Raw genomic sequence first — 144,179 nt, forward strand, 5'->3', positions numbered from 1 at the left:
GTGTAATTGTGCTGGATTTATGTTTAGAGTTGTGTCTTAATGTGTGAAGTTGACAGATGGCTTGTGATATAGCTTTGTCGGCAGTACTGTTGTGGACATGCCGACCCCCAAGTACATGACATATCTGTGATGCATTGTGGGTAGCCAGATAGTTCTGCACAATGTGTTCTGTGGAAGGTTGTGTTATTGCCGAAGTGCTCCTGGGGCCTCCTGACAGACATTTTTAACATATCAGGGCTGTATTAGGTGTGTGGGCTATGTTCTGTTTTAAGACTCCTGTTAGACTAACTCACAGAACATTTCAAGGAAACAAAGGGGGTCATTACGACCTTGGCGGGCGGCATCAGCTGCCCGCCAAGATCTGACCGCCATGCGGCCGCCAATGCGGCCGCACCCCCGCCACGGCCATTTGGAGATCCCCGCTGGGCCGGCCGGCGGGCGCAAACCTGGTTTCCGCCAGCTGGACCAGCGGGGATGACGGCCGCAACATAGGAGCCGGCTCCAAATGGAGCCGGCGGTGTTGCGGCCGTGCGACGGGTGCAGTTGCACCCGTCGCACTTTTCACTGTCTGCACAGCAGACAGTGAAAAGCCGCATGGGGCCCTCTCAGGGGGCCCCACGACTCCCCGTACCGCCAGCCTTTTCCTGGCGGTTCAGACCGCCAGAAAAAGGCTGGCGGTCGGGGACTCGTAATCCCCTGGGCAGCGCTGCAAGCAGCGCTGCCCTGGCAGATTACATCAGCCGGGGCCATTGTGGCGGTAAACCGCCGGCCCCGGCGGTGCGACCGCGGCACTACCGCCGCGGTCAAAATACGCCGGGAGGCACCGCCAGCCTGTTGGCGGTGCTCCCGTCGTTTTGGCCCTGCGGTTATAATACCGCCAGGGTCATAATGACCACCATAGTGACCAGTTTCACAATCAAAGGAAAAACAGAGTAAATAACAGTCTTTGCCTTAAAAGCCTGCTTATACTGCTATAAATGCAAAGATCTTCCAATCATATAGACCAGTTAGCATCACATGGGTGACCTCGACCCCTGCACACCAGAAACATCCCTTCTCTGTTAATTTCCATCATCATCTCGGCCTGAAATTGGTGAGTATGCTAGAAGGCTGGCAGTTGAGGGGTTGAAAGAAAAATATCCTCCCTCTGATGGATCTCACCCACTTATTTGTCCATCTCTACTGCATTGGAAGTGGAGGGGAGTCCGGACTAAAGACGAACCAGCTGCTCTATGATACACCCAGACCCTCTTGTACCAATGGACTTCTTTAGGATTTGTGGAGCCCTGGTCAAAGTATATTTTGGGACCCATAAATCATGCTAAGAATGACTTGTTAGATATTTAGAGGACTAGCGCAGCATAATATTAAAATTTGTAGCTCTTGCAATTGTAGCTTTTATTGACAAGTATTTGTAATCAATCAAATAAGCTTTATTTCTACCTTTGAACAAGTCATAAAAGCAACACATAAAACAATTCATGGAATATGAGCTAATAAAAAATTATGTGTTAAAAAGTCACATGATTGAGAAAATGATGATTAATACAAAAAGTTAAAATACAATAACATTAAAATAACATAATTCACCTGGTACCGTTCTATAGGCATAATTACAGTTAAAGACCATAGTAATAAATTCAAGAACTTGGGAACTAGAAATCACCAATATTCTTCAGTTTTACCGCAGCTTTCAAAAAGGAAACCACATTCAAAATAATTCCTTCCAGTAGGATTTGTAGATACATTAGCGCAAGACATAATTGACAAAAATTTGCCTTCTTCAATAGTTGGTAAAGGTAGGCCTTACGTGGGACAACATAATGCTTATAAAACATAGTAAAATGTAGGGTATCCTGCAGAGACAAGTTGTCCAGCTGCAGAGCTCCATAATGAGACCCAGCAACAGATGGTGCAGTAGATCCATTCCAAACCTGATCAATAAAAAACAGTCTACATACTAGACACGACTGATGGGTAAAGCTCTATGCCTGGGACTGTTTTTAACAAGAAATGGCTACCCACCCAGGGCATCTTAACAACTATCTGCTTCCTGCTGATGGACCTATGTTGCATAAAGAGGTCTTCCAGCCACTTACGATCAGAATCAACTAACTTCTCCGGCGTAGTGAACAGATCCGCCCTGCCAAGGTTCTGCAAGGTTTCCCTAACATACTTAGCCTGTTCTCTGCCGCAGACGTAATGGTGACATCCTGTGGCGCAGTGCTCCTGTGCCAAGGACATAACCATGACTCATACTGGAGCATGGAGGGAGCGCTAGCGCTCCCCGTGAGCCTCCACCACATCTACAGTCTAATGACGTTAGCGCACGATCATGTGCTGATGTCATTAGAGGGTGCCGGTCATGCTGGAAGCCATTTGCTTCCAGCATGCGTTAGGAGAAACACGTGAGTTTCTCCACCAGCCAGGGGGCATTCCTAACAGAGAGGGAGAGGGTTTTCCTTTCCCTCAACGTCTCTTTTAGCATTCCTGCTTCCCGATTGCATCGCGATCAAGCAGCAAGAATTCCTACTAGACAGCAGGGATTGTCTTTTTTGGTGTATTTGTTTACTGAGGAGCGACCCCTTGGGCAAGGGTCTCTCCCCTTAGTGGGGCATATTATTTATGATCGTTTCTGCCCCCCTTGAGGGCAGATCACCCTACTATTTTGAAACCACTGGAACACCAGGTATTTTTTTTCTTTGTTTGGTTTTCTGTGGGGGGGTCCCCTTGGGCAAGGGTCAACCCCCCAAGGGGGCATAAAACTGTTGGCCATTTATGCCCCCCTTGGGGGCAGATGGGCCTATTTTTTTTAGGCCCATCTGCCCCCAAGGGGGGCAGAAGCCACTTAGGCACCAGAGATAGTGTGTGTGTGATTTTTGTTTGGGGGGTCTGCCCCTTGTGCAAGGGTCGCTCCCCTTAGTGGGGCATATCATTTATTGCCATTTCAGATCGGCCTATTATTTTTAGGTTGATCTGCCCCCAAGGGGGGCAGAATCCACGAAGACACCAGGGATTGTTTTAGTTTAGTTTTTTGTGCGTGGGGGGGCCGCTGCGTGGGCAAGGGTTGCCCCCCAAAAGAAGCACAGAACTGGTGGCCATTTATGCCCACTTCCCTTGGGGGCAGATTGGCCGATTGTTTTGTAGGCCCATCTGCCCCCAAGGGGGCCGAATCCACCTAGGCACCAGGGAAAATGTCTAAATGCTTGGTGTCGGAGTGTTTGTCAACTGGCGAACTATTTGCATTTGTGATTATAACAGTTTATTTCTCCTTTGTGTTCTAGTTCAAAGTTTTTGCTTCCTTTGCTGTGGCTCCTTGTGGTTTTGGCAGTGGTTGACCTGCGGTTTACGTAGTTGCATGTTTTAGGTAAGTAAAAACAATTTACTCCAAAGGAGTATTGTTGCCATGCATGAATGACATGTTTGTAGGTGGTATACTAAATACAGGATTGTGCGTGCAATTGTCCTTAGTTTTGTGCATAATGATAATTGTGTTGTCTGATGTCTAATTTGCTTTTCGTTTTTCTTTTTAGTGGGCTATCATTAGTGATTGCTGGGTCTGTGCAGAGTAGTTGCTGGTGAGTCTAGCTTTTTCAGGCAAGTGAGTGGTATAGTTTTTGAGTACATAACTCTTTTGATAAAGCCACACTTTGTTTATTACTTTTTTTAGACACTGCTGATTGTTGTTGGCGCATTTGTCAAGTTACACTTCTTACAAAGGATCATGGCTAGCTGCAGAGTGACCGCTCAGCAGGTTGTTGGCATGCTTTTTTAGTTGTCTTCTAACCATGATTATGAGATTGACTCTGCATCTGAGGCAGAGGAGGAAGTGAGAGATTATGGCAGTGAATTTTCTGTCCGAGTGGAATCTTGTGATGATGAAGCCATCAGTGCAGATGAAGGGCCTGTTTTAGAGGAGGACACTCCTCATATACCAATAGTGCAGCAGCCTGGAGCTGAAAGGTTTCCCATTGGAAGACCTGAGCTCTGGGTTCCCCCAAACATGGAGCAGCCAGATTTGCCTACCTTTACTGGTCTCCCGGGGTGTAGAGTCAATATGGAAAACTTGTTGTCTGTCAATTTCTTTCACTTGTTTATGGATGATGTATTTTTGGAAGAGATTGTTGAGCAGGCTAATTTGTATGCGGAGCAGTATTTGAGGGACAATGCTGCCATACTTAGGCCACACTCTAGAGCTACCCAGTGGATTCCCACAAATTTGGAAGAGATGTAAAGGTTCTTGGGTTTGACTTTTTGATGGGGTTGATAAGGAAGCCGTCATTGGCTTCTTATTGGTCTACTAGTCCCTTCATGGCAAAGGCCATATTTCCTACAACTATGAGCCGTTATCGGTATTTGCTTCTTCTTTGAATGTTGCATTTTGTTGACAATGCTTTAGCCTTGCCACAAGGTCACCCTGATTCTGACCGTCTTTTTAAGATCAAGCCTGTCCTAGATCATTTTGTAGATCGGTTTTCAGAGGTCTATGTTCCAGGCAAAGAAATAGCTGTGGATGAGTCTTTGGTCCTGTGCAAGGGTTGTTTGGTTTTTAGGCAGTACAACCCTAGCAAGAGGGCACGGTATGGAATTAAAATGTATATGCTGTCTGAAAGTAGTACAAGATATGTATATAATTTCCGGGTCTACCCTGGTAGGGATTCCAGCATTGACCCCCCCTGGTTGTCCGCCCACTTTTGGTCTTAGTGAGAAAATTGTGTGGGAACTTGGTAGACAGCTGTTTAACAAAGGTCACAATTTGTACATAGATAACTTCTACACTTGAGTGAAGTTGTTCAAGGAATTGTTTCAAGTAGACACTGTTGCTTGTGGCACAATCTGTTCTAACTGAAAAGGCTATCCAAGGGAGCTTGTCTATAAAAAACTTGAGAGGGGACAGTGCAGTGCTTTGCAGAATGATGAGCTGCTAGCTCTGAAATTTGCAGTCAGGAGGGATGTCTACATGCTAACTATCATCCAAGATGAGAGTACTTCCCCTGTGACTGTTTGGGGTCAGGTTGCCGAAGTGTGCAAACCTGTGTGCATTTTAGATTATAATAAGCACATGGGAGGTGTAGCTAGAGTTGATTAGAGGTTGGAACCTTATACTGCTATTCGTAAGTCTTAATTTTGGTAAAAGAAGTTAGCGGTTCACCTCTTCCACCTGGCAACTTTTAATGCTTTTATTGTGTTCAAGGATAGTTTTCCAGAGTCAAAGATGACATTTGTGAAATTTCAGGAGTCAGTGATAGAGAGCCTTATTGTGTTGGAAAAGGCAAGAGTTCCTAGAGAAGCAGTGGTGGAGGATGTGTTTAGATTGAAAGATCGCCACTTTGCTGAGCACATTCCTCCCACACCCAAGGAAGACTTTCCAGCTAAGAAATGTAGAGTCTGTGCTCGAAGAGGTATCCAGAGGGAGACTCGAATGTACTGCCCAGATTGTCCTTCAAAGCCTGGGCTATGTGTGGGTCGCTGTTTCAGGAGTTACCACACAAAAAAAAATTCTGGGAAATACCGTGAGCGTAAACTGCCTATTTGATATGTTCAGTTTCTTTGTTGGCATTACTGTCATGTATTTAGTTAGAGCTTTTGTGTTTGTAGTTTTGTACTTATAATTAGTTAGTGGTTTCTTTGTTGATAAAAAAAAAACAAGTGATGGCAGTGTGTGTGGAGTGGGGCTTGGCTGGGGGTGTAAATAGTGACTTGCTGTTGGCCACTGCAACACACTGCCAGCCAAACACCAGTCCACACACTCCCATCAGCTGGTTTGATTGCTGTATCAGACATGTGGGTATATGTAAGTGATGGGCCCTTGAGTGGCGCTGTCTGTCAATGCGAGTGTTGTAATGTGCTGGGCCCATGGCTGCCAGCGTGAATGGTCTTGTGCATGTCATGTATGAAAGGTGTGTGAATGGATTGTAAAGCGGTTGGTGCCTTGTCATGGCTTTACAGCTCACGAGCTGTGAGTCATTGGTTCATTTTTTTGGCCTTTCAGTTCTTAACAGTGCATTTCATTTTTTGTGAAATCTCTTGTTAAAGTTTGATCTACTGAACTATCACACACTCTTGTGCCAAATCCAAACAGTATGCGTGCTAAAAATGACAAAACCTGCTCTGCTGTAATCAGGCGTCGCAGCTCACCCATGACACGCTAGGTGTCTCGGTGGGACCCCGATGATGAAGCATGCCACCAACTTTGTTGGTGCGTGAGGGGTCTTTTAACATAAACTAAGTGCGTTTCTTTTCACAATTTTGAGGGTTTGGAACATCACAAAAGTACGTGGACACATCAAAATGATCCACTACCCAACTACCTGTGTTGGGGGGGGTGGGCGGCACCCATGTTTTTGGTCTAAAACCTATAGATGTATAAACGAAAAATATGTGCTTAACAACTCGCTGTGCTATCCCCTCAATCTCTACAGGTTTTTGGCCTTTTTCTGTTGCAGTCACCTGGGCCACCCACACAAGTGAGGTATAATTTTTATTGGGAGACTTGGGGTAACGCTGGGTGGAAGGAAATGTGTGCTTCCTCTCAGATTCTAGAACTTTCTGTCACCGAAATTTGAGAAAAAAGTGTTCTTTTGCCAAATTTTTGGGTTTGCAAAGGATTCTGGGTAACAGAACCTGGTCAGAGCCCCACAAGTCACCTCATCCTAAGTTTCCCTAGGTGCCTATTTTTAAAAAATGCACAGGTTTGGTAGGTTTCCCCAGGTGCCGGCTGAGCTAGAGGCCAAAGTCCACAGCTAGGCACTTTGCAAAAAAACGCTCTGTTTTCTTTGGAAAAATGTGATGTGTCCACTTTCTGTTTTGGGGCATTTCCTGTCGCAGGCACTAGGCCTACCCACACAAGTGAGGTACAATTTTTATCAGGAGACTTGGAGGAACACTGGGTGGAAGGAAATTTGTGGCTCCTCTCAGATTCCAGAACTTTCTGTCACCGAAATATGAGGAAAAGGTGGGTTTTTTGCTAAATTTTGAGGTTTGCAAAGAATTCTGGGTAACAGAACCTGGTGAGAGCCCCACAAGTCACCCCATCATGGATTCCCCTAGGTGTCTAGTTTTAAAAAATGCACAGGTTTGGTATGTTTCCCTAGGTGCCGGCTGAGCTAGAGGTCAAAATCTACAGCTAGGCACTTTCCAAAAAACACGTCAGTTTTCAATGTGAAAATGTGATGTGTCCATGTTGTGTTTCCTGTTGCAGGCATCAGGCCTACCCACGCAAGCAAGGTATCATTTTTATCGGGAGACTTGGGGGAACACGGAATAGCAGAACAAGTGTTATTGACCCTTGTCTTTCTCTGCATTTTTTCCTTCCAAATGTAAGACAGTGTGTAAAATAGATGTCTATTTGAGAAATGCCCTGTAATTCACATGCTAGTATGGGGAACCTAGAATTCAGAGATGTGCAAATAACCACTGCTTCTCAACACTTTATCTAGTGCCCATTTTGGAAATATAAAGGTTTCCTTGATACCTATTTTTTAATCTTTATAATTCACCAAATGAATTGATGTATACCCGGTATACAATGAAAACCCATTGCAATGTGCAGCTCATTTACTGGCTCTGGGTACCTAGGGTTCTTAATGAACTTACAAGACCCTATATATCCCCAAAACCAGAAGAGCCAGCAGACGTAACGGTATATTGCTTTAAAAAATCTTACATTGCAGGAAAAAGTTACAGAGTGAAACGTGGAGAAAAATTTAAGTTTTTTTCACCTCAATTTCAATATTTTTTATTTCAGCTGTTATTTTCTGTAGGAAAATCTTGTAGGATCTACACAAATGACCCCTTGGTAAATTCAGAATTTTGTCTACTTTCAGAAATGTTTAGTTTTCCGAGGTACAGCATTGGTTTCACACCCATTTCTGTCACTAACTGGAAGGAGGCTAAAATGGTGTATGTCCCAGTAAAATGGCAAAATTGTGTTGAAAAATGTGGTTTTCTGATTCAAGTCTGCCTGTTCCTGAAAGATCGGAAGATGGTGATTTTAGCACAGCAAACCCTTTGTTGATGCCATTTTCAGGGGAAAAAACACAAGCCTTCTTCTGCAGCCCTTTTTCAAAAAAAATTTAAAAACAAAACAAAAAGTTCACTGTGTTTTGGCTAAATTCTTGGTCTTCTTTAGGGGAACCCACAAACTCTGGGTACCCCTAGAATCCGTAGTATGTTGGAGAAAAAAGGACGCAAGTTTGGTGTGGGTAGCTTACGTGGACCAAAAAAGTTATGAGGCCCTAAGCACGAACTACCCCAAATAGCCAAAAAAATGCTCGGCACAGGAGGGGAAAGGCCTGGCAGCTTACGGGTTAAGCCAAGGAATGCGCTCTGAATAGTCTAATGACAAACAATCCGTAAGAACCTCTTTATTCAACTTAGTTTCAGCTCCCAGCCAGAGGTCAATCCAGAGGGAGAGAGGACGGAATATAACCAACTCCCAGTTATTTGTGTGCAGAGAACGCAGGGGTACTTTGAGGAACACAAAGAAGATACCTTAAGAAGGAATGTTTGTCCGTCTGCAGCAAATTATGCTTGGCGTACCCTCATACCTTGCTCCCATACATTACTTTAGATACACACTTTGCCCCGTATACTTGCACAGGAGCCCCAGTAGGTCTTTCACCTAGCCTCGCGGCAAAGCCAAAAACTGCAGAGTTGTGGGAAAACTGAGCTGATTGCAGAAGCCCCCTAAATATTTGCCCCCATTTTTCACTTATGCTGGGGTTTTTCTAACTCTGAAGGTGCCCTGGGCACTGCTAACTTGTCCCAGGGCCTGTGCTCTGACTAAAATGATTATGCAAATTAGGCTAATTATAATTGGCTGTGTCAACCTACCTGTACGTCCCTAGTATATGGTAGGGCATGTAGGTTTAGGGACCCCATCATAGGTAGTGCACTGCTGTGATGCCCAGGCTCATTTTAAAGGCAGGCTTGCCTTTCTGGCTGTTCTTAAGTTAAGGTTAACCCCAAATTCGACTTTGGAATCAAAAGTACTTTTAATGTCCTAAGCTACCTTATTTTTACATATACGTCACCCCTAAGGTGTGCCCTATGCGCCCCCAGGGTTGGGTGCAGTGTAACTATAAGCAGGGACTTTATAAAAGATGTTTTATAGGCCCTGGTGAGGTAAAAATTGCTAAATTAGTTTCCCCCCATTGTAGTGAATGGGCTCTATAGGCTAACATGGGGAGTTTTTGTTTTAAAATAATAAAGTCTCAAAAGGAGCTAAATATTTCAAGTTTGGTATCAAACTTATTGTCATAATAAATCCAACAACTTGCCATGTTGAATTTAATATAACTAACTCAGGGAAGGAATTTTAGAACTTTAGAATTTCTGCCATTTTGGATTATTGAGGAATGTTGTACTCTGGTATTGATTTTTTCCATACTTCCCAGGAAGTGGTCATCCAAGAGGGTGAAGCCTGTCTGTGACTGGACATTTGGCCCCCTTTCTTTCCACTCTGGAAGCAAGGATAAGTATGGCAGAGATGCACCCACACTTCAGATCCCTACCAGGAACAAAGACAAGAAGGACTGCCCTGCTGGACCCCTGACCTACACCTGGACACTTCACTCTGAAAGACTGCACCAGATGCACACTTGGGCTTCATCACAAAAACTACTTTGCCTGTCTTCAACTACTTCAAGAAGGGACTCCCTGTTTGCTACAGGTGGAAAATAGATTACTATAGTCTCCTGCATCAAGCCCTGAAGAAACTGACCAGCTGATAGTGGTTATTTTGGGATTTGAGGAGTTGGAGTCCTAACCTTCAAGGAGCAACTCAGATCTTCTGGAATCTTGGGGTGAGTTGTGGACACCTAAAGGACCTTCAAAGACCTTCTGGAAAAAAAACAGAAGTTTGGAGAACTTTTGGAAAAAAGCACCATAAGTGGACCGATCCGACGTCATGAGTCAAGTCAGATTATGTTGACCGTGACCCGGCCTGACTTGCAGGTTCATCCTGCTGAAAAACTCCGGAGCCCCAGACTTCCAGGGATCTGCCAGGGGCTCATGGAAAGGCAATCCGACGACGTCGACTCGAAATCAGCTTGCTTTGGATGGTCGTTCGACATCAGAGAGAACAAGCTTCAAAAACTTTCTAAGTCTAAACGTAAAACGTTGACCAAGGCTTGCTGCGCAGCGTATCCGAACAGACAAACATTTCCATCACAAAAAATCATCTAGGTCCGAAGGTAGAATTCTTCACAGAGGTCTCCTGCAACACGTATCAGAAAAGGGCTCCAGGGAGGTCGGATCCAACTTGCGGGACTACGTCTCCGTGAAGGAAATCTTCAACAAAAAGACTAAGGCCCTCGTTACGACCCTGGCGGTGGGCGATAAAGTGGCGTAGTACCGCCAACAGGCTGGCAGTAAGTACTGCCAAATTATGACCCTGGTGGTGATATCTCCGATAGAGAGCCAATGTACCACACCGACTGGCAGGGCGGAAACAACAGCCATCACAGCGGTATCCACCTACAGCCAGACGGAAGACATAGTTCTGCCCACCATATTAAGACCCTGCAAACCGCCACCTTTTCCAGGACGGTACCAACACCAACAAAAGCCTGTCGGAAACATAGCACAAAAGTGAAAGGACTCACCATTGGAGACACAGGGAAGAACTATGCCGCCATGGAACCCGAACTGCAAGTTTTCCAGTTGATATTCTACATTATGCTCCACCTGGAACACCAACGCTGGCAAAGACGACGATGGTGAGTACACCCGCCTAGCACACAAGGGATGGTGGGAGGAAAAAGAGAGTGACATGCACAACACACACCAGCCACACACACACCACACACACAACCAGCTGCATTACAAAAACAATTTGACCCCGAACATCTGCAGAATAATGCAAGGACAACAGGAATTTACAAAAGTGATTGTAATCAGTTCAACATCAAAATTAATAATCTGATTTGGCCACTAAACAGTTATGTACGCTTGTATAAAAAAGGGACACTGCCCAGTCCAAAGTTCAAAGGGCCCACATGGCCACAGGGCACAGTCAGAGGCCCAACTCGAATCCTGCTCAAATCCAGATAAAATACTGCAGGGGCATCAGTTGTCAAATAGGCAGGCACATCGGGGGGGCACCTCAACCGGTTGCGGGAACAAAGCCCACTGGTTCGGGAGGGGGCAACATGCCCTGTGCTCTTTGTCCTGGGGAGTGCAAGACCACAGTCTCTCGAGTGGGTGTCTTCCCCACTGGTTCTGAATGGGGCAACATGCCCTGTGCTCTTTGTCCTTGGGAGTGCAAGGCCACAGTCTCTCGAGTGGGTGTATTCCCCACTGGTTCTGCAGGGGGCAACATGCTCTGTGCTCTTTGTCCTGGGGAGTGCAAGGCCACAGTCACTTGAGTGGGTGTCTTGCCCACTGGTTCTGGAGGGGGGAACATGCCCATTGCTCTTTGTCCTGGGGACTGCAAGGCACAGTCTCTCGAGTGGGTGTCTTCCCCACTGGTTCTGGAGGGGACAATATGCCCATTGCCCTTTGTCCTGTGGAGTGCAAGGCCACAGTCTCTCGAGTGGGTGTCTTTCCCTCTGGTTCTGGAGGGGGCAACATGCCCTGTTTTCTTTGTCCTGAGGAGTGCAAGGCCACAGTCTCGGGAGTGGGTGTCTTCCCCACTAGTTCTGAATGGGGCAACATGCCCTGTGCTCTTTGTCCTTGGGAGTGCAAGGCCACAGTCTCTCGAGTGGGTGTATTCCCCACTGGTTCTGCAGGGGGCAACATGCTCTGTGCTCTTTGTCCTGGGGAGTGCAAGGCCACAGTCACTTGAGTGGGTGTCTTGCCCACTGGCTCTGGAGGGGGCAGCCTGCACAGTAACCCTTAGAGGGTGGACTACATGGCGTCTGCCTGCGGTGATGGCTGCATGCTGGTGGTGGTTGGGGGAGGCTCCTGCTCCTGGGCAGCCTTGCACTCTGTGATGGTTGCAGCGGAAGCTGTCAGGCAAACACCACCATCACCATCAGTTGTCACAGGGCCCCCACAGCCAGCCGTGGATGTGCTGCCATCACAGAGTGCAGGAGCTGCCCAGGAACCTCCCACAACCACCACTAGCATGCAGCCATCAGTGAGTGCAGGGGCTGCCCAGGAGCGTGTTCCAGGTGGAGCATAACATAGAAGATCATCGGGAAAACTTGCAGTTCGGGTTCCATGGCGGCATGGTTCTTCCCTGTGTCTCCAATGGTGAGTCCTTTCACTTTTGTGCTCTGTTTCCATCAGGCTTTTGTTGGTGTTGGTACCGCCCCGGAAAAGGTGGTGGTTTGCAGAGTCTTAATATGGTGGGCAGAACTTTGTCTACCGCCGTGGTGGCTGTTGTTTCTACCCTGGCAGTTGGTGTAGTGAATTGGCTGTCTATCGGGGATATCAATGCAATGGTCATAATCTGCTGGCACTTACCGCCAGCCTGTTGGTGGTATTACCACCACTTTATCACCCACTGCCAGGGTCGTAATGAGAGCCTTAGTCTTTAAAAATTCTTATCTCCGGTTCCCTTTATTCGATTTTTGTCATTTTAGTGTTTTTTTTAAAGATAAAAATATAATCTAGTTTTATAAATTGGTGTTGCACATTTATTGTGTTTTGTGTTTTACTTATTTACTATTTTGTGATTTTTAAATGCTTTACACACCTGTCTGCTAAGTTAAGCCTACCTGCTCGTTGACAAGTTACCAAGGATTGAGCTGGGATTAATTTATTGAGACCTAACTGGACCTAGTGGGGGTTAGTGGCCTATTACTAAGTGTAGGTACTTACCTGCCCTTACCAATAATCTACTTTCCAACAACTGGCCTTCAAAAAGTCCCCCTTCTTCCTCGTCATCGAGGGATTTCAGCTCAAGGAGGGCTCAAATAACATGCCTAAGTATGAAAACTCCCTGGTCTTAGGCAGTACTCTAGTCCCTAAGTAGAAGGTCATCGTTTTTGTGGCGTGGGGCCCTATCACCATAATAAAAGATTTTTTAACATTTACAGACAGCTCAAAATCATACATAAAATCATACATAGGCAATGGTCTTGCCTATTAACATGGCATCATCCACGTATAAAAGTATCAGCAGTCTACGCAGCCCCACCTGTGGACAATCAGCATGGGTGGGGATCAAAGCCTGTTCTAGGTGATTAACATATAGATGAAATAAGAGAAGGGCCAAAATACAGCCCCTTCAAATGCCCCTGCAGATACTGAAACAGTGCGTGCATTTGAGGTCTCTAGAATAGAGCACTGAGGCTGTGGTATTTCAGTGACTGTTGCAAAGGAAGGAGACAATATCATGATTCACCCCCATCGTGATCATAAGCTGCCACTATTTACCCAGTCAAATGCCGAAGTAAGATTCACAAATGTTAATGGATGGAAACGGGGCAGGCGATTGTATATTTACTTACTACCATATACATATTCAAGCATTGATCCATCCACAGTGGATCTACATAAGTTAAAGCCATACTGAACATCTGCTAAAAGATTTTTTTCCTCAGCTCATTGCTCAGGCCTGTCCAGGATTACACACCATACCACATTCACGATGAAATCAAGACGGGAGATAGGCCTATAAGACAGAAGACTATCCCTGTCCCCCTTCTTGAATACGGGAACAGTGATAGAAGTGGTACAGGTCTGCCGAGATTTGTCTCTCACTGCGCCACTGATCACTGATGTCAAGGCAGGGGCCCACACCTCATCATTGTTAATGTATAAATCGGGAGGAGTTCCATTGGCCCGGGTGCCTTTTACTTAGTCAACCTCACTATCCCAATTTCCACCTCCTCCAGTGGAAAACATAAGTTGGAAGGCCCCTCAGTCAGGGCCTCCATACCTTGATCACCACTGTCAAAAGGTAAATTATAGGTTTCCTCAAAATGGGAAACCCAGCTATCCTCTGTAATATGTGACTTAATAGAAGCAACAGTGTCTGGTTCCAAAAACGGGCTGTTTACTACACTAAAAATCTAGAGCTACTTTTTATCCTGCATGCTATTAAGAGACCCCCCCCAGGTGGCATCCTTTAATGTTTTCTTTTGCAGCATTATTTCTAACCTCTACTGGTTACAGTAACTACTAATGAGGGCCAGATCCCCTTGGTTTAGTTTGCAAAGCACACCTAAATTTCCTTAGTGCTTTAGAGCAACCTTTATCAAACCACCTGGGCATTTTGGGCATCTTTTTTGGTATCTCCACCTCCAAAAGGGCAGATATTTTTTCAGAGAGATTCATTGAGGCTATCCGGAGCTATCTCAGAACATCTGAGTCTTCTTCCCTGGCTAGTAGTTCTGAGGACCTGCGATGCACCCAAAAAGTCAGCTTGTGCCAGTAAAGAGCTAGATAAAGATATGCATACTGGGTTCTGGTTGCTAAAGGGCCTTGATGGTATCTCAGCCTGTGTAACATAATAAAAAAAGGGGTGCTGGAACAAAATAAAGTCAATAAATGACTCACAACCCCTCCCAGTGAATAAAGGATTAATAGGACCAGGGTTGGAGGAGGTTAGCTTTACAATGGATAAAAATATGTTTTATTCCTCAATAATCACATCTAGCGCTAAACCTGGATGGGAATGTTCCATACACAAACCAGAAGACGACATACAGCCACCTGCCCAGTTGTCCTCCTCCGTCAGATCCCCACATAAGTGAACATTAAAATCTCCTGCCACAATTACATTGGCCCAAGAGCGTTTGGACTTGTTTATGTTTTCCTAAAAGGACCCCAGCTTTTGAATATTAGAATATTACATGCCTCAGAAAATGGGGGATTAGCATTGTAGAATCTTAGAAACACAAAGTTGGGTAAGCCTGTCACAGAAAACATTAGGGCTTGCAGCATCCTCCCTTCACAGGACCTCTGTGACAAACTTGCCTCCTTTTTCCACCACAAGATCCAGGACATCTACGACAGCTTCCTCCCAGAAAATCCTGGAACTGGAACCTGTGACTGACCCCCACCCTAAGAACCCACCCAGACCATCCACAGTTGGTTGACTCTCACTACAGAGAAAACAGTCAACATCATGAACAGCACCCACTCTGTAGTCCCCTCGGGCCCCTGCACGCACCACATATACAACAGAGCCAGCGCATCCATCGCCCCCGAACTCTGGAACACAATCAACTGTTCCATCAACACGGGCACCCTCCCCGAGGACTGGAAGCATGCCGAAATACACCCTTTCCTGAAGAAACTCTCAGCCGAACCATCTCATCTCGCTGCTACCCTACCCCGCCAAAGTAATGAAGAAAGCAATCAACGCACAACTACGGAATTTCATCGAGGCCAACAACTGCCTGGACAGCTCCTAGTCCGGCTTCCGCAGCAACCACAGCACAGAGACAGCCCTCCTGGCAGCAACCAACGACATCTGATTACTCCTAGACCGCGGCCACACTGCAGCGCTCATACTCCTCGACCTCTCAGCAGCATTCAACACAGTCTCCCACAGCACCCTGCGCATCAGACTCTATGACATAGGAATCCGAGGAAGAGCCCTGGAATGGATCCACTCCTTCCTCTCCAGGAGGACGAAGAGGGTCAGACTCTTGCCCTACACGTCCAGACCCACAGGAGTCAACTGCGGAGTCCCTCAAGGATCCTCATTGAGTCCCACACTGTTCAATGTATACATGGCCCCTCTCGCTGGCCACGGTATGAACATCGTGTCATATGCCGATGACACACAACTCATCATTTCCCTCACCGAAGACCCGGACGCATCCAAAAGGAACTTCCACTCAGGAATGGAAGCCGCCGCCACCTGGATGAAAGAAAGCTGCCTCAAGCTCTACTACGACAAGACTGAGCTCACCATCTTTGGAAACGCCACCTCAGCTTGGGATGACTCCTGGTGGCCCACATCCCTCAGCGCCCCCTGTACCGACTGAGCACGCCTGCAACCTAGGAATCATTGCTGACTCCTTCCTATCCATGACCTGCCAGGTAAACTCTTTCACCTCCTCCTGTGGCACACACTCCACAAACTTCAGAAGATCTTAGGGTGGATCCCAGCAGACTATCGCAGGACAGTCACCCATGCCTTAGTCACTAGCAGGCTCCACTAGGGCAAGGCCCTCTACACCGGCACCTCCACTAGAAACATAAAAAACTACAACTCATGCAGAACTCTGCCCGCCAGACTCATTCTGGACCTCCCTCATTGAGAACACATTTCCCAACACCTGAGGACCCTCCACTGGTTACTGGTCGAGAAGCGAATCACCTTCAAGCTTCTCACCCACACATACAGTACAAAGCTATACACAACGCAGGACCAGCCTACCTGAACCACATGTCTCCTTCCACACCACCGCCAGAGCCCTAGCCACCATCCCTTGCATCTGCAAAACCACAGCCGAAGGACGATCTTTCACCTACATTGCAGCAAAGAGCTGGAACAACCTCCCCCTGTACCTCAGACAAAACCCGTTGCTCACCATCTTCAGGAAGCACCTTAAGATGTGGCTCTTTGGATGAGGCCCCTACCCCCCACCCCAGCATCTTGAGACCCTCACAGGTGAGTGTAGGAAAGTAGCCTCTTTCTAGCCTTGTTACCCCCACTTTTGGCCTGTTTGTGAGTATATGTCAGGGTGTTTTCACTGTCTCACTGGGATCCTGCTAGCCAGGGCCCAGTGCTCATCGTGAAAACCCTATGTTGTCAGTATGTTTGTTGTGTGTCACTGGGATCCTGCTAGTCAGGACCCCAGTGCTCATATGTTTGTGGCCTATATGTGTTCCCTGTGGGATGCCTAACTGTCTCACTGAGGCTCTGCTAACCAGACCCTCAGTGGTTATGCTCTCTCTGCTTTCCAAATTTGTCACTAACAGGCTAGTGACTAAATTTACCAATTCACATTGGCATACTGGTACACCCATATAATTCCCTTGTATATGGTACTGAGGTACCCAGGGTATTGGGGTTCCAGGAGATCCCTATGGGCTGCAGCATTTCCTTTGCCACCCATAGGGAGGTCTGACAATTCTTACACAGGCCTGCCACTGCAGCCTGCGTGAAATAACGTCCATGTTATTTCACAGCCATTTACCACTGCACATAAGTAACTTATAAGTCACTTATATGTCTAACCTTCACCTGGTGAAGGTTGGGTGCAAAGTTACTTAGTGTGTGGGCACCCTGGCACTAGCCAGGATGCCCCCACATCGTTCAGGGCAAATTCCCCGGACTTTGTGAGTGCGGGGACACCATTACATGCGTGCACTATACATAGGTCACTACCTATGTATAGCGTCACGATGGTAACTCCGAACATGTCTAAGATCATGGAATTGTCACCCCAATACCTTTCTGGTACTGGGGGTGACAATTCCATGATCCCCCAGGTCTCTAGCACAGAACCCAGGTACTGCCAAACTGCCTTTCCGGGGTCTCCAAAGCAGCTGCTGCTGCTGCCAACCCCTCAGACAGGTTTCTGTCCTCCTGGGGTCCAGGCAGCCCTAGCCCAGGAAGGCAGAACAAAGGATTTCCTCTGAGAGAGGGTGTTACACCCTCTCCCTTTGGAAATAGGTGTGAAGGGCTGGGGAGGAGTAGCCTCCCCCAGCCTCTGGAAATGCTTTGATGGGCACAGATGGTGCCCATCTCTGCATAAGCCAGTCTACACCGGTTCAGGGATCCCCCAGCCCTGCTCTGGCACGAAACAGGACAAAGGAAAGGGGAGTGACCACTCCCCTGACCAGTACCTCCCAGGGCAGGTGCCCAGAGCTCCTCCAGTGTGTCCCAGACCTCTGCCATCTTGGAAACAGAGGTGTTCAGGGCACACTGGACTGCTCTGAGTAGCCAGTGCCAGCAGGTGATGTCAGAGGCTCCTTCTGATAGGCTCTTACCTCTCTTGGTACCAATCCTCCTTCCTTGGTAGCCAAACCTCCTTTTCTGGCTATTTAGGGTCTCTGCTTTGGGGAATTCTTTAGATAACGAATGCAAGAGCTCATCAGAGTTCCTCTGCATCTCCCTCTTCACCTTCTACCAAAGGATCGACCGCTGACTGCTCAGGATGCCTGCAAAACTGCAACAAAGTAGCAAGATGACTACCAGCAACATTGTAGCGCCTAATCCTGCCGGCTTTCTCGACTGTTTCCAGGTGGTGCATGCTCTGGGGGTAGCCTGCCTTCACCCTGCACCAGAAGATCCAAAGAAATCTCCCATAGGTTGACTGAATCTTCCCCCTGCTAACGCAAGCACCAAAAGACTGCAACACTGGTCCTCTGGGTCCCCTCTCATCCTGACGAGCGTGGTCCCTGCAACACAGCAACTCTGTCCAAGTGACTCCCACAGTCCAGTGACTCTTCAGTCCAAGTTTGGTCTTCTAAGTGCCTGTTAGGGTACTTCTGCGGGTGCTGCTGTGAGGGCTCCCTGAGTTGCTGGGCACCCCCTCTGTTTCCTCCTCCAAGTGGCGACATCCTTGTCCCTCCTGGGCCATAGCAGCACCCAAAAACCTTTACCGCGACCCTTGCAGCTAGCAAGGCTTGTTTGCGGTCTTTCTGCGTGGGAACACCTCTGCAAGCTTCATCGTGACGTGGGACATCCGTTTTCCAAAGGAGAAGTTCCTAGTCCTCCTCTTTCTTGCAGAACTCCAAGCTTCTTCCAACTGATGGCAGCTTCCTTGCACCTTCAGCTGGCATTTCCTGGGCTCCGGCCCACTCTCGACACTGTTGCGACTATTGGACTTGGTCCCCTTGTCTTATAGGTACTCAGGTCCGGAAATCCACTGTTGTTGCATTGCTGGTGTGTGTTCTTCCTGCAGAATCCCCCTATCACGACTTCTGTGCTCTCTGGGGGTCGTGGGTGCACTTTACACCTACCTTTCAGGGTCTTGGAGTGGGGTATTATTCTAACCCTCACTGTTTTCTTACAGTCCCAGCGACCCTCTACAAGCTCACATAGGTTTGGGGTCCATTCGTGGTTCGCATTGCACTTTTGGAGTATATGGTTTGTGTTGCTCCAATACCTATGTGCTCCTATTGCAATCTATTGTGATTCTACACTGTTTGCATAACTTTTCTTGCTATTACTTACCTAATTTTGGTTTGTGTACATATAACTTGTGTATATATATTACCTTCTTACTGAGGGTACTCACTGAGATACTGTTGGCATATTGTCATACAAATAAAGTACCTTTATTTTTAGTAACTGTTTTCTTATGATATTGTGCATATGATATAAGTGGTATAGTAGGAGCTTTACATGTCTCCTAGTTCAGCCTAAGCTGCTTTGCCATAGGTACCTTCTATCAGTCTAAGCTGCTAGAAACACCTCTTCTACACTAATAAGGAATAACTGGACCTGGCACAAGGTGTAAGTACCTCTGGTACCCACTACAAGCCAGGCCAGCCTCCTACAGTGAGTCGCCGTGATTTACAAAAATTGATTGATTGATTGAAAGACCTTTCACCTTAATTGGTGATGGTTTTCAGAAGCCTTTAACCCTAAGGCGAGGGGAGACACTGTCCAGTACCGCTACATATGGCGCTGACTAAGGAGGCAGATTAATAGAAACCTTATCCAGTGAATTATCCCTTGTGAGGGTTCCTTCTGATGGCCCTTGTGGAGCGTCCCGGGCAGTACCCATCTTCAATCCTCCCCCATTGGCTGGAGAAAATCTATCCCGTAAACGATCACCATCGGGGGTGAATATGTTTAGATGGACCGGGGGGATCCAGTGCGGTTGAAGTCTAAACCCCTGATTCTGAGAAACCTCTGCTGAAGTAACAACAGGGGTTAAAGATGGCAAAGGGGAGGTAATATCTGTTGTAGACAAGGTACCTCCAAGGGGGGGTATCCCACAGGGTGTCCAGCAGTTGCACTATTCGAGAGCTTAGCTTCAATAGTAATCAGATGTGTGTAAATCAGCATCAGTTTGCTATCCAAAGTGTTGATTGTCTTGACCAAAAAGAATTCCATTAAGGTCCCTTAATTGTCTTTGTCTCAGCTCACACCATCTGACCCTGCTTTGCCCTTATCTTTAGCTTTTACATTCACAACTGATTATCTTGATAGGCAAGAAGGGGCAAGGACGGGTCTGGTGTTGGCCTGGGTGCATGCCCGGGCGTGTCCCACACATGTCTTGCGATTGGTGTGATATGACGCTTATAAAGTATATCAGCTGGGCCCCTCCTTCTCTGTGGGTAGCAGGGCGTGCTGGGGGATGTAGTCCCATCCCAGTAGGAGGATTAGTGAGTCCACAGCAAAATGAAACAGAAGGCGTATCCCGTGCCATAGGGGAATAAAACGTTTAGAAAGCATATCATCTTGCCCCCTCCTTCTCGATTTGTGAGAGAGAGAGACAGAAAGACAGAACTTGATAAAAGAGATAAAGGGGTAGAGGTAGAAAAACAGAGCTAGCCAGACAGGAGTAAGACATTTAGAAAGGTAAAAAAAAAGGGAAAAGAGGTAGAACGAGAGAAAAGGGGAGGTGGAGAAGTGAGAGTGAAGTAATACTGAGGTAAAATGAGAGGTAAATTAGTAAAAGAGCAGTGGGATCAAGAGAGGTGAGGTAGTTAGGTAGACAGAGAAAGAGTTAGAGAGTTTTAAGGGTAGGGGTATGGTAGAGAAAGATAAGGTAGTTAAGGCAAGGTAAGCAGCAAGCTAAGGATATAGATGAGGCTGTGTGAAAAGTGGAGTAGATGGGGAGAGATACAGGGAGGTCAAATGGAAAAAGAGCAGTGAGGTACCGAAAGAGGGATGAGGGAGAGAGAGTTGAGGTAGAGAGAGGGGATCAAAAGTGATACATATAGATGTAGGCACAAAGAGTGACATAGAGTGGGGAATGGCATGAGAGAGAGCAATGATGTTGAGTGTGGTATACTAGGTATTCTACAAGAGAGATGAAATTGACAAAGGTAAGGCAGAGAGATCTGAGTTAGAGTGAAAGAGAGGATAAAGTTACATAGAAAAGTGGACATAGAGAAGTTAAGTGAGAGATTAAATGCGTAAGAGGTGGTGTGAAGTAAGGAGAGAGAAAAAACACAGAAACATTATTCTTCAATTTCATTCTCCGTAAACTGGCTGACAATGGGAGGTTAAGGCTGGGCAGGCATGCACTCTAACATGCAGATATATTATTTTTCAGCACAACGCATTGCAGCAACTAAAGTTACTGTGCTGCTTTGTGCAAGGGTGAAAAGCCTTTGCACCATGGTGCAAAATTGTGTGCATTATTCCTGGCATAGAATTTGTACTGGAGGCATATCCTTCCAGTACAAAATCCTTTGCCTAAAGAAAATGTTCAATATCTCAAATTTGTATGTGTGCTGTATAGTGAGACACGCATACAATGTTTGGAATGGTTGAAGGAATTAAAACATTTCTTCATGTATGGCCTGCTTCAAGGAGGCATTGTTTCTTTGCGCTAAGGTCTGGCTATCTTAGTGGATAGGGCTTTGCCTCAAAAACTATGGCTCAGATTTAAGAGGGCCTAGCGCCATTCCAACCCCACATTAGCAACATATATTTTACACTAATGTGGCGATAGAAGGCCAAATACCCTGCACCATATTTACAAAGTGGCGCAATGCTTGCATTGCCCCAATTTGAAACCCCTTGCACCACATTATGCCTGCCCCAGGCATAATGTATGAATTGGGGGCATTTTGGTGCTAGTGGGGCCAAAAAAATGGCGAAAAGAAATCTAAAAGATTTCTTTGTGTCATTTTTATAGGCATTTTTAACTCATGCTAATAGCTGGTGTTAAATGGAGGCTCCCATTGTTTTCAATGGGCCTCTGAGTGCTTTTCAGGATTAGCTTCAGAAAGTTTTGATGCTAATCCTGCAAAGCGTTGGACAAGCGTCTAAAGTTATGATGCTAGTACCCCTGTCTACTGCACTGCATTTTAGATAGGGTGCACATATTGAGTTAGGGGGGAGCTAAGGGGTGCAAGAAAAGTGGCGCTGCACAAAGTGCAGCGCCACTTTTCATAAGTCTGCCCCTATGAGTTCTTGCACTAATTTGCCCACGTTACACCCAAGTAAACCCCCTTGCCGCAAAGTTTTGTAGGGCATCACAAAGCACTATTTATAATGAGAAAAGGGCATATTACTAGCACAAAATACCTTTCATACTGGTAAATAAATACCTTAGCAAGTATTTGCACTGCTGTGTGACTCTTTGCAGTGCCGCAAACCCTTAGTAAATCTGGCCCTAAATATCTGTTAAGTATGCTCTGCTGTCAAATTAGAAAACTTGTATAAAACATTATTATGACAGGTATTTTGAGTGTTCCACTCACTTTGCGGGGGTTGGGCTTTTAAAGGTGGGGTTCCCAGGGAAACGGCCCACTTTGCAGATGCCTCTGCCATTGGCTCCCCTGAAGGCCTGACATCTCCAGAAGCATCCCTGACCCCCTAAGAGGTCAATAAAGCAGAAATACACCCATTGAATTTTATTCTAAAACCAAACGGTTATGACGCCTCTTGTGGGATCCCAGGGAAAGCCCGCCAAACATGGGCAAATCCACGTCCTCCTAACCTGCGTCCGCAGACACCAATCCCAGATGAACATTCTGAACTCTTGGACATCCAGTCAGAGTCTCCGCCCCCTCCATCCCAGAGCGCCTCCAAGTTGTTCGAGGCTTCTAATAAAGTGGCATATACAGAATACCCGCACCACGACCACGGCTGCTTCACAGAACAGGAAGGAAACCACACCTCTTTTTCTCTACCCATCTACCCTAATTACGCCCCTAAAAAAGCTAAATTATGAAAACTAGCTGCTGAAACATGAGGAAGATCAAGAGACTCAGTCTTCCACCCTTCTAAAATAAGTAAAATTGAGCACCATTGAAACTGGGGAAAGGTAACACCTGTTATGAATGTTGTTCTGCAGCTTTGGGCTCTATCGTGAGTCACTGGAGGGAGCTTGTAACCGCCTGCTGTGCCTTAAATACACGCACCTTGCTTTCCCATTACACTCCTGGAGCAAAGTGACCTTGAGCGCTGGCTCAGCGCACTGAAATGCCAGACAAGCATAATGCATGATATTAGCGCAGCATATTTGAAAAGAAAGTATGCTCTCGTGCTCTGCCCAACAACTTCAAATGCTGCCAACAGGTTGGAGTCCATCACAGTCCACGAGCCGAGATAATGTTCTGCCAAAGCTAATTATGACAGACTTAAGGACATTCAACACAACACTGCTCAGTCACATCGACGCCACATGTACCAATAGAGAGGTAAGAGCATTCTGAACAGTACACGCCTTACCATTAAGAGTCAGGCGAGGTTCGAAGCTCTGTTTCACTGACCCTCGATTGTAATCGCATCGTGCTGCGACACGAACACGGCGTAAACGGATTTGTTGAAGCAGATAACACAGAAGTTTGAAGTGGACAGAAAAGAATTTGAAAGTTGTTTTTTTTTCTTTACTGATTAGCCCTGTTGGATATTAGACCGTGTCCTGAAGCCATTAAATAAACTGCAGTCTTAAAACTGTCCCCATCACAGCTCTACCCAAGCACTGTCAAAGCCTATAGGACTGGCTTTAATATCTAACATATACAAAGACAGACGTGTAAGGACAAGCATGCAGAAGTGCTGTTTGCATCCATTAGCGCATTGACGCCAGATCTATTGTTTCTGGTAGTGCTTGATTAGAAGGCTACTGACGGAAGTTGAGAAAGAAAGGATTAAAGATCAGTGGAATGGAGGTAAACTTTATAGACGTTGAGTTACGTGTATTTATTAATGTACGAAGGGTGTGTTTTGGACTGAAAGATCAAGGAAATCACCTACAACCCACCAACTTTTTACTTATTTCTTACCATGCTAACATGGGGTTGTATGAACTGCTCTCTACTTCCTGCATACTTTATATAAAAGTGTTGCCGAGTTGTGTACAGTTTTGCAGGTGTCGGATCTGAAATCTAAAACAGTGTGTTTACGGTCTGAAAGAGACAAATGCGAAGATTGGTGTCTTCAAGTCCTCACTCTTCTGAAAAGGCGACGGGCAAAGGGAGAGAAGGTGGCACCACTATAGAGGGAGCTGCTGGGTGTTCAGAATGCAAAGCGAGCGACTTGGCGGCAGAACGAGAAAAGACAGTGGAGGCAGCATCCGAGGGAAGCCGGTAGGTGCCTAAAATGTACCACGCAGAGCTGCTGATGCGTTTTGTGTTTGAAAGGAGAAGGCTGGGCTGGGTTTTTGGTGCTGTGATAGCGGCTAGTGCCTGAGCATGCTCGGCCTGAGCATGGTCTGACCTCTCCTCCACCCCCCCCACACTCCCACCCCCATTGGTTTGACCTTCGCGAGAGGCTGTTCTGCGACTCTACTTGGCCCCTAACTGATTTCGGGAGCTCAGTCCCCTGTGTGGGGGCTGTGAAGCAGTGTTAGCAGGAAGCAGGTCACTGCGGTCAGCAGCGTCTTGGCCATCGCTGGCTCGAGGTTGCTGACTTGGGCTGTCAACTCCTCTGACCCCTGCTTCCTGAGCTTCCTGAGCTTCCGGGCCCTTCGCACAGTCAGCAGCGCTTCTGGGTCCCGGCGCGGCAGCAGAGGTGGCTCCTGGAAGGCTGGTGTGTATTGACACAGCGGGAGAAGCAATACGTTGAAGGCCGGTTCCCACGGCTCTTTTCTATTCCGGCATTTCCGTCGTGGACGGCGACCTCAGACTATACTGGCATCCCAATGTGCCCACCAGCAGAGGACATGAAACTTGCATAATGGGACTGGAACCTGCATGAAACACTTAAGCTGGTATATGTGGCAAAAGTTGCTCTTTTCCTGTTGCTACGTTGTTTCAGTTTTGATTTCTCATGCAGGGAGTGGCGGTGCCACTCTGGGGCTGAGTACTCTGCCCGTTTTTCTAGATACTTTGTTGCCAACCATTGTATCACCTCGAACAGGATTTTTTTGGCATTAGAAGGCTGGGGTGTGTGTCCATAGGGCTGACTGAGGTGGTTCTGGCTATTTTACAGGATATTGTGTACAGTCGCGGTCTGAGCTGTCCTCTCTCCCCAGCCAGTCAAAGTTGTTCAAGGAAGGGGAAGAGGAGACTCGACAAGCATTTACATTTCACCAAAGGGAGAGAGAAAGCGGCTTCTCCCTGGAAAGCCCTCTGGGACCCGTGGTAGGCGTACTGGTCTTAGGCGACCAAACCCTTGAGGCATCTATTGGTGACTGGCAAGCATAGCCCTGAAGCTGCGGGGACAGCCTTCATTTGTCTAGGTAACTTTGGAAAAAACAGCAGGATTAGTTATCCTGGTTTCTTCTTCTGGCCCTTCCGGTGCAGGTTGGGGGCATGCTGGTGGGCACTCAGCAAACTCTAGACTCTTTTGTCTCTCAACTTCTTCCTGTTGCCGTGATGATTTATAGCAACGTCTCCAGTCTTAGACGGATATGGACACACGTTCTGGGCCAGTAATTCTAGTCCTTGCTCCTCCTTCTCTATCAGTATCAGCCACTGGTGCCAAGTAGTCTATTGCCCCGATGGAGACCCTCTCAGCCCAGCAGGATCTGACTAAGTTGGACAATATGGATGAGTTTATCAGCCAGTTATTGTTGGAGGATGGTCAGGATTCCAGGGCACAGGTGATACAGCTGATTTCCCATTCTCATAATTCGCATCTGACATGTGCAGCAGTTGGGGGGACATCCGGTTGGTGTTCTGGCTATGGTCAGGAGGCTTTCTTTTCCCTCTCAGACTGGTCTGACAGTGACAAGAAGCAGGCAGAGTTTCTAATAGATAAATCAGCCCTGGACGCAACAGATATTTGAAATCGCATTAGGTGTACTGAGTGTCCAAACCTGCCTGACCTGAGTTTGGACTGTGCTACGTCTGCATTGCCCTCTTTATCTCAAGGCGAAGTCTTAACTCAAGTGGATGCTTCTCAAAGAATAATCAACCCTACCCCATCACTGGACGAAATGGAAGAGCTAGTTTGGGATCCCAATGGGGTGGAATGACACCAACAAATCGCTCTCCACTCATCTCAGTGCCCTCTACTACTCTACCAAGTGAAGCTTGACCACTCTGTAGCAATAACACTTTAGCACTGGGTCTCTCTCCCCTAGGATCTCCTCCAGCAGTGTCACCTCAGGGTACCCAGGGCGCCTCTACCCCAAGTGCTATTCACCAACTTCTTCTGCAGGACAGGGAGGATCATCGAAGGGACTCCTCTGCACTAAAGACTGTCCATATGAAAACTTAAGCTGTTTTATGTAAAATGTAAAAAAATATGGATATTATACAATCCCGGCCAGGTGCAGTGGAGGAGTTGCAAAAGGCTCTCCGAATGGAGGTGGAGGAAAATAGCTCAGTGATCGCTCAACATGATACCAAGCTGACCACTCTTTTGTCTAGGCTGGAGGACCTTGAAAATATGTCACACAGAAATAACTTGAGGGTCTTAAGGGTTCTTAAGGGTAGGGAGGGTGAAGACCACAGGGGGGTGGTGTTCTGTCTGTTCTGAGAGGCATTCCCCACTTTAAGTGACTGGGATCTCAACTCAGTGATACAGAGAGCACATCACTTTCCATTCAGACCTCCTAACAAGCCCACCTGATATCCTCAAGCCATTCTCATCTTCAGTGGAAATTTTTAGTCTTTGCAGAGAGATCTTCCACACTGCTACACCTAAGTGTCCTGCTAAAGATTGTGGGATAGACTTTTCTGTCCACTTGGATTTTTGTCACCGTACGGTAGAGCAGCACTGGCAGCTTCGGGGGCATTTCCTGGCACTTCAGATGTTGGGGGCAACCGTTTCTTTCATGGAACCTGTAACTTTGCAAATCCAAAGGGATGGACAGAATTTCTAGTGTTATGAGTGCCTAAAGGTTCAGGAATTGTTAACACAGTGGCAGTCCGCTGTCTGAAACTGGACGTTTGTTTATCTTTAATTTTTTCTCTTTTTGTTTCTCACTTCTTTCGGTTATCTGATGGGGATAAGCACAGGAGGAATACGTGGGCAAAGAAGAAAACTTTTTCCTCTTGTTCCCCCTCGGATCCAGTCCTTAAGCTGTTTATTTCTGCCTTCGCATTTCTCAGGGGGTTCTTTTTTTTCTCTTTTCACAATTTATATCTCCTAGCTTTTTACTTTCTTTTCTTCTCTTGATTTGTTTCTTTCCCCTTTTTCTTTGCTCAGTAATTGTATATTAACACTTATCAGAGGGGCCAGTCCAGGGGCCAACACTGGCTGGACACTTGAGCAGATGGTAACCCTGGGGGAGTAAGGGTGGGGGTGATGGGCCTTTTTTTTCAAGGGCATTGCTTAGAGGGGGTGGAGTTGCTCGCCATCAAGGGAGTCAGGGATGTGTGAAGGGTGTGGTTGGCAGGGTCTGGTGGTGATAGTATAGGTTGCTTGATAAAGACATTCAAACAATGGTATTCTTCTGTATTGGTATTATACAGTTTTGTCAAAAGCTGTGCTTGTTGCAAACTATAATCTTGAGGGGTAGACCATGGTGGTATATCCTAGTGTTAGTAGCTTGTGACAGTAGGTATCAGTGGCAGCTGGGAGCTTAAGAAGGGAGGGGGGTGGACGGGAAGCACACACACACACTCATTCTTTCACACACACACGCACACACACACATCCATTAACAACACTCATAACATTCAAACATGCACGCAAGCACCAAATATTTATTTAAAAAGACCAGACACACACACACACACACACACACACACACACTTACCTTCAGCCTCGGAGGTCCCAGGAGGGTTGGGACTGCTGCCTTCCCTCCAGCCAATGAGGGAAGGCAGCAGTCCCAGCCTCGTCACAGAGTGGGATGGGGTCAGTGAGACTGGTCAACCAATGAGGGAAGGCAGCAGTCCCAGCCTTGTCACAGAGTGGGATGGGGTCAGTGAGACTGCTGACCCCACCCTACTCTGTGACGAAGTGTCACTGATTGACATTCGCCCTGGGCGCTTCAGGGCTTAAACCTGAAGCGCCCAGGTCGAAGTCTATGGGTGACGCTTTCCTCGTCACCCGGGGGAGGGCCTTGAGGCACCTTTGCTGATCCGAGGCGGTCACGTCCATAGGAGCTGTGACCTCCTCAGCCCAGCAAAGTTCAGCTCAGGCAGCCAGGAGTCTGCGCAAATCGCGCATGTCTGCTCCTGGCTGCCTGACCTGAACATGAAGAGTGTCTGTCAGGCTGACCTTTGTTCAGCCTGCCAGACACTGTTCATGAGGGGCAAAAGGTGGGGGGGCATGGCCCCTCTGCCCTAAAGGACAGGCCGCGCCTGTTAGGTATCCTGGCCAGCAACTGCATGTTCTGACGTGGAACATCAATGGGGTCAAGTTGCCACAGAAGCGGAAGCTGGTACGGGAAGAGTTGAGTTCCCTTAAACCACAAATCATCTGCCTGCAGGAGATGCATTAGCCCAGGCTGAAGGTTCTCTGTTAAAGAATCTTGTCTATAGAGTAATGTCTGCCTCAGTTTTTGCCTTTGCACAGAGGGGTGTTACATTATTGGTACATGATGGGAAGTGTGGACTGCAATGTCAAAAAGGTAATGCGGGGGGCAGGAGAGGCAGTGATTGCTCTTGGCTACCATCCAGAAGAATAGTGTCTATCTTACAATATGTGTAATTTACAGCCCAAATACAGATGATCCGCAGACATTTGATTTTCTGTTGTCAGCGCTCCATCGTTGTACACCCCCATTTATTGTCTGAGGTGACTTCAATGTGACATTATCCCCCAATATGGATTTTTTGTCTCAAATCTTGACTTCTGATAGGGTCAATCCTAGTGGGACCCCCATAGGCAAGCACCGGCTTAGGGGAGCAGTATGCCAGCTCATCTCTTCATAAGCATAGTTGACCTCTGGCGTGCTGAGTGGCCTAAAGAGACAGACTTTACATTTTATTTGAGCCCTCATAAATCTGTGTCACACCTGGATATGTTCCTTGTTAGTAATATTCTGGTCTCAGTTTTTAAGGTGTTTCTTAATCCTAGGGTCATATTAGGCCAGAATTCCCTATCTTTGTTTATACAATCTCTTGGGCCCATTCAGGTATCAGGACTCCAGGGCTGACGATTTGAATGTAAACTGTTCTTTGATTCAGACTATGTTGATGCTATGGCCTCTCACCTGCGTGAGTTCCTGGAGTTCAACCTTGGCTCCGCATCACTCCCCATAGTCTGGGATGCATGTAAGGCCTCTTGCAGGGGTCAACCACTCCATATTGCTGCTCAACAATGCAGACAGCTATGGAGGTTGAAATGGAGGCCAGCCATACTCTTGGTATTCCAGAGTCTGAACTGGGGCGTAGTGTTGTCTCAGCGGACGGACTCCAGTCGCAGCCCCTTTTGGAGCAGTCCATCATTTTTCAGGCATTGTTCAAGCAGCAAATTTGAGATCGGCCAGTTAATAACTGCAGTGTTTGGCAGATGACCTGCTTCAAAAATAGCAAAGATATGGGGCGGATCCTTAGATTTAGAATAAAGGATAATTCTAATGTCAATATTATCCATAAAATTAAGGATGAGAATGGCTTGCTTGTGGCTGATCCAGCTGCTATTAGAAGTGTCATTTGCCCTTTCTGTCATCACTCTATTGCGCTAATTGCTCTCCAACAACTGAGGAAATTCTTCAATTTATGGAACATCACTTTCGGCATAAATTGAGCCTGACTGAAAGTTTGAGGCTGGAAGCACCTACCACCCTTTCTGAGGTGGAAACTCCCATTAGTTCTTTGGCTCAAGGCAGGACCTCTGGTCCTGATCATATCCCCTCAAAATTCGATGTCATTTTCATGTCTTGGCTCCGATCCTAAGGGACCTCTTTAATTCTTTTGACGGAACTGGCTGGGTACCAGAAACTTAGGGTGGGACCAATATTGTTATTTTCCCTTAGAAAGGGAAAGATCCCATACTTATACACACATACTCGCTAAACAACTATCTTCAGTTATTTTGCCTCTAGTAGACCCTAACCAGCATGTCTTTATCGTGGGGCATGATACAACGTCTCATGTCAACACAACAATCATGGCCTTGGAGACAGCCTTGTCTGGGGGGACCAGTTGGCATGATCTTTCTAGACGCTAAAAAGGTCGTTGTCTGAGTCTCCTGGCCCTTCCTTTTGGGGGGGTGGGGTCACTGAGTCTGCTAGCATTGGCCCAGGCTTCATCTCGCGAGTTCAATATTTCTATGTGGGTTTATAAGCAAGGACTTGTTGATGCAGTTCCTTTTCTGAATCTTTAACCATCTCTCAGAGGACCAGGCAGGGGTGCCTGCTCTCCCCTCAGCTGTTTGCTTTGTATATTGAACGTTTCATTCACCATTTGAGGGCGTCAGATATTGAATGAATTAGAGGTCAAGGTCTTGGCATTCACCAATGATTTGGTTGTCTTGACTCCTACCCCAATGTGGGGCTTGTAGGCTATAGCGGTGGTGGCCTAAACATTTGTTAGACTCTCTGTATATTAGTTTAACACAGATAACACCCAGGTTTTGTTTAATGTAACTCCTCCACTCGAGAATAGAAGATGGGTGCAGTTGGTGGTCTATTTGGGGGTCACTTTTTCACTTCAGATGGCCGATACCATTGAGAATAATTAAGGGAATCTCTACCAGCACTCGTCTAATATCTTTACCAAGTGGCTTCATCTTCGTCTAGGTCTGGTCAGTTGCTGTAATCTTATCAAAATGATTATTCTCCTGAGGTACTGCTATATGTTTCATTGTATCCCACTCCTTCCAATATCGTTCTTTAACAGGAGGGAGACTCTCTGGAAGCCTATCACCTGGGGCTACAGGAGGGCTTGCTGCAAGATTCAGTAGCTCCAACAACCTAAGGATGTTGGTGGGTTGTCACTACCGGCATTACGTTTCTGTTATTTAGCATCATTTTTTTACGACTCCGGCTGGTCTGGGGGTCCTGGATACAAGGGTGAATGTTTTCTGAGTACATGTCGTTAGGGGACTCTGTTGCCTGTTGGTATCGGGACTCTTGACACAATTTATTTTCAGAGGACCCGGTTTAGGACCCTAAAAGTTTTTCATCTTATCTGGCCTTCTATAAAGGGAATATTTCCTGATCTTACCCCATTCAGTCAGTTCACCTATCTTGGTTATGACCCCACTTTAGCCTGTTGTGTACATGACTGCTTCTATGGACATTGGGAACGGGATAGACTTTTTACCCTCAGTCAATTATTTGAGGAGGGCGCTCCTATTTTTTTGACACCTTGCAGCAGTTGGATTCTTTTCCCCCATACATGTTTTTTTCAATATCTCCAAGCTGGTCATTTTCTAGCTAGTCTCTCTGACAATGAGATCCGGTGTGTGGCTAATCCCTTGCTGGAGTTGGTTGCTAAAGCCCCTGCTAAGAGAAATATCTGCCTAGGATACAGGTTTATGTATTAGCATTCCAGGGACCATAGTTTGGATCCATTTCAGGTGAGGGCCAACAAATGGGCCCAACTCCTTAAAAGTTCAGTGATGGCTGTCGATCTCAGAAGCAGTAATATTCTGGCACAGTCAGTCCTTCATATGCCATGGGTTAAGGTGCATTATCTGAGATGTATGAATGGCTTTTACTATATGCCACACCATCTTTTTCTCATGAAACTTCAGTCAAATGATCGCTACTTTCAGTGCAGCAGTAAAGGCGCTAATGAAGTTCATATCTTTGCTACTTATCTGGCTTTGCAGCTATATTGGGACTTCATCTTTTCTAAGATGCACAGTATTCTGAACATTTGGGTGTAGACTGACCCAAAATTGATTATTCTTGGGCATTCGCCGGATATTCCTTCTCATTTATTGAGTGTATTTTTCTTTGTGATCTCTCTTGCTCAACTTGAGTTGGCATGAGCCTGGCTTTCTAGTGCCACCCCAGAACCCAGGAATTGGTGGCAAGAATTAATGAATATCAGTATGTTAGAGATGTCTCTGTTAGAGAACACCCCATGGAGATGGAGGTTGTGGCACAAATGGGATCCAATTCAGTCATGGGTAACAGCTGCACATTCTGATTTGGACACATGAGATCTGCTCTCATATTCTGTCTATCACCACTACGCTTCCCCCTTATCCTGTATAATCAATATTTCTGTTTGAATACTGATGATTTTGGTTCCTTATTATTGTTTCGCCTTTTTCTTTTGATATTTTTCCCATCTCTCGGTGGTTGGGTTACTTGTTTTGTTCCCCGACGTCGGTGTATTTACATCTCCTAAAATTAAATTAAAAAAAAAGATGTAGATGGCCCACTCCAGAGAAGCACCCCAAGGAGTCAGAACAATGCACCAAGTAGCCATTTAGCCAAGAGCATGAGTTGAGTGATGCTTACTCCTCTGAAGCCTAAACTATATGTGTTTTTTAGAAGAGTAGCAACAAACGTTCTGGTAAATAGCTATGATGTCAAGGAAGACCTAAAATGGAACATAAAATGCATGTTGGAAGCCTAATAAGAATTTTTCGGTATCATATTATCCCTTCAATATCCTTCACAGAGACTAGATTAATGAAACTATCTGCCTTTTTCAGAGGTAGCAATACCCTAATTTTCAAGGGAGCAAATTGAAAGCCAAGTGCAGAGGGCTGTTAAATATTTCTCAGCCGCCTTGGAAAGTTGTTATGAAATTCATTTTTTACTGTTTTCACATTATTTACCGTGAACTTCCTTTCAGGCAATACTTCAAAAGTCACACCTACGTTGGTCATAGGAACCCCAGAGCAAATGTAAGATCTCAGGCAAACATGGCTTAGCAAAAGTTTCATAATGACCATGGGCGCTGGAGGGGCTATTTATTGAAACTCGAGTGATTGAATAGACAGACCTCTTATTCCAAAGAGACCTTCCAAAGAATTTGCATCTGCAGGAGATCCCAATAAATTCTTGCCATACCACAAAACTATTTGCAAATACAGTTTCATTGAGGGCAACTGTCTCAATGCTGTATAACCCATAGTTCTTCAGGCGCTATAGTACAATTAAATGTATAAAGTTAGAGCACAGTATTCTTAGTCATAACAATCTACAGCCATGACAAAATGGGCAACCCCTTTGATACTATGCCTCCTCTACATGGTGGACATCTTGGTTCCCTTTTTGTCTTCCCTGGTTTGAAGTAGTTAGATCTACATACCAGCTGTCAAACATCCATGGAACTGACTTTCCGTCACAGACGCGAGCTGCCATTGAGGCGAATCATTCACCCATTGTCTTGGCACCACACAGTGAACTTGAGCATAAGAACATTACTGCATTTTAGATTGAGCTACAAGACTGTTCCTTTGCTGCTCTCCCACAACCCAACAGTTCTCTGTGTTCGCACCTGATGTAATAAGAATTTATATTGTGATTCCCATGGTATTTTTGGCATTTAGTGTAACTTACAATTGCTGCTATTACTCAATTTAAGGGTATTAATTTTACCAACTGATAAGATAAAGGATGGAAGGCTGTGATGGCCTTAATGCAATTTTAACTTGAGACTCGCTGTTACAATACCATACAGCAAGCCTTTAACTCAGTGAGTCTTCTTGTCCCTTTTGGAAAAATGAAGTAAGAGTTTTGGGTAAGATGAGCATACTCATCGTCAGGGCCTTTTTAGACCAGGGAAATCAGACAGAAATTGAAATGTATCTGGTGTAACAAGCATTGGCAACACCAGTATTCACAGATTTAATTTGTAAATGCATGCCACCACAGGTTTTCACAAATGCACACAGACTACTTGTTCCAGGGCTCTGGCACCTTGCCTTTTCAGCATCATGTGAATTGTGTGTCAGGGGAGTCTAGTGTGGGGGAGAGTGTGATTCTGCTGTCCAGTAGGAAAGACGCTTTCAGTGCTGATGACGTGCAGCCTGACACATATGCTTGAAATGCTGTAGTCCCTGTTTTGTGTGATGGGAGTTTGCAATTCTGCCGCCACAGCACCTTCTCTGCCCCCAAATTCCCTGGTCCGATTTTTATTAATTTAATTGTAATACACATGAACTGATTGGTGGTAGACTGCTGGCTAAATGCTAAGGACTGTGAATATAAACTGGAGCTCCACTTCAGCTACTGAAAGATCTACACCAGCAGATACCTCCTTCAGTACTTGCTGAACGATGAGCTGCTTCCACCATTTTCCTCTAGGCTAGGAATAAGCGTGATGTCATGCTGGAGCTTTGCTGGACTGCACTTCTGCTGACCTTGTCTACATGAAAACCAATACACAAACAACGAGATTGGAGTCACAGAGCACCAAGACGCTCTCTCTACCCCTCAACTGAGAGGAGAGGGCATCTACAAGTGCAGTTGAGTTGAGTGAGTGGTGGCTTTGCTTTGTATGCACTTTCCCTCCTTGTGTGTGTTAAAGTTTGCTCTTTTTTTTCTCCTTTGTGAGACCATCCTGCCACTTGTCCCTTGCCCAGTACTGGCAATCGTCCATAAGCTGTGGTATGAGCAAAGACCCATCATCACCCTCAGTGGTCGGGGTGCTGGAAGACACTCTTGGGCTCTCTGTGTTGCCTAGCTTAACAGAGTTCAGCATCCATCTTGTTTGTGTGATAGCTGGATTGTGAAGCTCCAGAGGCCCCATGCTGTCCCTGCACTTTTTGCATTTAGTTTAATGCTCCAATTTTACCTGAGAGTCAGACCCTTGTCTGCACTCCTTCATTTTCATGATCTATTATGTCTTGCCGTTAAACCTTAAATTTTTTGTCTCTATATGAGTGACTAGGGGCCAGATGTACCAAAGGATTTAACCCATTTTGTGTCTATGGTAAAATGCTTTAGCACATACGGCCCTAGGCTCAGCAGAGGTGGCCGATCAAGCTTGGGGCTAAAAGGGGTCTGGAGGCTTTGGGGAAGAGGCTAGTGGAAACTGAAGAGGTTGGAAAAACATGATCCACTAATTGACTGACTCAGGGTTACACTCACTTCCAGATTATGGGTGCACTTATTGACCTTCATGGATAGAGGGGTACATAAGACCATTTCCGACATGCAACCGTTGCATGGTCATGTGTGGTGAGATTGTTGCGACTCTTCCGTCCATACCAGTTTGCACCTGTTGTTCTTTACTCACATCTGTTTTCTTCCCTCCTGGCTCCCTCGCTTTATATACCCCTTTTTGCCTTTGGCAGTCAATTGACCTACTACTTTCACACTGGTAATAAATATTATTCTACAAATAGATGCTTAGTGGAGGTCTTGCAAGGCTTAGAGGAAAGGTTATATTCCATGATCCTGGATTCCTAAAATGTCAGAAAACATTGAGATCGTGGTTAATCCGGTTGGCGTTTTGCAAATTGTGGCGCTCAAAGCTTCTTGCTGTAGAATTTAAAAATTGTAGGAGAAAGACAGTACTCCGCCTGTACTGCAGAAAGATGGATCATTTTTGGATGTGTCCCCAGGTGGCTGAAAACAGATTTTCTTTGTCCCGGTTAACAGACAGTAAGCAAGTACTAGAGTAACTAAAATGTCTGTTATTTTCAGAGATCTCTATTTTTTACAAGTGTCTGTGACCATAACAGGTGGTCTTATTTCACTTTTTGCCTTTGTCAAATCTGGGGCTTCAGGGTGCTTTAGGATTAATAAATGTCAGACGGAGTCACAGATTACAATCACCGTGAAGCCTAACCATGCGAAAATTCAGAGAATAAGCTAACAGCATTAATCTCCTGAGCATTTTGCAAAAAACACATTAACTCTCTAGATGGCTACCCACACAGTTCATATGGAACAAGTGTAATTTGATCTTATAGACGCACCTCAATTTGCTGTAGTCCTGGAAACGACATGGTTGAACATGGGAACAGCATGGCTGAAAGAACACACTCTACATATCTACTGGGAAACTAAGACTATTCCATATTCATCTATTTATTTTGCGAAAAAGTGTTTCAAGAATACACCCAAAGAGAAAACTCACTCATTATCCTGTTTTGTTCTCACACAACTTAAGAAGAAACTGTCAATGAAGATCATCCTATACTACTGCACAATACAGAATGTTTGGAGGTCTTCATTTGGAATAATTCAAGCATTCAATCCATCTCTTCTTTGTTCACTTCAGGGTGACGCCCTCAGTGCAATGGGTATGTCCAGACATGGGTCCTGTGCTCACTGCGCCACTGGAGCCAAGCTGCAGCTGACTGAAAAGGTCCAACAAGACTGTAAACTAGTCTCGGGTTTCTTGTGTTCTGGTTCATAGAGGACCTGGCTTGGTAATTCGGACGAGACTATTTCTACTGGAGCAGGATCAAGGCTGATTTGTATATGGCAGCAGATTAATGACTCTGAAATAACTAACACTGCTCCCTGTATTTTTGAATTACCCACATCAAACGCATCTCATTTTATAGAATTCATCAACGTATATTCTGAAATGTGTTGCATGTGCTCAAGTCAGATTATCACGTATGCATGTAGCAGGAGTCTTCTTACTCTGGCACAACCCTAGAACATTAACACTATCCTAGAATTACCACCATTGTACAGTAATACATTATTGTTGGTAGTAATTGACTACTTCACTGAGATGGGACACCTTAATCCACTTAGGAAACTCCCCACTTCTGTAGCTCTAGCATGTATCTTCATCATTCACTTCCTCCATTTACATCGTCTTCCAGAAACTATCAAGACAGATAGAGGATCTCCACTCACAGCTCTCTTCTGGAAAGTACTGATGAGAATAGTTCTTAGCAGGAATTTCAAGTCTGCCTGATACCATCGTTACACAGATGTACAGAGTGTAGAACAAGTTAATAGAACAATACCTGCAATGTTTCTTGATGGATCATCAAAATATCTGGCATTGTGAATTGCATATCATAACTCTACTCTTTGTTAGAAAGATATTCCTTGTTTTCTACCATTAGTTTTGATCTATGGATGTGGTCTCTGAAAAACTTACCCCCACAGATCCCTCAGTGATCATTCTTCTGCAAAGACTTCAGACACTCAAAAAGCTGTACATCAATATCTGTTGTAAGCCAAAAACCAAAGGTCAAACATTTTGCACACAGACACTGAAGAGAAGCACCTGCATTCCAGACATGGGACAGTGTTTGGTTGCCTCCTAACTGCTTCACAATTCCAGGGTCCTACTAAGTTCATGTCTCAATATGTAGGTTCATTTTTCTAATATTGAAGGTGTACACTTCTGCAGTATGTCTATCTTTCCCCTGATACTGACACTGGCACATTCACTTTGTAAGTAAAACTAACAATTTCCATTTTCATTTTTCAGACTGATCCCCGATGTTCAGACTTGGGGAAAATGTTTACAGCAGTGTGGACAACAATCTTTTTCACACATCAATGACATTCTTGAAGGTAATTAAAACTATTGATACTTGAAGACTTTTAGGTATGTTATAAAAAAATAACTTCAGATTAGCATGCAAGACACTGTTGAGGCGGGCACATGCTGCTGAAACACATCCAAGTTATAGACTTTGAACCCAATGAGATGACTCCAGAGGGTGACCGCCTGCTCAGAGATCTTTGTGCAGCAAGAAAGTCACAGGATTCAAAGCTAGAAAGACACATATGTGTATATTTGTGTTTTGTCAGAAAGTCCTCCAAAAGGTAAACTGGCATGTACCCCTGATCCATGTGCATGTGAAACTGCTATCCTGTCTTTCCTTTCTTCCAGCTAACACGATAATCAAGGCTTAGTCTTGCTGTGTGCACAGAGGTTTAGATCCGTTCATGAAAATCCTTCATATTCCACAATATTCCAAAATGCAGATGCATAAATCACTGGTTTGTGAGATGGTCCCTCGATGAGTACTTAGAAGTCCAAGATGTTATTTCATTAGGTGTCACCTGCACAGTGCTTGCGCTGTGCTTGCAAAGTCTTTGTGAAAAATTGAAAAAAATCTTAACAGGGGCTTAGAACCTGCCCCTTACTTACCTGAATTTACCATTGATGTAATCCAGCGTTGCTCTAATTTAAGTGCTTCTCAAGTGCAAGCAGACACCGTCTGCACATCGTCCGCTTGCCCTTCCGCTCTTACTTTGCCATCCTTGCCTGGTGTGGAGCTGGCCTCTGGCTAGTGGCCAGTGTCCTTCCACTGTTTGCACACCCTGAAGGTCCTTTTTTTATTTGTCTTCGAATCCTCCATGCAAGTGCAACTGTAGGCAGTCTTCTCTTCACTCTTGCGCTCTTCCCACATCATTCCATCCAGACCTGATGTCCTTGTTAATGCTTATTTGACAGGGGATACATGATGTTAATGCAGTCCCAGTCCACTGCATACTCTGAGTACAAAATGTAATGGTTGACACATGCCTTAGCATGTGTTTGACACAGGGCCTAAATACAAATATGTTTGTAGGTATGTAGACATGTATTGCCTATAGACATAACTATGTACTCCACCGGACCGGCTACTCACTAGTCAAAAACATATGTTAACACATAGCACACATGTGCCAACATACATGTGGACACAGTGTAGGACACATGCATATATGCACAAAGTATGAGTGAGTGCCTACAGATAAGTCATGAATACACGTATTGGTTGCACATATCAATGACACCGCAATGACATTCATGCATAGACTTGCACATGTAGCCAAAAAACATATACCACATAGTATAACAGCCCTTAAAATGAATCAGGGTGCATTCAAGGGCTACAGTAGAAAAAATGATGCTATGCGTAAAAAAAAAAATGCTAATGCATCAACACCATACCGCAACGTTACGAAAATGACGCCTGGGCCCTGAGCGGCAATTCAATGTTACCACTACTCTCAGTGCACCATGGAGGAAATTTGATGCATGACTCTCATGTGTAAAAAAAAACACGCATGACGCTAAAAACGTGACACACAGGCCCAGGAAGTGATGTAAAGGGATATCCTGCCTGCAAGCAAATACAGCAAGTGTAGTTTCATTTCACTTCACAGTCTGTTCCCCTGTTACCGTGCATGGTTGTGTTTTGGAGGTGCTGGTGGATTTGTGGTGTTTTTGGAGATCTTGTTGTGTCCCTTGTGCTGTGTCCTGTGTTTTTGGTGTCTAAATTCTCTATTTACTTGTTATTTGTATTAATAGTGTACTGTTTTTGTCACTGTATTGTGGGGTGTCTGTCTGGGGTAGTTTAGTAGTTGAGGGAGTTTGGGGTAGGTGTTGGGTTTAAGTTTCCTTTTATATTATTTTGGGTGACTTCCTGTACCCTTTTGTAATGTCTGGGAAGGGTAAGATGGGGAGAATGTCCATTACCTGCCCCATATGCTGCAACTTGGTGGCTGGGTGATCCTCGGCTATTCCACCGAGGCAAGGCAGCTGCAGTAGGGCAAGGTCGTTTACCATCTGGCAAGGATATTCAAGACTGGACGCAATGAGCACCAGCTCAAGCACTGATGGGCAGATCTGGTGGCAATGGAGCAGGATCTGCTGGATCATTTGGGAATAGAAATCTGCGGAAATGTTGTAAGTTTCCCATTGCCATACAATTGGCTGCATTTAGCATTTGACTGACAGTTGCAGATAAGTCTGAGTGCTGCTTGCAATGGTTGTGAACATGTTGTATGCAATCCGTATGAGGAATCTCTGCCTCACTTGAGGCCTGCAGTTCAAATGTTGTACAATTTAGCCAATGAAGGACACATGTATGATGAACCTTGCATACCCATCCCGAAGGGGCAGATGTAAGTGCCCCTAGCGCAACCTCTGCGCTGCCATAGTGTCATATGATTGACGGTAAGGCGACGCTAACCTGCCATGTACCCAGCGTAGTCTTTACAAAGTGGCGCAATGCATGCATTGCACCACTTTGGTAAGGCTTGGCACACATCTTGGCTGTGCCAGCCACAATGTATGCAAGGGGGCCATTCTGGCGCAAAGGGGTCCTCCATAGTGGCACAAAGAAGTCAATGAGACTGCTGCACCCCATTTGTGGTGGATTTCCTAACACCTGCTCTTTGCAGGCATTGAAAATATACACCCATCATGATCAGTGGGCCCCTGGGTGCTTAGTAGGACTTGGAAAAACAATTATGATGCAATCCTGCAAAGCGCCAGATTACTGGCAAACAATTTTGACTCTACTCCCCCTAACTACCACCATGGTGCGCAGTCTATTGGAGATGGCGCACACATGGTAGTATCTGGAGTGTGCTAGGGCCTGCACTTCAACAGGCCGAGCACTAGGTGCTGCGCCGCTTCCAGATAAGTCCCCAAGTGTAGTGATACATGCACAGTTTAACTTTCTAAACATACAGCTAGGAATGATGCCTGTGCCATGCAACAGACATGAAAGGGTGTGTAAAAATGAGTTAGGGAGGGCAAAATCCAAACCTCAGTGTCACAACAAATGTTCCAAAGTATGAAATCCAAACACTCTGTAGGGCTAGTGAGTGAAGGTGTGAAATTTGTGCATAGACGTGTTTGAGAAGGGCCCCTATGTACTCAGCAGAAGTTTCTGTGATCTGTAGCATCTCCTGCTGAGTGCATCATTGACCTTCACATATATACATGATGTTGGCCCACACTGCCATCATGCTGTGAGTTAATAATGACTACGCACACACATGGATGTGAGTAAGGGGTGCACTAAGGCTCACAAGGACAGTATAGATACAGTAGGTGCTGCAATACTGTAGTCCTATCGGCCTCTTGGTGTCATTATGCACGGCCTTGTTAGGGAGCCTGACCATGCACTGGGTCCAGACTACTAACAGTTCCATTTGACCTGTGCATTGTGTATCATAGTCAGCCTATACAGTCTCCATTACCAGACACATGTGCTGGGTCTGTTTCACTAGCCTGCTGCTCCCCACTGACAGTGTGGGGATGCGCTACATCAGCTCCATCACTGGCACATCACTCACTAACCTGCAACATCAGATGCATCCTCTGACCACTGAGCAAGTGTGTCTGTGTTGAGCCATATTCCTATGCCCATGTAGTCATCCCTCACTGGTTCAACAATGGTATACCATGACAACAATGGCAGGGCACATACCATTGGCAATACATTCATGTTTCAGATCAGTCAATGTGCAGGTAGGTACAACTGTTTTCACATGAGTCCACTCCCATTGCAATTTTCATTGTGTGACTGCCTTGTGATGTCATACACATTTCACTTACTTCACTGAAGGATGTATGATGTGAATCCTCAATACCTTGGAAAACCCACACAACCCCAGGGTAGCAGTTCATTTGTTTGAAACAATCATGATATCGATCTATACTACATCTGATGCAGGCTGACATGCTATGCGTGTGATAATGGGCCAGCCACTGCAACAAATATAGCATGGCCCGCAGGTGGGATATACATGTCCAAGTTGTCCCAAATGGTAATGGAGGTGTTGTGCTAACAAACAGCTGCTTGACAATGCCATGTAGACATGGGCCCTCATTACAACATTGGCGGTAAAAGCCGTGCAGAAGACCGCCAACACACCGCAGCGGAATACCACCACAGCTATTATGACCCACATGTCGGAAACCGCCAAAATTCAGACACCCACACAAGTCCGCCACACCAAAGGTCAGTGATAAACTGGCGAAAACAAAACCTCCACCGTCACGCCAACAGAAATACGCCCACACTATCACGACACACGAATCCACGCAGCGGTCTTTCAACTGCGGTATTCCATTTGCGGTACACACCGCCGCGCTCAAAAGACACACACTCTTACAAAACACAGCCACATTGGACAATTCCAAATACACACACCTGATACACATACACACACCACTCCCACACACCCATTACAATATAAAACACACACCCACATCACCCACAAACCCCCACGACATAAAATTCCGAAAGAAGGCCAGAGAGAGACTGCACCAGCAAGAACAACAGCATCCACAGGCACACAACACCATCACCCACAGAACTTCCACGCACCTCACACAACACACCACTACATATCACCCCACATATCACCACACACTCCACCCCACACATCACCTGCACCTCCCCATGGCACAGCAAAGACACCCCAGCTTCTCGGAGGAGGAGCTCAGGGTCATGGTAGAGGAAATCGTCCGGGTAGAGCCACAGCTATTCGGAGCATAGGTGCAGCACACCTCCATAGCTAGGAAGATGGAGCTATGGCGAAGAATAGTGGACAGGGTCAACGCAGTGGTGTTGAAGTAAGCCTCAGCAAGGCCTACTAGTGCAAGGGGTTCACCCTTCTCTGAACAAAGTCCTCAGACCATATAGGAAGAAATTGGCACAGAAACTGAAATAAAAGACAAAGGTGGTCATTCCGACCGTGGCGGTCGGCGATGAAGCGGCGGTAAGACCGCCAACAGGCTGGTGGTCTTTTTTCATGAATTCTGACCATGGCGGTTACCGCCATGGCCAGCCGCCGCTTCACCGTTCCGACCGCCACGGCGGTAACGACCGCCGGGCTGGAGACCTGGGTCTCCAGCCCGGCGGTCGTCACATACCGCCGGCGGTATTCCAACCCGCCTGACCCCGGCTTATCGCCATGGATTTCATGCGGTTTGGGACCGCCATGAAATCCATGGCGGTAAGCACTATCAGTGCCAGGGAATCCCTTCCCTGGCACTGATAGGGGTCTCCCCCACCCCGATTCCCTCGTCTACCCCCCCACCACCCCTGCCACCCCCAAAAGGTTGCAGGACCCCCTCCCCAACCCGATCCCCAACATATACACACACATACACACATACACGCACGCATTCATGCACGCATTCATGCACATACACACACACCCCCGCATTCATGCAAGCACTCACACGCCCCCTCAACATACACACACGCACACAACTCACAACACCCCCCCCCCCTTCCCTAGCGGACGATCACCTTGCCTGTTTCGGTGATCCTCCGGGAGGGAACGGGACCCATGGGGGCAGCTCCGCCGACACCGCCACGCCAACAGAACACCGCCACAGTGAATCACAGGTCGTGATTCGCTGGGCGGTGTTCTGTTGGCGTGGAGGTGGAGCTACCTCCACTTCCCCGCCTGCCGCCAGTATGGCTGTTGGCGGCTCTTCGTCTGGAAACGGGTGGAGCGCTGCCAACGGTCATAATGGCCCCTGCGGAAGACCACCAGCACTGGCGGTCTTCCGTACGGCGGTCTCTCGGCGGTCTATTGAAAAGACCGCCGAGGTTGGAATGACCACCAAAGTTTATTAAACCTCATGAGGTGGTACTACAGTTCAAACAGCACCCTTTGGTAATGTTTGAAGTAGCACACTGAACTGAGAGAGCATGTTCCTTTTATACCCACGCAGGGGCTAAAAGGAGGTGGTACAGTTATAGAAGCAAGACTTCTATACATATAAGGTCATATGGAAATGCACAGTCGACAGGTAGGAGGGGCTAACAGTTTTCAAGGACAAACAGCTGCAGACCTTACTGGGCATGTGCGAAAGTGGGAGATGCTAAATATAACTTGTCACTAGACAGATTTTCAAGAGTAGTTAACAGGAAGGTAGGACAGAGCACATGGCGAGCACATGGCAGCATGTGGCAGAGAAAATGGCTGCCATGAATACAAAATGGATTCCGCGAAATGTTCACAATAGTTGCTAAATACAAGATGTCTTCTGCTAATGCTTAATCTAATCGCTACTAAACTTCAACAGACGACCCTTTCAGCATTAGCTGAAGACATTCGTCTTTTTGGGATCATCTAAATATTCATCTTGTATATTTATGCTCATAATTTCAGCTATTTCCTTATCTAACATGTGTTGTGCTTTCATTTCTGTAATATTTCTTTTAGTAGGCATACAAGCAGTAATACACATGGAGCAGAACATTGGACCACACTGAATACAGATACAGCATGTGAAAAATATTGCAATCATTACACACACCTGACCACCCAACAGGTAGTTGGTAATATCCATAGTTACCACAAACAAAATATGTATTATGTGAAGCTGTAAAACTACTATTATTTACACCCTCAATAATTAAAATCAAGGTACAATCGCTTATCCCCACTGAAATTCGCCCAATGCTACGTATACATAAATCTGCTTTAGTTTTTGTAACAGAAATCACAAATTGTTCTTTCTTGTCAGAGTCTCTTATATTTGTGAAAACATATGGTATTGAAACATTGTCCGGTTGATACTCTTCCCATTCCCATTTAGTTCCTTTGGCTTGGGGATACCCATCTTTGTCTTGGTAGCATACTTTATTGAGGCGAAAAAAAAGTCCAGATGCAAACAAAAGCGTGTACCAAGCTTGACAAGAACCATTGTGTGAAAAAGGAAGATGAATGAAAGATGTTCCTTCTTTCTTTTGCTGCGCAGGTATCATTCCACATACCCAACAGTTAGTAGTATTTGTAGCATTATGAGTATGATGCAACATCTGAATGAAAGTATTATTGAAGTACGATTGACGGTGCTTCTGCTCATGATAGGGAAGCGTAAAGTAATAGTGATCCTCTGGTACTGGAGTAGTGGCAACAAAAAACTCACGAGCAGGAGCCTTCTTTTCAACAAACCAGGTGATTATTGCTATAACGACCAAAACAACAACAAACTCCATAGTACTAATGATCACTTTGTTATTCATTTTAGCAACAGTGATAATCGACCCGTCCAGAAATTAATTAAAAACAATCGCTGGAGCTCTTATCCCTGGGCAGCCGCTGATTTCTTCACCACGGGCCAAGACGGGTGTCACTACTCTAATGCATGGCTGAACCCCCCCCCCATTGCCACAGTGGCTCTCCATTTCACTAACCCAGGGCGGTAGCTCAACCAGTTTTTTCCAGACTTTTTTCAGATTCTTTCCTCGGTCTCAAATTATATCGCGACACTCCAGAAATTGTATGGTCCGGGAAGAACTCTGCAGATTCGTCAGGTGATATAGCACGGCATTTCTCCGTAGTCAAGATCTCTCGATGATCGGTCAGCACAGCAGGTTCCACCAAGGTAGGTAGCACTCTCTTGCAGTGAGTACTATGGACCCAATTATTTCGGTTCGTCACTCGAACTGCTGTCCTTGTCGCAAGGAGCACCTCCTCTGGGCCTCACCACCTTAGTTCCAAGCTGCTTGATCTTTCAAAGGACTTAATCATCACCTGGTCACCAGGTTGGAGTTCATGTCCTTCACCTGTAGATCTGTCAGGAAGTGCTTCTCGAACTCTTGATGAATTAAAAACCAAATTGTCGGTTAACTGTGCCAAATAATCATTCATCAGGACACAAGGTACATCATATACAGAATTTGGCTTAGGAACTCCCCAAATGTTCATTGGCCTTCCAAACACTATTTCGTGTGGGGTAAGGCCTATTCGAGAGTGTGGCACTGACCTAATAGACAATAATGCCAACGGTAGTGCATCCGGCCAAGTTAAAGATGTGGAAACCTGTATCTTCGCTAACTTCAGCTTCAAAGTAGCATTATACCTTTCCACCAACCCTGCTGAATGTGGGTGGAAAACCGCATGGAACTTCTGTTTGATCCCTAATCCTTTCAGGACATACTTAATAACTTCCCCAACAAAATGAGGTCCGTTATCATTCCATAAAAGTCTGCAAACACCAAACCTAACGAAAAATTCTTTCAAAAGCACCTTCGCTGTAGTAATGGCAGTATTATCCTTTGTGGGGTACCCCTCTATCCATTTACTGAAGGCACATACCACCACCAAGACATACTTTAAATTGTTGCAGCGTTCAAGCTGAAGATAATCCATTTGTAGAACTTCGAAAGGTGCAGTTGGTGTAGCAAACCCTCCCGCAGGAGTTCGTGGCCCTTTTCCAGGATTGTATTGTAAACAGATCAAACAAGACTGTACTACTCTCTTAGCTGTACTGGAAATTTCTGGATGCTCCCAAACTTGCATAAGCAACTTCGTTATTGTTGAAGCTCCAACATGTGCCAGCCCATGTGCCATCTGAACCATAGGTTGTACAAAAGCTATAGGCAATTTCCATTTATCCATCTGCTTATTCCGCCAACAGCCCTCATCATCCAATTCTCCTTCTTCAGACCATTGCTCACGTTCTTTCACAGAAGCAGATTTCTGTATATCTAATACGTCTTGTCTAGCATTATGCAAACGTTCAGCTTGTGACTTCACTACATACATAGAAGTAGTACTTCGCTGCATCGCAGTCTCACGTGCTACGCGGTCCGCAAGGGCATCACCTTGCCCTATCTTATCAGTCACTCTCTTGTGTGCACTACATTTCACAATAGCTATTTTCTTTGGATATGTCAATGCAGTCAAGAGGTTATGCACTAATTCTCTGTGCATTATCTCCATCCCGTGGGATGTGAGAAAGCCTCTCTCCTTCCAAAGCAAAGCAAAGTTATGAGCCACTCCAAAAGCATAGCGGCTGTCTGTATAAATGTTCACACATAAGTCAGTACTAAGCTCACATGCTCGTATCAAAGCTATTAGTTCAGCTGCTTGAGCTGACTTCTGTGGTATACGAGCTGTCTCCACTACCGTGTGTATCGTGGTGATTGCATATGCAGCTGAGGTCATACCGTCTGGCAACTTCAAACAAGACCCATCAACCCACAATTCCCCGTCTACATATGGAAGTGGCGTATCGTGCAAATCAATACAACCCTTTGTCTGTTCTTCGGTAAGGAATATACAATCATGTGTTTCATGTGACTGAGGCTGAGTCACCGGATATGACAACAAAGTGGCTGGATTTAGTGTTGCACATCTCTTCAGTGTAATGTGAGGAGCCAGCAATGTCAATTCATATCATGTCAGGCGAGCGCTATTTAAATGTTGCGTCTTTGTTTGCTTTAAAAGAGCATCAACCGCATGGGGTACTAACACCAACAGCTTATGTGACAAAACTATCCCTTCACTCTCACGTATTGACACAGCTGTTGTCGCAACTGAACGAAAACACCCAGGCAACGCTCGAGCGACAAGATCAAGTACTGCTGAAAAATATGCACAGGGATGCTGCTTATTGCCATGTGTCTGTACTAAAACTGACAATGCACATCCATCTTTCTCATGTACGTAAAGTGCAAAAGGCTTCGTGTAATCTGGAGTACCTAACACTGGTGCTGAACAAAGGGCTTGTCGTAGCTGCCGGAAAGCAGTCTCACATTCATCTGTCCATGGGAGGGGCATTGGAGTATCTTTAGTCAAAAGTGCTAGCAAAGGTTTGACAATGTGTGAAAACCCTAATATCCATTGCCTACAAAAAGAAGTAAGACCAAGGAATGCACGAACATCTTTCTGAGTAGAGGGTACTGGTGTGTCTAAAATTGCTTGAATACGATCTGATGTAAGTGCACGGCCCTCCTTAGACAAAAGGTGACCTAAATAGGTTACCTTTGGTCTACAATATTGCAATTTCTTTCGTGACACTTTATGATGGTGTGAAGCAAGAAAAGAAAGTAAGGACAAAGTGCACTTTTCACATTGGTCAGGGGTATCAGCTGCTAACAAAATATCATCGACATATTGTATGAGAGCCACACCTTCAGGCAAAACAAAAGAATCAAGTTGTCCAAAGTCATAGTACAAGAATTAATTGCTCCCTCAACTTTCTCATAAAAGGCCGCTGTATTTTTCCGCGGGTCAGGTAATGCTATTTTAAGTGCCATTACATCTGCCCTATTCCAAGGAGTATACACCCAATTATAAATAAAATAACCCTTAGCATCAACAGAAGTTTTATCATCACTTGTACCCGATCCTTTAGGAGGAACATACAAAGGCGCGGCCTCCCGCATTGGTTTCGCGTGAACTATCATAATCTTATCTGTTCCAAAGATGGAAGCTTGCACCCCGCCGGTCTGAGATGTCCGTGCAACTACGTCCACGGCCCTTTTCTCCTCTTGCAAATGGTCTGCTGCAACACATAATTTCACCAAACGCCTGATTGCATCAGCCACCTGGGAGAAAACAAAAAGACCATCACGCATTTGCTTATGATCAGCTGCTACATCATCGGGCTCTAACTCATCAGAATATTTCCGGAATAGTTCAATAACTTCTGTGCCAAATGCCTCAGTAAAATATAGCTGCTCCTTTTCCGTCCACCCTTTCATGTTATCTAAAAGTTCAGAAGCAGAGACTTCGCTACGAATTGTTTTACGAGCAATAGATCTAAGCTCAGACGCACGGTCAGCAGGCAACATAGAGCAACTGTCTCGTATCTTCTGTTGGTCTGAACCGGAGACCTCAGCTAACTCATGAGGGGCAGAAGGAACGACATACAGAGGTGGAGGGAGATCTGGTAATAAAAAATCATTGTGCGGTTTATTAAGGATAGGATAGAGAGGTTGCCTAACAGTGTATTGGCCAGTTACCTGTAATTTACGTTCTTTCTCTTCTATCGCCTTTAAGTCATTTATTTCTTTCTTTCTCATTTCCAATGCTTTCACATATCCATCCTTCCGCTGCTCTTTCTCAAGCAAGGCTTGCTCACGCTTCACTCGTCCACGGACTTCTTTCTCTCACATTCGTACACAGTCAAACATATCTTGCCTAGACCTTCGCTTACACATACATTGTCCACATACTCAATCTTTCGCAAATCAAGTGACCCATGCATAAGCCAACGTAACTCAGGATCCGCACAAGTGTATTTATTCCATAATGTGCTGTACATTATAGAAGAAAGACCATATTTAACATACATATCTCTATTGGGCGTCCCCTCTGGGGGTGCCGGTTGCGATTCTTCCAGTTTCAAATTGGTACCATTACAAAAGCAACACATCCTACGAAGTGCGCTAAAAACAGGCATGCCAAAAATAGTGCAGAATATGCAGTATTATAATCAAAGTAGCACTTAAGGTGCTGTTCAAATCAAAATTAAATTGGAGAAAATTCTCCTCATTACCTGCCTATATAAATTGCAATTTATATATCAATTCAAAGGACACAAATTGACTAGTCACCCAAAACACGAGAGCCACAGTAAGTGGTGCTACACCTCATTACCAAACAAAGGCATCAAAACCCACAGCAAGTGCTGTAAAACGGCTCTTACCAATCACAGGGCATCCAGGTTCCAACTGCCAAGTTCTAAAATCGACCAAATGGTCACTCCATGACAAATGAACAAAAAGGATCTCAGTCGAGGACCGGCGCCACCTGGATGGTCAAGTCAGAAGGAAGGGAAAAACGCCGTGGTTGCCAAGACTCGGGTCTCCTCAGGCATTGATCGTCCGCAGTGAGATCCCAATCCTTCATCGCGACCAATCCGTCGGGTGTCCGAGTTGCCGATGAGTCCCTGTTCGGGTGCCAATTTGTTGAAGTAAGCCTCAGCAAGGCCTACTAGTGCAAGGGGTTCGCCCTTCTCTGCATAAAGTCCTCAGACCATATAGGAAGAAGTTGGCACAGAAACTGAAATAAAAGAAAAGTTTATTAAACCTCATGAGGTGGTACTACAGTTCAAACAGCACCCTTCGGTAATGTTTGAAGTAGCACATTGAACTGAGAGAGCATGGTCCTTTTATACCCACGCAGGGGATAAAAGGAGGTGGTACAATTGTAGAAGCAAGACTTCTATACATATAAGGTCATATGGAAATGCACAGTTGACAGGTAGGAGGGGCTAACAGTTTTCAAGGACTAACAGCTGCAGACCATACTGGGCATGTGCGAAAGTGGGAGATGCTAAATATAACTTGTCACTAGACAGATTTTCAAGAGTAGTTAACAGGAAGGTAGGACAGAGCACATGGCGAGCACATGGCAGCATGTGGTAGAGAAAATGGCTGCCATGAATACAAAATGGATTCCGCAAAATGTTCACAATAGTTGCTAAATACAAGATGTCTTCTGCTAATGCTTAATCTAATCGCTACTAAACTTCACCAGAGGGACAGCACCCAAGAAATCGGGAGGACATCAGGAAGCAGTGGAACGACCTACTGGGGAAGGTGCGTTCCGTGGTTTCAAGCCACCACCTGGTGGTTCAGAGGACTGGCGGCAGACCCCCACCTCCTCCCCCACAACTAACAACATGGGAGGAGCAGGTCTTGGCGATTCTGCATCCTGAGGGCCTCAACTATTACAACCCCCCCCCTACCTGCATGCTATCACATACCCCCACCCTCACCCTCACCCCCAGCACCCCAACTCCTCACATATGTCCCAACATCACAAACCACCCATCCCAACACCAAGCCCTGCATGCAACAACAAAGCATGGACACCCATCACTAAAGCATGCCCACTGCACATACCCATACAACCCCCTAAACCATCCTCACACAAGGTCCCACACAGGAATGCAAACACTGGGGTACACGGTCACCCACCCATTGCACACCATGACACACACAGATGTAATAACCATCCTTTTATACCCCTGCAGGACCCCTACCCAACGTCACCGGACAGGAGGGTCCACACATGTCCACACCACCAACAGAAGAGGCCCACAGTCATGACAGCAGCTCTGTCCAACTGGATCTAGATGACCAGGCCGGACCATCGGGGACCTCAGGACAGTCGGTTCCCATCACCCAGTCACAGGCCACTACAGAGCTTCCACCCTCTGGAAACACCAGCACAGCACCCACCCAGCGGGCCCATACCTCCGTCCCCAGGACACGTCAATCAGCAGTGTGTCCACCACTACAGGGAACCCAGGCTAACCCACCACCCCAACAACAACAGGAACCTGGGGGCAGTGGTAGTGGACACACGGTCCAGGGGACGGAGGCCCAGGAACACAGGGGAACTGGGAGGGCTGCAGTGGACAGGGGGCGGACAGGCGAAGGGAACCCACTCTCCACGAGGCCCTCTCCTCCATCATGGGAGCATACCACCACTCCCAGGAGACGATGGCAACGGTACTGGCCAAGTTTCAGGAGACCCAGTGCCTGCAGGAGGAACAGTATATGGGCTTCAGGGAGGAACTTAGAACCATCAGCTCCACCCTGGGCACCATCGTAGGGGTGCTGAAGGAGGTACTCAACACCAGGAGGGACACTGTGGCACTACAAGGGGCCCCTGACACTAGCATGGACGATGAACTGCCCACCACCTCCGCCGGCGCTAGTGGACAGGATGCCCTGCCACAGGACCACCACACCAGCAACACACCCACCCAAGAGGGAGAACCACCCCGCAAACGTTCCCTGAGATCCAGGACAAAGACAGAGCACGATGCCAAGACCCCCGCCAAGAAAGGAGACCACCCTGATTGCCATCCTACTGTCCCACTTTGTCACCCTGTCCATACTTTAACTGCCCCAGCTCCACTTCCTATGCCCATTTGGGCAATGAACCTGTGAGTCTAATAGACTGGACTCTGCCATGGACATTCCTCCGCCATCACCCCTCACCATTTCACTACCCCCTCCAATATTGAGCACTTAAGTAAACACCCTTAAAGCACAAAACAATCTGGAGTCTGTGATTTCGAAATAGTGCATTAGCAATTACAGTGACAAAATGCTCTTTCAATTGTAATGTCAACATACCTATGTCACACAGCTCTAGTCCATGAGGAATCTAAGCAGATGTCACACAGTGAGACCCACATCTGTGAAATCGTAAGGGAAAGTGACAACTCAGTGACCATACACTGGGTGAAAACGACACACAGTAGAGAGGTAGTAGTGTTAAAGTACATGTAGGAAGCAGGTCTGTACTCTTACCTGTGTCTCACTGGAAATATTGCTGGATCACTGAGTCCCTGTTGTGCATGTCTTCTTCCTCTGCTTCCTCGTCTTCACTGTCCACAGGCTCCACAGCTGCAACAACACCGCCATCTGGACCATCCTCCTGCAGAAAAGGCACCTGTCGTCGCAAAGCCAAGTTATGAAGCATACAGCAGGCCGCGATGATCTGGCACACCTTCTTTGGTGAGTAGAATAGGGATCCACCTGTCATATGGAGGCGCCTGAACCTGGCCTTCAGGAGGCCGAAGGTCCGCTCGATCACCCTCCTAGTTCGCCCATGGGCCTCATTGTAGCGTTCCTCTCTCCTGTCCTGGGATTCCTCACTGGGGTCAGTAGCCATGACAGGTTGGGGTAACCAGAGTCACCTGCAAATGGTGAGGGACAACTGTTAGACACACACTAACCTGGAGGGAGATCCCCAGACCCAGACAACCATTCCCACTGACTTGCTTCCAGGTGCTCACCTAATAGCCACACACGGTACCTCTGGAGTTGACCCATCACATAAGGGATGCTGCTATGGCAATCACATGGGAGATGTACTGGTCTGCCAAACATACCATCTGTACGTTCATAGAATGATAACTCTTCCGGTTTCTGTACACCTGTTCACTCCTGTGGGGGGGGGGACCAAAGCCACATGGGTCCCATCAATGGGAGCCACCTGCACTTGAGGGGGGATTCCTGTGGGATAGTGGATTGCTGACATCAGGTCTAGCTCCAACTGGGTACACAGTTCCTGGATTGTGGCACGGTCAAGCCTGTAGGTGATAATCAAATGTCGCTCCTCCATTGTCAACAGGTCCACCAACGGTCGGTACACCGGAGGATGCCGCCATCTCCTCACATGTCCCAGCGGACGGTGCCTATGAAGGACAACAGCGAGCACACTCCTGTGGGGGGGGACCAAAGCCACATGGGTCCCATCAATGGGACCTATGATGTTGGGGATGTGTCCTAGGCCATAGAAATCCCCTTTCACTGTAGGCAAATCCTCCACCTGAGGGAAAACGATGTAGCTCCGCATGTGTTTCAGAAGGGCAGACAACACTCTGGACAATACGTTGGAAAACATAGGCTGGGACATCCCTGATGCTATGGCCACTGTTGTTTGAAATGACCCACTTGCAAGGAAATGGAGCACTGACAGCACCTGCACTTGAGGGGGGATTCCTGTGGGATGGCGGATTGCTAACATCAGGTCTGGCTCCAACTGGGTACACAGTTCCTGGATTGTGGCACTGTCAAGCCTGTAGGTGATAATCAAATGTCGCTCCTCCATTGTCGACAGGTCCACCAACGGTCGGTACACCGGAGGATGCAGCCATCTCCTCACATGTCCCAGCGGACGGTGCCTATGAAGGACAACAGCGAGCACAGAGTCAAACAACTCAGAGGTACGTACCCACAGTTTACACAGAACACCAATCATACACAAAAGGTGGCCTGTATGTGTGTTGAGTCTAGGCCTAGGTATGTGTGACGCAGTTGGAAATGAAGCCATGTGGGCCCCTGAAATGGCAGCTGCCTGACCTGTAAAGTGGGACAATGGGATGTGAGGTAACTGCGCTGGCGTTGTACACCGTTGCGGTAGGCGGTCGAAGACCGCAGTGCAATGCTGCATTGGTTAACATTGGACCCTATGGGTCCCAGGAGCCAATGGCGATGTACGCCGGCGGTGACGGTACGCACCGCCGCGGACGTGGCCGCCATTTTCTATCTGTTCAATCACTCGATACCTGATCTTCCACAGGAGAGGACCTACACTGCAAGTGCTGCTGTGACCTCGGTCTGGAAGAGACAACGGCTCGAGTGTCTGGGAAAAGGGCTCCTGCCTTCACATCGCAGGAATTGGAGAAGCTCGTGGATGGGGTCCTCCCCCAGTACACGCTACTCTACAGTCCTCCAGACAAACAGGTAAGTACACAGGGAGCATGTTGTATGGGCTATGCCTGTGTGGAGAGGGCTGGATGTAAGAAGGAAGGGAGGATAGTGCTGCGTGCATGAAAGACAGTGAATGCATGTGCCACATGGAAAGGGTAGGGATGGGGGCCAATCACTCTGACGGTGCAGTTGTAAGAACTTCTCTTTTTCCCCTGTACATTTCATGTAGGTCAGTGCCCACCAGAAGAAAGATATTTGGCGTGCCATCGCCAAGGACGTCCGGACCCTGGGGGTCTACCACAGACAGAGCACCCTCTGCCGGAAAAGATGGGAGGACATTCGCCACTGGAGCAAGAAGACGACGGAGGCTCAGCTGGGTATGGCCTCCCAACGTGGGAGGGGTGCCCGTCGCACCATGACCCCCCTGATGTTCAGGATCCTGGCGGTGGCCTACCCGGAGTTGGATGGGCGCTTGAGGGCATCACAGCAGCCACAAGGGGATGAGTACACTCTCATTCTGCTGACTTTGCGCACAGTGGAGGTGTCTGGGTGGAGGAGGTGGGCTGTGGGTTTCCCTAAGCCAGGGCGAGTTCCGTAGGCAAGGCCCCTCCGTAAGGCAGGCCATGTGGCACCCCACCCCACCTCTGTAGAGTGCCAAGTACACCTAGTCATGCCCCTGTGTCATCTATGTGTGCAGATGTTGTCCATAGCCTTGTAGGCCATTTCCCAGAAATTGAACAGTGGAGCCCAAGAGCGCGGCGTAGTGCAGGGGGCTTCTGTGCCTGTCGTGTCCGCCAACGGTAGCGATAATTCATGCACTCAACATGTCTTTCTTCTGTCTTCCACCCCCTTTTTGTGGTCTCCCTGTTCTTGTGTGCATTAGCATCATCAGGCGGAGGAGCAGTGGCACCAGAGCACAAGGGAGCTGCATCCCACATGGCCCTGGAGGGCGACACTACGGAGTCTGAATTCACCAGTGGGACGGAGTGCGAGGGGAGCTCCACGGCGGGGACAGGAGCTGACACCAGCGACACGGACTCGTCCTCTGATGGGAGCTCCCTTGTGGTGGCGGCAACATCTGTGCCCCCCGCATCTACAGGTACAGCCGCCACCCCCCCTACCAGCACCGCCCTCCCAGCAGCCCCTAAGCCTTTGCCCCGTGCCCGCTCACCCAGGAGGGTGGGCATCACCTTCGCCCCAGGCACCTCAGGCCCTCCCCCAGTCACCCCTGCTGCCCTCAGTGAGGAGGCCATTGACCTCCTCAGGTCCCTCACCGTTGGGCAGTCTACCATTTTGAATGCCATCCAGGGTGTGGAGAGGCAGTTGCAACAAACTAAAGCATTCCTGTAGGGCATTCATTCTGGTCAGGCGGCCCTTCAGCGAGCTTTTCAGACTCTTGCCTCAGCACTGATGGCAGCCATTGTCCCCGTCTCTAGCCTCCCCCCTCCAACTTCCTCCACCCCGACCCAATCCCCTCTACCTCAGCCTATCCCAAGCACACCTACAGACCAACATGCACACACGCCAACACCCAAGGGAAGCTCAGGCAAACATAAGCACCACACATCCCACAGGCACTCACGCAAGCATCACACACATGCAGACACACCAACATCCACTGCCTCCAATGTGTCCCCCTCGTCTCCCTCCTCCCTCCCAGTCTTGTCTACACTCACACCTGCATGCACTACCTCTACAGCCACTACGTCCCTCTCCAGCACACCCACCACCACACCCCGCTCACGTGCAGTCACCACCCCCACTACCAGTCACACGTCCCCCTGTGTCCTCTCCCAGTGTGTCTGTGACGCCCCCTCCCAAGATACACAAACGCAGGCACACACCCACCCAACAGTCATCCACCTCTCGACAGCCTCCAGCGCATGCACCTTCACCCAAAGTCACCAAACGTACACCTCCTACAACCACCACCTCTTCCTCCACTCCCAAACCCCCTCCAGCTACCCGCCCCAGTGTGTCCCAAAAACTTTTCCTGTCCAACCTTGACCTCTTTCCCACACCTCCCCCAGCCCGTCCGTCTCATAGGTCCCGAACTAGCACCTCAGCCACAACATCTCCGGGACCAGTGGTGCCTGTAGTCACCGGAATCTGGAGTGCACCGGCCACCAGGGCAGCCAGTGTGGCACGGAGCCACAGCACAGACAGTCCCCCACCTGTGAAGCATCAGAAGTTGGCCAGTGCCCGGCGGGAGAGGGGGAAGACTCCAGCCACCAAAGCTGCTCCCAGGGGTCCCGTTGGGAGTGTGGAGTCAGCTGTGACACCTTCCAAGGTGGGGAAGGGCCACAAGAAACCCGGCAAGTCTGGGAAGAGCAGCACGGCGGAGAAGACTGCCATCATCCCCGCTGCCCAGGAGGCCACCGCCAGAACCAGCCCAGTTGCCCAGGAGCCCACCGCCAGCACCAGCCCAGCTGCCCAGGAGCCCACCGCCATCAGCAGCCCAGCTGCCCAGGAGCCCACTGCCAGCACCAGCCCAGCTGCCCAGGAGCCAACCGCCAGCACCAGCCCAGCTGCCCAGGAGCCAACCGCCATCACCAGCCCAGCTGCCCAGGAGGCCACCGCCAGCTGCAGCCCAGCTGCCCAGGAGGCCACCGCCAGCAGCAGCCCAGCTGCCCAGGAGGATGAGGCACTCTGGGCACCATGCCCCCTCCAGAACCAGTGGAGACTGTCATCCACTACCTCTGTCCTTAACAGGATGAAGCACTCTGGGCACCATGCCCCCTCCAGAACCAGTGGAGACTGTCATCCACTTGTGAGACTGTGGCTTTGCACTCCCCAGGATGGAACAGTGGGCAACCCACCCACTGTATAGACTTGAGAGACTGTGGCTTTGCACTCCCCAGGATGGAACAGTGGGCAAGCCATCCACTGTAGAGACTTGAGAGACTGTGGCTTTGCACTCCCCAGGATTGAACAGTGGGCAACCCACCCACTGTAGAGACTTGAGAGACTGTGGCTTTGCACTCCCCAGGATGGAACAGTGGGCAACCCACCCACTGTATAGACTTGAGAGACTGTGGCTTTGCACTCCCCAGGATGGAACAGTGGGCAAGCCACCCACTGTAGGGACTTGAGAGACTGTGGCTTTGCACTCCCCAAGATGGAACAGTGGGTAACCCACCCACTGTATAGACTTGTGAGACTGTAGCTTTGCACTCCCCAGGATGGAAGAGTGGGCATGCGGCCCCCTTGTGGATTTGGCATCGTGCAAAAAAGCCGCTGAGGTGCCTTCCCTTTCCCTCCCCCTGAGGTGCCTGTTTCTTGCTCTCTGATGCCCCTGCAGGGTTCTCTCCGTCATGGTCGGGGATCTTGTGTGGGCCTCGCCCATACCGTGTGGTCCCAGTGTTCCACGGACTTTCTTAGTGCACTACCTGGACTACTATGCTTGGTATATATTTTGTACATGGTGTATATATATATTTCTGCCTACTTGTTTCTAATATATTACAATGGTGACACTCATTTTCTATTGTCTTTGCATTCTTCCAGAGGGTTTAGGGGGTGTAACTGTGATGTATTGATATGCATTTGTGTGTGTTGTAGTGGGTGAGGGTGGAGGTGTTGCGTGTGTGTGTCACTCTCTTTTCCCTCCCCCCTCCCCTGTGTCGTAGGTGCAGTACTCACAGTGGTCTTCGCCGCCGGCGTTCGTGCTCCTGGTAGAGTAGCAGGAAGACTACCGTAGGTAGAATTTGGAGTTCCGGGTCCATGGTGTCCTAGTTCCTCGTGGAGTGTGTAGAGGTGAGCATTTTCCCTTCGGATTTTCTGCTTCCGCCGTGTTTTTATCCGCGGTGAATCCGCCCCGGAAAAGGTGGCGGATTGGCCTGTCATAATAGTGTGGGCGGTACATTGTCTCCTGCCAGTCTGTTGGCGGTGACCGCCGCGCTGTTTGTTTGTACCGCTGTGGTGGTCGGAGTGTTAAAGTGGCTGTCTTTGTTGGCGCTTTCCGCCACGGTCGTTATTGCAATTTTTTTACCGGCGGCCTGTTGGCGGTCTTACCGCTGCTTTTACGCCGACCGCCAGGGATGTAATGACCACCATGGTGCTGTGAAATGCACCACAGGAGTGTCATGGACAGTGATGGTTTGTAGATGTGTGGGTCTACCTCATCAGAGAGTACGTGTGATTGAGTGAACATAGTTGTCTGTCAGATTCACTGATCTTCCATTAGGATGACTTCCTCACACAGCCTAACAACTTTACACTGAACCATTTTGTCCATTTGCATTAACTAGGATTTACACTCAGAAATGTTCAACATTTATGTCTTACAGGTGGACCTGCCCCTCGGAGAGGTGGTGAGATTTGAAGACCCTGATGCATCCAGTAAGTGTCATATTGTGGCTCCTGTTAGTTACTCCAGGGTTTGGTGTGAGTCAGTCAGAAGAGTGGAATGCAATGAGTGATGTCGTTTTCTGGACCAGTGATCAGAAATCATAGGAGGATGGATGGTGACATCATGGGGCTTGTGTAAGAGGCCCAAGCACCACTGGAGCTTCTATATTTGAGAGTCTCCGGGGACGCTATGCCCTGCACTGTGTATACATTGTGGGCTTAAGACACATTTTGTGGCTTCAAATTAACTTGTCAATACGGCCCCTTCACATGCAGTACTTTGCCTGGAAGGAGCATGCAATAGGTGTTCCAGTGGCTGTGCCATAGCAACACCCATAGCAATTAGATGGTGTTACAGATCTACACATTTTCTTACACTAGAGGCTGTAGCAAATCCTGAAAACACAAATGTTGTGTCAGTTGACATGGCACAGCATTGAATTGCTAATGAAGGCTCAGTGACAACTTAAAGCCCAAACATTGTTCTTGTACATTATGGGTCCAATTTATCAGCCCTTTGCCCCACCTGAGTGCCATGTAAAGGGAAGCTCAGGTGGCGCAATAGGCTGCGTCATATTTACAAGGTATAATGTATTCCCTTATGGTGGCTTGACAGCACCTTGTTATTGTGGCCCCTCCCAATGCATCATTTTGCATGGTAGGGCCTTGCAATGTCTGTTGCGGTGGTCAAGCCACACCAACACACATTGCATTTTGCCCTGTCCCTGTTTTATGTGTTTTCATACACAAGAGGCTACACCAAAACCTTACACCACCCCAGGGATGGCATTACCAAGGCGCAATGATGTAGTTTACTTTGATTGCTCCTCCTGTTAATGTATGTGTATGTGTGCTGCTTTCCACAGCACACACGGACCTAGCAGATTACCATTTCAGTTTCTGGTTATGCTGGAATGTGCTCCTCCTACACAACTATGGCCTGCCCCTCAATGCAGAAAAACTTGCATTATGGTGCAAGGGATGCAGCATTGTGGCAGTGCAGCTAATTTACCACTGGCACAGGGGTGGACCCAGGGATGGCTGGCATGGGTATCATTTATTGATGTGAACAGCATTTTGTACATTACAGTGCCTGATGCCACTAAATTATGGACATAGCCGGTTGACTCATTTTCAGCTTTGATCAGGGCCTCCAGCTAGTGTGATGGAGATATTGCAGCTAGTTGTACTAGTGCATACATGGACCCTCATTACAAGTCTGGCAGTCCTATGACTACCAGACTGCCATTGGCATTATGATCACGGCCAACAGCGCCGGTGGAAGTGGCACATTTTGACCATGGGGAAAGCCACACTGGCCAATGGCCTGGCATTGGTAGGTTGCCGGCAGCTAATGGACTGGAAATGCCACCTGTCTTGTGACACCAGCCAAGAACAGGTTGGTGGAAATGTGGTGTGGTGTGCCCCTGGGTGCACCTGGCATGGGCAGTGCAGGGGCCCCGATGGTCAGGCTCTTTGCGCTTTCACTGCATGATTTGCAGTGACAATTGCAGCATGTGCTGTCACACACAATGTACCGCAAGAGTGGCGCTGGCTCTATTTGATCCAGCAACAGTATTGTGGTAACTTCCCCACGGAGCTGACATGAGGAGATAGATTTCCACCCGCCATTCCAGCGTGAAAATCATCCTACCAACTGAGGAGGGAAGACCACACGGGCAGTCTTACCAATGCCAGACTTGCCCATGCGCCATCCCTTGCCCGTCAATGTGATAATGGCACCATGATGTTCACAGACATCACCATATATTGTGTTTGTGTGATTGTTCTTCCATTCCTACGTGGCTCACATGGTTGTGTCAGAGTTGTTGTGGGTTCAGCCTGTATATGTTGTGTTCTACAGAATACAACCAGTAGTGCAAATATTTTTCTAGCGGCACAGTTCTGATCAGTGTCAATATGTGTGGCTCAACACTGCACCAGGTTAGTTACGCAGGGTAGTACCATGTTTACTGTGATATGGGACCACCCTGCAATTCCACCAGCAGCTGCACAGATTAGTTCTCCCTGCACCCAAACAGACATTGTTGCAGCATGATGAAGAAGTGGCTGCCCTGTGGGGATGTCTTGTTTATGTGCGGGGTAGTGTTCCTTCCTGCGCATGTATGAGTAGTGTTTTCTAAGGTGCCATTTTAATGTGTGCTGTAAGGTGCAGCACACATGTGTTTCGGCAATGGGACATTGCAGTAGCGAAGTGTTTCTGCAAGAGACACCGCCATGATGTAACCCCAGGAATGGTATTGACTTTCTTCCTAGTCTCTGATGTCTCAGTTGTGTGGGTACAGTAGGTTTGACTATGTGCAAAGGTTGATGTGATGACACAGCCACAGGCACAGTAATTAGACGTGCCTTCCATCCAATGTGCTGCATGTATACATGTTGGTATATAGCCCTGGTGAGGTATGTCCAGGTTGTGTATGTGTTGTGGTGCATGGCACAACCCGGGCCTGTTTACATGTGTTGCTTGTGTTTGAATAGTGCATCTTGATTTATGGGCATTGTGTCCCTCTGCACTCCTTTAGCATGCATTGAGTGTGTCCTATGTGCCTCACCCTTCTGGCATTAGTAAAATTGTCAGTTATTTCCCCCTGCAACCAGCTCTTCCGGGATGATGGCTGCAACCATCTCCTCAATCTCATCCAGGTACTCCTGTTGTGCAGGACTTCCACCTCCAGTTTTCAGTGCTGCTTTTCTGTTCCTGGCCATTTTCTCCTTAGTTCAATGCTTACAATCATGCCAGCGCTTCTTGCACTCCATGACAGTTCGCTTCAACTCTGCCACACTGTTGAATTTGTCCACTATTTGCTGCCATATTGCCTCTCTCTTACCACTTGGTAATTTGGAGGTGACGAATAGCTGGTATTGGTGCATCACAGTATAAATATGATGCCCGGATGGCGCTGAGAAATGGTGCATGCCAGCGCTAAACCTTTTGACGCAAAACTGCATTTGTGCAGTTTTGCCTCAAAAATGATAAATATGGACCAAAATGCTTTGACAGCATGACTCGTGCTGACGCTCAATGGACAATCGTCAGAGTTACGAACCCAATGTCTTACTCATGGCAAACTCTGCTCTTTTCATGGTGTTAGTGGAAGTCAGGTCATATACTGACTTTGTGTCTCCCACTGCTGCACTGGCTCCCTTGTGACAGTGGATGTCGAAGCGGTACTGCCAATGACCTCTGGTTAAGGCCAGTGGAAGAGCAAGGAAGACAAGGATTTCACAAAGGAAAATCCCAGTTGCTGTGTGTTTGCATTGTCTGATATGTTTAAATCAATAATTTCTACATGATGGCCAGCCCTAACACTACGCTCCCACAGAGCAATTGATTGCAAGGGGCACCCATGATTACAAGAGCCTTAGGAAATATACGAAAGCAGAGTCGAGGGTATTTAGGATGCCATAAAATACAATAAAAATGGGTCAAAGTAGCCTGAATCACAATATTAAAACTTCAGGTACACAGGACCTAGGGGGCGACAATGGGCTGTCAACCTGAAATCGGTGGGAACACACAAACAGGTGGTATGGGACAAGCTGCAAAAAGAGATTCGGGAAGGCCACGTGGCAGACCCTTTTTCGGATAGGCCAATGCAGAATTTGATTGTGTCCCCTATTGGTGTTGTGCCAAAGAAGGAATAAGGGCAATTCAGATTGATCCAGCATTTGTCTATTCCCAAGGAGCAGGTATCAGTGTCTTACGCATCTGTTGATGTGGCATTCTCCTTGATGGAAGAGGTCGGACAGAGGCTCCCATGTCAAAGAACGACATTAAGTCGGCTTTCTGTTTGTTTGCTAGCACACCCTGATGACTTCAAACTCCTGGGTATCTAATTTGAAGGAAACTAGTGCGTGGATAAAACTTTGATGATGGGCTGCTCCATCTCATGTGCACTTTTTGAATGATTTAGAACATTCCTGCAATGGGTGTTTTTGAAGCAGTCGGGGCACAAACAAATCACGCACTACGTGGATGATTTCTTTATAGTACGCACAACAATGTAAGATGTTGTTGGGTACATTCCAGGAGATCATGGGTGAGTAAGGGGTCCCTTTGGAAGCAGATTGTATTGAAAGCCATGTCGTCCTCCTGCCCCCGCCTCATGAGTCTACCTATTGGCCCCCTATCTGTAGCATAACAATGGGGGAGGTGTTCATGGCTTGGACTCAGAGTCTCTCACCCTCTTAGCTCTATTCCATCCATGCTTACTATTATTATCTTCTTTCAAGCCAACCTCTTACTATTGAATGCCTGATCCATTGCCAACAGGTCAGGAGTTAAGAGGTAGTAAATCCTAAATATATGGCACAATGTCTGTCTCTATCCTGCACACAGAACGCTCCAAACCATCCACTGGCGAAGCATTTGCTACCTCATTCAAAATCATCACCACCTGACAAGATTGAAAGCAAAATATCATGATGTCAGGAGAATGCCCTACTGAAAATTGAACTGTACTAACTTGTTTAAATGAAAAGGAGAGTACCTCATTGAAAATTACTGGTGAATGAAGATTGCAGCAAGGACTACATCTCCCAAGGCGATATAGGGGCATTACCAATGGCAGTTAGAAAAGGCGCACACCTGAGAAAAGTTATTTGATGCTTTGTGTGAGTGCTAGCACAGTCAGTCTTCAGATCTTCAGATCTTTTGCAAACTGCATCCTGTGTGAGAAGTGAGGAATCTGCTGTTTTCGTCAGTTTGCTTCCATACCAAGTTTTTAATTTCTCCCTGCAGGAAACTAAACAGAATGGATTTAGCCTCATCTGCTTTTTTGGAGAATTTTTCACCCATCCCCAATTAGAAAAGTCCCTCCAAATGTTGCGATGTGGACTGCACAAAAGCTGTTATAGTCTGGATTGTCCCTATCCCCTGTGACTGAAGGCTATTGCTGAGTGCCAGACCTGTTTTGAGCATGGCCAAATGGAGATTGTTTTGCACAAAACTGTTCCAGGGGTCAGGGGCCGTGCACCAACGGGAGATGACCCTTACAGTAATATGCTGTTTGATGAGCAGTTAAGCAGACACTTGTCTTTAGATGTTATGCTGCAAACACATGTGGCACTGGTACTTTCTGTGCTCCACTGAAGAGGTTAAAAAGAGCGAAAAACATGTGCCTGGTACTGCTGTAGTCTTAGCTTGTGTCTTTCCAGATGAATGTTCCCTTTCATCCGCTGCATGTCTGGGGGTTTGAAAATGCAATATTGGAAGAAATGAACAGTTATTAAGCTCTTCTTCATTAGGAGAACCACAACTTTGTAAAAATTAACCACATAGACTACAAAGCACTGGGATGGCTACCGAGTCGCGTTTCATTTGAAACTCATAGCTGATGCTATAAATGAGTGCCAGTCCTTGTCGTGCAGTTCCTATTTTGGTAATAAGACTGCATGTTTAGAATGTCAGCACTACTGAGTGTGGGAGACTGAGTTAACCCCGCACTACCTGGTAACTGTTGGCCTATCTACTGGCTAGCTCACAGTGCCTCACCCAACCCTCTCAGGTGAAAGGTGATTTGTGGCAACCTAAACCTGACAGTCTGACTCCTCAGGGAAGTTGTGAAAACAGTTCATTCCCCTTTCACTCAGTCACTCAGTTACTCACACATGCCAAGGCATGACACAAGATGCAAACTGGATTTCAATGCATTTACTGAAGCAACTCCATCCTAGTGTGAAAAGCATGGGCTGTGATAATAAGACAGAAAAAACATAGCACAGTAATCATCTTTGCAATCACTGTAAAGAGAGTGAACAACCCCATCATTTTATATGATTCTAGAAAGGCCAAAGATTCCTGCAAAACCCTATGTCTAGATCTGAGAGCATAGTAACTGTAACCCTTCTGTCTGTCTCTATCGAAGGGAGTAACCTAGTATAGCAAGGTCTGCCTCATGTCTAGATGACCAATTGGGAAACAAATGATTCTGAATAAATGAATTTAGTGTTGGTTAGCAATATTTTCCTTGCTTTTGATGTTGGTAATTTGAAGTAATGTGACTGAGCATTTGTAGCATCATGTCCAGAAAAATTGGTGAACTTTTCTTCATATGTTTTGGAACTCCCCACTGGTGGAGTCGGACAATGTTCCTATTGTGTGTAATTAAAAATTATCCTTGTAGTACTAGCTCTATGTAAATAATGGTGTCCATAATAATGGTAACAGAACATTTCCCCATAATTTGCGGTGTTAATGTACATATCTTCCTTTTCAAACACAGTATAATATTCAAGCTCAGAAAGCATAGAACCAACTGTTTTAACATCCAGTCATCAGAAACAACCCCAGGTGTAATAATGTCATTCATTGAAATTTTAAAAACATATAGTAGCGGTATAATTTCAGTTGGTCCAAATATATCAAAAGGAACTTTATCCCAAACAATTCCGTCAGGATCTGGAGTGACAGAAATGTTTGCAAGGGACAAGTCTCTTCGCACTTTGTGCAAGGACAAATAAGGCATTAAAACCTCATCCACCAGTTCAACAGCAAAACATTCAGGAAGATAATACCCATGTATAAGCAAAAAGAAGACAATAACAAAACCAATTCATAAACGGAAGGCAAGCAGTTTCCGTATGATCCACAGGTAATACCATGGATTAATCAGATAAGTGCATTTAAGTTAGTTAAAAAGCTTACGTATACCATGTGCTGGTGCAATAGTTGAGGCTAAAGAGTTTGAAGAAAAATCACCTCTGCCGGCAAAATACCCAGAAGCAGTTTGTGCAAAAACTGGAGCGGGTGCTGGTGAAAGTGAACTGGTAGACGTAGCCAAAGGAGGTTTGTCATAGACAATCCTATCAAATTGTGTTGCATTTGTAAATTGCAGGTTAACATTTCGGACATTTCTTGTGCTTGTAGTGGTTACTGGAATCAACAAAAGTTAATTCTCCACCCTCCCCAACCTCGGGGAAACAATTTCAGTGTTGTTTAATGCTTCAAGAGGTATCTCCTGTATGGTAGTGAGAAGGGCAAGGGAAATGTCCAAGAATCCTCTTGGCCTACTGGGCAGGATCGGCCACGTGATGCAACTTTATGTGATTAATGGAGATAAAGCAGTTGTCTTTGGAAGCAGGCTGCAGTGGTTTGTTAACAGCTCTTGTACCCTGTAATCCAACACCTAGTTGGATGGGCCAAATTCCTTCTTCACAGGTGTCTTTTCTCTAACCAGATCCCAAATTTTTGGAATCCAGCCTGTGAATGTTGATGAATCCTTCACTCCCAATTTGCTGGCATGTGCTGAGGAATGTTCATCTCAGAACTGTTGTAATTCCGGCAAGACAGTGACATGTTCATATATGTCAGAAAGTGTTTTTGACGCTCCCATGCCAAGGCAATCAAGATCTAGGACTTACATAGCTATGCTGAACAGGACTTCATAAGATGCACCGCCTCCCAAAGATTTCTAGACAAGTTATTTAATGCGCTCTGTACTCTATAGTAATGGATCCAACTACAACCTGAGCCTGATACTCTAGCTGTTTAGGATTGCTTTAAGTCACATTTTTTAATTTCCACAACTGAATTTCCCTCAGGATGGTATGGACTAGAATAATGCACTGTAACACCCATGTTTCCCATGGCGTCCCTGTATGCTGTAGAGGCAAAAATAAAGCACTGGTCTAAGTGAAAAGCTGTGACTGCATATGTCCCGATAAAGACTAGGAATCTGCTAGTAGAATGTATTTGTATGCACCATCTGCATTTAGGGGACCACAATGGTCCAGGTACACACATTGCATAGTCTTGTTTGATATTAAGAAGGTTGTCTGTAGTGGGCATTTAATGGTGGAACCTTTAATTTGTTGACCGATGTCACAGCTAAGCACATACTGTTTGGCCTGAAACATAGTATGGTAATCATCATTACAACCAAGGTACAGAAGGCAAACAACTCCACCATTTTGTATGGTTCTAAAAAGCTTAAGGCTCCTGCTGAAATCGTATGTCTAGATCTGAGAGTACAATGGTTGTAACCCTTCTGCCTGTCCTGATCTAAGGGAGTAACCCACTCCATACCTGATAGTATAGCAGGGTCTGTCTATTGTATTGATGTCAATCCTCTTGGGAAGCTGAAGAGTCAGCGCCAGGATCAGCAAAGCTGTATGTAGTGTGGTTTGTGTCCCAGGACTGTCATGACTGGATTGCCCTCTACCCTCCTTAGGCCTATGTGTTGTTTATATAATAACCCATATAGAATTCAGAGAACAGGCCTGACATAATGATGCGTCTTGTGCATAGGAACTGACTCCTCGGCTCTTGGGCCGGCAATACGAGTTGGCATATCATGTACTCTTCACGGCAGCCGTGGACAAGGCACAGAGTGCACGTTGTTCAATAGCCATGGATCTGATGCTAAAATAAGGGTGTCCAATCTAGTTGCTAAAGGGGTCCTACAACATCCTATTTTCAGCGTGGCCACCTGGAGTTTTAGCTGAGATTGTTTATTTGGCATTATACATGAAAGAAATGCAAACATTCTGTGACATTTCATAAGCATTTGTGTGCCAGACTTGCCTTGAACTACACAAAGACACTTCAAATATTTTATGTAGTACTGATTGGCACACACCATCTACACACTCAAAGTGGTGCATCATTTCTGATTGTCATGTTTGTAATATTCACTGATAGCCTCTTCATGTTAGCAGTCTGTGTATAGGGAACCACACCTATCCTTTGGAACTTGTGGTTGGGATGCCCAAGTGTAATTTTATAACCTTCCAGATTGAGCTTACTGCATACAAGTGAACTTATCTGTTGAATTTTTGTCTTGCTTGTCTCCCATGTTTTTAAGTATGGCCTAGATAGCAGCATCTAGTCATTTGCTGCTTTACACTGTTTTGTGATTCGGAGCGTTTACATGAATTACTGACAACTGTAATGAAGTGTGTCTTGGAAGCTAGGTTCTGAACTGACTTGCAAAGACCCTGCAGTCCAAGTCATTACCCTTCTTAAGCACGGTGATCTCTGATTCTGTAAGACTGTACTTTTACACATAGGCCTTGGTGTTTGATGATTAAACGCATTGGCACACCTTTCTGTCTTTGTGTGGGTTTTTGCTTTGTTAGCACTCATGTGCCTGTTTTAGTAAGCTGATAGGAAATACTCTGCAGCCAAAAAGTCGGGCCGAAGAATTCACTGGTGAATAACAGACACAGATGAATACAAGGCAGAAGTTGTAGTGAATCCTAGTTTGTTTTAATGGGATAACAGGAGTTAGCTTAGCCTCTGGCTCGCAGACTCGTGCCCCCGTCACCTAGTAACTTTTAACCTACATAGCTTGCTCTGTCTTAGCCCATTTAATTATTTATTTCTTCTAAGATGGCTGCCTTGTTTATAGATAGGCCACTTGTTATGGGTAACATTATCAGTGTCACTGCGCCAAGGCATCAAGATCAAGCACCAAAGACAAACAAACAGTAGGTGTTCACACTTAGGGATTTTCCCTCTCTATACTTTCGAGGGATTGTTTATATTAATTGCCGTCCCAAGCATGTCTGTTATCTATTGTTTAGGAACACACCTACATCAGGGGTCCTTGTAGATCTGTATAAATACATCACACTTTAGACAGATAATCAGAGGGATTCCGACCAGAGGGCATCGCCACCATCGCTGATACCGATGCTGCAGTCGTCTTGCCGCTGCCGCAGTCTTCGTGTCCCTGCAGAGTCTGAGATAGAGACCTCATTCCAAGGTAACGAGGGTTGGGGGCTCCTCTCATGGACATGGCCTTGACAGATTAGGATTCACAAACCCAGCTCTCCTTTAGGTAGGAGGTTAGGCCTTTCACATTAGTGTATTAGGGCATATTACATCTCATCTATCTTTTCTACATATTGCAAGATGGTGGGGGTCTTTGTAATAATGACTCTCGTCTTCACAATTCTGTTTCTTGAATTATTCATTATCCTAATCATTGCAGCCCATGCAACTTATCGCAAATTGCAGTTATGTTAAATAAAAACTATTGAAACTCTACTGCATCTTTGTCATTGCCTGTGTTTGTATGAGACATGATATATCTGTGAGAAAGGGGTAATCTCCGTTTAACCACAACACTCCCTGAGATGTCTTATTCTCGAGTCCATGTGTAACGGCTGCCTTAAATCACCTTTTACTATTGTGTTTCTGGTGAGGTGATGCTAGTGAGCCGGTAAGGTTGGGACAACAGTTGCGACTTGTTGTAGGAAAGGCATAGTCGCCTACAAACAAAAGTACTGTCATCCTTTAACCAGCAGTCTTGCTCAGAGCAAGAGTCCAAACTACGACAAAGATTTCCTCATTTTTATTGGTTTCCTCTGTTGCCCTGCTTCCCATATATATATTCTTGTTTTGTACATACAAAAAGCATTCATCAGTGAATTTAGTATTGTTTCCCTGTGGACTTGCATGACATAGTTTGTATTTTCCAGCCATGTTTGGAAATCATAACTTTGATGTGGTTTGAATTTCTGACTGGTTGGTACTGTTGTATAATCTTATCTTGTGTGTCTGCAGATAAACGTTCCCTTTTTCTGCTGCGCTGTTCACACAGTGGCATTCTTTGTTGGCAGTTGAAGTGTCCTGCTAATTTCACTTGAATTGTGTCTTTTGTTATCCTGTGCAGTGGTGATTTACCTCCCACTGGGCTATCCTGTACCGTATTGCTTTGATCCAGTAAAGGCCATACTCCCGAGGAAACTTCTCTGTTTCAACGTGTATGACCGATATGAACAATAATGTGATCATTCTTTAGATTTAGTGCCTGCTAGATCACATTCGAATATTTATGTGAAGACACACACTATGCCTATCCATTAGACACTGTTTTAAAAGAACATATCAGAGTCGAATCTTTTATGATTATTTCAGACTTACTTTTTCAAAGAAAAAGTTCCAGGTCTCAAGATTTTGCTCAGAAGCCCACAGCTGGAACAATGGAAGGTTGGGGAGCGGAATACCAAGTCTGCGTAGGCTTAGTTTCACCTCATGCCTCTTTAGTTCGTCACTCGATGCTCCCTGACGGATTATCTCACTCCTGCGCGTTCTTTTTCATCCCTTCTTTCTCTCCTTTGTCACTGTTTTTCTGCTTTTTTCTTCTCTTGTTCCGAATTAAAGTATTTTGGGGGAAAATAGGTTCTCTCCCCCAACAATGAGTAGGCCCCACCTGCAACCGCCTACGCAAATTAGGTTTGTGTGGTGCTGCGTTGACATCAGTATGGTGTTCCAGAGCTACTCGTTTCTAGAACCTGGTCTCAATGCTATTTTCAGCTGTGTTAGTGACGAAGAAAATTATTAACCTTTTTAAAAACAGTAGGTGCTGTTTTGCATCCACACCAAGGGTCTTGGGAAAATCAGTAAATGTTGTATAGGTAGGGATTGTGTCTCATTCTAAGTATTTCTTGAGCATAAGGGAACACGCGCACACAAACACAACCTCTCCCCCCCCAACCGATTAACAAAGCTATTGCCGTTGTAAGACAAATGTATATGTGTAAACGGCTGGATAAACCATTGCATAAAATTCACAAATGGGGACCTTGTAGTCAGAGCCTTTTACTGCAGCGCAATATTTTCACAATCACTCAATATTAGGTGGGCGTACATCCCATGCAACAGGTAAGGAGTGGTGGTTTCAAAGTATATTTAGCCTGTAGAGTTTGTGAACTGGAACAGACAAACGAATTTTTGACCATTTCCAAACTTCTCTCTGGCAGTCCCTTATTTGTAAAAAAAAAAAATAAGTGTCAGAGTCCAAGGTAAGTTTTGTGAAGCCTCATGGCTGCACCATTCACTGCACAAGCTAGAACAGTCTACATGCCAGTGTCACGTCACCTACTAGCCATCTCAATCATACAAGTGGGTCATTTTGGGCTATAGCAGGTCACTGTATGCTGTAATAATGGAAAGGACTTGCTGGTTTTATATATTTTTTGAAGTAGGTCAAATTTGTTAACGCTCTGCTAATTTTCTCTATTACAAAATGGACAGTGGGTGTCACCACCTGGTGGAATAAGTAAATGCTGCTGTTTATAAATAAGTACCAAACACTGGCAAACACCAGCACAAATAAAGCACTGCTGTTTGGCCACTTCCCAACAATAGAATTGTTAGGAGATTTACTCCACTTAATGTCTGGAGTAAAACAGTTTCCAGGATGGGGCGGTGGAACTGAACACCATGAAACTTCAGGCTTTTGGAGGGCAAGCTGTTTCCCCACATGAAAAATATTTTCCTTCGTGAAAAAAAAATCGAGCAACTGTGCAAAGAGGCTTAGTTCAAACAGTACAGAATTGTACGCACGGCACAATTCTGTACTGTTTGAACTAAACCTCGTTACACAGTTGTTCGATTTTTTTTTTGTGTGCCGTGCGTACAATTCTGCATTGCTGAAGTTTCAACGCAAATTAAAATAATGATTGCAAAGGCAACATGTTGGCCCTTTTGATAGTGAAAGTCCTTGGTAACAGTTGGGTTGGTGACTTTGAATGCATTGCCACAGCTGTTCTCAAAAGAAAATCTCGTAAGGGTGCAATATCATGGGCTTTGACAGTAAGGGGGTAAATTGAGTTCTAAAAAAGTGTTATGAAAAGGTGTAAAAAGATGAACTTTACACTGTAAGAGGTGAATTTAAAAGGCATGCACAGCATAATATTTCTCATTGTTTGCATTGTTTCATTAAGAAAGCCAATATAAATATGTTTTACTTAATGAATAGAAAATTATGTAAATCCAATAAGATGTTATGAAAGAAAAGTAAAACATATGAACGAATAATTAATAGCACTGCGTCTTGATAAAAGGACAAGGCACTCGAACAGTAAACACTTCCTAAACAAAAAATATATAGAAATCACCAACTAAAATGAGTCAGCAAAGTAAATACATCAAAGAAGACAGAGTGGCTACTGCAGTCTAACCTTTTTGGGAATAACAACGCGACAGTGTAATCATCTTTGAAATGCCATGGGTCTTGATTGACAGCCCATTCATAACAATAGCGATTCATTACAAATACATGAGAATTGGAGGAGGAAATGGACTGACGCACACCTTACTACATATCGGTACTTCGTATTGAACTCTTTTGAAGAACTGATGCTAGGAGGTCCCCCACACTGCTGAAGGTCTGCAGACAGACCTAAAAACAGTAAATCACATACTGTTCTCAGGATTACACCTGGAGTGTCTAAAATTCAGATATTGCTGCCTTCTGTACAAGTTGCCCTGTGGTAGTAATTTTCCAAGATTTTCACCTTAGTGTATGTGAGCTAGCACGGTGTATCTGTGCAGAACTGGTGAATTTGAACACACCTCATGTAGTCGAAGATGTATTTTTCTGTCTCTCACGTATTTCTTTACAACACAGTTACTGTGAAAATTGAGGCAATATTTGATGCATTTCCCCGAAGTCTAACATCCTCATGTCTCTCGCGGACAGCATAATTTTCGGAGAATTGTGGCAATTTGTGTCAATGTCTTTATAATTTTTGTGTACTGCTGTTTTCACTGGTCACTTTCACAATATATCCAGCGATTCCATGACTACTCCTCTGTTATTCGTTTGGGCGTAACCTAAGCTAAAACCAATGATTATGTAAGCATGAACGAGAAGCCTACATAAGCGCGTTTCAACCTGTTTCATAATTTGTGAGTCACGTGCAATTTATGCATCCTTAAGCCATGCTTGTTTCAATTTTCCGTCAGACCCCGGCCATCTGCTTTGCAAATGCCACGCCACTGAACAAGTCATAAGAATGTAAAAAGCAGCACGTTCAGAAACATCTGACAGGGCAGTGTGAGATAGGCACAATAGGGGGGATTCACACATAAGTTATGCACTCCTATGTTATATCTGCAAACTTATTGTACCCCTATTTGCAGGCATAAGTCAGATGTAACTTTAAAAATATGTTTTGTAAATATGAGCTGCAACAGGGAGCAAGAGCAGGCAATGTGAACAATGTTCTACAATTCAGTAAGCCCAACCCCTAGGTCAACGTGCAGCCTCTGGATGCACTTCATGCAGGTTACAGTCACTTAGGAGCCTGTGTATATCATGTATCTATGTGAGCTCTACAGGCCGGGTTCATGATCAGGCAGGCAGGAGGCAGGTGCAGAACTGTCTCCACGAATCTGTGTGTAGTGCTGGGGTCAAAGGAAAAACACACTGGACCGTCTCTACAAATCTGAGTGCAGTAATCGGTGTCAAAATATAGCATGCTGCTAAATTTATTTTGGAGCACAAATTACACACTTATGTACAAATTCACATTTGTATGGAAAAATTCCACTTAACTGCACAAATCACGTTTTGGTGTCAAGTAGGCATTGGTGCAATGTAGAAAGGAGTTTGGTATCACATTTAGAAATGAAATCACATTTATGTGCAAGTTTACACTTTGATGCACAGTCACCTTTGGTTAAAACTCATCAAGGGCATTGAAATGCACATAGAAATCAAGAACACATTTACATGCAAACACACATTTAGGAGTCAAGCCACCATTGGTGCCGCATCTGCTTGGGTATCAGAACACCTCTATGTACCAAAACTTATTTAGGCGCAACACACATTTAGCTTTAGAAAGAATGCAGGCTCATGTTGAAAGTAAAATTCTTTACAGTATTTGCACTTTGAATTCTATGGTCTCAGTGGAAGCGCTAAGACTAGAATTAGGATTGGTGAGTATGTTTGTAAAAGGCTTAGCTGCTATTTTGAGACAGTACCATTGTATTTTGCATGCTACAGATAATACTGTAGGGGGATTCATAGATGTGGAATCTCTTTCTGATTGCGCACAGACTGGTCCGCTTTTATCTAATGTTCAACTTGTACTGCAGCACTTTTCATTGTCTAAAATAGACACGCAGAATATGATTATGTTCATCTTAAATCCTTTTTAAAGTGCTATATGAAGAATTCTTCAAAGACGCAAGATATGAATGTATGTATTGTTAAGCCTTGTTTTATTAATGTGGTCCATTCTTGTCAACCGGGTATTCCACAGGCATATTTAACCTGGAATTTGAAGCATAGGGTGTGAAGGTGTACCGTGCTCTCTAGGATGAAATGTATGCTTGGAAATTTTGTAACTGATGCCTGGTCGGTAGTGCCCAAGGATGAAAGAATATGTACTCTATGGCAAATAGGTGTACAGACGATTGAGCATGTTATTTTTGTCTGTCCTGCCTTAAGGATTTTGTAAGAGAGATTTTTAAAACCGCTATTTAAAAGTTATGGTGTGAGAACTGTAAATGCTGCTATGGAACTGCTAAATTGTCTGGTGAATGAATGAATGTGTGGAAAACTTTGTACTTATTTTATTTATTTTTTAAACTTGTATTGAACTGATTTTTTATAGTGTAGATCTCATTGTAAGATCAATCTCTTTAATAAAATCTAGTGAACTTGTAGGCACAAAATCACTTGTAGGCACAATCACATAAAGGTGCAAAATCACTGTTGGTGTGGCATCAGAAGGATCTTGGATGCACTTTAAGAGGAGACTCATTTTAGGTGCAACAACACATTAAGATGTAAAATCACACTTTGTTGCTAAATGATCCGTGACGCAGTTGCAAGAGTGTACTATCAAATGTATGTGTAAAATGTCTTGGGGGCACAATAGGCTTGTGTGAAGTTCATTGTGAGCTGAGGTAGTGTCTTTGAAGTGCAAATGTGACAGCTCAACCTCTCCTATCAAGTCAGCATGCCTGCCCTACCAAAACCCAGTCCCTTATTGTGTGGCTGTCTGGCAGGAATACACAAAGGCTAACTGCCAAATACACTTAGACATGTAACCTCAAAAACAGGCTGCAGGTATCAAATGGTTAGGACAAGAAAATGCTAACTTTCTAAAAGTGGTATTTTTAGAGTTGTGACTAAAAATTAGAATTGAGTGTTAAAGAGGATTTTAAATTACATTTCCCAAGACACCAATTGTGACATCTCTACCTTTTCCCGTGTGAAAGTTATCCCTTATTAAATGTAATAGGGTAATCCAATGATTTCCTATGTGAGAGGTAGGCCTCACAGTCATGAAAAACGAATTTGTGAAGTTGTCACTACCAGGACATGTAAAACCTAAAAATACATGTCCAACTTTTTGATATACAATGTACCCTATCCTAAGGGCTGTTTAGGGTCTACCCTAGGGGTGACATATATGTATAATAAACTGAGTTGTAGGCTTGAAAAAAGGTTTCTTTTTCCATGCCTAAATGGAAATTTTAGACTGTATACACACGCTGCAATGGCAGGCCTGAGACATGTTTTTAAAGGACCACTTAAGTGGGTAGCACAATAGGTGCTGTAGGCCCACCAGAGTATGTAATCTACTGGCCCTGGGTATATGTAGTAGTGCTTTACTAGGGACTTACAAAGTAAGTTAAATATGCCATTTGGGTGTAAGCCATACTTGCCATGTTTAAAGGCGAAAGCACAACCACTTTAGCACTGGCAGCAGTGGTAAAGTGCACAGAGTCCTAAAAACAATAAAATCGGGTTCAGAGATCAGCAAAGGTGAAGGCCAAAAGGTTTGGCTGTCTATACAGAGAGGACCGAGTCCAAAATTGCACATTTTTTTTATAATGTGAAGTGCTGGTGCTGGTATTTTGGTTTGTCATATTCCCAGGTGGGTCAGAACCAAATATATATGAATATATGTGAACTGAATGTACACATATCTTTTACTGTTACATATAGGTTGAAAGTAGCAAGGTAATTTTATTGGAAGAAATGATTCACTATAATTAAAACTGATCACAATCTCTCTTTTAATTACTAGGGTCTGTAGTTATGTTCTTCTTCTGTCAGGCTCCTAAGCATTAACAATGGCCCTGATAAGATGTTTGCCTAAGAGAAAGGACACATTTTGACCCAATTGCAGCTCAGCTGATTGGGCCATAGTTTTGTTTAAGCCAATGCCAGGCCTCCTCTACACTCCTTCATGTCCATTAGAAACAGTTGGCTGCCTGGTTTAATACCACAAGTCTGGTTGATCTGCAGACTATTTTCATCCTCTAAGTAAATGTTGGATCTGGTCTTCAGGATTTCTTTTTCATCACATGTGGTTTTATCAGAGACTCAGTTCAAGAGCTGACTTCAACAAGCAACTGCACCAATGTGACTACGATCTTGAAAGTCTTGTTCTCGGGGCAACTGGGGTTGTTGATCTTTTGCTGTTTAAGATGTGGCTGTCCCATCTCAGTTTCTGTAGAAATGGGGTCTCTAGTTTACAGTGGTTTGCACCCTGCCTACGTAGGGACCCTCACTCTAGTCAGGGAAAGTGAGTCACACAGCTAAAATAACCCCTGTTCACCCCCTTGGTAGTTTGGGGCACGCAATCAGACTTATCTCAGAGGCAATATGTAAAGTATTTGTACACACACACACACACACAGTAACACAGTGAAAACACAACAAAAGTACTCCACACCAGCTTAGACAAATAGCCACTATTAATCTGAAAAAAACAAGACCAAACCAACAAAAATCCGAAATACATAAGCAAAGATATGAATTTTTAAAGATTAAGGCCCTCATTACAACCCTGGCGGTAAATCCCGCCGTGCTGAAGACCACCAACATACCATTGCGGTGGCGGAATTCCGCTACAGGTATTACGACCCACATCTCGGAATCTGCCACAATACAGACACCCACACAAGTCCGCCACACCAAAGGTCAGTGATAAACTGGCGATACCAAAACATACACCGTCACGCCAACAAGAATACGCCCACACTATCACAACCTACAAATCAATGCGGCGGTCTTACAACCACTGTAATCTATTGGTGGTACACACCGCCGCACTCAAAATACACACACATTTACAAAACACACCTACATTGGACAATTCAAAATACAATAAAACACACACCCACATTACCCACAAACCCTTACAATGAATATTTTGGAAGAAGCACAGAGAGAGGGATTAGCAAACAAAACACCAGCATCCACAGACACACAACACCATCACTCATACAACATTCACGCACCTCAAAAAACACACACCAACACATCCCCCCACACATCACAACAGACAGCATTTCATACATCACCCACACCACATCATTTTGCCTCAAAGACACCCCAGATTTTCAGAGGAGGAGCTCAGGGTCATGGTGGAGAAATTATCCGGGTAGGGCCACAGCTTTTCGGGTCACAGGTGCAGCACACCTCCATTGCTAGGAAGATGGAGCTATGGTGGAGAATCGTTGACAGGGTCAACGCAGTGGGACAGCATCCAAAAACACAGGATGACATCAGGAAGAGGTGGAACGACCTACGGTGGAAGGTGCATTCCGTGGTTTCAAGACACCAGATTGCTGTACAGAGGACTGGCTGTGGACCCCCACCTCCTCCCCCACAACTAACAACATGGGAGGAGCAAGTCTTGTCAATACTGCATCCTGAGGGCCTCGCAGGAGTAGCAGGAGGACTGGACTCTGGTAAGTCATATCTTTATTACCATATCCCCCACTCCCCACCTGCATGCCATCACATACCCCCACCCTTACCCTCACTCCCATCACTCCATCATCTCACATATGTCCCACTAGCACAACCCACACATCTCAACACCAAGGCCCTGCATGCAACACCTATGCATGGACAACCGTCACCAAAGCATGTCCAGTACAGATACCCACAAATACTCCAAACCAACTATCACAAAAGGGCACACACTGATGCAAGCACAGGAGTAGAGGGTACCACACCCAATGCACAAGATGGCACACACAGATACTAAAACTGTGCATTTACACCCCAAAAGGACCCATACCCAACGTCACCGGACAGGGGGTGCCAGACATATCCAGTCCCCCCACAGAAGAGGCCCACAGTGATGACAGCAGCTCTGCATACCTCGATCAAGATAACCAGCCCGGCTCATCAGGCACCTCTGGACAGTTGGTTCCCCTGCCACTGTCACTAGCCACCACAGACCCTCCCCCCTCAGGAAACACCAGCACAGCACACACCCAGCGGGCCCATACCTCTGTCCCCTGGGCACGTCAATCAGCAGTGTGTCCACCACTACACTGAACCCAGGAAAACCTACCAAACCAAGAAAATCAGGGACCTGGGGTAAGTGGCAGTGGGCACACACTTCAGGGGACAGAGGCACAGGATAACAGGGAAGCTGGGATGACTGCTGTGCGACAGGGGGAGGACAGGCCCAGGGAACCCACTCTCCATGAGGCACTCTCCAACATCATGGGAACATACCACCATTCCCAGGAGACCACGGGCACAGTACTGGCCAAGTTTCAGGAGACCCAGTGGCTGCAGGAGGAACACTACCTGGGGATCAGGGAGGACTTGAAGTCCATTAACACCACCCTGGTCACCATTGCAGGGGTGCTGGCAGACCTTGTCAACACCATAAGGGACACAGTGGGACACAAACGGGCCCCTGACACTAGCCTGGATGATGAACAGCCCTCCACCTCTGCCGGCGCTAGTGGACAGGAGGCACCGCCACAGGACCAACAGGCCACCAGCACCCCAACCCCTGCAGAAGGAGAACCACCCTGCAAACGGTCCCTGAGACCCAGGAACAAGACAGAGAACATTGCCAAGACACCCGCCAGGAAATAAGACCCTCCTGAATGTCACCCTTCTGTCCCACTTTGTCACCCTGTCCACCTTAAACTGCCATTGCTCCCCTTCCTATGCCCCATTAGACAATGCACCTGTGAGACCAAGAGACTGGACTCTGCCATGGACATTCCTCTACCATCACCCCAGCCCATTTCACACCCCTCCACTTATTAGCACTGAAATAAACACCCTTGAATCACCAAACAATCTGGAGTCAGTCTGTGCTTTCCCAAATGTGTAATTGCAACATCTCTTAAATATAGCAATGTCAATGTACTTGTTCACATACTGATGTTACACAGCTGTAGGCCAGGAGTAAACATAGCAGAGGGCACAAGTTGGGACCCAGATCTGTAAAATGGAAAGCCAAAGTGACAAGTCAGGGTCCATACACAGAGTGAAAAAGGCCGACTAATGCTAGGTCCTACAATAGTATGAGATGTGGGAAGCAGTTCCATCCTCTTACCTGTGTCTTACTGGAAGTATTGCATGATGATGTTGTTTCGATTGTCTACATCTTCTTCTTCTGCCTCCTCTTCTTCACTGTCCACAGGCTCCTCAGATGCCACAAGACCAACATCCTGCCCATCCTCCTGCAGAAAAGGCACCTGGCGTTGCAAAGACAGGTTGTGCAACTTACAGCACGCCACGATGATCTGGCACACTTTCTTCTGTGAGTAGTATAGAGCCACCTGTCAGATGGAGGCACCGGAATCTGGCCTTCAGGAGGCCAAAGGTGCGCTCTATTATCCTCCTAGTTTGCCCATGTGCCTCATTGTAGTGTTCATACAAATATTGAGGGACAACAGTTAGACATCCTCCAAACATTAGGGAATCTCCCATACCCAGACAGAAAATGAAACTGTGTGGGGACTTTAGGCTCACCTATTAGCCACACACGGTGCCTCTTGAGTTGCCCCATCACATAAGGGATGCCACTATTCCTCAAAATGTAAGCGTCATGCACTGAGCCAGGATATTTGGGATTCACATGGGAGATGTACTGGTCTGCCAAACACACCATCTGCACATTCATCGAATGGTAGCTTTTCCTGTTTCTGTACACCTGTTCATTCCTGAGAGGGTGGACAAATGCCACATGTGTACCATCAATGGCACCAATGATGTTGGGGATATGTCACATGGCATAGAAGTCACCTTTCACTGTGGGCAAATCCTCCACCTGAGGGAAAACAATGTAGCTGCGCATGTGTTTCAGCAGGGCAGATAACACTCTGGACAACACGTTAGAGAACATTGGCTGGGACATCCCTGATGCCATGGCTACTGTTGTATGAAAAGACCCACTGGCCAAGAAATGGAGTACTGACAGGAGCTGCACTAGAGAGGGGATTCATGTGGGATGGCGGATAGCTGACATCAGGTCAGGCTCCAACTGGGCACACAGTTCCTGGATTGTTGCAGTCTGTCTTCCATTGTCGACAGGTCCACCAGGGGTCTGTACACAGGAGGATGCCACCATCTCATCACCTGCCCCAGCAGACGTGCCCTATGGAGGAGAACGGTGAGCAGAGGGTCATACAGCAAATAGGTTTCACAAGGCTGTTTAGCACTAACGTTAAAATTTCTCTATGTGCCTTTGTCTGTCGGTATTCCTGGCCTAAATAGGTGTGATGCAGTTGTTTGGCCTGCCATGTGGCCCCCTGAAATGGCGGCTGCCTGACCTGTGAGGTGGGACAAGGGCAAATAATGTAACTGCGCTGCCATTGTACACCGTCGCGGTAGGCGGTCGAAGACCGTGGCGCAATCCAGCATTGGTTATCATTGGGCCCTATGGATTCCAGGAGCCAATGACGAGGTACGCCGGCGGTGACGGTACGCACTGCCGCGACGTAACTGCCATTTTCTGTCAGTTCCCTCACTTGATACCTGACCTTCAACAGGATTGGACCTACACTGCAAGTGCTGCTGTGATCTGTGTCTGGAAGCGACAATGGCTACAGTGTCTGGGGAAAGGGCCCCTGCCTTCACTGTGGAGGAGTTGGAGAAACTGGTGGATGGGGTCCTCTCCCAGTACACGCAACTGTACGGTCCTCCAGACAAACAGGTGAGTAAACTGTGTGCATGGTGGATGGCACATGATTGTATGGAGTGTTGTTAGTGTAGGAGACGAGGGGACAGGCCAGCATGTGAGGATGGTGTGTGAATGTATGTCTGGGCCAGGGTGGGAGGTTTGTGGGCAATGTGTGAGAAGAACTGTACGGGAGAGTAACATCCTTTATAACTTCACTTTTCCTCTAGGTCAGCACCCACCAGAAGAAGGGGATTTGGCGTGCCATCACCAAGGAAGTGCGGACCCTGGGGGTCTACCATAGACGGAGCACCCACTGTCGGAAAAGATGAGAGGACCTGCGCCGCTGGAGCAAGAAGACGGCGGAGGCCCAGCTGGGGATGGCCTCCCAGCGCGGAAGGGGTGCCCGACGCACCATGACCGCCCTGATGTACCGGATCCTGGCGGTGGCATATCCGGAGTTGGATGGGTGCTTGAGGGCATCACAGCAGCCACAAGGGGGTGAGTATACTCTCATTCAGCTGACTGTGCATGCATTACGAGGTGTCTGGGTGGGGGAGGTGGGCTGTGGGTTCCCCTAGGCCAGGGCAGATGTGCAAAGGTAGATCCATTGATTTGCAACCTCATTCCCTGTCCAACACCAAAGGTGGTATTGCCCTCTACACCTAGTCAGGCTCCTATGGCTTCCAGCTGTGCATCAAATGGGTCTAGGCAGAGTCCCCCATGGGCATGTGCTTTTCACCTGCCCTGTCAGTACATGGCTTAGTGCATAGGGCTGCTCCCTGTGTGTTCTGTCCGCCAACGGTAGTGGTGTTGCATGCATTGACCATGTGTCTCCTCTGTCTCCCCCCATCCCTTTTGTTTATGACGGGGACAGGAGCAGACACCAGCGACAGCGACTCCTCCTCTGATGGGAGCTCCCTTGCAGTGTCCGGCACCTTTGTGTCCACCGTATCAACAGGTACAGCCACCACCCCGCCTACCAGCACTGCCCTCCGAGCAGCCCCGCATCGAGTTTCCTGTGCCTGCTCACCCAGGAGCGTGGTCATCTCCTTCGCCCCAGGCACCTCAGCCCCTGCCCCAGTCAGCCCTGCTGCCCTCAGTGAGGAGGCTATTGACCTCCTGAGATCCCTCACTGTTGGGCAATCTACCATTTTGAATGCCATCCAGGGTGTTGAGAGGCATTTGCAGCAAACAAATGCATACCTGGAGGGCATTCATTCTGGCCAGGTTGCCCAAAAGAGAGCATTTCAGGCTCTGGCCTCAGCACTGATGGCAGCTATTGTCCCTGTGTCCAGCCTCCCCCCTCCAACTTCCTCCACCCAGATCCAATCCCCTGTACCTCAGCCTATCCCAAGCACACCATCTGACCCGCATGCACACTCATCAACACACAAGAGTGGACATGGCAAACATAAGCACCACACATCCCACAGGTACTCACACAAGCACTCTCCCCATGCAGACACATCAACATCCACTGCCTCCACTGTGTCCCCCTCCTCCACGTCCTCCTCCTCCTCCCTCCCTGTCTCGTCTCCACTCACACCTGCATGCACTACATCTTCATCCACTACCTCCATCACCAGCACGCCCATCACCACACACTGCTTACATGCACTCACCACCCCCACTACCATTCACACATCCCCTGTGTCCTCTCCCAGTGTGTCTGCGAGCCCTCCTCCCAAAGTACACAAACACAGGCACACACCCACCCACCCAACAGCCATCCACCTCACAACAGCCTCCGGCCATGCACCTTCACCCACATTCAGCAAACGTACACCTCTCACAACCACTACTTCTTTCTCCACTCCCAAACCCCCTCCATCTTCCCGTCCCAGTGTGTCTAAGAAACCTTTCCTGGCTAACATTGACCTCTTCCCTACACCTCCCCCCACCGTCCTTCCCCTAGGTCCAGGCTGTCCAGGTCCTAGCCCAGCACCTCAGCCACCAAATCCTCCAGCACAGTGGTCTCAGCAAGTCCGGTCACATCGCGGGCGCCACCCATCAGGGCTGCCAGTGTGCCATCTAGCGAGGCCAAGGAGCAGGCCAGTCTGCCACCTGCCAAGGTGAAGAAGGTGCCCACATGCCGTAGGGAGAAGCTGCACCTACCAGCAAGCAAGGGCTCCTCCAAGCCAAAAGGGGACACTGGCAAGGCACTAGCAGCGACATCAAAGGTGGGGAAGGGACACAAGCCGAAGAGCAGGTCAGGACAGGGCACGGAGGCTCTGGCTGAGGGACCAGAGTCACCCCTTCTATCAACCACAACACCAACCTGTATGGCGGTGGACTCCGCCACCTGCACTGCCACCTGCACCGCCACCTGCACCGCCACCAGCACCTCCACCAGCACCGCCACCAGCACCACCACCTGCACGTCTGCTGCCTCATCAACAGTCCCCAGCATCATTCCCAGTGGGCAGCCATCCGAGGCTGCAGGAGGCGTCCTGCTGTGTCCCTCAACAGGTGCAGACGCATGCACCACCGCCAGCACCTCTCACCGCCACCAGCCCCGCAACGTGCTCAGACAGTGTCACCATAGCTGACATGGCAATCATCCCCAGTGGGCAGCCGTCCGAGGCTGCCGGAGACGTCCTGGACCCTGCCCAGCGTACAAGAGGCATGACTCCCAGCACTGTTTGTACCAGCAGGTGGCAGGCGAAGTCGCAGCAGGGTGGAGTGTGTCTCTGCCTCCATGGAGTATCATATTACCTGTTCCCAGGCAATCTCGTAGCACATACCCCCAGGTGAGGGAATGGGACCTGCCACACTGCATATGAAGCACTCTGTGCACCAAGCTTCCTCCAGAACCAGTGGAGAAAGGCATTCACTACCCCAGTCCTTGGCAGGATGAAGCACTCCAGGCACAAAGCCCCCTCCAGAACCAGTGGAGATTCACATCCACTACCTCAGTCCTTGGCAGGATGAAGCACTCTGGGCACAAAGCCCCCTCCAGAACCAGTGGTGATTCACATCCACTACCCCAGTCCTTGGCAGGATGTAGCACTCTAGGCACAAAGCCCCCCCAGAACCAGTGGAGAAAGGCATCCACTACCCCAGTCCTTGGCAGGATGAAGCACTCAGAGCACAAAGCCCCCTCCAGAACCAGTGGAGTTTCACATCCACTACCTCAGTCCTTGGCAGGACGAAGCACTCTGGGCACAAAGCCCCCTCCAGAACCAGTGGAGATTCACATCCACTACCCCAGTCCTTGGCAGGATGAAGCACTCTGGGCACAAAGCCCCCTCCAGAACCAGTGGAGATTCACATCCACTACCTCAGTCCTTGGCAGGATGAAGCACCCCAGGGGGCACAAACCTCCCTCCTGAACCAGTGGAGAAAGGCATCCACTACCCCAGTCCTTGGCAGGATGAAGCACTGTGGGCACAAAGCCCCCTCCAGAACCAGTGGAGAAAGTCATCCACTACCCCAGTCCTTGGCAGGATGAAGCACTCTAGGCACAAAGCCCCCTCCAGAACCAGTGGAGATTCACATCCACTACCTCAGTCCTTGGCAGGATGAAGCACTCTGGGCACAAAGCCCCCTCCAGAACCAGTGGAGATTCACATCCACTACCCCAGTCCTTGGCAGGATGAAGCACTCTGGGCACAAAGCCCCCTCCAGAACCAGTGGAGATTCACATCCACTACCTCAGTCCTTGGCAGGATGAAGCACTGTGGGCACAAAGCCCCCTCCAGAACCAGTGGAGAAAGGCATCCACTACCCCAGTCCTTGGCAGGATGAAGCACTCTGGGCACAAAGCCCCCTCCAGAACCAGTGGAGAAAGGCATCCACTTGAGAGACTGTGGTTTTGCAGTCCCCAGGATAAAGCAGTGGGCAAACCACCCACTTGAGAGACTTGAGACACTGTGGCTTTGCACTCCCCAGGATAAAGCAGTGGGCAAACCACCCACTTGAGAGACTTGAGAGAGTGTGGCTTTGCACTCCCCAGGACCAATCAGTGGGCATGGAGCCCCCTCGTGGAGCAGTGACGTCGTCCGTTCATCCGGCTGAGGTGCCCCCCTCCTTCTCTCCCTGAGGTGCCTGTTTATTTTCCATCTGATGCCCCTGCAGTGTTCTCTCCGTTTTGAGTCAGGTATCTTGTGTGGGCTTCGCCCATGCATTTTGGGACACTGATCCACGGACAATGATTTCATTAATATCTGGACTTGTGTAGTTAGTGTACATATTTGTATATACTGATTTTTGATTTTGGCCTATCTGATATTTATTTGATTACACTTGTTACAATCATTTCCTTTTGTCCTTGCGTTCTTCCAGGGGGTGACGGGGTGCATATGTAATGTTGCTGCATGTATTTGTGTGTATGGGGTTGTGGGTGAGGATGGGGGTGTTGCGTGTTGCATGTGTGTGTGTCACTCTCTTTTCCCTCCCCCCTCTCCTGTGTGCTAGGTGCAGTACTCACCGTGGTCATCGCCGGCGTCTTTGCTGCTCCTGATATAAGAGGAGGTAGACCAGCATGGGCAGGACCTGTAGTTCGGGCTCCATGGCGTCCTGGTTGTTCGTAAAGTGTCGAAAAGTGAGTAGTTTCCCTTCCAAGTCCTGTTTCTGCCGTGCTTTTGATGTCGTTGGTACCGCCCGGTAAAAGGTGGTGGATAGGCGTGTTGTAATACAGTGGGCGGAACCTTGTATTCCGACTATCTGTAGGGGGGACCGCCGCGGTGTTTGCTTCTACCACCATGGCAGTCGGAGTGTTAAAGTGGCTGTCTATGCTGGTGGTTTCCGCCATGGTCGTGATTCCATTTTATTTCCGCCGGCCTGTTGGCGGTATTACCGCTGCTTTAACACTGACCGCCAGGGTTGTAATGAGGGCCTAAATCTCAGTTAAGTGCTCAGAAACACAAGAGCTCCAACTGGGGCTCTCATGAAGTCTTGGCGGAGATGTTCCCAATGGTCCAATGCCATGCGCAAGGGAGTGCGGGCCAGTCACTGAGTAGCACGGACTCGAGGTACAATACCTTTGGAAAATGAGGAAACAAAGACGTTGCACAGAGTTGAAAAGGTGAGGTGCTGCTGGAGCTGGTGCGACATTTGTTCCTTACTACTACCGGTGTGGTGAGTTGTTGGCTCCTTACTGCTAGGCAGGGGAGGTGAGGTGTCAGTTCCATACGGATGCAGGGGAAGTGATGCAGCATCAGTGGTGAGGCATCGGTTCCTTAGAGTCCGGCGCAATCGATGAGTCCAGCAGGTCAAGAGGCAATGCTTTGACTTTGCGGTTTCGCCATCACACCAAGGGGGCCACAGGTGCTGCAGCAGAGTCAGAGTCGGGTGTCACGGACGTTGGTGACACAGCACTTGGGACGCATGCTCTGGCAGGATGTCAAAGGTGCTGCAGTGACATTGGGCCTGCAGCCTCAGTTGCGGTCATTTTATCTGTGCGGACCATGGCTCCGTTGCAGGCAGTGGCATGGAGTCAGACAGAGGCGTCAGTTCTGCAAGTCGCGGTGGCATTGATGTACCCGGTTTCTTCTGGGTTACACCAGAATGCACTCCCAAGGACCCTGAAACTGGATTTGGCACCACTTCGTGAGTCAGGCTTCATCAGGAAGAGAGGCCAGGTGCTGGCAGATGAAGTCTTTGATGTCCCTGAGACATCTAACATGAGGTAAGCTCAGTCCAAGCCCTTGGAGAACCTTTAGAAGCAGGTTGCAAAAAGAAAAGTCCAGTACTTTCACTCCCAGGACAGATGCAGCAGGCTAGCACAGCAAAGCAACGGGCAGAGTGGTAGTCCTTAATATAGCATCTAGCTCTTCTTCCCTGCAGAATGTCCTCAGTCCAGAAGGATTCTAAAGCTGTGGTCTCAGAGGTCCAGTACTTATACCCATTTCTGTCTTTGAAGTAGACAAACTTCAAAGACAAGTCTTTGTAGCGTACAAGGCCTTTCCCTGCTCAGGCCCTAGACACAATCCAGGGAGTTGGAAACTGCTTTTTGTGAGGACAGGCACAGCCCTATTCAGGTGCAAGTGTCAGCTTCCCCCACTACTCTAGTCCAGGAATACCCATCAAGATATGCAGGGCACACTTCAGCTCCCTTTGTTTGACTGTCCAGACTTGTCGTGGTTGGACTCTTGCTCCCTAGCGAGACTGCTGGATTCGGGATGACAGCATCTTTGTTTGTAGGCAACTAAGCCATTCCTACAACAAGTCGCAACTGTCGGCCCAACTGTAGGAGGCTGGACTGGCTTGTAGTGGGTACCAAGGGGTACTTACACCTTGCACCAGGCCCAGGTATCCCTTATTAGTGTAGAGGGGTGTCTAGCAGCTTAGGCTGATAGAAAAGGTAGCTTAGCAGAGCAGCTTAGGCTGAACTAGGAGACGAGTGAAGCTCCTACAGTACCACTAGTGTCATATGCACAATATCATAAGAAAACACAATACACAGATATACTAAAAATAAAGGTACTTTATTTTTATGACAATATGCCAAAGTATCTCAGTGAGTACACTCAGTATGAGGATAGCAAATATACACAAGTTATATGTACACAATACCAAAATATGCAGTAATAGCAATAGAAAACAGTGCAAACAATGTATAGTCACAATAGAATGCAATGGGGGCACATAGGGATAGGGGCAACACAAACCATATACTCTAGAAGTGGAATGCGAACCACAAATGGACCCCAAACCTATGTGACCTTGTAGAGGGTCGCTGGGACTGTAAGAAAACAGTGAGGGTTAGAAAAATAGCCCACCCCAAGACCCTGAAAACTTTAAGTTCCCCAAAGTTCCCCAAAGAGCACAGAAGTCGTGATAGGGGAATTCTGCAAGGAAGACCAACACCAGCAATGCAACAACAATGGATTTCCTGACAAGAGTACCTGTGGAACAAGGGGACCAAATCCAAGAGTCACGATCAAGTCAGGAGTGGGCAGATGCCCAGGAAATGCCAGCTGTGGGTGCAAAGAAGCTGCCACCGGATGGTAGAAGCTGTGGATTCTGCAAGAACGACAAGGGCTAGAAACTTCCCCTTTGGAGGATGGATGTCCCATGTTGTGAAGAGTCGTGCAGAGGTGGTTCCGTGCAGAAAGACCGCAAACAAGCCTTGCTAGCTGCAAGGGTCGCGGTTAGGGTTTTTGGATGCTGCTGTGGCCCAGGAGGGACCAGGATGTCGCCAATTGCGTGAGGAGACAGAGGGGGCGTCCAGCAAGACAGAGAGCCCACTCAGAAGCAAGCAGCATCCGCAGAAGTGCTGGAACAGGCACTACGAAAAGGAGTGAACTGGAGCTCACCCGAAGTCACAAAGGAAGGTCCCACGACACCGGAGGACAACTCAGGAGGTCGTGCACTGCAGGTTAGAGTGCCGGGGACCCAGGCTTGGCTGTGCACAAAGCAAATCCTGGAAGAGTGCACAGGAGCCGGAGCAGCTGCAAAACACGCGGTTCCCAGCAATGCACCGCGCACGCGTGGGGAGGCAAGCACTTACCTCCACCAAACTTGATCTGAAGAGTCACTGGACTGTGGAAGTCACTTGGACAGAGTTGCTGAGTTCAAGGGACCTCGCTCGTCGTGCTGAGAGGAGACCCAGAGGACCGGTGATGCAGTTCTTTGGTGCCTGCAGTTGCAGGGGGAAGATTCCGTCGACCCACGGGAGATTTCTTCAGAGCGTCTAGTGCAGAGAGGAGGCAGACTACCCCCACAGCATGCACCACCAGGAAAACAGTCGAGAAGGCGGCAGGATCAGCGTTACAAGGTCGCAGTAGTCATCTTTGCTACTTTGTTGCAGTTTTGCAGGCTTCCAGCGCAGTCAGCAGTCGATTCCTTGGCAAAAGGTGAAGAGAGAGAGATGCAGAGGAACTCTGATGAGCTCTTGCATTCGTTATCTAAAGAATTCCCCAAAGCAGAGACCCTAAATAGCCAGAAAAGGAGGTTTGGCTACTTAGGAGAGAGGATAGGCTAGCAACACCTGAAGGAGCCTATCAGAAGGAGTCTCTGACGTCACCTGCTGGCACTGGCCACTCAGAGCAGTCCAGTGTGCCAGCAGCACCTCCTTTTCCAAGATGGCAGAGGTCTGGAGCACACTGGAGGAGCTCTGGGCACCTCCCAGGGGAGGTGCAGGTCAGGGGAGTGGTCACTCCCCTTTCCTTTGTCCAGTTTTGCGCCAGAGCAGGGCTGGGGGAGCCCTGAACCGGTGTAGACTGGCTTATGCAGAGATGGACACCATCTGTGCCCATCAAAGCATTTCCAGAGGCTGGGGGAGGCTACTCCTCCCCAGCCCTGACACCTTTTTCCAAAGGGAGAGGGTGTAACACCCTCTCTCTGAGGAAGTCCTTTGTTCTGCCTTCCTGGGCCAAGCCTGGCTGGACCCCAGGAGGGCAGAAACCTGTCTGGGGTTGGCAGCAGCTGCAGTGAAACCCCGGGAAAGGTAGTTTGGCAGTACCCGGGTCTGTGCTAGAGACTCGGGGGATCATGTTACATGGCCATGTTCGGAGTTACCATTGTGACGCTATACATATGTCGTGACATATGTATAGTGCACACGTGTAATGGTGTCCCCGCACTCACAAAGTCCGGGGAATTTGCCCTACCCAATGTGGGAGCACCTTGGCTAGTGCCAGGGTGCCCACACACTAAGTAACTTAGCACACAACCTTTACCAGGTAAAGGTTAGACATATAGGTGGTGCAGTGGTAAATGGCTGTGAAATAAAGTGGACGTTATTTCACTCAGGCTGCAATGGCAGGCCTGTGTAAGAATTGTCAGAGCTCCCTATGGTTGGCAAAAGAAATGCTGCAGCCCATAGGGATCTCCTGGAACCCCAATACCCTGGGTACCTCAGTACCATATACTAGGGAATTATAAGGGTGTTCCAGTATGCCAATGTAAATTGGTGAAATTGGTCACTAGCCTGTTAGTGACAATTTGGAAAGAAAATGAGAGAGCATAACCACTGAGGTTCTGGATAGCAGAGCCTCAGTGAGACAGTTAGTCATAACACAGGTAACACATACAGGGCACACTTATGAGTACTGGGGCCCTGGCTGGCAGGGTCCCAGTGACACACAACTAAAACAACATATATACAGTGAAATATGGGGGTAACATGCCAGGCAAGATGGTACTTTCCTACACCAACCCTCCCGGCTCACAAGCAGTACCTCACCAAAACTCAGACAGTAAAGGAAATTTCTGGCAGTCTTACACATGGAACCTAGATTATACCTCTCAGGAACGTCATGGTGGAACGGAAGTTACCCTTTTCTCTCGTTAACAACAAGTCTCATTCATATACAGGCAATGAAGGAGATGCAGGAGAGTTTTCAATATATTTACTGAAAAGACTGCAATCTACGATTAAATGCATGAGCTACAATGATTAGGATAATAAACAGAAATAAAAGTAGAATTGGGAAGATGAGAGTTGCGAAAATACCCCCCCCTCACCATCTTACAACAAACATGAGATGTAAAATTCCTAGCAAAGAGAACCTAATCTCTACCCTAATGAGAGCTAGGTTTGAGAAACCTAATTTGCCAGTACCATGTCCATGAGAAGAGCTCCCCATTTCTTGGTACCTTGGAATGAGGTCTCTAGGTCAGACTCTGTGGTGACACAAAGGCTGAGTTCTGCAGCAAGGTGACGTGCAGCATAGATGGCATTTGGAAGGAACCCCTCTGTTACCTTTTCCGTGTGAGGTTTGTTTATACAGATCAGGTAGGATCCCTGATGCAGGTAGGTTCCTAAACAACTGATAATGTGGCAGACTTTTTGTCGGCAATTGCATAAAGAATCCCTAACAAGCGTGCATGATGTTCCTATCACATGTAAGTGGGAAAGGGACTTGATGACAATACCTACTTGTATCACTGACAGTGACGCCTATAATGATGCCTTCTCACAATGGCACTGATAATGAAAATCAAAACATTTCTTATAAAATAAAGGCACATGGCAAATGCTAATGCTAAAAGAAATAATAAAATAGATGAAATAAAACAGAGCATGCTACGTGGTCACTAGATGACAACGGCACAGGCCTGCAAGCCAGAGGCTAATCTAACTCCTGTGTCCCAGGGGGAAATTAAAATGGATTCACCACCAAGTGAATTCAAAAACATCCCAACTATCATCCTAACCCAGATGTGTATTCCACAGCCAGGCAGAGGCACAGAATGGTTAAGCAAGAAAATGCCCACTTTCTAAAAATGGCATTTTTAAACTTACAATTTAAAAACCAACTCCACCAAAAGATATATCTTTAAATTGTGATTTAAGAGACCCCAAACTCTTTATCTGCTCCCAAATAACAATTGCACTTGAAAGATATTTAAGGCAATCTCCATGTTACCCAATGGGAGAGATAGGCCTTGCATCAGTGAAAACCAAATTTAGCAGTATTTCACTATCAGGACATGTAGAACTCACCAGTACATGTCCAACCTTTTAAATACACTACTCCCTGCCCAATGGGATGTTTTGGGCCTACTGTAGAGGTGACATACATGTAAAAAAGGGATGTTTTGGGCCTGGCAAGTGGGTGCACTTGTTAGGTCGGACTGGTAGTTCAAAACTGCACACAGGCACTGCAGTGGCAGGTCTGAGACTTGTTTACAGGGCTACTCTTGTGGGTGGCACAATCAGTGCTGCAGGCCCACTAGTAGCATTTGATTTGCAGGCCCTGGACACACATGGTGCACCATACTAGGGACTTACTAGCAAATCAAATATGCCAATCATGGATAAACCAATCAACAATACCTTGTAGACAGAGAGCACTTGCACTTTAGCACTGGTCAGCAGTGGTAAAGTGCCCAGCCTCCCAAAGCCAGCAAAAACGAAATGCAGCACATAGTGAAAAGCAGGAGGTCAGAGGCAAAATATTTTGGGAAAACCCTGCAAAAAGGCCATGTCTAATACAACCCCCTTCCAGCCTAAAGCCAGAGCAGACCAATCAATACCTTGCAGGACTTCCCTACTTAGAGCGACATAACTTTTGCCAGTTCTATGCCTCTCTGAACCCAGGTGGATTCCTATGTCTACACTCTCAGTGGCCACTGAACTAACCCAGGGGTAATCCTTCTCTTTATCTGTGAATTCCATGCGTGCAGCAAATACCCTTACCTTGCTCACAGATGCATCCTAGTAGGCAGACAATACCACCATGGACAACAGTGTGACGTGGCCCATTCCACCCCTTGGGTCTGACTTTGGTCCCCAACCCAGGGAAAACTCTGACCACACAGACAACAACTAGCAGAGGCCACAGACAGCTTTCAATGACAAGGGCCATGCCCGAGGCCATCCCACGGTCTCTAGCCTGCGTGGTTTCAAAAGGTAGGGGGGCAGTAGCCCCAGGAGCGTTGCACCCTTTTTCCAATTCCCCGCCCACCCCCCAGTTCAGAGATGGTATCCTGAGATTGGTCACTCAACCCAGGGTCACTCAACTCAGGTTGAGCAGAGGACAGAGGTGGGCTCTCTCTCCTCCTGTCTCTCTTGCTGGGGTCCTGTACCTTCCGCTTTGGAGTGATACCCCCTGAAAACTGAACTGATAGAGGGCCTTTGGCAGCCACCCTTCCCAGTTCCCCTGACATCAGGGGCAACTCCTTCAACAGAATGCAGTCTATGTGCATCTGGGGACTAATTATGACCCTTCTCTGGGTCACCTCACCAACCACTTTAGGGATGCCATAGGGCATCTGGGGACTAACTATGACCCTTTTCTCATTCACCTTTCCACCCACTTTAGGGACACCAGAGCCATAGGGCGGGAAAAGTCCAGCCCTTGGGCTGGAGTCTCTCTGCACAACTGGCCAGTGTACTGCTCTGAGGAAACCAGCCTTTCCACAACCATGTTCCAGCTAGCTCCAATGTCCCTCAGAGCAGTGACTGGGACCCCCTCCACTTTCACCTGGTGGAAGTGACGACTCCCACCCTCTGAGTTCACCCCCCAACTGAGGGAAATTACAGCATGGTCTATGACCTGCTCCTGGGGATTACCTAGCCCTAAGGCCACATTGGCCATCCGTAGAGGGATCACTGGGAAGGGAGGTGGTTCTTCGGACAGACAGAGTCTCCTTTCCTGTGTCCTAGCTGGGAACACACTAAGCAACAGGGTTGAAAATGGGGCGTCCTGGGCCATTGCCCACCAGAACCTCCCTCCTTTCTGTCAGAAGGGACATGAGAACTTTTTTCTCTCCTCTTATCCTGGGACCTGTATATGTCTCCCTAGATCTCCCCCTCCTTCTTCTGTTGGGGACCCTGCCAAACCTTGGCTGAGTCTCCCACATACACCTTCTTTTGGACCCTGGTGCTGAGCTAGCGGTCCGCTTCCTTGGCAACCTTCCAGCGGTCAGTAAGCTTGCTGTCAATCAAGTGCTGGTGCAGCTCTGGAAAACAATGACCAGACAAGTGCTCCCATGCAATCAAATTGTACAGCCCCTGATAGTCTGTTACCTTGGTGCCCTTCACTCAACCTCACAGTGCTGTGCATAAAGAATCAATAGACTCCACCCAAGTTGGAGAAACAAGTTTAGTATTCTCCTTAAACTTTACACTGTAACTATCCAAGGTGAAACCATACCTCCTGGTCAGGGCATCCTTTGTGGCAGGGTACCTCTAAGGCCAACAAGGTGTCCGTCCTCTCCACTGAGAAATAATTCCACAGGCCTGCCCCCCAATCCTTCTTAGGCACCAGGTGCATCCTCAGTGCCACCTCATAACCCCTGAACCACTCCATTATGTCATCCTTCACCACATCCATTGGTAAATGTACCTTTCCCTCAGACTGTACATGAGAACTGTTGTCGCCATTTGTGCTGGACCTGCTCTTTTGATCCAGCTTCTTCAAGCTCAGCTCTTGAGCTAAAAGCATTTTTGTTTCTTCCATGGGGATCTTCCCTTTCTCTGCCACTCTTTTGAGCCTGGCTAGTTCCAACTGAAGCTCCATCTCATGCCTCAGTATGAGTTTCTCCAGCTCCATTCAGAGCCTCCTAGCCTCCCACCTGTCCTCCAGCTCCTCTGGGGTCAGACCTCTTGAGGAAAAACTGCTGCTTGCTCTGGAAGATGCCTTCCTCCCAGACAGATCCTGATTATCCCCCAAATCATCCTGCAGGTGTTGCTCCTCTCCCTCCAATATAGCATTCTCCTACCATGTGTGCTCGTCAGCCTCCTTAGCTGCCAGCCAGGCCAGCAACGCCTTTTGAAGCTCCTCCTTTTTAGTGAGGTTTTTAATAGGACATTTGAGCTTCTTACTGAACATTTTTAGCTGGAGCAAAAATATGTCTCCCACCTCTGCTGCTCAAATACCAATTCTGCTGCTCCCACTGATGGCTCACCAGACTGAGACATGATTGTGAATCTAACTCAAAAACTTGCAAAATTAGAAAAATCAAACCAATATGTTGGGGTGTAATGGTCTGCGATATGGAAGTAGTGAACACCAATCACTGTATGTCAAGTACCTATACCAGTCCTATCCTCACCACTGATCACCAATGTTAAAAATGGGTTCTCTAGTTGGAAGTGGTTGGACCCTGTCCAAGTAGGGACCCTCACTCAAGTCAGGGTAAGTGAGTCATGCAGCTAAGATAACTTCGGCTCTCCCCCTAGGTAGCTTGGCACGAGCAACCAGGCTTATCTCAGAGGCAATGTGTGAAGTATTGCTACACACACACAGTAACACAGTGAAAACACCACAAAAGTACTCCACACCAGTTTAGAAAAATAACCAATATTTATCTAAAAAAAACAATACCAAAACAACAAAAATCCAACATACACAAGCAAAGATGATCATTTTTAAAGGTTAAATCTCAGTAAAGCGCTTAGAAAAACAATAGCTCCAACTAGGACTGTTTCCAACAGTCCGATGCCGCTCAAGAAGGAGTGCAGGACAACACGTTAGAGAACATTGGCTGGGACATCCCTGATGCCATGGCTACTGTTGTATGAAAAGACCCACTGGCCAAGAAATGGAGTACTGACAGGAGCTGCACTAGAGAGGGGATTCATGTGGGATGGCGGATAGCTGACATCAGGTCAGGCTCCAACTGGGCACACAGTTCCTGGATTGTTGCAGTCTGTCTTCCATTGTCGACAGGTCCACCAGGGGTCTGTACACAGGAGGATGCCACCATCTCATCACCTGCCCCAGCAGACGTGCCCTATGGAGGAGAACGGTGAGCAGAGGGTCATACAGCAAATAGGTTTCACAAGGCTGTTTAGCACTAACGTTAAAATTTCTCTATGTGCCTTTGTCTGTCGGTATTCCTGGCCTAAATAGGTGTGATGCAGTTGTTTGGCCTGCCATGTGGCCCCCTGAAATGGCGGCTGCCTGACCTGTGAGGTGGGACAAGGGCAAATAATGTAACTGCGCTGCCATTGTACACCGTCGCGGTAGGCGGTCGAAGACCGTGGCGCAATCCAGCATTGGTTATCATTGGGCCCTATGGATTCCAGGAGCCAATGACGAGGTACGCCGGCGGTGACGGTACGCACTGCCGCGGACGTAACTGCCATTTTCTGTCAGTTCCCTCACTTGATACCTGACCTTCAACAGGATTGGACCTACACTGCAAGTGCTGCTGTGATCTGTGTCTGGAAGCGACAATGGCTACAGTGTCTGGGGAAAGGGCCCCTGCCTTCACTGTGGAGGAGTTGGAGAAACTGGTGGATGGGGTCCTCTCCCAGTACACGCAACTGTACGGTCCTCCAGACAAACAGGTGAGTAAACTGTGTGCATGGTGGATGGCACATGATTGTATGGAGTGTTGTTAGTGTAGGAGACGGGGGGACAGGCCAGCATGTGAGGATGGTGTGTGAATGTATGTCTGGGCCAGGGTGGGAGGTTTGTGGGCAATGTGTGAGAAGAACTGTACGGGAGAGTAACATCCTTTATAACTTCACTTTTCCTCTAGGTCAGCACCCACCAGAAGAAGGGGATTTGGCGTGCCATCACCAAGGAAGTGCGGACCCTGGGGGTCTACCATAGACGGAGCACCCACTGTCGGAAAAGATGAGAGGACCTGCGCCGCTGGAGCAAGAAGACGGCGGAGGCCCAGCTGGGGATGGCCTCCCAGCGCGGAAGGGGTGCCCGACGCACCATGACCGCCCTGATGTACCGGATCCTGGCGGTGGCATATCCGGAGTTGGATGGGTGCTTGAGGGCATCACAGCAGCCACAAGGGGGTGAGTATACTCTCATTCAGCTGACTGTGCGTGCATTACGAGGTGTCTGGGTGGGGGAGGTGGGCTGTGGGTTCCCCTAGGCCAGGGCAGATGTGCAAAGGTAGATCCATTGATTTGCAGCCTCATTCCCTGTCCAACACCAAAGGTGGTATTGCCCTCTACACCTAGTCAGGCTCCTATGGCTTCCAGCTGTGCATCAAATGGGTCTAGGCAGAGTCCCCCATGGGCATGTGCTTTTCCCCTGCCCTGTCAGTACATGGCTTAGTGCATAGGGCTGCTCCCTGTGTGTTCTGTCCGCCAACGGTAGTGGTGTTGCATGCATTGACCATGTGTCTCCTCTGTCTCCCCCCATCCCTTTTGTTTATGACGGGGACAGGAGCAGACACCAGCGACAGCGACTCCTCCTCTGATGGGAGCTCCCTTGCAGTGTCCGGCACCTTTGTGTCCACCGTATCAACAGGTACAGCCACCACCCCGCCTACCAGCACTGCCCTCCGAGCAGCCCCGCATCGAGTTTCCTGTGCCCGCTCACCCAGGAGCGTGGTCATCTCCTTCGCCCCAGGCACCTCAGCCCCTGCCCCAGTCAGCCCTGCTGCCCTCAGTGAGGAGGCTATTGACCTCCTGAGATCCCTCACTGTTGGGCAATCTACCATTTTGAATGCCATCCAGGGTGTTGAGAGGCATTTGCAGCAAACAAATGCATACCTGGAGGGCATTCATTCTGGCCAGGTTGCCCAAAAGAGAGCATTTCAGGCTCTGGCCTCAGCACTGATGGCAGCTATTGTCCCTGTGTCCAGCCTCCCCCCTCCAACTTCCTCCACCCAGATCCAATCCCCTGTACCTCAGCCTATCCCAAGCACACCATCTGACCCGCATGCACACTCATCAACACACAAGAGTGGACATGGCAAACATAAGCACCACACATCCCACAGGTACTCACACAAGCACTCTCCCCATGCAGACACATCAACATCCACTGCCTCCACTGTGTCCCCCTCCTCCACGTCCTCCTCCTCCTCCCTCCCTGTCTCGTCTCCACTCACACCTGCATGCACTACATCTTCATCCACTACCTCCATCACCAGCACGCCCATCACCACACACTGCTTACATGCACTCACCACCCCCACTACCATTCACACATCCCCTGTGTCCTCTCCCAGTGTGCCTGCGAGCCCTCCTCCCAAAGTACACAAACACAGGCACACACCCACCCACCCAACAGCCATCCACCTCACAACAGCCTCCGGCCATGCACCTTCACCCACATTCAGCAAACGTACACCTCTCACAACCACTACTTCTTTCTCCACTCCCAAACCCCCTCCATCTTCCCGTCCCAGTGTGTCTAAGAAACCTTTCCTGGCTAACATTGACCTCTTCCCTACACCTCCCCCCACCGTCCTTCCCCTAGGTCCAGGCTGTCCAGGTCCTAGCCCAGCACCTCAGCCACCAAATCCTCCAGCACAGTGGTCTCAGCAAGTCCGGTCACATCGCGGGCGCCACCCATCAGGGCTGCCAGTGTGCCATCTAGCGAGGCCAAGGAGCAGGCCAGTCTGCCACCTGCCAAGGTGAAGAAGGTGCCCACATGCCGTAGGGAGAAGCTGCACCTACCAGCAAGCAAGGGCTCCTCCAAGCCAAAAGGGGACACTGGCAAGGCACTAGCAGCGACATCAAAGGTGGGGAAGGGACACAAGCCGAAGAGCAGGTCAGGACAGGGCACGGAGGCTCTGGCTGAGGGACCAGAGTCACCCCTTCTATCAACCACAACACCAACCTGTATGGCGGTGGACTCCGCCACCTGCACTGCCACCTGCACCGCCACCTGCACCGCCACCAGCACCTCCACCAGCACCGCCACCAGCACCACCACCTGCACGTCTGCTGCCTCATCAACAGTCCCCAGCATCATTCCCAGTGGGCAGCCATCCGAGGCTGCAGGAGGCGTCCTGCTGTGTCCCTCAACAGGTGCAGACGCATGCACCACCGCCAGCACCTCTCACCGCCACCAGCCCCGCAACGTGCTCAGACAGTGTCACCATAGCTGACATGGCAATCATCCCCAGTGGGCAGCCGTCCGAGGCTGCCGGAGACGTCCTGGACCCTGCCCAGCGTACAAGAGGCATGACTCCCAGCACTGTTTGTACCAGCAGGTGGCAGGCGAAGTCGCAGCAGGGTGGAGTGTGTCTCTGCCTCCATGGAGTATCATATTACCTGTTCCCAGGCAATCTCGTAGCACATACCCCCAGGTGAGGGAATGGGACCTGCCACACTGCATATGAAGCACTCTGTGCACCAAGCTTCCTCCAGAACCAGTGGAGAAAGGCATTCACTACCCCAGTCCTTGGCAGGATGAAGCACTCCAGGCACAAAGCCCCCTCCAGAACCAGTGGAGATTCACATCCACTACCTCAGTCCTTGGCAGGATGAAGCACTCTGGGCACAAAGCCCCCTCCAGAACCAGTGGTGATTCACATCCACTACCCCAGTCCTTGGCAGGATGTAGCACTCTGGGCACAAAGCCCCCCCAGAACCAGTGGAGAAAGGCATCCACTACCCCAGTCCTTGGCAGGATGAAGCACTCAGAGCACAAAGCCCCCTCCAGAACCAGTGGAGTTTCACATCCACTACCTCAGTCCTTGGCAGGACGAAGCACTCTGGGCACAAAGCCCCCTCCAGAACCAGTGGAGATTCACATCCACTACCCCAGTCCTTGGCAGGATGAAGCACTCTGGGCACAAAGCCCCCTCCAGAACCAGTGGAGATTCACATCCACTACCTCAGTCCTTGGCAGGATGAAGCACCCCAGGGGGCACAAACCTCCCTCCTGAACCAGTGGAGAAAGGCATCCACTACCCCAGTCCTTGGCAGGATGAAGCACTCTGGGCACAAAGCCCCCTCCAGAACCAGTGGAGAAAGTCATCCACTACCCCAGTCCTTGGCAGGATGAAGCACTCTGGGCACAAAGCCCCCTCCAGAACCAGTGGAGATTCACATCCACTACCTCAGTCCTTGGCAGGATGAAGCACTCTGGGCACAAAGCCCCCTCCAGAACCAGTGGAGATTCACATCCACTACCCCAGTCCTTGGCAGGATGAAGCACTCTGGGCACAAAGCCCCCTCCAGAACCAGTGGAGATTCACATCCACTACCTCAGTCCTTGGCAGGATGAAGCACTGTGGGCACAAAGCCCCCTCCAGAACCAGTGGAGAAAGGCATCCACTACCCCAGTCCTTGGCAGGATGAAGCACTCTGGGCACAAAGCCCCCTCCAGAACCAGTGGAGAAAGGCATCCACTTGAGAGACTGTGGTTTTGCAGTCCCCAGGATAAAGCAGTGGGCAAACCACCCACTTGAGAGACTTGAGACACTGTGGCTTTGCACTCCCCAGGATAAAGCAGTGGGCAAACCACCCACTTGAGAGACTTGAGAGAGTGTGGCTTTGCACTCCCCAGGACCAATCAGTGGGCATGGAGCCCCCTCGTGGAGCAGTGACGTCGTCCGTTCATCCGGCTGAGGTGCCCCCCTCCTTCTCTCCCTGAGGTGCCTGTTTATTTTCCATCTGATGCCCCTGCAGTGTTCTCTCCGTTTTGAGTCAGGTATCTTGTGTGGGCTTCGCCCATGCATTTTGGGACACTGATCCACGGACAATGATTTCATTAATATCTGGACTTGTGTAGTTAGTGTACATATTTGTATATACTGATTTTTGATTTTGGCCTATCTGATATTTATTTGATTACACTTGTTACAATCATTTCCTTTTGTCCTTGCGTTCTTCCAGGGGGTGACGGGGTGCATATGTAATGTTGCTGCATGTATTTGTGTGTATGGGGTTGTGGGTGAGGATGGGGGTGTTGCGTGTTGCATGTGTGTGTGTCACTCTCTTTTCCCTCCCCCCTCTCCTGTGTGCTAGGTGCAGTACTCACCGTGGTCATCGCCGGCGTCTTTGCTGCTCCTGATATAAGAGGAGGTAGACCAGCATGGGCAGGACCTGTAGTTCGGGCTCCATGGCGTCCTGGTTGTTCGTAAAGTGTCGAAAAGTGAGTAGTTTCCCTTCCAAGTCCTGTTTCTGCCGTGCTTTTGATGTCGTTGGTACCGCCCGGTAAAAGGTGGTGGATAGGCGTGTTGTAATACAGTGGGCGGAACCTTGTATTCCGACTATCTGTAGGGGGGACCGCCGCGGTGTTTGCTTCTACCACCGTGGCAGTCGGAGTGTTAAAGTGGCTGTCTATGCTGGTGGTTTCCGCCATGGTCGTGATTCCATTTTATTTCCGCCGGCCTGTTGGCGGTATTACCGCTGCTTTAACACTGACCGCCAGGGTTGTAATGAGGGCCTAAATCTCAGTTAAGTGCTCAGAAACACAAGAGCTCCAACTGGGGCTCTCATGAAGTCTTGGCGGAGATGTTCCCAATGGTCCAATGCCATGCGCAAGGGAGTGCGGGCCAGTCACTGAGTAGCACGGACTCGAGGTACAATACCTTTGGAAAATGAGGAAACAAAGACGTTGCACAGAGTTGAAAAGGTGAGGTGCTGCTGGAGCTGGTGCGACATTTGTTCCTTACTACTACCGGTGTGGTGAGTTGTTGGCTCCTTACTGCTAGGCAGGGGAGGTGAGGTGTCAGTTCCATACGGATGCAGGGGAAGTGATGCAGCATCAGTGGTGAGGCATCGGTTCCTTAGAGTCCGGCGCAATCGATGAGTCCAGCAGGTCAAGAGGCAATGCTTTGACTTTGCGGTTTCGCCATCACACCAAGGGGGCCACAGGTGCTGCAGCAGAGTCAGAGTCGGGTGTCACGGACGTTGGTGACACAGCACTTGGGACGCATGCTCTGGCAGGATGTCAAAGGTGCTGCAGTGACATTGGGCCTGCAGCCTCAGTTGCGGTCATTTTATCTGTGCGGACCATGGCTCCGTTGCAGGCAGTGGCATGGAGTCAGACAGAGGCGTCAGTTCTGCAAGTCGCGGTGGCATTGATGTACCCGGTTTCTTCTGGGTTACACCAGAATGCACTCCCAAGGACCCTGAAACTGGATTTGGCACCACTTCGTGAGTCAGGCTTCATCAGGAAGAGAGGCCAGGTGCTGGCAGATGAAGTCTTTGATGTCCCTGAGACATCTAACATGAGGTAAGCTCAGTCCAAGCCCTTGGAGAACCTTTAGAAGCAGGTTGCAAAAAGAAAAGTCCAGTACTTTCACTCCCAGGACAGATGCAGCAGGCTAGCACAGCAAAGCAACGGGCAGAGTGGTAGTCCTTAATATAGCATCTAGCTCTTCTTCCCTGCAGAATGTCCTCAGTCCAGAAGGATTCTAAAGCTGTGGTCTCAGAGGTCCAGTACTTATACCCATTTCTGTCTTTGAAGTAGACAAACTTCAAAGACAAGTCTTTGTAGCGTACAAGGCCTTTCCCTGCTCAGGCCCTAGACACAATCCAGGGAGTTGGAAACTGCTTTTTGTGAGGACAGGCACAGCCCTATTCAGGTGCAAGTGTCAGCTCCCCCCACTACTCTAGTCCAGGAATACCCATCAAGATATGCAGGGCACACTTCAGCTCCCTTTGTTTGACTGTCCAGACTTGTCGTGGTTGGACTCTTGCTCCCTAGCGAGACTGCTGGATTCGGGATGACAGCATCTTTGTTTGTAGGCAACTAAGCCATTCCTACAACAAGTCGCAACTGTCGGCCCAACTGTAGGAGGCTGGACTGGCTTGTAGTGGGTACCAAGGGGTACTTACACCTTGCACCAGGCCCAGGTATCCCTTATTAGTGTAGAGGGGTGTCTAGCAGCTTAGGCTGATAGAAAAGGTAGCTTAGCAGAGCAGCTTAGGCTGAACTAGGAGACGAGTGAAGCTCCTACAGTACCACTAGTGTCATATGCACAATATCATAAGAAAACACAATACACAGATATACTAAAAATAAAGGTACTTTATTTTTATGACAATGTGCCAAAGTATCTCAGTGAGTACACTCAGTATGAGGATAGCAAATATACACAAGTTATATGTACACAATACCAAAATATGCAGTAATAGCAATAGAAAACAGTGCAAACAATGTATAGTCACAATAGAATGCAATGGGGGCACATAGGGATAGGGGCAACACAAACCATATACTCTAGAAGTGGAATGCGAACCACAAATGGACCCCAAACCTATGTGACCTTGTAGAGGGTCGCTGGGACTGTAAGAAAACAGTGAGGGTTAGAAAAATAGCCCACCCCAAGACCCTGAAAAGTTTAAGTTCCCCAAAGTTCCCCAAAGAGCACAGAAGTCGTGATAGGGGAATTCTGCAAGGAAGACCAACACCAGCAATGCAACAACAATGGATTTCCTGACAAGAGTACCTGTGGAACAAGGGGACCAAGTCCAAGAGTCACGATCAAGTCAGGAGTGGGCAGATGCCCAGGAAATGCCAGCTGTGGGTGCAAAGAAGCTGCCACCGGATGGTAGAAGCTGTGGATTCTGCAAGAACGACAAGGGCTAGAAACTTCCCCTTTGGAGGATGGATGTCCCATGTTGTGAAGAGTCGTGCAGAGGTGGTTCCGTGCAGAAAGACCGCAAACAAGCCTTGCTAGCTGCAAGGGTCGCGGTTAGGGTTTTTGGATGCTGCTGTGGCCCAGGAGGGACCAGGATGTCGCCAATTGCGTGAGGAGACAGAGGGGGCGTCCAGCAAGACAGAGAGCCCACTCAGAAGCAAGCAGCATCCGCAGAAGTGCTGGAACAGGCACTACGAAAAGGAGTGAACTGGAGCTCACCCGAAGTCACAAAGGAAGGTCCCACGACACCGGAGGACAACTCAGGAGGTCGTGCACTGCAGGTTAGAGTGCCGGGGACCCAGGCTTGGCTGTGCACAAAGCAAATCCTGGAAGAGTGCACAGGAGCCGGAGCAGCTGCAAAACACGCGGTTCCCAGCAATGCACCGCGCACGCGTGGGGAGGCAAGCACTTACCTCCACCAAACTTGATCTGAAGAGTCACTGGACTGTGGAAGTCACTTGGACAGAGTTGCTGAGTTCAAGGGACCTCGCTCGTCGTGCTGAGAGGAGACCCAGAGGACCGGTGATGCAGTTCTTTGGTGCCTGCAGTTGCAGGGGGAAGATTCCGTCGACCCACGGGAGATTTCTTCAGAGCGTCTAGTGCAGAGAGGAGGCAGACTACCCCCACAGCATGCACCACCAGGAAAACAGTCGAGAAGGCGGCAGGATCAGCGTTACAAGGTCGCAGTAGTCATCTTTGCTACTTTGTTGCAGTTTTGCAGGCTTCCAGCGCAGTCAGCAGTCGATTCCTTGGCAAAAGGTGAAGAGAGAGAGATGCAGAGGAACTCTGATGAGCTCTTGCATTCGTTATCTAAAGAATTCCCCAAAGCAGAGACCCTAAATAGCCAGAAAAGGAGGTTTGGCTACTTAGGAGAGAGGATAGGCTAGCAACACCTGAAGGAGCCTATCAGAAGGAGTCTCTGACGTCACCTGCTGGCACTGGCCACTCAGAGCAGTCCAGTGTGCCAGCAGCACCTCCGTTTCCAAGATGGCAGAGGTCTGGAGCACACTGGAGGAGCTCTGGGCACCTCCCAGGGGAGGTGCAGGTCAGGGGAGTGGTCACTCCCCTTTCCTTTGTCCAGTTTTGCGCCAGAGCAGGGCTGGGGGAGCCCTGAACCGGTGTAGACTGGCTTATGCAGAGATGGACACCATCTGTGCCCATCAAAGCATTTCCAGAGGCTGGGGGAGGCTACTCCTCCCCAGCCCTGACACCTTTTTCCAAAGGGAGAGGGTGTAACACCCTCTCTCTGAGGAAGTCCTTTGTTCTGCCTTCCTGGGCCAAGCCTGGCTGGACCCCAGGAGGGCAGAAACCTGTCTGGGGTTGGCAGCAGCTGCAGTGAAACCCCGGGAAAGGTAGTTTGGCAGTACCCGGGTCTGTGCTAGAGACTCGGGGGATCATGTTACATGGCCATGTTCGGAGTTACCATTGTGACGCTATACATATGTCGTGACATATGTATAGTGCACACGTGTAATGGTGTCCCCGCACTCACAAAGTCCGGGGAATTTGCCCTGAACAATGTGGGAGCACCTTGGCTAGTGCCAGGGTGCCCACACACTAAGTAACTTAGCACACAACCTTTACCAGGTAAAGGTTAGACATATAGGTGGTGCAGTGGTAAATGGCTGTGAAATAAAGTGGACGTTATTTGACTCAGGCTGCAATGGCAGGCCTGTGTAAGAATTGTCAGAGCTCCCTATGGTTGGCAAAAGAAATGCTGCAGCCCATAGGGATCTCCTGGAACCCCAATACCCTGGGTACCTCAGTACCATATACTAGGGAATTATAAGGGTGTTCCAGTATGCCAATGTAAATTGGTGAAATTGGTCACTAGCCTGTTAGTGACAATTTGGAAAGAAAATGAGAGAGCATAACCACTGAGGTTCTGGATAGCAGAGCCTCAGTGAGACAGTTAGTCATAACACAGGTAACACATACAGGGCACACTTATGAGTACTGGGGCCCTGGCTGGCAGGGTCCCAGTGACACACAACTAAAACAACATATATACAGTGAAATATGGGGGTAACATGCCAGGCAAGATGGTACTTTCCTACACCAATCCTCCCGGCTCACAAGCAGTACCTCACCAAAACTCAGACAGTAAAGGAAATTTCTGGCAGTCTTACACATGGAACCTAGATTATACCTCTCAGGAACGTCATGGTGGAACGGAAGTTACCCTTTTCTCTCGTTAACAACAAGTCTCATTCATATACAGGCAATGAAGGAGATGCAGGAGAGTTTTCAATATATTTACTGAAAAGACTGCAATCTACGATTAAATGCATGAGCTACAATGATTAGGATAATAAACAGAAATAAAAGTAGAATTGGGAAGATGAGAGTTGCGAAAATACTCCCCCCTCACCATCTTACAACAAACATGAGATGTAAAATTCCTAGCAAAGAGAACCTAATCTCTACCCTAATGAGAGCTAGGTTTGAGAAACCTAATTTGCCAGTACCATGTCCATGAGAAGAGCTCCCCATTTCTTGGTACCTTGGAATGAGGTCTCTAGGTCAGACTCTGTGGTGACACAAAGGCTGAGTTCTGCAGCAAGGTGACGTGCAGCATAGATGGCATTTGGAAGGAACCCCTCTGTTACCTTTTCCGTGTGAGGTTTGTTTATACAGATCAGGTAGGATCCCTGATGCAGGTAGGTTCCTAAACAACTGATAATGTGGCAGACTTTTTGTCGGCAATTGCATAAAGAATCCCTAACAAGCGTGCATGATGTTCCTATCACATGTAAGTGGGAAAGGGACTTGATGACAATACCTACTTGTATCACTGACAGTGACGCCTATAATGATGCCTTCTCACAATGGCACTGATAATGAAAATCAAAACATTTCTTATAAAATAAAGGCACATGGCAAATGCTAATGCTAAAAGAAATAATAAAATAGATGAAATAAAACAGAGCATGCTACGTGGTCACTAGATGACAACGGCACAGGCCTGCAAGCCAGAGGCTAATCTAACTCCTGTGTCCCAGGGGGAAATTAAAATGGATTCACCACCAAGTGAATTCAAAAACATCCCAACTATCATCCTAACCCAGATGTGTATTCCACAGCCAGGCAGAGGCACAGAATGGTTAAGCAAGAAAATGCCCACTTTCTAAAAATGGCATTTTTAAACTTACAATTTAAAAACCAACTCCACCAAAAGATATATCTTTAAATTGTGATTTAAGAGACCCCAAACTCTTTATCTGCTCCCAAATAACAATTGCACTTGAAAGATATTTAAGGCAATCTCCATGTTACCCAATGGGAGAGATAGGCCTTGCATCAGTGAAAACCAAATTTAGCAGTATTTCACTATCAGGACATGTAGAACTCACCAGTACATGTCCAACCTTTTAAATACACTACTCCCTGCCCAATGGGATGTTTTGGGCCTACTGTAGAGGTGACATACATGTAAAAAAGGGATGTTTTGGGCCTGGCAAGTGGGTGCACTTGTTAGGTCGGACTGGTAGTTCAAAACTGCACACAGGCACTGCAGTGGCAGGTCTGAGACATGTTTACAGGGCTACTCTTGTGGGTGGCACAATCAGTGCTGCAGGCCCACTAGTAGCATTTGATTTGCAGGCCCTGGACACACATGGTGCACCATACTAGGGACTTACTAGCAAATCAAATATGCCAATCATGGATAAACCAATCAACAATACCTTGTAGACAGAGAGCACTTGCACTTTAGCACTGGTCAGCAGTGGTAAAGTGCCCAGCCTCCCAAAGCCAGCAAAAACGAAATGCAGCACATAGTGAAAAGCAGGAGGTCAGAGGCAAAATATTTTGGGAAAACCCTGCAAAAAGGCCATGTCTAATACAACCCCCTTCCAGCCTAAAGCCAGAGCAGACCAATCAATACCTTGCAGGACTTCCCTACTTAGAGCGACATAACTTTTGCCAGTTCTATGCCTCTCTGAACCCAGGTGGATTCCTATGTCTACACTCTCAGTGGCCACTGAACTAACCCAGGGGTAATCCTTCCCTTTATCTGTGAATTCCATGCGTGCAGCAAATACCCTTACCTTGCTCACAGATGCATCCTAGTAGGCAGACAATACCACCATGGACAACAGTGTGACGTGGCCCATTCCACCCCTTGGGTCTGACTTTGGTCCCCAACCCAGGGAAAACTCTGACCACACAGACAACAACTAGCAGAGGCCACAGACAGCTTTCAATGACAAGGGCCATGCCCGAGGCCATCCCACGGTCTCTAGCCTGCGTGGTTTCAAAAGGTAGGGGGGCAGTAGCCCCAGGAGCGTTGCACCCTTTTTCCAATTCCCCGCCCACCCCCCAGTTCAGAGATGGTATCCTGAGATTGGTCACTCAACCCAGGGTCACTCAACTCAGGTTGAGCAGAGGACAGAGGTGGGCTCTCTCTCCTCCTGTCTCTCTTGCTGGGGTCCTGTACCTTCCGCTTTGGAGTGATACCCCCTGAAAACTGAACTGATAGAGGGCCTTTGGCAGCCACCCTTCCCAGTTCCCCTGACATCAGGGGCAACTCCTTCAACAGAATGCAGTCTATGTGCATCTGGGGACTAATTATGACCCTTCTCTGGGTCACCTCACCAACCACTTTAGGGATGCCATAGGGCATCTGGGGACTAACTATGACCCTTTTCTCATTCACCTTTCCACCCACTTTAGGGACACCAGAGCCATAGGGCGGGAAAAGTCCAGCCCTTGGGCTGGAGTCTCTCTGCACAACTGGCCAGTGTACTGCTCTGAGGAAACCAGCCTTTCCACAACCATGTTCCAGCTAGCTCCAATGTCCCTCAGAGCAGTGACTGGGACCCCCTCCACTTTCACCTGGTGGAAGTGACGACTCCCACCCTCTGAGTTCACCCCCCAACTGAGGGAAATTACAGCATGGTCTATGACCTGCTCCTGGGGATTACCTAGCCCTAAGGCCACATTGGCCATCCGTAGAGGGATCACTGGGAAGGGAGGTGGTTCTTCGGACAGACAGAGTCTCCTTTCCTGTGTCCTAGCTGGGAACACACTAAGCAACAGGGTTGAAAATGGGGCGTCCTGGGCCATTGCCCACCAGAACCTCCCTCCTTTCTGTCAGAAGGGACATGAGAACTTTTTTCTCTCCTCTTATCCTGGGACCTGTATATGTCTCCCTAGATCTCCCCCTCCTTCTTCTGTTGGGGACCCTGCCAAACCTTGGCTGAGTCTCCCACATACACCTTCTTTTGGACCCTGGTGCTGAGCTAGCGGTCCGCTTCCTTGGCAACCTTCCAGCGGTCAGTAAGCTTGCTGTCAATCAAGTGCTGGTGCAGCTCTGGAAAACAATGACCAGACAAGTGCTCCCATGCAATCAAATTGTACAGCCCCTGATAGTCTGTTACCTTGGTGCCCTTCACTCAACCTCACAGTGCTGTGCATAAAGAATCAATAGACTCCACCCAAGTTGGAGAAACAAGTTTAGTATTCTCCTTAAACTTTACACTGTAACTATCCAAGGTGAAACCATACCTCCTGGTCAGGGCATCCTTTGTGGCAGGGTACCTCTAAGGCCAACAAGGTGTCCGTCCTCTCCACTGAGAAATAATTCCACAGGCCTGCCCCCCAATCCTTCTTAGGCACCAGGTGCATCCTCAGTGCCACCTCATAACCCCTGAACCACTCCATTATGTCATCCTTCACCACATCCATTGGTAAATGTACCTTTCCCTCAGACTGTACATGAGAACTGTTGTCGCCATTTGTGCTGGACCTGCTCTTTTGATCCAGCTTCTTCAAGCTCAGCTCTTGAGCTAAAAGCATTTTTGTTTCTTCCATGGGGATCTTCCCTTTCTCTGCCACTCTTTTGAGCCTGGCTAGTTCCAACTGAAGCTCCATCTCATGCCTCAGTATGAGTTTCTCCAGCTCCATTCAGAGCCTCCTAGCCTCCCACCTGTCCTCCAGCTCCTCTGGGGTCAGACCTCTTGAGGAAAAACTGCTGCTTGCTCTGGAAGATGCCTTCCTCCCAGACAGATCCTGATTATCCCCCAAATCATCCTGCAGGTGTTGCTCCTCTCCCTCCAATATAGCATTCTCCTACCATGTGTGCTCGTCAGCCTCCTTAGCTGCCAGCCAGGCCAGCAACGCCTTTTGAAGCTCCTCCTTTTTAGTGAGGTTTTTAATAGGACATTTGAGCTTCTTACTGAACATTTTTAGCTGGAGCAAAAATATGTCTCCCACCTCTGCTGCTCAAATACCAATTCTGCTGCTCCCACTGATGGCTCACCAGACTGAGACATGATTGTGAATCTAACTCAAAAACTTGCAAAATTAGAAAAATCAAACCAATATGTTGGGGTGTAATGGTCTGCGATATGGAAGTAGTGAACACCAATCACTGTATGTCAAGTACCTATACCAGTCCTATCCTCACCACTGATCACCAATGTTAAAAATGGGTTCTCTAGTTGGAAGTGGTTGGACCCTGTCCAAGTAGGGACCCTCACTCAAGTCAGGGTAAGTGAGTCATGCAGCTAAGATAACTTCGGCTCTCCCCCTAGGTAGCTTGGCACGAGCAACCAGGCTTATCTCAGAGGCAATGTGTGAAGTATTGCTACACACACACAGTAACACAGTGAAAACACCACAAAAGTACTCCACACCAGTTTAGAAAAATAACCAATATTTATCTAAAAAAAACAATACCAAAACAACAAAAATCCAACATACACAAGCAAAGATGATCATTTTTAAAGGTTAAATCTCAGTAAAGCGCTTAGAAAAACAATAGCTCCAACTAGGACTGTTTCCAACAGTCCGATGCCGCTCAAGAAGGAGTGCAGGCCAGTCACACAGTTGCACAGACCCCAGTTATAGTTCCTTTGGAAAACAAGGAAACAAAAACGTTGCACAGAGTCGGGGAAGTGAGGCATCGCTGGAACCAGAGCTGCCTTGGTTCCTTACTGCTACCAGGGAGGTGAGACATTGGATCCTTACTGCTAGGCAGGGGAGGTTAGGCGTTGGTTCCTTGCACGTGCAGGGGAGGTGATGCGGCATCAATGGCGAGGTGCCGGTTCCTTGCAATCCACTGGGGTTAATAAGTCCAGCAGGTCAAGACGCGATGCGTTGACTTTGCGCTGTTGCGATCACACCACAGGGCCACAGGTGCTCCAGCGGAGTCTGGTGTCACGGGCGTTGAAGGCACGGCACTCGGGCCTCACGTTGTTTCAGGACTTCAGAGGCACTGCAGCAGCATCATACTTGTGGTGTCAATCATCAATACCATTTGGACAGAGATCACTTGTCAGCAGTGTTGAAGTGCCTAGAGTAAAAAAAGCCAACAAAAACAAAATGCAGCACATAGTCAAAAACAGGAGGTCAAAGGAAAAACGTTTGGGGATAACCCTGCAAAAAGGGCCATTTCCAACAGTTTCCTTTTCAACTACTCACCTCTAGGATGTCTGATACGTCCTGCTGTTGCATCCTCTTGGGACAAAATGAAAGTGCCTGTTTAGATGGATGGGGATTAACTATTCATAACCTAATTAAGTTACATACATGAAGTGAACCATATGGGAATCCACAGAAGACTGCCCATTTTATTGTATAGTAATTGCATGTATATAACACGTACTGCCCCTGATGAGGCATAATTTGTTACTGTACATGAATAGAGGTAAAGTTATATGGAATAACTGCAATAGTTAACGTGCATTTGGATCGAATGCTGGAAGAAATTGAGGTGTTGGATGACTGTGGTGTGAGCCCTGGTCAACCAGCAACCACAATCCTTGTCATGGTGAGGCACAAGCCAACCCTAAATTAACCTGTGCTAAACCCTCTGGTAGCTTGTCACAGAGCTGTCAATGCTTACCTTAGAGGCAATGTGTAAAATATTTGTGCAACAAGCAGTAATTAAGTGAAAAAACACAACACGAAAGGATCCCACACCAGATTAGAAAAATTGAGTTATTTGTAATAAATAAATAAAACAAGCCTAAAATTACAAAAATCTAATCAGTAGAAGGTTTAATTGAAAATAATGCCAAAAAGCACAATGCGCCCACTGTGGATATCTGGAAACACTGGACAGGGACAAAGTCACAAGTTTAGGACAACAGTGATGGAGTGCAGGCTGGCTACAGGGAGCAACTTAGACATGCTAAACAAAGTACCTTAAATCCTGGTTTGTGGAGCATTGCGAGGATCTGTGTCGAGATGCGTCATGCAGCTGAATGATTGCATCGGTCCCGAGGTGTGGTGAGGCTGCGATCTGAGGTTCTGTGTCATCGTCGAAGATCCCATTGACGAAGGCTTGCGATGCAAAGTCCGTCATCGAGGATGCATCATGCAGTCTTGGTGATGCGTCAGTTCTGAGTAGCCGTGCGGCTATAATGCAGAAGCCGATATCCTCATAGTGGCTGCTGTGAAAGAGGAATGTGCGGACCTGCACCGTGGGTGCATCACGCAGCAGGAGTTTCAAAGAGGCTGCAGGCTGCAAAGGCAATGGACGTCATTGCGGCAGGTCCAATCCACATACCAGCAGTGATGCATCAGTTCTGCTTGGGGTTGTGCAGCTCAGGAGAGGAGATGCTTTGCTTCTGCTCGTGGGTCTTGCCATGCAGCAGAGCAGATGTGTCAGTTCTGCTGAATCCAAAGAGACTGGCAGAGAACCTTAAGTCGACTTCCTAGGGTTCAGGATGGGGGTGTCACCACTTGGCGGGGTAGACTCACATTGGCAGAACTCAGGGGCAGATACAAGGTTGTTTGAAGCCAGGTATTTCCCTGAGGCTTTAGATCAGGAGGCCAGCCAACTAGCCCTTGGAGTCAGTCTGGGGGTCTGGGTTCAAGAGATGCAAGAAAAGTCCTTCTCCCCCAAGCAAGATGGCCACAGGCAGCAGTTAAGCACAGCAGGGCACCAGTCCTTCAGCGCAGCAGTACAGCAGGGTGGCAGTTCTGTGAGCAGAGCAGCAGTCCTTCTTCCTAGCAGAGTAATTACAGGTCCAGAAGTGTACTGAAAAGATGGTGTCTGAGGTCCAGTATTTATACCCAGTTGTGCCATTGAAGGGGGGAGAAGCTTCTACAGGCATGCCACTGAAGTGCACAGGTGCCCTGCCTTCCTGGCCCTGGCTCCAGACTAACAACAGGGTGTATGCAGCCCTTTGTGTAGAGGCAGTTCATGTGTAAGTGGGGCTGAGCCCAGCTCCTCCCTCCAATCCTGCCAGTGGCACACCTTTGCTTCCTATTGTTTGTGGGTATCTAAAAGGAATATACAAAGCCCGACTACCAACTACACCCTGCCTAGTGCCTTGAGACAGGCTTCAGGCACCAAATGGCTGAGGCAGGAAAATGCCAACTTTCTAAAAGTGGCATTTTCAAAATTTTAATTTAAAACCTGACTTCACCATAAGTTAAGATTTTTCATAACAATTCCAAAGGCACCAAACACGATCAGATCCCCTGCTCCTATTTGGAAACTACAGCTTATTAAATGTAAAAAGGTAACTCCAATGCTATCCTTTGGGAAAGGTAGACCTTGCAATAGTGAGAAGCGAATTTCAGAGTTTTCACTACCAGGATATGTAAAACCTAAAAGTACATGTCCTTCTTTTTTAATACATTGCACCCTGCCCTCTCGGCTGTCCAGGCTCTACTTAAGGGGTGACATATATATTAAAAAGGAAGGTTTGGGTCTGGCAAAAGGTTTATTTTGCCAGGTCGAAATGGCAGTTTAAAACTACACACACACAGGCTGTAATGGCAAGCCTGAGACATGCTTTAAGTGCTGCTATATGGGTGGCACAATCACTGATGCAGGCTTACTAGTAGTATTTAATTAACAGGCCCCGGGCACAGGTAATGCCACTTTACTAGGGACTTACCTATATATAAATTATATATACCAATTGGGCATAAGTCAGTCTTACCATGTTGTAAGGAGAGAGCACAAGCACTCTAGCACTAGTTAGCCACAGTAAAGTGTGCAGAGTCCTAGGGTCAGTTAAAACAAAGTCAGCAAAAGGGTGGTCTTAAGGCAACACCTTCGGAGGGAAAACCACACCAAGGATGCCAGGACTAACACATGCCTAAAGTAAATAGATGTGAAACATTTACAGATATGTGCATCACATGTTATTTTACATTCCTATTGATAAAGCAAAATATATATAAAGATTTTCTGTGCATTGACACAACAGTCTCGGATACAGTGCAACATATAAACATGATCTATTCCTATGAATTCAACCCACCATGCAGTGCAACCTATTCAGTAAATGAGTCACTTATCCTTCTCTGAAAAACACTCATGTGCATAATCTTGGTGGACCATGCTTAAAAGATGATATGCATAGCTAAGATATTGTTCTTTACCACACCTCGTCTGCTTCTTTTCTGGCTTGAAGGTTCTTCCACTTTCACAAGCATCTATCTTGAACTAAATGCTTGTACACGATCTTGTCGACATTAGGGGGTGAGCACTAAGTACCCTTCCTTAGGAATAAATTGACTGGTATTACATGAGGAATTCTGCAGTTTAAACAGCTATGTTTTAGCCAGGTTACATCAAATATTTGACTCCTGGCAGCACACCGTATCTGAAAGATACCTGTGTACAACATGGCCAAACTGGTGATTGCTTTATTCTAGCCCTTACCTGTTAGCAATACTGCTCTCAATGATCTTGCATTTTCGTTTGACATTCCCCTGTCTGTGACACCATCTGTTGTCTAGGGCATAGTGCTATTAAAGCCCAGAATTGGATATTGGCTGCTCTTTATGCATATGTGTCGGTATTTGCAGTGCCAGACTTAGTGACTGTGCCACATGATCTTCTGCTCCCCTTTTCTTCTCATCTTTTTGAACTTTCGCAATTAAAAACTTTCTGTTCAATGTTCATGGCAATGTCCTCAGTGCTAACACTGTTTTGTATTACAATGTTGTAAGACAGCAAGACTAATCCCAATGAATGGCTGCCTGGAGGACGGAATGCTGTGAAAACACTACTCCTCTTCCAACCCTCACGACAGCATCCATCTCGGCCGGTCCACACTAGCCTCGATTTGAATTAGAGTGTCATGTGACCTACTTCCACTAACTTTACTGCAACCTCACTATGGCATCCTTGCTTTTGTATTCAGAGCTAATGGTGGACAAAGAAAGGGAAGACTCACGTTAAGTCGATTTATTATCCAGAAATGAGCTAGGGCATGATTATTTTCCTTGATCAAGTCTGGTAACCAATAACGTACCTCATAACATGCACACCACATGCAATCACCCTGGCTTCCATAAACCACCTATTCATCGCCTCACTGGTAGCGACTGCACTCACAACTGACTCATCTGCACACTCAAACTCCCAATTGCATAAAGACTGAGGCTCTCATTATGATTTCGGTGGTCTTTGTCATAGACCGCCGAAGCCGCTGCAGTCAACAGACTGCCAGTGCTGGCGGTCTGCTGACTGCCATGTTAGGAAACCTGAAAGGACTTACCCCCATTTATGGGTGGAAATCTGACTTCGTCAGCCTGTCTGATGGAGTTGAAGAGGTGGTTCCACCACCACCAACGCCACGGCAACAATACACTCCCTGCTGTATTACGATACATAATACGGCGTGGCAGAGTCATGTTGGCTGTACGCTGCTGGCGGTGGAAAATGCCAGGACTCATCCCCTCCCAGATGACCACCTCACCGGAAAAGGTAAGTTGATCGTCCGAAAGGAGGGCTGGTGTTGGGTGCATGTGTGTGCATGAGTGTGTGCCTGAATGGGTGTGTGAATGTATGTGTGCAGAGAGGCTGTGTGTGTCTGCATGTATGTGGAAGGGAGGGGGTGTTGGGGTGCGAGTGCATGTGTGTTTGTATGTTGAGAGGGGGGTATCTGTCTGAGTGAGTGTATGTGTGCGAATGGGGGTGTCTGAGAGTGTGTTTGTGAGCGAGCGAGTGGGTGTGTCTGGATGTATGCACAAGGGAGAGGTGTGCATGTGAGTGGGGGTACATGTGCAAGTCTGACAGTGATTGGGGGTGTCTGTGTGCAAGTGTGCAGATGAGGGTGTGTGTGCAAGTGTGCGGATGTGGAGGGGGATTGTGTGAATGTATGCATGTGTGGAGGGGGTGGGGTGCATATGTGTGAGTGCGAGTGGAGAGTTTGTATGTCATTGTGAGAGTGGGTGGTGGTCTTTGCGTGGATATGTGAAGTTGGGTTGGAGGTATTTGCATGTGTGTGGACGGGGCATGGAGGTGCGTGGACGTGGCGGGTTGTGTGCCAGCAACAGGAATGTGGGTTCCTGTCACCGGGTGCGTTTCCGCCAGGGTTTTTCGTGGCAGGGCGATAGCCACGAAAATCCTGGCGGCTTGCTGCCTCATAATGTGGGCAGTGGCCTGAGGCCTGCCGCCGGCCAGGAGGAGCTCACCACCGGCGGCGGCTGCACCGGTGGGCCAGGCAACTTTGTGCTGGATTGGGTTCGGCTAAACCCCACAACGTGTAATGCATCGGTCTTTACTGCCGGGTCCGTGGCGATAAGACCGCCACCATGAGTCTGGCAGTATGATAACTGCCAGCCTCATAATGAGGGCCTGAGTTTTGTGCGTATAAACATTTATTCAACAGTTCACTCAGCTGCTCACAAAGCCTACAGAGCTCTCACAACCCCAACACACTTGTTATGACCACTACTTCAATTAACATGCATTTTTAATGGGATATTACAGTACTCTTCTATAAGGAATGTCTGACAATTTAAAGCAATGGTTATGACACAGATATAGTTCATCCCAAGCATCATTTAACATCTTGAATTGTCTTTGCTCCCCAAAAATACACCACTCAGCACATTGATTAGACCCACAATCCTGAAGGAGGTCTCCCAGTGTCCTACAATGTCTCTTTGCCACACATGATATAGACACCATTGAAAAGCACTTCCAAAGAGTGTCTCATTGCCACTTCCATATACATGCCTCACAATCATAACTTTATTGAAGAACTCATTAACATCCTTGCAGGACATCCATCAATACCGTGCTATAAAAATAACACTCACAACCTCTTCCATACTTTCAAAATAACCTACCACTTCCAAGAGCCACGAATCATTAAAGACAACGTCCTCAGCCTTATTATCACCTCCAGAACTACCCTTGACTGTTGCTGCTCAGTTACTGATCGGGACAGATCACTTTGCCAAAGAATTCCTCGGATGTACCACAGTTTGATGAATTCCCATGATGGAGGACCCCCAGCCTGATGAAATTGTATTTTGGTGAACTTCCAAATTGAGGAAGTGCATTTCCACAAAAGTCTGAAGATTTCCATTGAAATAAAATACCAGACTGGGTTTCCAGTAGACACAAAAAATAAAAACATCTTACAATTGTGAAAACGTTTATGAAATATCAAAATAAATTATCGTTTTTATCTAAAATGGAGGACAAAGAAGGAGGATAAAGGATCAAAAATTATTTTTGTAGTTAGTCAGTCAAATACGCTTTATTATGCTTACATAGAGCCATAAAGGTACAAGTTAAAACATACAACAATAAAAATTGATAACTTATGAGGGTTAAAAAACAAAGACTTAAAAACAGAGATTTAAAAACCAAAACCGTATACAAAAGCAGCCAAATACAATCAACAAAGTACATTATACAGACTCATATTTATTTCTGATTCTCAACACACAGCGAAAAAAATTGACCAATGCAACATTGAGTTCCAAATTACACAGTTTTTGCAAAAAGATAAATGCCTTTCTGTGAGACCGTTGCTTAGATCTGCGCAGAATTGGGATCAAAAAACTCTTCTGGGGAAGGGACAATGAGTGACAAAAGAGAATGGTGCATTGTTTAGAAGTATTAGCACAAGGGCAACTTGGCATAATACTGTTCCAGTCAACATCCCTGGGAAAGGCCACTAGTAAATGTAAGGTGTTAAAACAAAACCTAATCATATAAAATCTACATTTGAACAAAAAATTTATTTTAGATAGAATTTCACATCCGGTGATGTTTTAATCAGATTGTAATTAGTGCTGCTACCCTGTTTGTCAAAATATGCCTGGTGAAGGGTGCCCCGCCTTTCCCTAAATGCAGCTGTCACCTGGGCTATTACATCCCACTTAATGTTTGACAAATTAAAAAATAGCTCATGGAAACCCAGGTCCCTAAAGCCCTCCTTAATTTAATTAATCTACAGGATTGCCTGGGCATAATCCTGGGAGACTCAATCTTCCAATATATCTTTTGAAAGTGAGGGACCTAATTTACCCCAAATTCTAATCCAGATTAGCAGGGGGTCCAACTTGAACCTGTCCTCTGTAAGAGGCAAACCAACTTCAGAATGACACATAAATGAAGTAGTTGATTGAGGGACTGTAAAAAGCCAGTGTAAAAAATTGTTCTCGACTCTCTACAGAGGACCCGCATCAATGTACCCCTAAGCTCCGACACCATAGGTTGCCACAGTAATGCACTTACGTTTGTATATGCTGAGCATTTCACACACTGGCTTGTGCCATAGTCGGAGTGCAGAAATGAAAACTGACTCTACAATTCTTTGGTATTGGTTTACCCTGTTGTTAAAAAAAAGTGTATCAACACAAATTGTGATCTATAGGGATATCAAGATAGTTAAACGTTTTTAGCCTTCAATTTTAAGACCCCCCCCAGGAAAAATTATCTGGTTTTAGTGTTTTTGGGGCCGATGCACTTAACAAAAGACTTGCTTCAATTGATTATAAGGTCACGGTCCCCCATAATATCCTAAAACACATCTAACTGGTGTTGTAATCTGATAGCAGTTCTAGAAATTAAAAACGCATCATTGGCATACAGTAAAACAGGGAGGACATTAGATTTCACCATAGGCATGTCCTTCCCTGCTTTACTCACATGCAATTCTAAATCATTATTAGAGATGACAAATAAAAAGGGGACCATCACGCACCCCTGTCTAACCCACTGCGAGGATTTGATAGCATAGCAGGGGACAGTTCACACTCAGGACCACACCTCACCCTAATCAGACAGTCTCAATGCATCCTCTGCAATAAACCAATTATAGCCTGATTTATACCCATCGTAGCCATAATGCCCCACATCTTGGACCTGTTGACCAAGTCAAAGGCAGATGAGAGGTCCATAAAGGCTAAGTGAATGGACCCTCGCCTTGCCTTGCCATACATGCTTATGACCAGCAGAAGGTTCAGTCATTGTTCCACTGTGCCCAACCAGGGATGAAACTCGAACTGCACTTTAGAGAGAGCCTGCTTTTCCTCCAGCAATCCCTCGGGCATAGTACTAATTCTACCCAAAAGTTTGAGAGAACTGTTTAAGACAAAAATTGGGTGATAGCAGCAAGGTGAGTGCCTGTCCCCTTTCTTAAAAATGGGGACAACCACTGCTTCTTTCCAAGACAAAATGTGGGCCCCTTTAATAAAAGCTTTAAAGACATTGGCTAAAACTGAAGCCTAAGTGCAGTATTGTCTTAAAAAGGTCTAAGGGGACTCCATATGGACCTGGGGATTTCCCTGCAGGGCTCCGATTTAAGGCAACTATTATATCTTCTACCTCAATTGAATCCCTGAGATTGGAAAATGACTCCAGGTTTCTAAAGGCTACCTCATCATGTTCTAAAATAGGCACTGAGTTGCCAGGATTAGAAATGCTGTTATAGTAGCCCACGCAAACCTGAACTAGGATAACCATGTCCACTGAGGGCTTTTCATACCCTGATAAAAATGTCAGATTAACAACCTTCCAGAATATTGCAGAATCCTTTGGGAGAGAAGCTCTTTCCAAGTCCCCCCACACTTCTGCTCTTAGATCTGACCTCATAGCCTTCAGGGTAGATTTGAAGCTTCTCCTAGTGTCCAGCACATTACCTTTACAATGTGGTTTGGAGGAGAGGGTTAGTTTCATTCTCTTATGGGCCAAAGGGCAGGCATGATTAAACCTGCCAATAGTTGACTGTTTTTAGGAGCTTTATTCTGCCTCAGTCCCTTATCTATGAATATACATAAGGTTTTGAAAGCATTAGAAATAATCTCAGGAGGGCTCCTGCTCCAGGGTGAGTAATGATATAGCTTCCCTATTCTCCATCACTAGCTTTTGGAAGAAACATCACCCTATCCTACTTTTTCCATTTTACCCTCACCCCCTTATTGCGTGAGTGAAAGGGAGCAAAACTCTCCTGCTTTCTTAATGCTCCCAATAAGTAAAGGGCCAGCAATACAGATAGGAGGTTGTGATCACTAATACAGGAGACGGGCACATCATAGTCTAATATCAAATTAGCTAGATCACAGGAAACCAATATAAACCACAATAATAAAATAAATCTCACTGCCATTTCAAGTACCTTTGTAAGTGGGGTGTAAATAGGCTCCCAGAGCCTTATAGTCTTTAGCAAAGACCAATACCAAAGATCTGGTAGTCATCATCTATTCAGAGCTGTGCTGGAAGTGTACAAGCTCATCCAAATCTATTGTGTTCATACCGCAGGTAGAGGGATCCCTGTTCCCACACAAACTCCTGTTGAAATCCCCCGCACAAACTATCAATATCTCCTTATTATAGCTGTATTGAAGGCTCACTAAATCCCTCTCAAGCTCTTCAGTTAAGGTGATCAGGGGAGATTCAAAAACGTTGTTATACATATTAACCAAGATCACATCAAAACTATATGGGATCTGCAATAACAGCAGCTGATAATTGGGCATACAGAGAAATACTTTAGTAGATTGGTTAATTTAACTGTGCATAAGGTAGCTAGTCCTCCCTGAGCTCTACCTGCAGGAGAGAGAGTGTCAGCTCTACACAAGGCAAGGTACCCATAAACACTGAAGTTCTCAGTGCCAGGTCTCTTTCAATAATACAATGTCTGCTTTATTAACTACTGAGAGGCAATCATGATTTCAAAGTTTGAGTGAACCCCAGCTATATTACACAACATGATTCTAACCCCACTCTACCCTCTCTGCCCAGCCCTTTCCGTTTCTGAGCTAGACTCGGTACCAGACCTGAGGATGAGGTTATAGGGCTCAACCTCCCCGACCCGTTGCTACCAAACCAACAGGAGTATTTGCTAGTTGGCTCCGGCTAGTAAAAAGTCAGTCCAGTTCTTCTAAAAAAGCAAGAGCCTCAAAGGCGTTCCTAACCTCAACATTGTACAATGGGTTCTCCATATTTTAGATTGACTTCACAGCCTCCCTGTGGTGTTCATTTGCTTTCCTATGCCTTGCAGCAAGAACCACCAGCCTGTAAAAGTAAGCTAAAGGTAGAACCTAAATAGGGGTTGGGAGTTGAGACTGTTTGCTAAAGAGCCTAACAATCAATCTGGCAGTGTGGGGTGACTTACAATGAACTATTATGCAATTCCCAGCCACTTCTTTTGCACCCAGCCCCACCCAAGGAGACTTCCTCACTATTATAATATCTCTTGAAAGATCACACAACCACCACATACCTAACCACATACCTGAACCAAGCCAACGGCCAACGGCTTATTTTGTAGTCCCTTTTCTATGTTTACCACAATTTGGGAGGGAAACTGAAGATCCTGGAAAGAGAGGAAAAGAAGACAAATGCCTAAAACGAAGAGGAAAAAAGAAGAAAAGGTGAATGCACAAAAAGTGTCTGTGAGGGCCGTAGGGCTCTGCAGAGGGGTTTTAAAATGACAAAAAGGAGGAGCAAGGGTAAGGCTATCACTAGGCTGGGGAGAGCAAAGGGAAAAGAAGTAAGGGAGGGAATAGGAGGGCATACAGAAATAGTTGTGGGCCTATTAAAAGGAAGTAACACTGAGGGCGGAGGGTGTTGGGATTTAAGAACTAAAAAAGTATTTTAAAAAAAGAAGCAGGAGGTGGTGGAGGTAAGGGGTTGAATACAAAGGGTGTGGGGGAATTTTCAGAATGGCTGGAGGTGGTCTGAGTGTGAGTCAATCATACTCACTCAGTATCACTCTGACACACTTAGTCTTACTCTAACTCAGTTTGTTTCTCACTATGTCTCATTCTGGTTCACTCAGCCTCATCCAGTCCTACACATTCTCACTTATTCTGATTCACTCAGTCGCACTATGCCACTCTCCTTCTCACATAGGCCCACTCATTTTAACTCATTCTAACTGACTTAGGGCCTCACTTACGAGGAAGTGGGGCAGCGTGTCACTACGCCAATATTGGCAGCACGGCGCTGTGTCACTTCAGAAATGCAGGGATGTACCATATTTACAAGACTATGGTGCATCTCTGGAGGAGTACTACTTTACATACTCAAGAAAGTCTTTGTGAAGAAGCCGCTGAATGGCAAAATGCAAAACTCCCCTTATTGAAATTATTCAACAAGATCCTGAAGCAGGACTCTAAGGTAGGGCGCTCCAGCTACCCTCTGATTATTTACATATATATGCAAAAGCAGTACAATATAGCTGTAACTGTGTGCTATGACAGTGGTGAAAACATGTATGACAATGCAGTGAGCATACTTTTGTAGGAATGTATAGTGCTCCTGATTTTTTGTGCATGAGACTTATAATAATAGAGGTCCTTACGACTTCTGCAGAAGAGGGTTGTGGCAGCCATACACTTAAAGCAGGGTTTCTGCTCACTGAATATTGAAGGTTAACCTGTGCTTGTAAAAAATACTTTAAAGCTGAGCAAATCCCCAAATTTTAAAAAGCAGGATCTTGCCTGTATAAATCCGTTAATGGCAAACAAGCATGAAAAGGATTATTGGCAGGAGGTGCACTTTAATTCTGGAAAGTCATGCAGTTCGCAGAAATCTTGCTAGAAATGTCAGCGATTGGGGATTTCAAAGGCTGATCTCGATAGGTCAGTGGTGATCCCTTTAGCTGTAACTAATTGCTCATATTTTGAAGGGAGAGGATCTTTGCCTTTGCTCTCGCTATAAAACCTGAATATGAGTTTTCTGGTTATCTAACCTTCACTCCTTGAGTCCATTTACCTCTCCTTCAGTTGAGCTTGACACAGAATAAAGGTAGGATCAAAGTGCATGGACAGGAACAGTCGTAAGTTGGGTGCTACTGATGACAACTGAAGTCAAGAGATTCCTGTTATTTTTGACCTGTCTCACATAGCACTAGTGGTGGGAACATATTTGCTGAGAAATTTTAAGTTGTTATTGATATGTTGTGTATTATTATTTTATTTCATGGTTGATTTGATTATTATATTGTGAGTGTGTGTACATGTTTAGAAGGACCTTATCAATGTAGTAAACAATGATGCATTTAATTAAAAATACAGCTAGAAAAACTTGGGACGTTTTTCTGAGTTTGGCAGGAGGGATATCTGCCACAATGTGACCACTATCCCGGCCACCGTAGTACAATTGCCGTAGGCTATGACACACTTGTACTACAAGAACAATGGAGGGACCTCAGATTGGACATCCGGCGTGTTTGCAAATTAGAATCCCCTCATCAAGCTTCAAGGCCCATGGTTTGTTCCATCCTATCACTGAAGACCATGAAGGACTAGTACTGTGGGGGCGCTGTCATTAATTTTACTTCACTGATTTCGTAGGGAATGTGAAAAATACAAGAGTTAAACAGAGAACAAATGTGGCAAATGATCCACGCCTAGTCATGATAAGGGTGTAGTATGTAGGTGGTTGTGCATTTTGGAGCACACTGTCGCAAATATATTATTGAACCATGGTGTGGTAACGCACTGTCACTTACGGACAGAACATTCCCATCGAAATGGGCATTACATAGACATATAGTTTTACTGATAAAACTTTCTAGTGTACAAGCGGGAATATTTGGAAATCAGGTTTCAGCAAATATTTGTAATTTGCTCATCACCAAGTAAAGTGTCTTGATCTGTTATGATTCTTTTCTGTCAAACTGAATTTTTCTTTTTTTAACTGCTAAGATATTTGAAATGTGTGAACAGTTCATTTTTAGGTGTTTCCATTTTGGTGAGTGTTAGAAAAAATGACACCCTGCATCCTTGCCTTTCACACTAGCAAGATTGCCACATAGTTCAGTTTACAAATTCATCTCACTTTGCAGTCAAAGAAAGAAAAACAAACACCAACTTCCATGCTGAAATAAAAAGCAGCAGCAATTTGTCACAGTACACAGCCTGACATTCGATCTCTGTATTTGAACACAGAGCAAAGGTGACATAATAAAAACAAAATGTAAATAGCTTTATTGCTCATTCATCTTCGGAATTCCGGCACAGTTATTCGGGGGATGCTGCGGCAATTCCTCCCCCCCATTGTGGCACACCGACTTTCAGCACCTGTGCAACGGACTGGTAGACATGTTTGTCAAATATGTTCATTAATTCTCACAAACACAATCATGTGGCCTGATGGCGTGGGTGGGAGGGCTGACATTCTATAATGCTGAATTCTTAAGCGAACTCCTGCACGCTAGAAAACCTGTGAAACTGATTTATGAAAATGATTTTTGAATGATACAAAAAACACAGGTACCGCATCTTGGCCTTAGAAAACACTTCTAGCTGTTGCATTTATATAAAGTTTTGAAAACATCATGATTATTATAGAACTGCGTTCCTTACATTTAATCTTTTTTAAATTCTTAAAAAACACGGAGTTCGCCATTTCCAAAAAAGGAACGCAGTCTCTTGTTTTGGGGCTTCATATGTTAAAACTAAAATAGGGAAAACCTCTTCAAAACTCCATTAGATCCTTATGAACACACACATTACAAAAACACCAGAAGTCAGAAAGAATAATAACTTGTTTTTAGAGTGGGTCTTGCCACACTTTGGCCTCTCTAAGTACTATATAGATTGCCTTTTACTATTGCGCATCTGTATTTGAAAGCTGTGCAACAGTGCCACCTCCTTAGAACGAAGGAAGACGTAGATGGCCTCACAGATACTCAAACTCATGGACAGCTGGTCACAACTGATGTCAGTAGGGAAAAGTTAGTTCACTGAGCCATCTTGTAAACTAGTTCTACAAGCATGTGGATTCATGAATACAGCATATTCTTTCCTAGTGCTACTTTGACGAGGAGACGGGTATACCTATCAGACAGCTCAAACTTCTTGGGCCAATACACGAACAGTTCATGTGCATATTTGCGGATCTGCACATCTATTGGTGCTATATTAGATTTGAAGTCGGAATATTAATGACCCAATGTTACAATTTAAAAACCTATAAACATACATTTGCATATATTTGCGGAGTTGCACATTAAATAATATCTATTTGCCACATAATATATTGGAAATATTGCAATTTCCTCATTTATTACACATATTCATTGCACATATATTGCACATATATTGCACATACATAGAATGGGAGGAATAGTACATGTATTTATAGTTGTTACCTTTAACGGTGATCTTTAACTATGTAGTCATATTAGTATGGCATTGTAAGCATACACATATATTGGAAGTTTGCTCATTATCTATTCACATATATTGGTAAAATCCTGTCCACTTAGAATAGGTCACTGAATGGCTCATCCCATTGAGTCTTTTTCATGTTCTATGGTTTTTGTTATACTGATTGATTACTGCCCATAATATATTGTACAGGCATGGATCTGTGAGTGAGTCTGTCTTTGATTAAGACCATGAAGTAAATATGGATGTAGAATTTAATATAACTGACTAAAAATGGGTTGAATAATAAGTGGAAGATGAAAACTATAGAAAAGGGACTATAGGTCATGCTTCAGATATAATTCTCCCTAATTCTAATATAAAGCATACACAAATTGCTATGTTTTCAATGTTTCATGAAAGAGCAGGCTAAGAGTGCCTTTTCTCATCAGGGGCAACTCATTTGAGGGGAAACTATATATATTAATATGCAATTACAGATGGACATTTGTACCTCCCATACAGACAATAGAGGCAGATGGGCCTTGATTAACTAACGGCTCAGTTGATGGGCAAATATTTTTGTTTGCTGTGACATATCCCCATTAAGGGCTACACTGAACCTTTAATTGAATTGTTTCAATCAACTATGTCAATGCCAACTATGGTAATCATAGAGGGAGATTTTAATTTCTTGCAGCACATGAGTTTAGATTCATCAGCAAGCAATTACAGACAAAATAAAAGTAATGCTGTCCAATTACCATAGAGATTTAAATTTGGTATATCCTTTGATAAATACATTTCCAAATAAGTGTGAATAAACCTGTGTACCTGCAGGGTATAGGTCAGCAGGAAGGCTGATTTTTTTTCTTAATACCATCTGATTTAACCCTGAAGCAACATGAACATCATCTAAAATGTTTCATAGACCATTAGAGGCCGTAAATGAATATTCTGGACATTTAGAAGGTTGATGTGGCCTATAGATGGTTGTTTAATAAAATGCATCAGAAAGAGGAACTCGAGCTTTCAGAAATTAAAATGGAAACTGGCCAATATTTTTTACAGCATTCATATGGACTGATATGCATTTAAGGCCACCACCAGAGCTATTATAATAATGAAAGACAAAGCAGAAAGAAGCAAATACACACTAATAAAGAACAAGCTCAAAATTCATATAAAACAAGCCTGTGATAGGTATCTACGTCACAAAAATAGTGTTAATCGCCTCTCCCTTGAGTTAATTTTGACTTGTTATTTTTTAAATCCACATATGTTAAAATTGGCAAATTACATACTAAAGGGAGGAAAAGTACCACCCTCTTTCGAAATTAGTGTGGTGGTGAGTTTCCTCTGAAAATTTAAAAACCCTGAAAGTTTGAACTGTTATATGCTGATTAGTATTTTTAACACATATTATAATAATACAATTGTTGTCCAATAGAATAAACAATTTGCTGGTCAACTAATAAACTAGGATGGCCGACAAATATTTACCAACACAAGGATGGCTGACAATAATTTACCAACACTAATCAAAGCAATGGATGTTTTCAACAGTAATCAAATTTCAGCTCAGAGTTTTGTATTAGATGCCAAAAAGGCATTTGGCCTTGTAAGCTAGGAAAGTTATTTTCCATTTAAAAGGTTCATAGTTTATGATGGTATTCTTTAAAGTTTATAAAAGAGCAAGAGCTGGATGAACTGTGAATTCTGTCAATAACGTTTACAAATTTGAAGATGGAACCAGGCAGGGATGTCCATTAGCCCCCGTTAAATTTGCTTTCTTATAGATACACTTGCCATTGTCATAAGACATGATATGACAATTAAAACGCCCAGTGAAGAAACGCCCAGAAATAAGATATATGCTGATGGTATTAAGCTTTTTTAAGACCAGAGCCGGATATTCAGCAAAAGGTTTTTAATATTTTCTTGCAATTTCTTGAGTTGCGGGGATACAAGATAAACAAGCAGAAAACTGAGTTTTGGCTATGTAACTGCTCTACAAACACTTTAGTTTTAGAATATGGGGGCTTTTTAATAGTAGGCAAAAAAGATGTTTAAGAATATATACGACTACTGATTTAGATGATCTATATGAATTAGACTATAGACTATTAACGTAGAACATTAAATTATTATTTATAAGATAGAAACCTCTTCCTCTCTCAGTCCTATGTAGAATGGCTGTGATTAGAATGTCTATTTTTCCACTGTTTAATTTCCTCTGTACGACACTTCAATACTTTTTGCTCTCATTCGTTTTTAAGAAGTTGTGAGGGTGCTGTCTGCATTTATTTGGCCCAATAAAGCATCTTGTTTGACGCATACCATATTATATAAGCCAATGAAAGATGGGGGATTAGCCCTGCCAGACTACATTATTATTTGGGGAATTTTGTGCATTCATTCTCTCATTTTGAAAACGTGCACTTTATACATGATTCATTGGATAATGCTTTTATTAGTCAGATGTTTCACAAAAATAAAATCAAAGATTTTTTGCACTTTATCAAAAAATCTAAAAAGCTTGTTATAAAATATTGTCATGGTCATTAAAAAGGAAATATCAGAATTTCAGGCACTACTCAGTCCCACGTCTCAATGTGTCTAGTCGTCTTGAGGATATTTCATTAGACCAGCGACCACTTTAAGAGAAAAATGTGTTACAAAGATGGAAAATGGATGGGAACTGTAATTGAGGGGACTTTTTAAATAATGATGTATGGAAAAGATGGTTCCACACTAAACTACAGATCAGAAGTTTTATAGGGACAACTACGAAGGTGTCAGTAGGATTTTGGAAAAGCATGTTGCATGCCATGAAGGAGCCAGACACATTTAACAGCATGCCTCCTAAGTAGCAAATAGGAGAGAACGTGGCCATTTTGGCCGTGACATGGAATACTACAAATTGATACAATTTCTCACTTCTTAAAGGAGCAAATCTTCACAGAATGCAGTTTTTTGCGACGTAGATAAAATATAGGGCTCCCACTTTTTAAAATAAATTTAATTCACATACTCAGTCAAAATGTTGCAGATGTACATCTCAGTTGGTGGGCAATAGACCACACATTATATGGTTATGTCCAAAATTGGAAAAGTATTGGACAGAAATATTATGATATTACCGGGCTTTGTTATGTATTAATTTATCAGATGATCCTCAGTTAATTGTGTTGGGTTATACTTCAAATACTGAGCTTATTTTAAAAAAACTGCAAACAGCTATATGGAGCAATGCTTGTAGCATCCTCTTTAATATTGCAAACAATGGAAAACAGCATTAACTCCTTAATTCAATCAATGGAAGGCTAAAATATTGAAAATAAAGCAATGCCAAAAGATGTACGCATTGAGATGCAGTAAAACTAGAAAATTCTGGCATTAAGGGAAACCTTTGTGTAAAGGGGTAAGACACATAGAAATGTAAATAGGTGTGACTTGTTGCAATCGAGTTTTGTACCTATTTTTAAACACTAAATTAATATGGTGCTATTTCATTTATGTGTTAAATTATTGTATTTTTTAATAATACGAAATCAAGAAAATGTGCTGCTGAATTGTCTGAATTCAAAGTATTCGACCACTTCTTCATTGAGATGACTTGTTGGGCCAGATGTATCAAGGATGTTTCTGGTCGCAGATGGGCAGATTCACAGAATTGGGTTATTTGTGACTGGAAACATGCATTTATGTATGCATTAAATCAAAATTGCGATCCGGTAACATGTTACTGAATCGCAGCTTGGAATTACGAATATATACCGGTTTGGTATTAGGAAGAGGCGTATTTAGGGCGTCCCTTCCAAATACCGAATTGCAGTAAGTAAGAATGTTTTGCCACCGAAATCCAATTGAAAAACATTCTCCTATTACCACCTACTTCTAGTAATTGGTAACCCATTTGCAAATGGGAAGGGGTTCCCAGGGGGCCACTTCCCATTTGTGAATGTTTGTAAATACATTTTTAAGAGCATGCAGGAGCCGCACGGACCTCCGCCTACTCTTAAACAATGAAAACAAAGTTTTTCATTTTTCTTTTTTAAATGCATCCCTTTTTCCTTTAAGCAAAATAGGCTGCATTTAAAAAAAAAAGATAGCTTTATTAAAAAGCAATCACAGACATGGTGGTCTGCTGAGCGCTGCAGGCCACCATCTCTGTCATTGCTGCAATTCCTAATCTGTCACAAACTGCGGCTTACCTCATTTATATTCATGAGGTAGGTGTATTTGTGATTCGCTAGGACAACTTTCTAACTTTAAATATCGAAAAAATAAGGAAACGTTGTTTGAAGTTACATTTGCTGTACTATCATGAGCACCAAGTACAGTAATACAATTATGAAACTGTAGTATTTCCACCAATATTCTGAGGTTCTCTGATTTGCAGCATGAATGTAGAAAAACAGTTTCAGAGAAACACCCCTTTTGGCTTCTCATTTGAGAAGGGCAAAGCCCTGATGAACACTGTGTACAACAAGCATAGATTGGGACAATCATAATAAATTTTTTTATGATTAATTTGTTTACTGATGTTCCCTACTCATTCTACTTTGCGTGAAAATTTCGTTCCTTTTGTAATTGAACAGTGGTCAAAAGTGCAAGGAATAAGAGACAACAAGGCAGGGAGCCTGCATATTAATCTCAATGTTTCATTGGCTCAAACTCAATAGATTGTCTGCTAACCGTGTTCTTTGCTCCCAGCAAGTAATCTACAAGGTTTTCAAATGGCCTCTGACTTGGGGCCAACCCAGTCTTCAAAGTGATATCATATTAAGAGCTCTGTGTACAGCATTTTACAAACATGGCCATGGCTTACATTCACTGCCTTGCCACCGGAACAGACACTCATTATCTCCTCCATCTATGGAGTCAGATGACAGGAAAATCATGGTTAGTTCTTTTATGCCTGGCAACTGACCCTCAAATGCATTTTTTGAGCTGGCAATTCCTTCATGGTGTTGTAAATGGCGGAGGAACCTCCCAGTGGCAAAATCTATTTTATGCCAACGTAGCACATGAATAGGAAGATCTAGTGATACATTTTCTGTGAATGTGCATACAGTATTGGGCTATGAGTACATTTTCTTTGCCCATAGTGCCTTAACCACCTGAGACACATGCGAGTCAGTGAGATTTGAGGGGGTGTGAGTCTGAGATTTACCCAAGAAGCATTAAGAAATATCCAACAAAAAATAGATTTGGAATTTAAATACGAAAGGTGCACAACAAATAACAATATAAGAGTTTATTTTTTCATGGAGATTTATTTATGTCTTCTCTTTATTCTCTTGTCATAAAACAGCACACATTAACAGCAGAAATAGTCAATGCCTTTTTTTCCCTAAACAAGTACTTTTTCAGGGCTGAAATACAATAATTACAAATAGCTTACAATGTGCATAGCTACAAACTAATATACAAACACGCACAAACAAGATAACTCAAAAACAGAGCAACAAATAAGCCTCACAACCAAATTTCATATGATCTCCACACAACTGTAAAATACTACATATTGTGATTAATATTCAATAAAAAACTGAAAAACAACAAACCTAAACAACTTAAGAAAAGAAAGGGATGATCAAAGACATGAGGAAATAGCAACAAATATACAATACAAAAAGACAATAAATACATATACTTTTAAAAACATACATCAACCTCATTTTCTCTTTTCGTAATAGTTTCAATATATATACTCAACCCCAATTCAAATAGCAAACCAATCCTTATTTGTCCATTGTATTAGTCCAATTTGAGAATAGACAAATTATTCAAAATCAAGAGAGAATGGAAAATAGATTAATAAAAAACTTTTTAATTATGAAAGGCATTGAACAGATGGTGATGGCCCCCGTTCTAGGTAATTCTTGCTGGTTTGAAAATCTCTTAGCAAAACCAAGTGGCTAAGTGACAGAATAAAAAAAAGTAGAAACAATGACAAATCAAATGCAAAGATAACAAAAAATAAATCCAAAAAAGTAACATACAGATACATACCCTGATGCAGTAATCCAATACTTCAATTTAATTGAACTTGGTGCGCTGAATTAATATTGCTAGATGCTGTTTTCACAGACATAGGGGGTTATTCCAACTTTGGAGGAGGTGTTAATCCGTCCCAAAAGTGACGGAAAAGTGACGGATTTACCACCAGCCGTATTACGAGTCCATTATATCCTATGGAACTCGTAATACGACTGGTGGTATATCCGGCACTTTACCGTCACTTTTGGGACGGATTAACACCTCCTCCAAAATTGGAATAACCCCCATAATCCTTATCCATCACTAAATCCACATCCAGGTGATAGTTCAAGTGATTACATATAAATCATTCCCTATAATTACATCATATAAAGAATAAAACACATTTCTTCTCATATCCCTCTCTTCATTAATTCATTACTTAATTGTCAGACTATCACATATTAAGGACTATCATACATACCCACATTATTAAATTTCTTTCCAATCCACCCATTCTCAAGTTATCAATCACAACAATAATATGGGGTAATATGCCCAATAACAGCACCTTGTTTGTTACAAGATAAAGAACACCATGTATGATTCAGATGTTCATCACATTACGCACCTCTTTTCACACTTTACATTACAAGGCATTACCTATGATACAGCCCCATTTGGCATCACTACATTTTTACTAATAATGTAATACACTCACCCAACCAAAATAGATTCAATGAATTAAAATTAAAAAAGAGAAAAGAGTAACAAACACAAAAACAAATATAACTACCCATATAAATTACCGGCCTGCTAACACACTCAAAAATTCAGATTAAGCCTGAGGTAATGTATCAAGCATATTTTCTTATAAAATATCCTTAGAAACATAACACCAGACAGGGTGTAAGGGATGTACTAACACCCCACATCATGAACAAAGCCACACATATAAAGGAGTACAAATAAGTAGTATAGCCAAAGTTCACTTTTTCAAAAAAGGGAGGGAGGAACACCCCATTCCTGAAGCATACTAATTACTCTACATCATTAAGAACCACACAGTCAGACCAGACATGATGCAAGAAATGTATGAATACACCTTACGCTAGGATGGACTTCCCCGTGGAATAAAACAAAAAACAGATGTGTGTTAAGGGGGAGAAGTAGGTTATTGGGATGCTAGAAGGCTGGGGAGCGTTAGTGCTCGTAATGGTAAGGTGGTGTTTTGAAAAAAAACATATTTGTGACTGTCTTGAAATATTTCACAGCACTGGATAAAAAAGCACAAGAAAAGATATCACTAAGCAGATCGCTCTTGCAAATTAACACTGACTTCAGTACATGACAAAGATCCATCCCCATAGAAATAACTGCGAAGTTGAGTGTTGCAGTGCATGACCTGCAAGTCACAGAAAGATAGTCAGGTGTGTTAATGCACCTGTTGCATAAGCATGCCCTTCATCATCCTCACAATTAGCAACAGCAAGGCAATTCCCAGTGAGTATGTGAATGTCACCAGGCACAGCAACCTTGAAGGGATGTTACTAAAACAGTATTGTGAGTGAAAGCCTCTAATGAAATAATGTTACAAACAAGCACTGGGAAAGCCTAGGAGTCAGGCCTTTTTATATAACTAAAAGCAAGCACACAATGTGTCTCACAAACTTCTCACATCACAATTCCTCTTACACAGATACACCATTGTCAAACACACAATGCTCTTTCACACGCACAAATGCAATTGTAGTTGGAGTACTGGTGTAGTGGTTGTGGGTGTAGTAGTGCTAGTCTGATGGTGGTAATAGCAATGATGGTAGCTGTAGTAACAGTAGTGGGGTGGTTGTAGTAGTGGTGGTAGTAATGGTACTGTTATGGAGGATGTAGAAGTTTTTTGGTGGTAGTCTTGCAATGAAAGTAGTGGTGATGACAATGATAGTAGCAGCTGTGGTAATGAAGAAGGGTTGATGGATGATAACTTTGTATTTGCAACATGACTAGACAGAACAATCTACAGTTAGTTTTCATATTACATACATTTTTAACATTACTCAAATTTACATTGAGGTCACAGAGATACATAGATTTACCTTCCATTAGGCAATGTTTGCTCAAATGACGAGACACAGGAGCATGGTCTGAAGGTTCCTCGTTCTTAGTAAGTTCTTCTGAATGTGGTTATATTCAAAGCTGTTTCTCGATGAGAGAGGTTGGACTAGACGTCAGCAAATTTACACAATCGTAGACCTCGCAACTTTGCAATTGCTTTTTGTTTTTAAAGTTTGCCAGAGTTGCAAACCCTGAACCTCATGAAGTAAACAAGCATTTGCAATGCCGTCGGTCTTGCATTTGCTCCAGTTAGAGCTATTGGTGTTTTGTGACTTCCTAACTGGAATTTTCTTCCAAACAAATTGAAAATGAGAAGTAAAATATTAGTTGACAAAAGCGAACCTATTCAAAGCGTCATGGTGCCATAAGTGCGAAGGAGAGACACAAAAGGAAAAAGAAGTTCGTTCACAGTCAAACATATCGGCAATCGTGCAATTATCCATGTAACAGGGTCGGTCCCCACAGAGGCAACAAAACCGGCCCAAGGAGGGACAAACGCAAAGCATTTATGTTGTAAAGTTGCGTAGATCAGGAAAGGAAGTAAGGAAACCCAAAGATGATCCAAGTTCTCTCTTTTATTGATGTTAGAAGAAGAAGCTTATAAGGAGTTAAGCATCCCGGCCTCCCCACATCATCTCAACTGTCTTCATCTCCCCAACAACATTCTCTACAGAATCTTCATACCAAGGTTCTATCAACCACTTAAGCTAAGATTCTGAATGCCACAGATATAACACATCTCCCTCCCAAAGACACACAAAAGAAAAACATGCATGTAAGAGTATATAACTTGGAAAACACAACCCCCCCCAAAAAAAAACCCACAACATTTCAGAAAATCCTTCACATCAATTCATAGTCCTTCAGATGGGGCGGAGACTTGACACTTTTGTTCGATCTTCTCAAAACTGTATTCCTCGTAGAATCATCTGTTCCTTCATTTTGCATACCATCTCTATCCAGACTAACAGTATCAGCACCATACTTGACAACCCTATTCAAGTTCCATGTCCAGATTTCATCCATTTTTACAGCATTGGTGAATAGTTTCAACCCCCTCATAGGAGATGATAACCCACCCCCTTTTACGAGGGGTTTCTTAATCAAGACCCAGTCACCAACCACAATCACTGTCTTCTTCACTGAGTTCACTCTATCAAAGTTCAGTTTACTCTTTAGCATTCTTCCCCATTCCTTATGCTTAAAATTCTCATCCACCACCACTCTTCTTCTACTACCCAACAAATTATTCACCCACTTTGGCTCAAGAATCGTACTCCCACTCCTACCTCGGAAAAGAGCAAAAGGTGTCTGGACTGTAGTAATTTAGTTAATTTTCTCAATACGTCTTGTTTCCAATTCAAGTGACTTCCCTTTGCCATTGAGATTGTTTCCTTAATGACTCGGTTGAACCGTTCAACCATACCATTGCATTCGGGATGACACAAAGCACACAGCTTATGCTTAATACCACACCCTCTCAAAAAATCCTTCATTTCTTTGAAAATTAGTGGCACACCATTATCAGTGAGAAGAGTGGAGGGGATACCTTCCCTAGTTATCAAATCTTTCAGTAACTCTATCACTCTATCACCTTCTGAGCCTCAATGCTCTTGGTAAAACACAACTCAGGGCATCTGGAAAACATGTCCACCACCACGATTATGTACTCCACGGTATTCTCATCATAAATGGGTTCCAAGATATCCAAAGCAATATCTTCCCATGTCCCCTTGGTTGACCCCTTATCACCATAGGTTGCACCTTAGGTTTCATGGCCTTTTCACTAATAGAACACTGTACACAATCTTGCACCACCCTTGTAGTATGTGTATCCATGCCAGGGCACCAGTAAGAAGAACATAATCTTTCTTTAGTTTTTGAAATGCTCATATGACTACTATGTGCCTGGACTATTAAGGGATTCCTTACATTAGAAGGAGGTACTAATCTTGTACCCCTTAGCAGCAGATCGCGATCAACCGCTAGTTCATCTCTTACACCCCAAAAATCTTTACTCTCAGCACTACCTTGATATTTATTCTTCCAGCCACTCCGTATCAAATTAATGACCTCCACCAAAACCCTGTCTGACAAAGTTTCCTCATGCCACTTCTCCTCTGTGATGATTTCAAAATCGACTTTGCATACACGCTCAAAATTCTCCAAATCATCACACAAACAATCATCCCCTTGAACATTTAAATCTGGTGGTACAAGTCTAGATAAAACATCAGTTGAAACATTGTCTGAACCGGTAACATATCTCACAACACAATCATACTCTTGCAAGCCTACAATCCATTTGGTGATTCTTCCTGATACAGCTTCAATACCTTTTGAGCAGAAAACTTCACACAAAGGTTTATGATCAGTTCTTACAATAAACTAACCTCCCCACAAAAACTTCTTTAACTTCCTAATGGCCCAAAATACAGCAGGAGCCTCCCTTTCGATAATAGAGTTCTCAGTTTCAGCACCCTTCAAACTTCTGGATATAAATGCAATAGTGTTTTCGGGAGCAAAACCTCCTTGTTGTAAAACAGCCCCCAAACCATTGCTACTGGCATCAGTAGTCAAAATAGATTGCAAGTTTGGGTTAAAGTTTTTAAATGTAGGAGCTTCAGAAGGACTTTCCTTAAAAACCAATGAACTCCTTTTCACATTCTTCATTCCATGCAAATTCCACCCCTTTATTCAACAAAAAGCTTCTTGTTAAAGCAAGAGCTGGCAAAGTCTTTGACAATTTACTATAATACTCAGCCATGCCCAGGAATCACATTCATTCTTCTTTTGACGTAGGAGAAGATAAACCTCAAATGGTATCAACAAGTGTCAGAGTCACCAGATCCTTGGGGTCTGCGCACGTTCCCAGCACATCCACCACTGAACAGCTCCAAGACTCTGAAAGATAAATCACAGAGGCTAAGAGAGTTCAAGAGGGGAAGAGGGGATTAGGAAGGGAACAGCTGGGAAGGAGACCTGCAGTAAGAAAAAGGTTAAAACACACAATATGAAAATTACATCTCATGAAATCAATACTAGACTATGACTCTAAGCCTAGTCATTCTGAAAACATGAACAACCTAAGAATTAGGCTTAAAATGACTAAGTTTCAAGATGGCCGGATACCTGTAAGGGAATCAAGATGGATTAAATGAAACTTTCAAATTCAAGTACTTTCCTTTACATGAGAATCAGGAAAACATTCTGAATAAGTTCTAAACCAATCATATGAATCCATTTTTGAGAATGCATACTAGGACCATGCAATATTGCATCTAGAAACTCTGGCATTCTGTGGTCTCTTGAAATAATTCAACACAAATTGCGCACATTGCAGATTTTCATATATATAGTAAACACCATAAAATTATTGTGCACCATGAATAACACAATATGGATTCAGGAAACAAATCACACAACTTGTCAACTCGAATATTACCTAATAAATGTCTTAGAATAGTGGCATACAATGAACAACATGAATTAAGCTCGAGGAGAGAATTGTGCGTCTCGCCGATTTGAGTGCCACCATGTAAAATGTCAAGAAATGTTAGCATGCAATGAATATCAAGGTTAAATCACCATTAAACGAATCACGCATCTTGCTGATTCGTAAGCCACAATATAAATGGCAAGAAATAACAGCGCGCAATGAATAACAAGATTAAAGCACCATGAAACGAATCGCGTGTCTTTTGCCGATTCTTAAGCCACCATGTAAATGTCAAGAAATGGTAGCGCGCAATGAACAACAAAGTTAAATCATCAAGAAACGAATCGCACGTCTTGCCGATTCGTAAGTCACCATGTAAATGTCAAGAAATGCCAGCGCGCAATGAACAACAAGGTTAAAGCACCATGAAACGAGTTGCGCGTCTTGCCGATTCTTAAGCCACCATACAAATGTCAAGAAATGGTAGCGTGCAATGAATAACAAAGTTAAAGCACCATGAAACGAATTGCGCGTTTTGCCGATTCTTTAGCTACCATGCAAATATCAAGAAATGTTAGCGCGCAATGAATAACAAAGTCAAATCATCATGAAACGAATCACGCGTCTTGCCTATTCGCAAGCCACCATACAAATGTCAAGAAATGGTAGCGCGCAATGAATAACAAGATCAAATCAGCATGAAACAAATCGCGCTTCTTGCCGATTCGCAAGCCACCATGCAAATGTCACGAAATGGTAGCGCGCAAAGTAATCTGTTCATCATTAAAGAATTAGGCCAAGAATATGAAAGTTCTCAATAACGGCGTCGGGAGGCCAGCCCAACCACTGTCTTACCGCCCAGAACAAGGATCACCAATGAAGAATGAAGGGCAGAGGCCTGGAAGATCAAATAGGCTACCGGGACAGGAGCTCATGAAGTAGCTGCTGCTCTGCACCGGGACCTCTGAATAGTGAGCACTTGGAGCTGGGTTGGCTCCCTTTTATAGAGTCTTGGCCCACCCCACAACCACACCCAGGCATGCTGCAGGGAAAGTCTCTGGAAGGCCCTGGAAAGGGACCACACTCTAACACACTCTGAAAGCCTGCAGGAATACATTGCAAATGAACAGTATTTGTAAACACATTAAAAATAAGTCTTCAGGATTAAACTCTGCAATGCAAATGGTTTAACAACAACATATCAGCACATTGCATAAATTACGTTGTTTTGAGGGTGCTGGGTTTTTGCATTATAGTCGCCAATAGAGCGCGCACTGCCCTGGTGTTGACAACAAGTTTGTTCTTGGGCATCAGACCATCGCCAGTAATAGTGTGACCCAAATAATCAATAGTGCAGTCCGCAAACTTGCATTTTTCTGCTTTAATGGTTAAGCGGTATTCAGAAATTTTTCCTAGAACTTTTCTGAGCCTCTTATCATGCTCAACAGAATTTTTGCCATAAACCAAATAATCATCCTGATAAACACACACACCACATATTCCTTTCAAAATCCGTTCCCTCTGAAAGACTGAGGCAGCAGAAATCAACCCAAATGGTAGACAAACAAATCTAAATGTACCAAAAGGAGTTATTAAAGCTGTCAGGTTTCTACAGGATTCATCTAATTCTATTTGGTGATAGGCTGAAGTCAGATCAATGGTAGAAAATACCTTAGCACCAGACACCATGGATAGTAATTCAGAAATATTCGGCAGAGGATATTTGTCTACCACCACACATTTGTTGAGCTTGCGGAGATCCACACATAACCTTATATTTCCATTAGCCTTCTTAGCAATAACAATTGGACCCAACCACTCAGTTTCTTCCACCTCCTCAATCACACCCTGATCCATCAACTTCTCCAATTCAGCTCAGAGTTCACTCCTCACTGCAAAGGGGACACTGCGAACCTTACTGTAAAAAGGAACAGCCCCAGGAACTAACTTAATCTTGTGTGAATATTCTTTCATACATCCAATCTTGTCACTGAAAATTTTACTAAAATTTTTATGAAGAGACATCAATAAATCCAAGGCTATCCCTACATTCTCAACTTCATCAATGCATATCCGCTCTTTTAGTATTATGGGCGGAGAACTGTTATAGTCAAGCATAACTCCCAGATCCTTCTGGTGCCACCATCTTATTATAATGTCACCTTTTTTTAAGACATAACTCTTCCCAGAGGTACACTGTTGGTTATATTCAATCAAACCTAGAAAGTAGCCATGTAAATCAATAGGTTCCCTACCAAATGTACACGGTCTGATATCAGGTTTCAATAAGTCGACCTTCCCTTTGAGTTGCTCCTGATAAAACCGATTAGAAACAATAGTGATTTTGGCACCAGAATCAAAAAGTACCTTAATTTTTTTTTCCTTCAAACATAATGTAATCCAAAGGACCACTAAGATTATTACCAGACACTTGTAGAACTATCTGACCACACTCAAACTCATAACTATCCTCATTCGCACTTGAGTGATTATCAATAGCATTCACAGTTTGCTTAGATTTCCTTAGATTGTACACAGATGAGAAATGGCCCTTCTTTTTACAGAATAGACAAGAACTATTAATCGCTGACAAGACGTATCATTAGCAATATGGCCTTCCTTGCCACACCTGTAGCATTTTTCTTCCCTTACAGAGTTTTGAGACGTGTCTTTGTTGACATACTTGTTACCCTTGGATTTGAAGTCTTTTACTACTCAAACGTCATTGGAACCATTCTTTTTCATCACTTCAACACATTTTATGGAACGTTCATTTCTCTTTGCAAGAGAAATCGCTTCATCAAGATGGGGATCATCCAGCAACCACAACTCATCATGTACTTTATCAATGTTGCACCCTGTCATGAATTGGTCACGAATCCTTTCATCCAGAGATGACCCAAATTTGCATGAAGAGGCCAAACGCCTCAAGTCAGTGACGTAATTCTCAACAGTTTCACCTTCAACCTGAAATCTTTTACCAAAATAGTATCTTTCTAATATCGTGCTAACTTTTGGTAAGTAATGCAAATCCAATTTTCTAATGCAGATTTCATATTCATTAGACTAATCGCTTCACTGTCAGGAATATCAGAGAGATGGTCAAAAACCTCTTGGCCTTCAGTTCCCAGACAGTGCAATAACAAAGCAGTTCTTCTTTCTGTACTCAACGAGGTACCACAAACTCTGGAGTACCTTTCAAAAACCTTCTTCCATTTCCCCCACCTGATGGGAGGTTCTCCAGGGGTGGAAAGAAAGAAGGGAGGAGCAGCTACGTTCTGCATTATCAATATTAGAAAACTTCACACTTACTACAAAAGAAGTGAAACTAAGAAACCAACTAAATAACTATAGATGAACAAAGTCTTAAAAATCATACAAAGGTTACAAACGCACCAGTCAGTGTGTCTGTCGTATATGGTAGACAGAAAGTTCCATAAACAATTGAATGCGTGCCTATCGCAGTAAATCCAAGAGCGACAGACTGGTAAGAAGAGCACCGAGAGAGTAAGGTCCCACGATGAAATTAATCATTACAGTGCAGCATCTGGGTTCGAAAAGTTGAAGAACAACATTTTTACTCAAAGAAAGCGCTTCTTCCGGAGTCAGTAAACGTTGTTAGGACACCATGCGAAGCTTCAACATTGCTAAAGGCCACCCTGGGTGAGGACACTGGTAGCGTTGCCAGGAGATCACAGCGTGCGCTGCCTGACGTGTAAGCATGCGGTAGCACAGGACGCTCGTGCCATAGCCAGGAAGCACGAGATAGCTTGCAGCCCCACGTTGCCAGGAGACCACAGGGTGCGTCACCTGATGCGAAAGCACGTGGTAGCACAGGATGCTCGTGCCGTGCCAGGAAGCACAAGACAGTCGCGGCCCCACGTTGCCAGGATACCGCAACGATGCCGCAACATACACAGCGTCTCCAGGGGTAAAAAAACACCACCGGGCCAAAACAAGAAAGATTTTTTTTTTAAACTACACGACGTGTTTACAAAATATAGAGAGCATGATGTCAACAGGCAAAAGAAAGCAGAGCGGACAGCTCGCCCTGGTGTGAACAACAACACCAGTCAAGCGCGCTCGTTGAGTCACAGAAAACCGAGCAGGCAGACTGTCTCAATGCAAAAAATGTACAGCGCTCTCTTGAGAAAAACAACAAAGACCTCACAGTAAGAGTTGGGATGCTTCTTTTCCTTAAGCAGCGTAGGTTGAAACTGCTCGTTGCCAGTGTTGTAAAGTTGCGTAGATCAGGAAAGGAAGTAAGGAAACAAGAGGATGATCCAAGTTCTCTCTTTTATTGATGTTAGAAGAAGAAGCTTATTAGGAGCTAAGCATCCCAGCCTCCGCACGTCTTCATCTCCCCAACAACATTCTCTACAGAATCTTCATACCAAGGTTCTGTCAAAATCTTAAGCTAAGATTCTGAATGCCACAGATATAACAATTTACCAACAATAACAAAGGATTTTTGAAAGGTAGGCCAATGAACGAGTGATAGTAATGCGCGTGAGGTGGGCATTGTTAAAAGCCCACATTGATGTCAAGACGTCGGCTCAACCCAAAAAAGTGAAGGCATAAAAGTGGCTCTGCTATGCAGCGGGAAGGTTTACTTTGCTGCAGAGCGACATGATCACGTGACTGAGCAATCGCCCTCCGTTATTGTCAACTGCAGCCCGCACCTGTTCTTTCCCAGGCAGGTCTTCGGGCAACAGAAAAAGGGATGCAGAGGGCTGTTGAGTGATGAATGTTGTGGTTTCCTGCATTCAGCCAGGGCTCACAATTGCTACAGCCTCATACCATGTACTTGTTGGCAGTCATTCTGCAGCAGAGAATCTGGTCATAAAAGTAAAACCAATCCTTGCCGAAGTCAGGGAACTTTACACAGGGGTGAAGGATTCTTTTATCCTAGCACTACATAGAATCTGGGGGGCTGGGGGCCATTGACATGCGGCCAATGTCATCGTCAGTACTCTCCAACAATAGAAAATATGCCATTTAACTAGAGCTAGGCAGTTGTCTTCATTTTTGCTGTACATTGAAGCAAATCCTGTGGCGTATCTGTTTTTTTTCGGGTGATCTATTTCCTCCTACTATGCACCGAGATAAGGTCACAAACAAAAGGTGGTAGACTTCCAATGGTTCATGGATGCTGTGAAATTACTGGACCACTTGTGCCACAGGCAGTTCACCCTAGGGCTATTCTAATTGACTTCCAGTGGCCAATCAAAATAGGCCTAATACATGGACCTACTCTGATTTATTAAAAGAATGGTTAAAAGATTACAATTTCAATGGCCAAAATTTCAGTCAGTTCAGACAAGGACCCTAAGTTGGGTGCAGTCTGCTGGCAGCTAATCTTTATAGCTATAGGTAACCCATGCTTCTGTTGACCATGTTTTACAGTGTGGGAAGCAGAGGAAGCCTGAACACAGTTGCCTTTCTTTATTTGGACACATAAACGTTCATTTTCTCCAATCTGTTTGCGAAGAGGATTTGGCAGTTTGCAAAACGTAATTCCTCTTCTCTGGTGTACTAAGAAAAGGTTTATCTAATTTAACTTTTCAATGAACTTTTCACCCACCATTTAATGTAGTATGTGGCACCATAAATTGCTGAGTAGAGAAAATAAGAAAATGATATACAAAATTACAAGTACTAGCAGGGCTTCTGGAATTATGCAGTAGTGGAGCACCGAATTATGCACATTTGCAAAATGGTAAGGTTTCTTAGGAAAAATATAAATTTTCACCCACATCAATACATATTGGCTCCCAAAAGCTTTGCAAAATGGTAAGGTTTCTTAGGAAAAATATACATTTACCCCTAATCCTATAGAACCGTTTTCACCAGTAACTAATGATTTTGTCTAGCATGGAACCTTAGGGACACTATGGGGGTCATTCCGACCTTGGCGGGTGGCTCCCGCCGCCCGCCAGGCGGAAACCGCCATGCGGCCGCCAATGCGGCCACACTCAGACGGCCCCCATTCCGACATTCCCGCTGGGCCAGCGGGAATGAGGCCGCAACATAGGAGCCGGCTCCGAATGGAGCCGGCGGTGTTGCGGCCGTGCGACGGGTGCAGTTGCTATGCTATGCAGACAGTGAAAAGCTGGCCGGGGCCCTGTTAGGGAGCCCCAGGACACCCCTTACCGCCAGCCTGTTCCTGGCGGTGAAAACCACCAGAAACAGGCTGGCGGTAAGGGGGTGATAATCCCCAGGGCAGCGCTGCTTGCAGCGATGCCCTGGAGGATTATCACCGCCGGGGCAGAAATGGCGGAAAACCGCCGGCCCCGGCGGTGCGACCGCGGCTCTACCGCCGCGGTCGGAATAGGGAAGAAAGCACCGCCAGCCTGTTGGCGGTGCTTTCAGTCATTATAGCCCTGGCGGTCTCGGACCGCCAGGGTCAGAATGACCCCCTATGTTATTAACATTGTTAATGCTAACTCCAAAAGTAAGGTAGTGTGTGTGACAAGAATTGGGCAAATGAATTGTTGTTTTTTGCAGAGTTCATTAAGCAGAAAAGAAGTGTGCATATGCACACGTTCTATAACAAAAGGTGTACCTCCAGTGCTTAATTTGTAAATAAAAAGGTGCTGGTACCCAAAGCCCTCCTCTTAAACATGTGGCTGCTGCAAATAAAAGTGCGAACACAGAATATTGAGGCAGTGTAATCCTGAAGCCTTCTCGGGACTCTTCAATCCATTTGCAGCCACTCCCTGCCCCTTCAACTCACTCTTGCAGCTTTCTGCTTTCTACCTTTGTGAGCTTTTTCCTTTTTCTCTTCCTCCGTCTTTCCCATATGTGTCTTTTGCTTGCAGTAAATACTTGAGGCAGAAAAATAAGTGCCGGTGCCCCGCACTGGAAACCACTGGCTCAAATTAAGCACTGCGTCCCTCTTTTATTCTGTGCAGGTCAAGTAGGATTCAGAAATGGTCATCAGTTTTGGGTTTATTCCACACGGGAAACACTATGGCTGCATCTTCACATAACTCCAGTTGCATTGACTACAGGTGAGGATTGTTGTGTTAAAGGGGGATAGCTGGAAAGTAAGAACTGACATACAGACGACATACAGACGACTTTAAGCAGATGCCATACTTAGCCCATTAAAAAAACATAAAGGAGGTATATTGTCTACTTTTGTCGTTGTCCTCCACCCCACCTCCCTCCACTCCAATAAAGTAGAAAAGCTGCTTAATAGGGGACCATTGTTTTGTCTGCTTCTCTCTACTTCTAAATCACAGATTATATGTTGGCATTTTTTCTATGAGCCGATTTCCAATTACAAGTGAAGACAACTTCTCACATGAAAAAAGAGAGCCAGAAGCATACTTTTTAAATGTCACGGGTTTCTGAGCATCAGCTGGTTACAGAGCCACCAAGGCTTCATTCCTGTAAATAACCCTCTTTGTATTCCACTGCCTGTCACTATGTGAGAGGGCTTAGGGAAACGGAAACATGAAAGGTTAAGAGGGACACACGTTTAAGCTTGAAGTATGACTGCTTCCAACTGAAATCCAACTCAGACACAAACAGACGGATTGGGAAGTCCAAACACCCCAATATCAATCAACCTGGGAGTGTATTTTTAGGGGGGTCTGACACCCCACACCCCTCTGAAGATACGTGCCTGTGGACCACATTTTAGTTTCAGGACTCAGGTGCTTCTTAATACCATTAGGGGCATATTTAAGAACTCCTAGTGCCATTCCAACGCCACAATAGCGTCATTTTTTTATGTTAATGTGGCGATAGAAGGCCAAAAACGCAGTGCCATATTTACAAAGGCGCAATGCATGCATTGGGCCACTTTGTAACTCTTGGCGCTACATTATACCTGCACCAGGCGTAATGTATGCAAAGGGGGGCGTACCCGTTAGGGGGGGCCAAAAAAAATGGCACAAGGAAATCTAAGATATTTCCTTGCGATATTTATTTCAGCACTTTTAAAGATTGCTCAGAGCAGGCGTTAGAAGGCTTCCATTGTTTACAATGGCCCTCTGGTTGCTTTGCAGGGTTAGCGCTGACATTTTTTATGCTAATCCTGAAAAGCGCCAGCCTAGCGTCAAAAAGTTTGACGCCAGTCCCCTAACTACCGCCATGGTGTGCCATATTTTAAATACAGCACACACATGGTAGTGTTAAGTGGGCGTTAAGGGGCGCAAGAAAAGCGATTATCTTAAATATGCCCTATTAGTGTATATCTAGGGTCCCTTTCTTTGTAGATGTATTTGGGTCATTATGCTCTCTGGGTTCCTACATATTTGACCGCAGTTGACGTTTCTGGTAGTCATGAACTCAATACCTGTGTTCATTATCGGATTTTCTGTGATTAGCCTAACAGCAAACATGTTGGTGTATTATTGTATTGCTTTCAGTGGTTAATTTGTAAATAAAAAGGTGCCGGTGCCCAAAGCCGTCCTCTTAAACACGCGGCTGCTGCAATTAAGGCCCGTATTTATACTTTTTTAGCGCCGCATTTGCGTCGTTTTTTGACGCAAAAACGGCGCAAACTTGCAAAATACCATTGTATTTTGTAGGTTTGCGCCGTTTTGCGTCAAAAAGCGGCGCAAATGCAGCGCTAAAAAAAGTATAAATACGGGCCTAAATGTGCGAACACGGAATACGGAGGCAGCGTAATCCTGAAGCCATCTCTGGCCTCTTCAATCCATATAAAGCCGCTCCCTCCCCCTTCAGCTCAGTCTTGCAGCTTTCTACTTTCTCCCTTTGTGACGCTTTTTCGTTTTTCTCTTCCTCCGTCTTTCCCATGTGTGTCTTTTGGTTGCAGCAAATGCTTGAGGCAGAAGAATAAGCCCCGGCCCTGAAAAATAAGTGCCGGTGCTCAGCACCGGAAACAACAAGCACAAATTAAGCACTGATTGCTTTACTATTAATGTAGCATTTTCTTTTTGCCACTTGTACTTTACTAGTCGGGCCTTCATTTCAGGAATTCGCTACTTATGAAGCGTCTGCTTATTGGAGTTACCAACCGAATCGATTTGAAAAGATGTGCACTAATGCTGCTCGTCTGAATGTTTTCCCCACACACATTTTACATGGAAAACCTGGTGACATTTCGCAAGGAAGAGGGCCCAGATGACGGAAAAACAAGTGGATTCTTTTGTGGAAGCACAGCTATTCCCGACTTTTAGTTGGTGAGTCCTATAAGTGTGGTGACACTGCAGCTAGAAATTGGCACACTCCACTGAATTGGGATTTCTGGCTGTGGTATTACCAAACTGGCATTTCTTCCGACTTTACAATGAAAGACTGACATTTTCTAATTCAAACTTGGTCATTGTTTTCAAACCTTCACAGACTCCTTTTGCCACACTCGCTATTACTGAGTAACTATAATTATTTACTATACTCCATGTTTTTCCTGTGCAGTATTTTCCATTTTTCCTGGCCCCATGGTCCAGGGCTACTATGAAGTAAAAACGTGACCATCGGGTAAACTGGAGAAAACTTGGCTGCTGATTTTCGGTGACCACGAGTTGAAAGCTGCCTCACCGGTGATGCGCATGGAGTCAATCGAAGGTGACCCAGAATGATGGTATGGGAGATCTGACAGCGAGTGAAGAAATGAATTATTATGGGCCCGGGGACGGAAAAGTCGGTTGTTAGGACAGCGGGAGAGGGAAAGCCTCCTCTGAGGGCTCCTTATGAGCTGTCGTGAGAGCAGAATTAGAACTGCATCTGTGGGAAATGAATCCTGCGATTTTTCCCACAGGAGGTTGCTTAACAATCATATGTGAAAGTGTGGGAAAAAAGAACGGGCTTCCACAAACGAAGCACACGATGCTAGTATAAATGAATGAAAAACCTGACGGAAGTTAAAAATAGCACAAGTAAATACAAGAAAACCACCAACTGAGGAAAACCAAGTGAGTTGATTAAACTTGCATTAAATCTGGTGCACTCTGGAACACACTCGCATTTCCTCTTCCTGCGAACTTCCTCTAAATCAGAGAAACATTTAAGTTATAGCATTCCAAAAGTATGTACTCTGGGACTCTCGCTTTGTCCGTCAATCAGCGATGTAGACACTGCCAAGTCAAATTGTTGACTGATGATTGTTTAGCCTAGATATTATTATTTCACTGTGGAATTTCCTTCCAGTCACGTCTTTCTATTTTTGTGTCAACTGAGGAGAACGTAAATGTCTTCACGGAGATGCTTGTCTGAAACGACTTGGGCACATTGCCAAGATCTCCC

The sequence above is a fragment of the Pleurodeles waltl genome, chromosome 3_1, assembly GCF_031143425.1.
Source record: "Pleurodeles waltl isolate 20211129_DDA chromosome 3_1, aPleWal1.hap1.20221129, whole genome shotgun sequence".
NCBI classification, from domain to species: domain Eukaryota; kingdom Metazoa; phylum Chordata; class Amphibia; order Caudata; family Salamandridae; genus Pleurodeles; species Pleurodeles waltl.